This window comes from Mastacembelus armatus, chromosome 14 (assembly GCF_900324485.2).
Source record: "Mastacembelus armatus chromosome 14, fMasArm1.2, whole genome shotgun sequence".
Classification (NCBI taxonomy): domain Eukaryota; kingdom Metazoa; phylum Chordata; class Actinopteri; order Synbranchiformes; family Mastacembelidae; genus Mastacembelus; species Mastacembelus armatus.
In genome coordinates, this window is record NC_046646.1 from 12,733,656 (window position 1) to 12,844,327 (window position 110,672).

The 110,672-nt window shown below is 40.2% G+C and overlaps 9 protein-coding genes across 11 annotated transcripts in view; 5 read left to right on the forward strand and 4 right to left on the reverse strand.

The window, feature by feature from the left end:
- The window catches only part of ltn1 (listerin E3 ubiquitin protein ligase 1), a 13,104-nt gene extending 4,498 nt beyond the window's left edge, over window positions 1–8,606 (reverse strand). The window contains exons 1-25 of one of the 2 annotated variants that reach the window (XM_026328878.1): window positions 8,474–8,606; window positions 8,060–8,266; window positions 7,753–7,851; window positions 7,209–7,439; window positions 7,055–7,107; window positions 6,757–6,937; window positions 6,350–6,523; window positions 5,937–6,127; window positions 5,485–5,632; window positions 5,134–5,391; window positions 4,654–4,956; window positions 4,081–4,296; window positions 3,898–3,936; window positions 3,611–3,800; window positions 3,243–3,482; window positions 3,011–3,164; window positions 2,717–2,867; window positions 2,357–2,567; window positions 2,076–2,232; window positions 1,760–1,864; window positions 1,530–1,657; window positions 1,306–1,441; window positions 1,059–1,203; window positions 640–853; window positions 159–396 (exon numbers count right to left, since the gene is read on the reverse strand). In XM_026328878.1, coding sequence (XP_026184663.1) covers window positions 159–396; window positions 640–853; window positions 1,059–1,203; window positions 1,306–1,441; window positions 1,530–1,657; window positions 1,760–1,864; window positions 2,076–2,232; window positions 2,357–2,567; window positions 2,717–2,867; window positions 3,011–3,164; window positions 3,243–3,482; window positions 3,611–3,800; window positions 3,898–3,936; window positions 4,081–4,296; window positions 4,654–4,956; window positions 5,134–5,391; window positions 5,485–5,632; window positions 5,937–6,127; window positions 6,350–6,523; window positions 6,757–6,937; window positions 7,055–7,107; window positions 7,209–7,439; window positions 7,753–7,851; window positions 8,060–8,266; window positions 8,474–8,515 — 4,211 coding nt within the window. In that variant the 5' untranslated portion in view covers window positions 8,516–8,606. Of the gene's footprint in view, window positions 1–158; window positions 397–639; window positions 854–1,058; window positions 1,204–1,305; window positions 1,442–1,529; window positions 1,658–1,759; window positions 1,865–2,075; window positions 2,233–2,356; window positions 2,568–2,716; window positions 2,868–3,010; window positions 3,165–3,242; window positions 3,483–3,610; window positions 3,801–3,897; window positions 3,940–4,080; window positions 4,297–4,653; window positions 4,957–5,133; window positions 5,392–5,484; window positions 5,633–5,936; window positions 6,128–6,349; window positions 6,524–6,756; window positions 6,938–7,054; window positions 7,108–7,208; window positions 7,440–7,752; window positions 7,852–8,059; window positions 8,267–8,473 lie in introns of both variants that reach the window. The other variant, XM_026328877.1, reaches the window with a different exon arrangement.
- Window positions 8,607–10,643: 2,037 nt separating this feature from the next.
- On the reverse strand, window positions 10,644–18,177 carry tmem135 (transmembrane protein 135). Its single transcript, XM_026329305.1, has 15 exons — window positions 18,040–18,177; window positions 17,530–17,657; window positions 16,449–16,541; window positions 16,175–16,208; window positions 16,006–16,071; window positions 13,612–13,658; window positions 13,464–13,505; window positions 13,194–13,370; window positions 13,045–13,114; window positions 12,739–12,906; window positions 12,502–12,565; window positions 12,324–12,400; window positions 11,758–11,856; window positions 11,564–11,631; window positions 10,644–11,280 (listed from the first exon to the last, which is right to left on the reverse strand). Exons 1-15 carry the CDS (start codon window positions 18,175–18,177, stop codon window positions 11,145–11,147), a joined length of 1,407 nt encoding a protein of 468 aa, XP_026185090.1. The 3' UTR covers window positions 10,644–11,144.
- A 2,236-nt stretch (window positions 18,178–20,413) lies between these two features.
- On the forward strand, window positions 20,414–33,143 carry hephl1b (hephaestin-like 1b). The gene is made up of 20 exons (XM_026329055.1): window positions 20,414–20,583; window positions 22,494–22,738; window positions 24,119–24,331; window positions 24,572–24,778; window positions 25,063–25,317; window positions 25,907–26,075; window positions 26,901–27,040; window positions 27,191–27,322; window positions 27,469–27,674; window positions 27,797–27,938; window positions 28,114–28,326; window positions 29,180–29,396; window positions 29,503–29,642; window positions 29,719–29,844; window positions 29,947–30,053; window positions 30,202–30,436; window positions 30,923–31,062; window positions 31,270–31,423; window positions 31,541–31,561; window positions 32,385–33,143. The coding sequence occupies exons 1-20, from the start codon at window positions 20,414–20,416 to the stop codon at window positions 32,483–32,485; spliced, it is 3,333 nt and encodes a 1,110-aa protein (XP_026184840.1). The 3' UTR covers window positions 32,486–33,143.
- Window positions 33,144–34,735: 1,592 nt separating this feature from the next.
- slc43a2b (solute carrier family 43 member 2b) lies at window positions 34,736–47,268 on the forward strand. The gene is made up of 14 exons (XM_026329058.1): window positions 34,736–34,792; window positions 35,785–36,136; window positions 38,186–38,480; window positions 38,739–38,794; window positions 38,918–38,994; window positions 41,326–41,418; window positions 42,463–42,596; window positions 43,044–43,240; window positions 43,326–43,469; window positions 44,185–44,317; window positions 44,475–44,607; window positions 45,070–45,143; window positions 45,261–45,384; window positions 45,475–47,268. Exons 2-14 carry the CDS (start codon window positions 35,977–35,979, stop codon window positions 45,634–45,636), a joined length of 1,782 nt encoding a protein of 593 aa, XP_026184843.1. The 5' UTR covers window positions 34,736–34,792; window positions 35,785–35,976; the 3' UTR covers window positions 45,637–47,268.
- A 2,738-nt stretch (window positions 47,269–50,006) lies between these two features.
- pitpnab (phosphatidylinositol transfer protein, alpha b) lies at window positions 50,007–61,394 on the forward strand. 2 transcript variants are annotated; one of them, XM_026328585.1, is made up of 12 exons: window positions 50,007–50,122; window positions 52,775–52,805; window positions 55,854–55,999; window positions 56,700–56,791; window positions 57,642–57,649; window positions 57,953–58,027; window positions 58,335–58,418; window positions 58,532–58,609; window positions 59,071–59,181; window positions 59,390–59,512; window positions 60,014–60,096; window positions 61,163–61,394. In XM_026328585.1, the coding sequence occupies exons 1-11, from the start codon at window positions 50,106–50,108 to the stop codon at window positions 60,059–60,061; spliced, it is 813 nt and encodes a 270-aa protein (XP_026184370.1). In that variant the 5' UTR covers window positions 50,007–50,105; the 3' UTR covers window positions 60,062–60,096; window positions 61,163–61,394. The 2 variants fall into 2 exon arrangements, with proteins under 2 accessions (XP_026184370.1, XP_026184371.1); XM_026328586.1 differs by lacking the exons at window positions 50,007–50,122; window positions 52,775–52,805; window positions 57,642–57,649 and having other exon boundaries at window positions 55,953–55,999.
- A 7,733-nt stretch (window positions 61,395–69,127) lies between these two features.
- inpp5kb (inositol polyphosphate-5-phosphatase Kb) lies at window positions 69,128–73,740 on the forward strand. The gene is made up of 13 exons (XM_026328854.1): window positions 69,128–69,348; window positions 69,870–69,974; window positions 70,116–70,224; window positions 70,483–70,599; window positions 71,019–71,194; window positions 71,279–71,390; window positions 71,475–71,584; window positions 71,667–71,693; window positions 72,546–72,759; window positions 72,903–73,040; window positions 73,118–73,201; window positions 73,301–73,405; window positions 73,624–73,740. Exons 1-13 carry the CDS (start codon window positions 69,128–69,130, stop codon window positions 73,690–73,692), a joined length of 1,587 nt encoding a protein of 528 aa, XP_026184639.1. The 3' UTR covers window positions 73,693–73,740.
- Window positions 73,741–74,952: 1,212 nt separating this feature from the next.
- nle1 (notchless homolog 1 (Drosophila)) lies at window positions 74,953–79,365 on the forward strand. Its single transcript, XM_026328336.2, has 13 exons — window positions 74,953–75,029; window positions 75,537–75,679; window positions 76,029–76,249; window positions 76,383–76,462; window positions 76,566–76,642; window positions 76,730–76,827; window positions 77,071–77,263; window positions 77,364–77,499; window positions 77,588–77,634; window positions 77,712–77,914; window positions 78,076–78,235; window positions 78,354–78,424; window positions 78,507–79,365. Exons 2-13 carry the CDS (start codon window positions 75,542–75,544, stop codon window positions 78,517–78,519), a joined length of 1,437 nt encoding a protein of 478 aa, XP_026184121.1. The 5' UTR covers window positions 74,953–75,029; window positions 75,537–75,541; the 3' UTR covers window positions 78,520–79,365.
- A 1,309-nt stretch (window positions 79,366–80,674) lies between these two features.
- Window positions 80,675–84,260, reverse strand: slc25a1a (solute carrier family 25 member 1a). The gene is made up of 9 exons (XM_026328634.1): window positions 83,935–84,260; window positions 83,341–83,448; window positions 83,065–83,164; window positions 82,656–82,794; window positions 82,453–82,537; window positions 82,131–82,235; window positions 81,878–81,993; window positions 81,710–81,783; window positions 80,675–81,622 (listed from the first exon to the last, which is right to left on the reverse strand). Exons 1-9 carry the CDS (start codon window positions 84,179–84,181, stop codon window positions 81,508–81,510), a joined length of 1,089 nt encoding a protein of 362 aa, XP_026184419.1. The 5' UTR covers window positions 84,182–84,260; the 3' UTR covers window positions 80,675–81,507.
- A 1,890-nt stretch (window positions 84,261–86,150) lies between these two features.
- Window positions 86,151–88,942, reverse strand: LOC113143079 (F-box only protein 39). Its single transcript, XM_026328539.1, has 6 exons — window positions 88,473–88,942; window positions 88,192–88,363; window positions 87,703–88,011; window positions 87,327–87,551; window positions 86,364–86,540; window positions 86,151–86,273 (listed from the first exon to the last, which is right to left on the reverse strand). Exons 1-6 carry the CDS (start codon window positions 88,940–88,942, stop codon window positions 86,151–86,153), a joined length of 1,476 nt encoding a protein of 491 aa, XP_026184324.1.
- Between the last annotated feature and the right edge of the window lie 21,730 nt (window positions 88,943–110,672).

The window sequence follows — 110,672 nt, forward strand, 5'->3', positions numbered from 1 at the left end:
CCTCCTGCAGGGCCATAAAGACCTGAGGATATATGTAACACTTTCATTTTATCACAATATTAGGGCAGTTTTTAGCAGAAATTGAAGATATTTTTTTGGTTCATTTAATGAAAGGCTCCCCAGGTTTGCAAAGCAACAAACACTAACTAAATCCTTACTTTTCCAACAGGTGATAGACAGTGACCTGCAGAGGCCTGGCCTTAAACAGCAGCAGAGGACAGAATGTGTTGAGGAGTGTCTGGAGGGGCTCTGGCAGGTTTGTCTTCTGGTCCGCTATGAACCGTGGTGGCAGGGAGTTCTGGGTTAGCTGCTGTACAGGCACATATGTCAGAGCCACACCGACTGACCGCAGTACCGCCAGAGGGAACACAGGATCATCTGGTTCAGTGAAGGCATCTGCAATAAGAGTGAACAGACTCATGAGATAGGACTACCTCACACTGTACTTAAAACATACTCACTCAGCTGCTTCCACACTAACCTGATGGGTTTGGGACACAGTCAAACATGTAAATACATTTCACAACTACCTTATCACTAATGGAAAGCAGATATTTGGTAGGTTTTGGCATTTCCCCTTTCAGATTACACATTGCCAGAGATTGTGTCAAAATCTCCTACAATAAAATACACACTCACCTGTAATACTGACAGGCAGAGGCAGCAATAGGTTGTAGATTCCTTCTACAAAGAAGCCTGTCCATTCACTCATCAGCTCTGCTGGCAACTTCTCAAGAATGTCAGGTGAGGGCGATGCAAAGAACTGGTTCAGCTTCACTATCAACACAGTGTTCTCACACACAAACAGCTGCACCCATGGGTTCCACAGACTGCTGACATTCTCACTGGTGGTCTGACGACGGAAGCAAAGAAAGTCACAGATAAATAACCATAGCAGATAAATACAGTTGTGAGAAAATCTAGACCCTGTGATGAAACTGCTCCACTGTCCTGGAAACTCAATCTAAACCAGCTGTTAGAATCAATATTGTATGACTGAGCTTGACCCCCGAGTCTGAAGTCACAAAACAACATGATGTGTATAATCCATGTCTAACCTCCAACCAGGCTAACATAGAACAGAGCAAGAAATCCCACTGGTTGTTGCCGAGAACTGTTGGACAACAAGTTATGAGCCAGGACAGGAACCGTATCATCTCGACGGTGAGATTCAGTCGTTCTGTAGTTACTTTAGACAGGTCACTGAAATACAAAAAGATGTGACAGATAAATCAGTAAAACATCATTTTTTTAGATGATATAATGAACATAAAGAGAGTGTAAATGTGTGTGTGATCACATTACCTGCTAAAGAGGAACCAGTCCTCCCTGCTGTTTCTCCACTCCATCACTGTGGCCAGGATAGCCTGCACAACCTCCTCCTCTATTTCTGTGTTGGCATTAAGACAGCACAGCAACACTGCCAGACACCCATACACATCTGTATCACAGAGACCACAATTATTATTTGTTTGCTTCAAGTTCAGAAAACCTTCTGTGCATTTGAGGGTGTATTCATGTATTCTCACTCTCATTCTCTTGCCAGTTGATTATTCCGGCAGTAGCCAGAGTTACAAGGGTCTCTCTGTCTTCTTTGGTCATAGTGGGACAGAGAACCTGGAGTGTGCTGAGTTTGCTTTGAGACACTGGGAACAAACTGACCAAACAGAGGGAACTTTCAGGAAACAACACAGCGGTAACAGCTTTGACGAGTGAAATCAAAAGCATATAAATGACTTTAAATATACAAATTACTGACCTGTCTACACTGCCGTAAAGCGTCCTCACATTTGTGACGGACAAGTTCTGTGTGTGCATGAAGCTTTCGAGAGTCAGAGACCATAGACCTCCATACTCAATGGACCTACAGGGCAACAACAAAATGCACAGTATACATTTATCGCATTTCTATAAAGTTATTTTATCAGATAATGTAGATTCTAATAATTAATCACACCAATTTAATCTGAAGAGGCTCCATCAATGCAGGTAACTGAAAGCTTGTTATGGATAGAAAATGATAACACGTTCATTCAATCTATTCTTCTTTGTCCAAAATAAACCGGGGACCTCACCTTGAGTAGAGGGTCTCCAGAAGAACTTTATTTGGAACCTGGCAGTGGAGTCCTTCCGACAGCCCCCATTCAGTCAGCAGGCTGTGATAGGCTGAAACTATAGTGGGACTGTACTCTACCTCCTTACACCACTGCAATGCATACAGCAGTTCTGAAACTGACAAACAAAAATATGCAAATAGAACCACATTAGTCAGGATCACAGAGTGTTTGTTATGTTGCTATATGTGTGTCAAAGTTACAGTAAAAATGGTTTATGCCCTATGTGTGTTTGCATGTACCTGTACACTGAAGGTCTGTCAGATGTGAAAGACTTTTTGCCTCGTTTTGGTTACAAGGTATGAATGCAACAGTCCGTGCCACCCTCCCTAACAGGGCGCAGGCACACAGGTGGGCTGGAAGCCTCGTGGACGGTCTAAACTTCCAGAGGTCCATGGAGGGTTTTTGACAAATTCCTCTGTGACGGCTGGACAGCAAGGGTTTTTTTATCCACTGCAGGGGACAGACAAAAGGGGAAAAATAACACATAACAGTGTTTCTTGTGCAGGATTTAGTGAAAGCTAAATATTTTATGACCACTGTATAGTGGTGCCAGAGTGAGTTGTTTCCCTCGAGTAAGGACAATGAATTGGCAGGCTGACCTGAGGAGGTAAAGCCTGTCTGATTCTTGTCCATTCCACCTGGCTAGGAGTCAGCAGTGTAAAGAACTGGACAAGCAGGGGAGAGTCTTTACCGCTGACAGAAACAACTGTCTCCACTAGACTCTGTACAGCCACAACTAGAACCTGTAAACTAAAACATAACACCAAGAACAGTTAGCTAGATCACAACAAAGCACTATGTAAATGGCCACATGTGAGGAGGGATTACTATTAAAAAAACACACAAAAAAAACCACACTTTTTAAACTATACCAGATGAAGGTGCTTTGTTACCTTTCAATGTCCAGGGAGATGGTGAGTAGTTGGTTCATCACCCAAACAGCTGCACTGTGCAGGAAACCACCTTCCTTAACCTCATATTCAGAGTGCTGGATCAGTGACTGGACCCCGACTAAACACACTTTCCTCAGCTTATCTAAAAGTGAGTCTTTTAATATTAAATACAAATTAATTAATTAGCTTACCTGACATGTATATATCATTTGTGCACTGTGTGAGCGCCTACCGGACAGGTGAGTGTGTGTCTGATCTTGGGCGGTGAGTTGGAATACAGTGAGCAAGAGTTCCTCAGCAGGGAGTAGTAGAAGACAGTCTTTTACAGAGGAGAAGAAGACGGAGGCTACGTCACAGATGAAGGAGATGAGTGGCTCCATGTTGCCTGTATCTGACAGACTCTTGGTCTCAGACAGAGTGGCATGGAGCTTGTCCAGGATCTTCTCCAAGTACACCTCTCCAATCAGAGGCTCTGCATCATTAAAAACAGAACAGAGGAGGATCACATAGTTTGGCAACCACTTTCCACAAAAGATAAGCATTTAGAGTTTGGCCAAAAGCTACATTTGTAGACAAAACAAATATTTAATCTGTGCTCACCATTGTTGTGGTGCTGAGAAAGAACCAGGGAGATGAGCGTCCAATCGTGGCTGCTTGTAGAAGAGGTGGAAGTGGGAGAGCAGCATCCCACCTTGCACAGCTCCTCAGTCAATCCCAGGAGCTGCTCACCCAGAACTGACCCTTTCAACCAGTCACTGCAGCTATTCAAAGTCTCAGGGTCTGCACATGCCTGACAAGACGAATGGCAAAGACATTTACAACACTGTAAATTTGATATATAAGTAATCAACATGCTTTACAGTATGTGTAAAGAGAATGACACATACCCTCTGTATAATTTGCAGAATAATTCCCCACTGTAAATCCTTCTAGGAAGCAAGAAACAACTGCAAAATTAGAATTCACACTAAAAAGACAAACAAGGGATCATGTCGCTGCACACAAAAAACAATGTCAATTAACATCAGGTCATATTTATATGTTATGTGACATCTGCAATCCAATGTTACCGTGGAGATGTGGTTGAGTATGCGGGTGGTCTCCTGCTGGCTACAGCAGGAAAGTGAGCTGAAGACCATCTCCACCAGGTGCCCAGTGTCTCTGCGGCCTTTCTCAGGCAGCCACACTAGCACCCGCTCCAATAGGAACTGCAGGGCTGGATTTTTCAGATTCACCTCATCCTTCTCAACTTCCTTTGGTATTTTATCATCCCATTCGACTAATGTCTAAGACAAGCAAGTTCGATGAATAAAAAAACAAAACAAAACTCTACTGAATCAAGAGATTGTAAAAGCTGTAATACAAACTTAATTTGCATTATTTAATCCAAATGCCATACCAGTGTTTTTGTATGTTTGAGCCTATTAATTAAATATTACAAATACCAGATTACTGGAATTACTACTGATTATTTCCAAAGCAAACCACAAGCATTTTTATAGTCGACTCTTCCCTTTCAATACATACATTTAACAGATTTGCCTATTACAAAACACTGTTTAAACCCAGAGGGAAACTTACAAAGATAAAAAGGACAGTTAAACACACTGTACTTTTATCAGTAAGGGTCACATATGACTTACCCTGAAGACCCTGGGTGTGTGGAAAGACCGCAGGAGATGGGAGAGGAAAACAAGATGTCTCTCTGAGTTTTTCTCATTCACATGCACCAGGCACAACTGCGCCAGCTGGCACACTACATCCTCAAAATGCTGGGTCTGTAGGGACCCAAATGCTGTCTCATTCACAAGCACAGGCCCAGGCTTCTCAACACCAGCCCCTTCGACTCCAGTTTTCTCATTGTCCTCTGGCTTAGAGAAACAGATCTTGACAGATTTCTTCTTTTGAATGTGCTTTCTGTTTACTCTCTCGGGGTAGCGCATCACCTGGAGACAAGAAAAAGTCAGAACAGTTTCTGTTAGTTTCTGTTTTACTTTGACCACTTTTAAGACAAGAATGACTCTGGCAGCCATACTGATCTGCTGTATCCTAAGTGTCAACATGGAGATTTCAGTGGGGAATCAAACTGCCAGAAACAAAGATTTTGCCAAAACTAAACTCACCTGGAGCAAGGTGGCTATCCCTTCCAAAGCCTGTGGATCTGCTTCCTCATTATCAACATACCGCACAAAGAGAAGGCCAAGGGCCTCCCAGAAGTCTGCAAGAAGTACTTGAAAGACATTCTTGCTGTCATCAGTATCTCTTTCACTATATAAACTTGCCCTCTTCTCCCAGGAAACAAGCATTTCAGTGACCAAAAGGAAGAGAGGGCCATTCTGAAGGGAAGGATTTCCAAGAGCCTTCTCTATTAATGGTAGAAGCTAAAACAAATGAAAACAAAATGGTGTAAGAAAAGTTGGAACTTCAGTGGATCTGAAATACGGAGATAAGTATATGTAACTGTGTGATCTCACCTGCAGTGACATAAGCATGGCCCTTATTCTTGTCTGATCCTCCTCTTTTTCTGTATTCTGCATTATGCAGTACCTCAAGCACTCAACAACACAAGTTACTATTACAGCACATTCTGATGGGCTCTGATGGGCTCGCTCACTAGACAGGCTAAGACAGACAGACCAAACATTTTATACATTGTTTTACAGAATTCTGACATACTTAAAATCAATATTGCAATATTAACACGAGTAATAACCGTATTATTATATATGACTGTGTCAAAGTCATGCAGACTCACAAATACTGCTTAATGCAATGAACTGATATGCATTAAACTGAAAACTCAAAGAATAGATTTTAATGATACAGTGCCACTGAATTCCATTTTAAATAAATGATCATACTGCATTAACATCAGGTCATACGTATATGTTATGTGGCCTACGGGTAAACACACCCAAACAATTACCCTTGTATGAATGAAGTGAAGAAGGTGGTATAGAAGTCTAAGCTTGGATCTGTGACCTGTTGGGGCAGTTTGCTGAGCAGAGGCATGAGGTTATGGTGGAGAGCTTTAGCCATGCCTTTCCCGCCATCTTTTAGTAGAGTCCAAAGTTTAGGTAAAAAGCCCTTTTTGGCATTCACATGTGTCCAGCAATCCTGGAATAGTAGCAGAAATAGCAAAGTTAATGGACTCAACGACAAAATACCTTTGTGTTTGTACTAGTGCTGGTTAATATAATGTACCCTTACACTACCTAATAGGTCTACTGTAATCACAGAACGTAGACAACATTACAAAAATCTGATCTGACAATATATTATATGTTATAGTATTAGCTTTACTGTATACAGGAGGTCATCCTTTAAAAATGAACTTACAGGGATCGTAGATACAACGTGAAGAACAGCTTCCCACACTGAGGGCAGCACCACAGGATCTGTGTCGTCAATGCTGAGGAGAACAGCAGGGCAGAGTCGTGCCGCTTCAGCCTGGACCAGTCCTGGAGTGAACTCGCACAGAGAACCCACCATTTCAAAAAACGCCCCTCGCACCTGTGGAGAAATACATAGTCATTCAGAAAAGAATCTTCCAAGTAACAGATTATTATGATATTAAGTAGCATTTGGCAGCACAAACTAATATGATACATTTGTATTTATAATACTCAAGCAGAATAGAGTTCAGGGCTTTCTTTTATTTAACAGAAACTCCATTGTGAGTGTATACCAGGTGAACTAGTTCATCATCTATTATAAAGTAGAGGAGTTCTGGTCGATTTAGGCACCTGTGGTGTTTTGTGTCTGCTGTACTTCCAGAACCTCGCAGAGTTAACAAGATGGGCTAGTCTTTGCTCCAGGGCTTCTCTGTCATTTGGGAGTAGCAACGAGAGCAGTTTCTTCACCCCCAGCAGTGAACTGGTCAACATGCGCACATATTTGGCTTCTCTCTCCTCCTCTGTCACACTTCTAGAGAACAGGGGGAGCCAGTGCCTCAGCAAAGATGCTAAAAAGTATATTATCATCATGCATACAGAATGAGAGGAATATACAGAAGCTAAAATGAACTGTTAACTGTTAACTTACTGTGGGTCACTCAGTGTGTCTGCCGTTTCCTTTAGCAAAATATCCTGAAGAACCTGCAGAATAAAAATACAGATAATTTAATTCAGACAAATTATATTCCACAGATTACACAATAAACATCCAAGTATGCAACAAATTCACCACCAATACTCACGCTAAGGATTTCATCCTTGCAGAAGCTGAGGGCCTCAGGCTGTTTGGTGGGTGAGAAAGCAGCCTGGAAGGCCTGGCACGCAGCAGAGGCTGCAGGTGTGTAAGTGTCACACTGGGACAGAATCCAGTGACCCATCAAGCTCTTCAGATACGGAGCCAAGCTGCGGCGCACTTTTAGCACCAGCTGCTCAAAGGCCTGCTGGGTGGCCTCCCTGATGCGGCGATCGTGATCCTGAAAGACATCATAATAAAGACTAAATTCTCTGAATACAAACACACTGAACACAAGTGTTCACATAAACAATGACATTTTATGCCAACCTTAGAGTACAATTTAAACCATCATCAAACATGATCAGAGATGTTTCTAGCAATGACTTCAATCATTTATGTTGAACGGGATATTTTACTTTGACAGGAATGCTGGGAGTGCTGTAAAGCTGTGATGGCATATTCTATTGTAGTGTTGATTAAGCACATTAAGGATGCCAAAGTGTTCAACTGAATGTGACACTGACACAGTAAATGATGAATGACCAGCGTACCATTGATATCTTGCAGTAAATCCTTGGCCAGTATGGCAGGACCCCTTTAACCTCTTCAGCATCCCTTTCCTGACACATGGACCCAAAATCCTGCACAGCCTGCATATGATCAACACACACACACACACACACACACACACACACACATTTGGACCAAAAAGACATTTGAGTGGTAGATTGTAGCATGTATGTGTTTTTCTATTTTTCTATATGGTTTCTTGTTTATTAAATGTAACGTTATTTGATGCTGCATAGGTTTGTGTGTGCTTAGCAGAAAGTTAAAGATCCTATGGAGGTCTACACTTACTTTCAGTCTGGTGACAACATCCCTCTTCGAGAGTTTCCTGAGCACCAGGCGGAAATCGGCATCTACCTGGTTGTCTATCTCCTCCACACCGTGGACAGCGGGGACATAGCTCAGCTCCGAAGTCACCGTCGAATCGAAGCCGACAAACCCCGGGATGACGCCACCCTCCCGGGTCAGTGCTTCAGCAGCTCGGCCGCTACTGGACGGCTAATAGCAGGAAGAAAAACGCGTGGTTATTAGTAAGGATCTAACAATTTTGAGACAAAAATGTGGTGGTTATGTAAAACACACAGGGCAGCACAGCCACACGTAGCATTAGCCGATAACTTGAAGTTTACATTAGCTTGTGCTCGGATTTGTTGTTAGCAATATTACCTGAATAATGTGCCCAGACCTACAGATATTTGTACTTACCCGAACATTTCCTTTAGTTCGCTGTTTATTCTTACCCCCCATGTGTAAGTCTAACTCTTAAAAGTATCGTCTCCTGTGGGGAGTTACTAATGTAGGCTGCGCTAACGTTACACTCAAAGCCGCTGATTGTGCTAATGCTAAGGAAGCCGGGACTTCCTCTCTACCTCTTTCAAAATAAAACGTTTCCTCACGAACACGTACGGTGTTAAAAACAAACAAAACTCATTAATCGAAAAGAGCGTAGAGGAAAGGCTGAAGCTTTCTAAAGGATGCGATGCAGGAGTTTGTAGTGCACAGCAAGACTCAGCACAGTCATATTGGTTTAAGTTAACAAGTCCAATTTCAAGATGGATAGTCTTTCCAAACGTTTGAGATAACTTGCACGCTTTTATTTTGAATGGGAAATCGCCAAACAGAAGCGTCCTCACGTGTTTATTTGACACAGATCATTGTTACTTCCGTTATGTATTTCCTCTTGTCCATTTGGAGCAAGCTAACAGCATTATTTACTAATCGCTGCCCTCTATGAACACACTGGGGACATTGCAGCCCTGTAAACCATGGACACAATTCTTTATCAGAAAAAAGGGAGAGAATACAGTTCATAGCTATTGCTACTCACCAGATTTCTTGTGTACAACTGGAAATACTAGACTTAGGGTGATGCCAGGGGTCCTTAAGATATTTAACATCTACTGACACAGCAAATATTTTTCCATAACATTAAATTTTAAAGAACAAACTTGGAAAGCAGAAAACAAATCAACTGGAATAAAAAAACTATTTTAATATACACAATTCTTACATAAATCAAACATATTTGCACAGAGATTTAATTATTTCAGATAGATCTAATTAATGTATTGCTATTTGCTATTGCTATTGCTATTAACACTTCTACATCAGTGTAAATATGACTTTTGAGCTTTGTTTTTCACAATAGGTGCTGGTATAGAGGTCACATGTCTAAAGCTGGGTTGAAAAGCTGAATGCAAAGATATCACGAATGGTCCACTTGAAAAATCGAAGATGAAATGATCTAATTGGCACTGAAACTTTACATGGACCACAGACGTTGTCATAAACTTCAGAACCACAGTGGCTATGTCTCACTTGGTCAACCATGTAATTAACTTTTCAGAGAACCTGAAAAGTTTAAAAGTTAAATTATCTTTTTGAAAGAATCTTTTAGCAACAAAATCAAAAACACAACATGAGCTGGATTTTTTTTTTATTCAGATATGTCTTGTAACAGAACATGGTACCAAATTCTTCATTAAACACAATTTCCGTCAACGTGGATTTTAAACAATTGTGCTCAAATTGACAGGAAGCCTTAATTAAATGCAGTCAACTCCTTTTTTTTTTTATCTTGAGGTCATGTGGAACAATGACATATTGAACTGAAATTATGTTTGGCCTACATTAGTGAATATTTCATTTCTAATCCAAACTCCTGCAAATTAAATCAAAAGGATCAAAGAGATTGATGGATTTGGGCAGACAATACAATTTATGGTTCAGATTTTTAATTTTAAAGACAATTTACAATTTACATTGACTGAACTATACATGTATCTCCAGATTTAGTTAATCTTGGATTGTCATTTGAGCATGTATTCATATTCTGAAGTCTTGGCTCTTCAGTTTTGAACAATAGTGTAGCCCATGTATTACATTTGTAAATCAAAAGGTTGCGTGTAAACTTAGGCTCCTCTGATCAACGCCTTTCAGTTTTAACATTATATATGGAAAATACACATTTAACTGTAAAATGTCATGGAAGAGAGACCAGGCAGCTGATTTTAATGATGCACCAAACTTGTGACTTGTGACAACAGGGCATTATTTGTAGCTGTTATGTTTAAGTAATAAAAACCACTGAATCCAAAATCAGATTAAACAGAGAAAAAAAAAAGTCTAAATATCTTATTTTGTTTAGCTGAAAGCAGGTCAGTAGTAAAAGACACAAACACAGTATGGAAAAACTGTTCCCTCCTACGCTCTTGCTGCACTGTCAAAGTCCATGTAATCTCTTCAGGCTAGGTACTGGTAAACAAACAGTATATTTACTATATTTCCTTTACTGTATTTACTGTGGAATTATTTATTTTTCCAGGTAATTAAATTTACTTTAAAATCTGGTATTGTCCTTGTTTTTCTTACCTCATTAGGTATCTGGAAAAAACTTTAAACTCAAAGCAATCAGAAAAATGGCTTGTTAGTACCTAACTAAAGGTAACTTGCAAAATAAACATACATCACAATTAAAGGATATATGGAACGTTGTAGCATCTTAAACTGAGTCATTTTAATTTTCCAATTAACCAATTTGGGGGTTTTATTTTCGCTGACCCTGTAAGCTTACCTGCCTTACTACTACCACCCATACCTTGTAAAACAGGCTAAATCTAAGTTGACAACTTAAAAATATATATGAATTATTCAGGTGGCTTTTCTTATCAGTACATCTCCTATTATTAAGGATCTCATTACAACTTAAAAACATTTCTATTTTGCTCCACCCTGCTTTGGACATCCTTCAAAGCATAATTACATCTCATTACACATCACCACTTATGAGCTCAGAATCCTTAAATCACTGAAAAAAAAAAGCTGTCCATTTCCCATTGAGGTAAGCCTACAGCCTCTCCCAGACTCTAGTCCCAAGTCAACCAAGTTTAATGTCGGTCCCTGGTGGAAGCATGGTGGTGAAATTAGGGTCCAGTTTGGGCACAAAGCCTTTAAAGTCTCTGGAGGCCTGAGTCCCAAATATATCTAGCAACTGTCGGTTCATCAGAGCAAACCTAGGAGAGGAGACAGAAACTAACCTCTTTACCATTACGAAAGATACAGTTCTCACTAACAGACAGAACTGGGTTAGAAATTTTATTTATTTTTTATTTTTTTGGAACAGCAACACAGTAACTACCTGCTATGGTAAACGTGTTTTCTACATTTAATGAAATTTCTCTCAAAAATGAATACACAATTTTATAATAAACCCTTTTAGTGTGGTGCAGCTGATTTTCTACTTATGCTTAATTATCATACAAAACATATGACAGTTTCCAAACCATACATTCATACCTGCCCTGCGTTAAACGCAGCAGGAACTTCCAGTATGTAGGTCTGAGGTTCTGCACTTCCATCACAGCCTGGGAACGGTAATGAGTCATACATTATATCCTTACTCAGCAAGAAAAAAAACAAAACAAAAAAAAACAAAACAGAAAAAGCATGTGTGAAACCTATTTGTGAGTGCATATGCATGTGCTACTTACAGCTTGGAAACAGATTGCAGTGGAGATGGCATATAGGACTGTGTCAGCATGAGGAAAGTATGGAAACCGGCCAGCCTCAATGCCCTTGAAGTACATAGTCTAAAACAGATTATTGCATGTGCTGTTAATGATAAACTGGCTAATCCAGATAAACAGACATGTATAGCACCATATTATTCACATGCACATCAATTGTAACTGTGCTTGAAATCTTCTAAAGTAGGAACTTCTACCACTTCCATAACATTTCTATAAGGCTCTAGTGTGAATAAAAGTAGCTTTTCAGATTTTCAGAGTACCCTGGTTTTCTGTATGCATGTAAAAATACATGAATATATTTCTGGCATATGAACATGTAACACCTCTGTGAACTCTTACTTTAATATTTTATATAATAATGTAAGTACACTTATTAATTGAGAGATGATTCCTAGTTTGTATATTCATATTCTCTATCCTTGAGATCAGAGAGTAATTTATGTGAATACGTAACACTGTGGTTATCAACACTTGTTTCTGTGATGCAAGATGAAGCTGTTTTATGGGCAAATTGATTTTCACTTTACCTCCACCAGCTTGGAGAAGAGATACATAGATATTGTTGTGCTTTTGTAGAAGAACATTGAAATACCAGCCAGGAAGCCTTGAAAGAGGGATAAATGGAAAGAGGCAACATGTTTAAATACATCAACTGAGACTGCTCTACACAGATTTTATTTGACAGTTTGCACAATCCTGTCTTACCAGCGATCAGTGCATGGAGTTCATCATCAATGTTACGGATCCAGCGCAGCAAGCAGCTTGTTCCCTGAGTGAAAAAAAAAGAGCTGCATTTAAAAAAAAAAAAAAAACAAGAAATGTCAAGAAATATTAACCTCAAAACAAGAAATAAACAAAAAAGAATAAAAAATGAAGTAGTGGAGCAAGAAAAAAAATAATCTAATCATGTAATAGAACAAAAACAGTAAGTATGAAGTGTACCTTATAGATACTGACAAAAGATCCAAGAAATGCCCCTAGCTGGAAGTTCTCTTTGTTGTACAATAGTGAGGGCAGCCGGGAGGGTTTGGAGAACATCTGTCTAAATGCTGAGGGCACTTTAAGACAACACTGAATCAGGTAGCCAACACTGAACATCCTAACAAAGCCCTGGACAGGAGGAAAGAAATCAGTTAGGATTAATACTGGATTATCATTTCATAATGTAGAATTTGACTATTATATTATACTATTATAATCCATCATCAGTCACACAAAGGGAAGTATTTGGTTAAGAGAGTGTCTTACTTTAACACAGTAGGAAATGCAGTTGTCTTGGTGATGTTTACAGCATCTGTGTCTTGGACCACGTTTGCAACTGGAATAAAAAACAATTCAGTACTGACCAGCACTCTGCACAAACCAATAAAGGTGAGTAAAGGTGTTTATTCTCTTACATTGATTCCAGCAGTTCCCTGCTGTATGCTACCAGAGTCTTCCTCCTGAAGTCAGATCCTCTGGCTGAAGCCTGCGAATCCTCGGCCTCTGTAGCAGCTGTCCTCTCAATAGGCATTGTGCAGATATGTTCTGCTGTGCCAGGGTAAGTTGGAATCTCTTCTTTTCCAATGATGAACCTGTGACGGAGAATGCACAACACCTCTGTAAGATCTCCAGAAACAATGGTACCTATCAAAACTAAGTCATCCATGGGAATAAGCACAACTTACTTCAATGCAGAGAATGCAAAGCCTTTGAGGCCATCTTTATTCCTGCAGTAAAAAACACAACATCCAAGTCACACAGTTGCTATTGTTTTTTGATATTTATGACCAAACAATGTTTTGCACAAAAAACTGTCCACTGTGCTGCTCTGACCTGAAGAAGAACATGTAGAGCGATGCAGTTATGCAGAACAAGAGCACCTAATGGGAAGCAGAGACAGGAGGAGCAAATCAGGACGACAGGTGAAACATAAACATCTGGGCATGTGACACCACTGTGACACAATCTGCTGAAATCTGTGATCACAGCCATCAGTGGGAATTTGTCGATTTCTTTGCTCTTTTAAAAAACTTTTCAATCTGTATAAATTTACGCCATTGGTAATTTGGCCATGTTGAATGACCATAGGTGAAAATAAATCAGTGAAGTTATGCATTACAAATGAATTTGAGAGTGAATCTAAATTATTAGCCTATGATGACAGCAGTTTAATCTTCCAGAAACTACTTTCAACTACCATCAAATTTATTTACAGTGGGTACGGAAAGTATTCAGACCCCTTTAAATTTTTCACTCTTTGTGTCATTGCAGCCATTTGCCAAAATCAAAAAAGTTCATTTTATTTCTCATTAATGTACACTCAGCACCCCATCTTGACAGAAAAAAACAAATGTAGAAATTTTTGCAAATTTATTAAAAAAGAAAAACTGAAATATCACATGGTCATAAGTATTCAGACCCTGTGCTCAGTATTGAGTAGAAGCACCCTTTTGAGCTAGTACAGCCATGAGTCTTCTTGGGAATGATGCAACAAGTGTTTCACACCTGGATTTGGGGATCCTCTGCCATTCTTCCTTGCAGATCCTCTCCAGTTCTGTCAGGTTGGATGGTGAACGTTGGTGGACAGCCATTTTCAGGTCTCTCCAGAGATGCTCAATTGGGTTTAGGTCAGGGCTCTGACTGGGCCAGTCAAGAACGGTCACAGAGTTGTTCCGAAGCCACTCCTTTGTTATTTTAGCTGTGTGCTTAGGGTCATTGTCCTGTTGAAAGGTGAACCTTCGACCCAGTCTGAGGTCCTGAGCACTCTGGAAGAGGTTTTCTTCCAGGATATCTCTGTACTTGGCCGCATTCATCTTTCCTTCAATTGCAACCAGTCGTCCTGTCCCTGCAGCTGAAAAACACCCCCACAACATGATGCTCCCACCACCATGTTTCACTGTAGGGATTGTATTGGGCAGGTGATGAGCAGTGCCTGGTTTTCTCCACTCATACCGCTTAGAATTAACGCCAAAAAGTTCAATCTTGGTCTCATCAGACCAGAGAATCTTATTTCTCATAGTCTGGGAGTCCTTCATGTGTTTTTTGGCAAACTCTATGCAGGCTTTCATGTGTCTTGCACTGAGGAGAGGCTTCAGTCGGGCCACTCTGCCATAAAGCCCCGACTGGTGGAGGGCTGCAGTGATAGTTGACTTTGTGGAACTTTCTCCCATGTCCCTACTGCATCTCTGGAGCTCAGCCACAGTGATCTTTGGGTTCTTCTTTACCTCTCTCACCAAGGCTCTTCTCCCACTATTGCTCAGTTTGGCTGGACGGCCAGGTCTAGGAAGAGTTCTGGTCGTCCCAAACTTTTTCCATTTGAGGATTATGGAGGCCACTGTGCTCTTAGGAACCTTGAGTGCTGCAGAAATTCTTTTGTAACCTTGGCCAGATCTGTGCCTTGCCACAATTCTGTCTCTGAGCTCCTTGGGCAGTTCCTTCGACCTCATGATTCTCATTTGCTCTGACATGCACTGTGAGCTGTAAGGTCTTATATAGACAGGTGTGTGCCTTTCCTAATCAAGTCCAATCAGTTTAATTAAACACAGCTGGACTCCAATGAAGGAGCAGAACCATCTCAAGGAGGATCAGAAGAAATGGACAACATGTGAGTTAAATATGAGTGTCACTGCAAAGGGTCTGAATACTTATGACCATGTGATATTTCAGTTTTTCTTTTTTAATAAATTTGCAAAAATTTCTACATTTCTGTTTTTTTTTCTGTCAAGATGGGGTGCTGAGTGTACATTAATGAGAAATAAAATGAACTTTATTGATTTTGGCAAATGGCTGCAATGATACAAAGAGTGAAAAATTTAAAGGGGTCTGAATACTTTCCGTTCCCACCGTATATACATCTGACAGCTCATCCTGAATCACTTCCTATTTTTTACTGACACATTTTTCTTTCTTCGTCACTTAAATTGGACAACTGTGATAACTCAAACCAGCTTGACTCTGATGTAGTGGCCATGTAGCATGAGCTGCTAGTGCTGTTTGAAAGCTATGCTCCCACAGAAATAATGCTATTAAAAAGTAAGATCATGGATGTTTTTGTCTGTAGATTCAGACATTATTCTATAGGTGGTGAAGAAGCACAGCTAAAGCAGACCTAAAAACCACTCAGTAGAGATGGAGCCTTTCCTGTCATCTGTTACATTATTCACCCACCCAACCCGCACACCCTTTATTTACCTCCATTCACTTTGCATTCACCCTCTGTCATCTTACCTCACCATGTTTGATGGGTCTGACGATTCCTCGTGTCACTGCCATGCGGAACAAAGTCTCAGTGGCCTGACAACAAGATTACACTCTTTCAAATACACTGTGGTGTGAAAATTAGGTATACGTTTTAATGTATGACAAATGATGTTTAAATGAACAGAGCAGCGCCTACCAGGTTTGCCATGTATATTGTCAGCATGCCTCTCCTGGTAGGGTGAGAGGAAGAGAAAGCATGAGACACACATTCTCAGTAATTCTCAGTTAATTCCCAAAACCAATATTTATAAAGCCATGCCTGACACTGGAGAACTTCATTAGGCTCAGAAAAGTAAGTACCACATTTGTACAGCATTTTTGTTTTGTTTGGCAAATGTGTTTTAGATTAGAATATGAAAAGACTTTCAGAGAAGCAAACACACAAAATAAACTAGACACAGGAATCTCACCGGCTCTTGCGCTCCAGGAGTATTGCAATATAGGAAGCAGGGAGTGCCGAGCCAAACCCGACAGACCAAGGGTAAAACCCCCCGAGCAGTTTCCTAAGAACAGAAGATTATTATTCCACTGTTTTTGTTTTCAAATTAATCCAGGTGGAAAAGTAATAATGGAAATGTAATAATGTGTAGCTCTTAGAGATTAAAAGCATCCTGCAGTGCACAATTTTATCTCAATCACACACATGCATGCACATGTGAAAGTGCTGTGACACACATTCCTGCCAACAGGCCCACACTTTTCCACTGAGGTGTACAATGTCCCAACAAAGGCAATGCAAAAGAAGATGGCTAGCTAATAAACATGCATGCAAATAAGGAGGATTTTAGTTTTTGCTTTAATCAGCTTTGCAAATATTTTATGAAAAAGGAAATTATTTCAGCACTTCATTAGGCCTCAGTGGCGCACATAAGGTTTTTCAGAGAGTGAAATTAGAAGTAAACATTTCTTTGTTCGTAAGAAAACTCTTAGGGATCATATTAAAAAAAACGACAAAAGACCAGTAATAGCATCTAATTACAAAAGAGAATGAATGCAAAAGTTAGAAGCTTGCAACAATTTGCATCTTTTATGTTGTTGTGTGGACCATTACATCTTGGGTTTCAAGAAACATTTAGAGTGGCAAGAAAACTTAAGTGAGGCCTTTGGATTTATGTATTAATTTGTCCTAAAGCATATTCAGATCCCCATCTAAATTGAGATTAAGAATGAGGGCAATCTCTTTTACCTAATTACAAAGAAATCATTGTTTTTTTTTGTCAATGTCAATATCAACTACACCATAAAAACATTTACAGTGTAGGTTGAGAAAGGTATGTGAACCCTATTTAACAAGGGCTGCTGTGACATCTTAACAATATGGCTGCTCTGAAACAGGTTTACAAAGAACACTGGGCAGACTATTGTGATCCGCAGCTCCTGAAAAGTATTTGTCTCATACTATTACTGCCAAAGGAACTTCAATGTGTTATTAAATCCAAGAGTCCATATACTGTGTGTATGTGTCTTACAGGTGTCTCTGACTCTGCTCACCTGAGAATGCAGAAGAAAACAATGTAGAGACCTCCATTAGCAGTGAGGAAGGATGTGGACCACAGGATCTCTGGGAGAAGCCTTTTTAAATAGTAGTCCTTCTTCCTTCTTCTTAGAACTGCTGCTATCTGCAAGGCATAGAATTGAGTGTTGACATTTTGTTACAGGAGAGTCGAGAAAAACTTAAAAATGTTTAAATGTATTGCACTTCCTACTTGGAAGTAAAAATTATTTGAACTATGTTAAAGTGACTGCAATGCAACGAAAACTGCAGAGTTCCCCTGGCCAGTTTTTCAAATAATCGACTACTGTTAATTAGCCGGTAATTCATGGGCCTGTCATTATATGTTTTAAAATCCACCGTTTGTGCATGTCCAAAAAACCTGAACTTTGTCCCCTGTCTGTAAAGTGGTGACATGTCAGCTAGTCTTTACGACTTTCATCAGAATTAGTTAGCCTTAGCTAGCTAACTTTAGCCCTTGGAGTCCAAATGCTGCAGACCAGACTTACCAGGTAAAGAGGGGCGTAGATTTTGAAGGAAACCTCCAGAGCACTCCTGGTTACATCCACAGCAGACTGCACACACGACGGGCTCCAGGTGTGACCGATCTCGTAGCAGTTGTACGGTATCTTACTGAGAGCGGCCATGGCTGTACTCTCTGACAACCAACGGCAGTGGGGCAGGGACGTGCTGGCGTGCGCGTTCGCTGTGACGGGGGCGCGGTCAAGCTGTCCACGCGCACGGCGCTGTCTGGGCCTTTGACTGAATTAGTAGTTAGTAGTGCAGTACTCAGAACATTTTACTTTGGTAAAAGATAGCAGTACCACATTAAAAAATATACTCTGTTGCAAATATAACTACACTGCAGTAAAGGTACAGATGAGCAGGGACATAGTGGAAGTACTAAGTACCCAAAGGCCCCAACATGAGGTGAGATTCAGCCTCAAAAATACATTGTTCTTCCAGTTTCACTTCTCAAAATGGCCAAAAAGCCCATGATTCATTCCAATCAGAATTTACACGATTAGTCAAAATGTATTGCTGTGGACAGAGCTTCTTAAGTCTGCCTAAATCTTCAACTAAATGCCCATTTAGCTTATTAACTGAGCAGGAGCCTGACTTCATCCTGACTGAGACTACAGGCCACTATTTTCAGCCTTGCTACTTAAAGGTCATTATTTTCCAGCAGGACCACTACACAGTGCACTTTGTTTTGTTGGGAGTGCTGATTGTAGCCCACTGATAGATTTGTGGGGATTGTAAGAAACAGGAAACTTACGGCTCAAACTAACCAAACCTACTGTGGAAGACAAGACCAGACAACATATGTGCATGTTGTCTGTGTATTACTGTGGTATCATACATTTATCACCCAGCTTCAGCTCTACAGCTGTACTGCTCTGAGTTGGTCAGCAGGTGTCAGCTTCACCTCTTTGATGCAGATACAGGGATATGGGTGCTGGTAGCACACAGTGTGGTTATCAGTATGAGCTGGCTTTAAAACTTCCCATTTGTTAAAGTGCAGCAGTTGTACAGAAAATCCCCGAGAAGCATCACAAAATAATTTAATCTGCTGACTACATAACAACTTGGTATGTGAGTGTATCTGTTTTCATTTGGCTTAAGAAGGATTTATCATTTTTATTTGCTTTGCAGTGCAGCCCAGTGTTTGGTCAGACAAGAGTAACATGGAGAAACTGTGCAGTCATTTGTACGAAGAAAAACTCTTGGTTGTATAAAAATCCATCTATTTTATCCCTCAACACAAAACGAATCTGAACCAAAATCTTTGTGTTAATCAGACTTGTCCACTTTAACAGAAGTGTGAAGCCTAGTATTTATTTATTTATCATCATTTATGGCTGTATTACTACCAAATAGAGAATATAAACACTATTCAAAACCTTACAATGCTGGCCTGTATAAACGATTTGTAACCTGTATAACTTAACACTATTGAGCCAGTATCTAAGGGTTAAATCATGGCACCTGGACTTCTAGTTTTTAGGTTGAAACATTTCACTACTCATCCAACAACTACTCAGCTTATTCAATTTTCGACCTAAAAACTAGAAGTCCAGGTGTCATGATTTAACCTCTAGATACTCAATAGTGCTAAGTCATACAGGTTATAAATGGCTAATAGACCAGGATTGTAAGGTTTTGAAATAGTGTTTATAGTGTAACTTCACATGGACCAGTGAGGATCTTCATAGACATATTAAACTACAATTTATAAGTAACTACAATTTACTCAAAGTGGCAAATCAGAAAATGGTACTGAAATGTGCAAAGAGCAAATTAATGTAATTTTCAGACTCTCTCACTAGGGCAAGTGGCACTTCTCTTGAGAGAAACGACTCTACGTTGAAACACGAGTCCACTTGAGCAAAATAATTCATCTTCTTAACTTGAAAATAAAGTCAAGACTTGACGTGGCAGGCATGAACAAAGTTGTATCAAGACAACTTTCTGCTCTGAATACTCAGACAATCCGGCAACTAGTTTGTCGCTATGAGAGGTATAAAAGCTGTGAACACGAGAGAGCAAACAGGTGAGTCTTGTTACCTCATCAGCCAACAGGAAGTAAGAGGTAACTCGCTGCACCTGTAACCTTCAGAATAAGAGCGTAAACCCGGAAGTAAAGTTGCCGATCATTACAATAATAACGCGAGAGCATTTAGTGGTTGGTGGCCCTGTACGTGTGATATCACAGGAGGCGGTTACACCGTGGCTGCTGTCCGTCCCTGAATAGACCATCTGTTTTCGTTTGCAGAGTTTCATAGACGCGCTGTGTACATGGCGCAGTCAGTGGAGCTTTCCTCTTGAGGCAAAACTCGCCCAGCACTCTGCCTTGGCTCTTTGCGGAGCGATCAGCCGAGCATGGCAGGGACTTTGGGCATGTTCGCGAGTTTTATGTTGTTCCTCCTCTCCGCTGCGGGAGGGGAGCCCAGCAGGGAGAGAGTCTATTATGTGGGGATCATTGAGGACCTGTGGGATTATGCTCCAAGTGGAAAAAACCTCATCAACTGGAAAGACGTGGAAAATGATGAGTGAGTTGTGATAAAACCGAGCTATAGTATTTCAGAGATTGTGATATTACATCAGATATTTACATCACCTGTTCATCGGATCATTCATGTCATGTCAAATTCACAGATGGATTTGCTGAGATTACTCCAAAGTGATTTAAGTGCTGTAAATAAAAATAGTTTTAGGTCCAAAGTTCTAGAGTAAACTAAGTGATCTTGTCAGGGTGTGACACGTCTAGACCTCTGAAGCCACTGTCGTGTGTTTTGCTGACCGTCTGGCAGATGCACGGGAAAGATGAGGAGTACCAGTGAATGTCTGTCTTTTTTCATACAATTATAGAGGCTTTCTTTGCTTCATTCACCAACACAGGAAAAGCTGAGCTGCCTCACATATAAATGATAGAAAAGTATGCATCACAACAGTAAAACTACTTCAAGACTAATTCCAAATGTGCAATCAGTCTGTCATTTCAGAGGATTTTCTGTATTCTGACTACTGTGTTCCAAATTAAAGTATTTTGTGGTGAAGTATTAGATGGATAGACTTTCCCACAAGATAATGCTGCTGACTTGGTGTGAAATAGTGTAGTGATGTTATTTTTGGTCATTGTTCAGATAACTCATCGGGGGTTGGGGTGACTTTTATTTGACTGCCATTGTGTTCAAAGTGAGGTTTCAGCAGTTGTCAACCACTTCACTCATTGATCTGTAATTTAAAGTAAGAAACAATTTCACTTGGCAAACAGACTTTTTAAAGATCAGATGACAAACCTTGTTTAGTTCACAGCCCTTCTGTTACATGGAATATGAGAAAAAAAAGATAAGAGTTAAGCTTAAGCTGAAATAAAAACACACCCTATGAAAGTATGTGATGGATTTTTCCAGATGGGCTATGATTATACACTGTTTCTCATACTGTCTCTCTCTTCTCCATGGAGACTGCTAAGTATTTGTATGATGCTGAACTTTCGTGAGTCATTCGGCCATAGATCACCCAAAACTCACATACAGGCCGAGCCATGTTCACACAAAGCCAAAACACTTTAGCACATGTATCAATCACCATTGTTCTTCTGTTCTTCTATTTTTTTTTTTACTGCCGTTGATTTTAATAATCAAATCTATAGGCAGATAATCTCTTGAAGGGATACTTCATATCAGCCAATAGAAAACCAAGCTGTGGTGTGTTCACTACAGGTATCATATCATATATGGCATTTCAAAGAGAAAGGTATATAAACAGCAATTTAGGGATGATTGTCTCAGATCCCATTAATAATGAAATAAACATGCTCACATGAAGTCCTGTTTTATGGGGGTGAATTAGTGAGAGTGGAGGTAGTACATCGGCACTAAGTCGCTCTGAACAGGTGCTGAGTGAAAATTCACTTCATCAGTGTCTGCAAGATTGGACAGTATGAGGCAATTGTGAATGAAGTAAACGTTTTTGTTGTCCGTGTTGGTTTGGCTTTGAGCTGGATAAACTGTAGCAAAACTCTGTTTGCCACAGCTCCAGTAACAGGTTATTAGCTGACAGAAACATGTAATCACAATAATGATAAGTCTAATTGTTGAAGAGCTGTGACCAGATACAATTTTCTTCTGTGGCATTACATCTGTCAGAGAATTTTGCACTACAGTGGCAACACACTTTTTGCTATAATTTGCTCTTCAGTAGTTTTCACTTTAAATGTTTCTCTTTTTTGTATTAGTTGTTGGTTGCAGTCTTGACAATAATTAAGCACTGCCGTCATGGTGTTTACACATGATGGATGTTGTGTTTGTCTTCCTTTTTGCAAAAATATGTATTTAGTGTGACCGGGACACAGGGACAAGTCACTGTGATACCAGATCTAAACATAAAGAAACGCCCATGAAAACATAATTAATAGTTGTCCCTTTCTTCTATCTTCTTTTCACTTCTTTCTCAGTGATGCCTCTGTTTTCCTGGAAAAAGGACCCTTCAGTATTGGTCGTGTTTATAAGAAGGCTATGTTCCGACAGTATACAGATGCTACGTACAGCCACCTGGCTCCCCGACCTGACTGGTTAGGCTACCTGGGGCCCATACTGCGAGCTGAGGTTGATGATATTCTCGTGGTTCACCTGAAGAACCTTGCAACCAGGAGCTACACCATGCACCCCCATGGAGTTTTCTATGAAAAGGACGCAGAGGGTAAGGTGGTATATAATAGAAACACATGCAAAATTAATTCGACATCTTTTTTTATACAAAACCATACCTAGTAGGTGCTGTAATAATAATGGCAACTAATAATAGTCAAAATAAGTACAAAAAGTCAATAAATGGAAAAATAATTGGATGGCAAACAAATGCTGACCTATATGGAGTCACATTAGAAATGAATAGATGTTAGGCACAAGTGTTTAGAAAAATCATGAACTATATGATATGCAATATTTTGGGTCAGGTCTCACAATGGGGATATAAATACACTGGAGAAGTGGGTGTGACTGGTCGCAGACATTAATTCAACAGAGAGACACTGTTGTGCAACCAAAGATTCTTTTAAGTGAAAAGTTTATTTAGGCCATTCGTTATTTCACCTGGGAAAACAGATATTTAATTTTTCTGTAATATTATGCCAAACAGAAGATGTTATCAAGAGACAGTGACTTAGTAAGACTGACATTGTCTGCACAGGCAGCTACATCATCCAAGTAAAAAATATAATACCTTTGGCCCAGTTTTTAATCCAAAAGCATCTGGGTGAGGGGGCAGATATGACACAGCACAGTTTCAATAATTTAGTGTCTGTTATTTTGAAAATGTGATCTCCTGTCATATATGTCTCCTAAGTATTCAGAATTTAGCACCTCTTGGTTATGCAAACAAGTTCCCATCCTTGATTCATCTGTGAAGAGACATCCTGCCTTCAGTCTCAGGGTAATTTAAACTGAAACAAAAATGTAGTTTTCCCTCTTTAAACATTATGGAAGATGTTCTGCTTTGTTAAATCATCCTGACTACATCATTCTGGCAGATACATCATTTCATAACTCGCTAGTTTCTATAAACAGTGTCTTTGGCAAGAAGAGAGAGTGATATGTGGGGAAAGAGAAGGACAAGGAAGAGGAAGGGAGAGTGGTGTCAACACTTCAAAACATAAAAGTGATAAAATCAGCTAAATCTGTTTCATACTACATCATGTGACGTGTAAGAATTGGTACAGAGGTCAGTGTACAGTGACATTTATGGCGAAGATTGAGGTAATTTATGTGTTTATAGGTCACAGACTTATACATGTGGAGGCCGAAGGCCTAACAGGGATAAGACCCGTAAAGGAAATGGCACTGATTTAGAAAACCTCATGTGAAGAATGCAATTGTTTAACACATTTGTTGTTGATGAATACATTTTCTCCATCGTTCCACAGCACTACAGCAGATTTTTAAACAGTGAAGGCAAAATTGTGCTTGTTAGGCATATTGTTGTTCTCTGCTGACAAAATGAAACCATACAAGCTCAACTGTTGTCAAAACACCAGAGGAAACAGAATGATTATAGCATAAACATCTTGTATTTGCCTACCAGGGGCGTTCTATCCAGATGGGACATCAAACAGATTGAAGAAAGATGATGCTGTTCCTCCGGGAGATACCTACACATACCGCTGGGAGGTCAGACCAGAATTCGGCCCCACAGACGACGATGCCAACTGCCTGACTTGGATCTATCACTCCCACTTTGACGCTCCCAAGGACATTGCATCAGGCCTTATCGGACCTCTGCTCACCTGCAAAAAAGGTGTTAAACTGTATATCCTTTAATCATAGTTACATTCACTACGGGTTTCTTTAAACAAATGATTGGCCTATTATGACTAAAAACAGTCAAATCCCGTTTCATATGTAAAATAAGATGGTGTAAAACCACAGACAAAAATAATTAAACGTGTGCTGCCTGTGTCTGAGTATATAAATGTGTATCCTTTTAACCCCCATCATGCATGTGTGTTTTTGCGTTTCGATTTCTATGTGAGAGCAGGAATCTTGAAGAAGACTAATGAACCAGATAAGATTGAATCTGTCAAACAGTCGGTCCGCAATGATGTGGAGCAGGACTTCTTCTTGATGTTCAGCGTGGTGGATGAGAACCTGAGTTGGTACCTGGAGGAAAACATTCAGAGCTTCACTGATCCAGATGCAGTCAAAAAAGAAGATCCAGACTTTATAGAGTCAAACCTCATGCATGGTGAGCATTAGTGTTTTTGAGTCTTTCTAAGAGCAATAAGAGTGCAATAATAAAAAGGACTGCCCACACACACACAAAGTTGGAAAACATGAATAAAATCAATTCCATCAATTTGATTTTCTTTCCCTAGACCCTGTTTCCCGTAACTGAGCTGTCAACATGAATTTTTTTCATAGTGAACTAATGTTACTAATTAAATTAATTAGTTAGAGGATTAAAATAATTACTAAACAGGATGTGTAAAGGAAAGTTCTTTTTTTTTTTTTTTTTTTTCTGTGTGACAGCTATTAATGGGTACGTGTTTGGTAACCTGCCCGGGATCAATTTATGCCAGCACCATGAGGTAGCCTGGCATTTGTTTGGCATCGGTAATGAGATGGGCATTCACACTGCCTTTTTCCATGGGAATACACTGCTGGATCGTGGCCACCGCACTGATGTGCTCAGTCTGTTCCCAGCCACCTTCGCTACAGCTGAGATGATCCCAAAAACAAAAGGAAAGTGGCTGCTGACCTGCCAAGTTAATGACCACTTGCAGGGTAGGCCATCTGACCTTTAACCTCTGTGTAACCTTTGACTTCTGTGCTCTCACTTTACTGGTTGTGCCTAGTTGCTGCTGGGCAAATGCTTTTTTGTGAGGAATGTCACTGCTCTTGTGTCAAAGCATGCAGTTCCCACAACAGAGCTTGTGTTTTATACCAGGTCTTGTATTTTAAGGCTTTCCAAAGTCCACTGAACATAACACTGAATGAACCACACTTGCTCCAAGACACAATGAATAATGCTGAATCACCATAATGACTTATTTGTGCCTTTCTAAAAAGGTGACAATTTATTTAACCTAGAAACCCAACCTTTGGTAGTTTTACATTGTCGGGATCCTCTCAGATTCTGGAAATTACCCCTGTTGAATCTGACAACTGCTTAACAATACGGAAGTTGGAACCCTTCAGTGTTTACTATTTTAATGACAATTAAATCACTAAATTAAATAATTAAATCACTAAATCATCGAATCAAGTTAATTTTCTGTCGTTCAGTGTTTCCAGGGATCTGAAGATTCAGCTTCACCACAAACTTTTACTGTGCACACGTGACTCATAGTTTCTATAATTTGTCTCTTTCCAGCTGGGATGCAGGCGTTTTATGAAGTAAAGTCATGTGGCAATGAGGCCAGCACCACAAAGATGGGCGGTGTTGTGAGGAATTACTACCTGGCAGCAGAGAAAGTTTTGTGGAACTATGCTCCTGGAAACAAGGATCTAATTAATGATGTATCCCTCACTGAGGCCAACAGGTAGGCATGAGTGACATCCTGCAGAGTACAGCCTAGTCAATGATAACTTAGAGGGTCTTTTAAAAATAAAAGCTCAATCACTTTTTAGCCAAATCAAAATTTAGTTTTATGAGGTTAGAAGTTATGATTTTTACTGCAAATAGCTGTTGTCCGTTGTCTTGTTTAAATGCCATATAGGAGCTTTAGATGTATGTCTGTTTTAATGTGCTGTAAATAATCATGTTTTTATTAGGGTGAAGGCTGATCTGAAACTAGTTACATGAGGCAACTGAAACAAATTAATTTACAACTGCAATTAAATGTTGGGGTAGCCATCAAATGTCTGTATGGACCTAATACAGAATAAACCCTGTGTTTTACAGCTAAGCAGTTGTTCAAAGAGTCCAAAAGTCTAACATGTATCAGTTTGAAAGTACAACCTGAGTCATTTTTAAAAAGGAAGTACAGGAGCTAACTGACTTAATGGTGAGCTATCCTATTAAAGCTTGCAAAGCCTCTGAACAAAGTTCCTATCTGTTTGTGTGGCCTATGGACACGGCTGATTATATGTGAGCTGGTCATTCCTGTGGTGAGGCAGTTTTGTAGTGTCTAGAGTAAACAGCGTGGATAGTGATGCTGTGTGTGTTTTTGTGTCTATGCTATTGTGCCACAGTGTAAACCTCTCAAGATGTTTTTCTTGTTCAGTTACTTTGCAGTGGGAAATCCTACACCACTGTTTTAATCTAAGATCTTTGTTTAGTGTTACTTACATTGTCTTTTTTGTCCCGCTCATTTGAAGTATTTTGTGCTCCATTTCCTTCCTCCTGTAACCTCCCCATCTCACAGTACCTCCGAGATGTTTTTTGGCACAGAGGATGGAAGGATTGGAGGTCTCTACATGAAAGTGATATACAAAGAGTACACAGACAAAACCTTTGCAACTATAAAATCACCAGCATCTGAGCCTGGTCACTTAGGAATCTTAGGTAAAGCCTCACTTCTTCTCAAAGTTTCAAGTCTGGGAGTAATCAAACTCTCTTTTGTATCCCCTTCAGTGGTACACTGTCATCTTGTCTTTCAACCAACTTCTTTCAGTACCTCTTGTATGGTTACAATGTCCTTCTGTATTTGTGCAGGTCCAGTCCTGAGGGCGGAGGAGGGAGACACTCTCAGAGTGACATTTTTAAATAAGGCAGATAGAAAGTACAGTATCCAGCCTCATGGTTTGCACTATGACAAACTCTTTGAAGGAAGCATCTATGAGGATGGTAGGCAGGATCCTTTTTTTTGCCACAGATTCTCATTGCACAGCCAATTTGTAGGCAGAAACCTTGACTGAAAAAACATGGATACTATAATTAAGCAAAACCACCAAAGCGCTCCAGATCTAATAACTTTGTGTGCAAAACTGTAGGTGCTGACAAGTCCGGTTCCCTCGTTAGACCAGGTGAACGTTTCACCTACATCTGGCAGGTGTTAGAAGGTCCGTCTTCATCTGATGATCCCTGTATCCCCTATCTATACTACTCTGCCACTGATCCCATCAAGGATACCAACTCTGGATTAGTGGGACCCCTGCTCGTGTGCAAGAAAGGAACACTGGGAGAAAATGGACCCAAGGTGCTGTTTTATTATCCATTAATGCAAAATCCTGTTGTATCTGTCATATTTACAGTATCTTTAACTCCATCTTTAGCCCATACATGTCTTACTATTACTGTGTGTTCTTTTTTAAATAAAAGGATGTGGATAAGGAGTTCTTCCTTCTATTTTCTGTCATGGATGAAAATATGAGCTGGTATTTGACGGAGAATATTGAGATTTATGGCACCAGTGAGACAAACCTAGAAGACCAAGACTTTGAGGAGAGCAATAAGATGCATGGTAATCAGTATGACTGGTAAAGAGAGTGTGGTTTTATCTCATCTATATGTGCAAATAATTTTTAATTGTCTCCTCCATGCATTTGGTGATAATTTGAGTTCATTTCTAATATTTTTTCGTATTTTCTGACTTATCTTTGTGTTTTTTCCTCTTTAAATCTTCCCTTTCATTTTAGCTGTAAATGGCCGCATGTATGGAAACCTTGCCGGACTGGAGATGTGTGCTGGAGACAAAGTTAGGTGGTACACCTTTGGGCTCGGTACTGAGGTGGACATCCATGGTGTTTATTTTGAGGGAAACACTTTCAAGAAGCAGAACACGACACGCGACACTCTTAGCCTGTTCCCTCACACCACCGCTACTGTCCTCATGCAGCCAAACACTCCTGGTTAGTCATATTACTCTTAGCATACTGTACCCACGCACTCATAAACACACAGTACTGCCCATGGAAAAACCACTTCCAGCCCAGAAGGTTTTTTCTTATACAAGCAATTTAATTCTGTACAAATAACCACTGATATTTCCTGTTTTCTGTGATTTGTTTGCACTTGACAACAGGAAATATCAATGGTTACGATACAAACAGGAAATTCCCAAACTATCTGCAGTTTCTATATCTATATCTCAGCTGCATCCCGAGATATGTGTGAGGGCGTCATGCAAGCCTAGTTAAATATATTCCACATTAAAAAATGTTGAAGGTGTTTTAAAGTTATCCCCTGTGTTTAATTGAATTAAATGTACTTAGGTATATAGTTTTATGTAAGAAAAACACTAAATCACATAATCACTGACATTAGAATTTACAGACACATGTCAGGGCATGTTATACAAGGGATGTGAATCTGAGCTCAGCTGTCTGGATTAGAGGAATTTGAAATTTTACATTTACTGTCAGACCTCAAATGCAAATACAGACTACAAATTGAGCATGTGACATTAAAATTGTGTAAAAGTTTGGAGACATTACCCCAGAAGGGGAAAGTGTGTCCAACCGTTTGACTGGTTGTTTATTCATTCCTACAATAAAAAAAGATAAGTACAGATCTTCTATAGTCTAAAGATCAACAAAGGAAAAGCTGTTAGGCAGTTGTAAAGTATAAGTAATATTCAGCTTTAAATAATACTGTGTTTGAAATGTTTTTCCCACAGAAATTAAATCTACATTTTAATTACATATATTGCAAATATATTTGATTTCAAACTGCACATGGATCATCTTTTCCTTCTCCTGACAGGTGTGTATGAAGTGAGCTGCAGAGTAACAGATCACTACTCAGCTGGGATGAGGCTGCAGTACAGAGTGAACTACTGCCCGGGACACAAATTGGAGCGCACACACAAAGAACCAGACAAGATTGTGCAGTATTTTATCAGTGCTGAAGAAATAGAATGGGACTACTCACCTCAGAGGGACTGGGAACTGGAGAAACACAACACCACATCAGAGGACAGGTGTGTGAGTATGATGACATATTTTGGTGTTGGACATAGAGCCTGTGATTAGTAGCATAACTAATCACTGTTTGTTAATGGAAGCAAATTGGAACATGTCTCCCAGTCCAGGCAACCTATACGTGGGAAAAGGAAAGAACAGAATTGGCTCACGCTATAAGAAGGTGGTGTATAGAGAATACACTGACAGCACTTTCAGTGTTCGGAAGAATCGAAAGCCCAACCAACAGCACTTAGGAATTATGGGTAAGCTTAGCTGCTCTTCATGCCACTTTTACCAAGGAATGACTGAAGGCGACATGGGCTTTCTATTCACTTGTAGGTCCAATAATCAAAGCAGAGGTTGGAGAGCAAATTGTGATCACATTCAAGAACAAAGCCAGTCGGCCATACTCTATAACCGCACATGGAGTTAGAGCCAGTGGTGCACACACTCCTGTCAGACCTGGTGAGAATAAAATTGCTGGTGTATTGATTTATGTAACAGTGTTGCTGGTGTTTTCTCACAAAATAAATGTTATTTGTTTGTCCCTCACTCTCTTGGCTACAGGTTACATACTCGAGTTGACATGGGATGTTCCTGCAAGCTCTGGTCCAGGGCCTTCAGATCCTAACTGCATCTCTTATGCCTATTACTCCAATGTTGATTTCATTAAGGTACATGCTTTATAAAGTAACATTCCCATGGAAGCACATACAGTAATTCACAGTGTTGCTGTTAAAAGGACATGTTTTAATTAACTGGCATGTTTATGTAGGTTTATTAGATGAGTGTGACAGAGTGGGCTTGTCTGTTTATGTTTAGGATCTATACAGTGGTCTTCTGGGGCCTCTGGTGATATGCAGGCCTGGGACTCTGCAGTACAGTATGGGGCCTGATAGGCAGAGGCTTGATGTGGAGAAGGAGTTTGCTCTGCTGTTCATGGTACATGATGAAAACCAGTCCTGGTATTTAGATGACAACATCAGAAAGTATCTTGGCGTCGACCCTGGTACATTCACGCCAGATCAAGACTTTGAAGAGAGTAACATGATGCATGGTAAGAGATGAGAAGAGAGGGAGGGAGAGGCACACAGAGTCTTATACATGAAAGAATTTAAGTCTGAATGAATTTCATGAGAAACTGGGCAGGAAAAGTATGGGGCTTGACATGGAAAAGGAAAAAATAGAGAACATGCACAGGCTCAACAATAATACGATTATTAAAAAAAGAAATTAAAAAAAAAACATTTCCAATAAATGCTTAAACCCAACAAGCAAGTTGAAAAAAAAAAAAGCAATTTACACAAAGTGGTAGACCTTAAACCTAACATCTAAATATGCAAACCAAGTAACAACTTCCCAGCACTGATATAGTTCATGAAAGTACAGTTAAATGAAATTGCATGTAATATTTGTCATTAGTCATCAGGTTTCTTCAACTCTGTCATAAAATTATGTTTTTGCTGGCACAGTTCTGTATAGATTTTTCCTCTGACTATGTGTGAGTGTGTGGTAACACCTCTGTGGTTACTGTCTATTGAAGGCATCAATGGTAAACTTTATGGTAACCTCCATGGCCTGGTGATGATGCATGGCCAGAAAGTTGACTGGTATCTGCTGGGCATGGGAAATGAAATGGACATGCACACTGTTCACTTCCACGCTGAGACTTTTACCTACAAGGTAACTTTCACCATCACAAATAAAGCTTGTTACTATTTCAAATAAAAAATCTGTCTGGTTTGTTTGAATTAAATCAAATACTTCTGATATCAAGTGTGGTAGTTGTTGGGATGAAAATATTCCCTGTGCCCATGTAGAAATTTTCTCGGCTCAGTTTCCTCACCCAGTCTTCTATGTTCCCCTTACCTGTAACTGTATGTGCGGCAGATGGATCGTGTGCACCGTGCAGACGTCTTCGACCTCTTTCCTGGGACTTTCCAGACTGTGGAAATGGTGGCTGGTAACCCGGGGACCTGGTTACTTCACTGTCACGTGACTGAACACATCCATGCCGGCATGGAGACCACTTTCACGATCAAAGGTGTGCATGTGTGTACATTATATGTGCAACACTCTCACACTCTCTCTTTTACATATTCAGTATGTTACAATAAATCAAAGAGGATTTGTTTGACATTTCACTTTTTATCTTTTTCAGCTCCAAAAATCTATCCAGATGGTAAGGACCTTAGCATTACATAATATTAAATGTATAGAATCAATTCAAGTAAGTATAAATTTGATATAACACTGTACTTCACCCGTGCCTGTTATTTGTCATTTTGAAAAATGGATAAATATGTATTTGAATTTTACACAGTGATTTTAATTATTGATATAAAGGGAAGGTTTTAGACAGATATTTACAGCTCCCGTGATTGTATCAAGGGTATCACAGTCTTCTTGGAGGCTGCAAATTGTTTGACTTTTTTCCTTGGAGGCCTGCACTGGTTTCTAGTCAAGAAAGTATAGTGCAACTGATTATTAGTAGACTCTTATTTGAGCTGCTCAGGGCCATAGCATACCATTCATTCTCTTGTCAGTTTCAACACAGATCAAACGTTGCACAGCAGGTATTGCTGTGCTGTCATTTAATTGATGGGGAATGCTTTGATAAATGTTATCTATCTTTGCGTAGTTACTATTGAGCATTGGGTCAGGAAATTCTTTAGAGCTGTGACAATGTTGAAATATGTAATGTTGCAGACGCATTCTTGACAGTATAAACTTTGAAAAACAATGGAACCATATTCCATAGGAAATGTGTTTCATCAGTGCGGAAAACTGTGACCTATAAGGCCAGAATTTGTGGCACTTCACTGAATGCATCGCCAAATATTCAAAGATACAGGAAAAACTCACCGGTTAGGTTTTGGACTCAGGGCCAAACAGATTTTCTAGTAAATTTTCAGTTGTAAGAGAATGTCACGATTGTAAAATGTTTAATCATTTACTCACCACACCCCTCCTCCTGTCTCTGACTTTCTTTCGACTTTCATAAGTCGCCATCGTTACAGATAGAGCATCAGGAAATGAAGGATCTATAAAGATGCTGCTGCTCTCGCTGGCACTTGGTCTTTTGGCTGCAGGTGGACTGTGTTGATGAAGAGACTCTGACACTGGACTGTATGTGTGTAACCAAAGCTGTGGTCACTGATACACAAAAAAAAAAAAAAACAGGGTCAGAATCACTGTTAGATATGTATTAGCTGTAGCTTATATATTCAGTTGAATGGCAAAGTGTGTCCAAACCTTTGACTGGAAGTTTAAGTATCCAACAGTGATTAGACTAGTCAACATCAATTATTGTATGATTATGTATAAAGTTGAGATTATTTTTTTCTTAGACGTGTAGCATTTTATAGTTGTGGGTTGTTGCTATGTTGTTGTTTTTATTCTGGCACATTGCACTGTATTTGATGCTGCTGAACTAAACATTTGATTACAGCAATGAAAATGCAAAAAAAAAAAAGAGACATATTCAAGTGTGCTGTGATACTTGTGCATCAGTCATATTCACTACAATGTAATTTTTCTTCCATGTGCGAGCATCATGTATCACCACAAGGTGGTGGTAATTCAGTTTGACTACAACATTATTCCAAGAGAACTGGTCAAGAACAGAAAAGTCCTTTCCTTACTCTTATGTAGCCAAACTTGCAGCACTGTTCAGCTCTTTTTATAGCTTTTATGAGTGAATCCTTGGCCTAACTCATGGTAAAGGTGAAGATATACGATAAACTGTGGTATTTCAAAATGAATTGAACTGAATCTCATTTTTAAAATGTGTGGTGCTGTGTGATGTGAGGTAGCTGATCTGGTCAGTAAATATTCTTAAAAAGGTGAAGATATTAATGTGTGTGTGTGTTTTGTAATGAGTTTTTAAAGAACATCCACTTGTGGGGTCACCAACAGTGTCAGATAAAGTGATCAGTTCATGGCAGATGCACAAACACTAGTTAATTCAGGCATGATAGACTAAATGCTCCACCAACATCAATGGTTTCACAAAAGCAGAATCTCAAACTGGATGTGTTTTTTACCTTTAATCTGAGACATTGATCATAGTATCAGCAGAAATTACCATATCAGTGTTTGTGGAGATATGTTCACTGTTGGTCCCTCTGATTGATTTATGTATTGATTATAGTTTCACCATTGTGTACTGCAAGGCAGCAATCAGTAGTCTCCAACTTAGAAAAAAACAGCTTGACTCAGTTTGCTGATGATATAACCACTTAAGGTTTTCATGCAAATCACCAGCTAGTCAAACTCTGGTTATACCATAATAGGTTTGCACTTGTAAATGTTATCGAGCAGTTTACAAATGTAGTTTGGCACAGATGTCCTGGAGCCTTTTCCAGAGGATAAGTGGCTCACAAACTGCCTAGTAAAAAGACAAGCTAAATGTCATATTGAAAGAAGATTTTATTTTTACAATCTGGCAACCCAAATGTTGTTCTCATTCATTTCTTATAACTGATATATAAAGCATTAGTAAATGATGTTGTAACATGATGAATAATCAATTCCAAGCACTTTAAAAATAACCACCTATCAGAAAGAGGTACCAAAAAGGGTAAAGGTCTAAGAAGCTTAATGAAAACCTTAAACCACCAATTAAAACTTATATTAGGTAAGATTACATGTTTTTTGGGGGGGGGACTGTAAATAGAGCAGCGAGCAGGAACATTATTGATCATGTAAATTTGACATCATACCAACGCGTGACCTCATTTGTGTTTTTTTTTGGGTGCAACTGGCTTAGTGAACTCTGCCAGACTTAAATTAGCCATGTACCTCCCTCAGAGCAAAGGTGTGTGCGCAGGCTTAAGCATCCACAGATCATATCCTCATAAACATTAAATATAACACGATAAATATCTGTAAACAGTTTATGTAACTGAAGTGGGGGATTCTCCGCTCCAGTCTGCCTTATGCCCTTTATCAATACCTGCTATTGATCCAGACAAGCGTTGATAGTTGTGTTGCATCCTTATCTACAGAAGTCCATTATGTTTTCAACCAAACTTTGTTGACTGATGAATCCTTCCCACTCACCAAGTTAAAGTGTGGTTCACATACCCAAAATCAACCTAATATTTTTATTAAAAGCCTTTTTATGTGCTTCTCACTTCCATATGGTACATTTTAGAAAATATCAGCTATACGCCCATAAACTGACTCCCAATATTATTGTGGCAGTATCAAAATGCTAGGCCTGTACACAACTTCATAAATGCTGGTTGGTTGTGGTGCAGCCATCAGATAGCCAATGGTCAGCAGGGGGCGACGTGTAAAGGTAGCCAGAGTATATAAACTTGGCTTTTCTGATAGCTGGTCACTTAAAACCAAGCAGTGTATATCTGGAGGTTTGAAGCTGGATTGTGCTGCTTACAGGAGAGCTGAGGTAAGGAGGGTTGTAATTTTCCCATGCAGGGTATAGCATATACCTCTAATTTACTTTGAAAACTGAATGAACAATATAAATAAATGTTTTTCTTAACTGGTGACCTGTCCAGGGTGTACCCCTTACTTTCTCCTGAACAGAGCTGGGATGGGCTCCAGCAGAACCCCGTGACCCTAAATAGGAATAGATAATGGATGGATGTTTTTATTAAACAACACAGCATACAGAAACTGGCTGTCCTTGAAAATAATATGTTGACTTGCTTACCTTTTTTCATGAGATCTACATCTAAGTCTTACTCTTATCTTACTGATAGAACAGATTGTACGTGGGTGTATGTTCAGTTCATGTGTGACTGAGAGAGTGAGAGTTTAGCTGTGTGAGCTGATTTGTTTATTGTTTGTCTGGCAACTCTTTTGTGTTTTGGACACACTGCATTAATTGCAGAGGAAATTTGCGGTTGAATGGGCCTGAGAGGACATTTAGGGGTTGTGCCTGTGGAAAGAAGTGTACCCGTCAGAGTACCCATTATTTTCTCCAGTCCAGTTTGGACCAGTTTGGACCAGAGCAGAAAGTATGATGCTACCTTGGATGCTTCTTCGTTTATTAGTGCCCATAATATGATGGAAGATCTTTGTGCCAGCAGCAGAGTGACGTAATGATCTTTGTACTGGCAGGAGAATGAATAATTTGACCTCTATTGTTGCTACTAGTTAGTTTAGCTCTTCAACTCTCCACTGTGACTAATTGCAAAGGAGACTTTGAATCAATAAAACATAATAAACAAATTGTGGATGTGAATAATTCACAGGTATCAGAGATTTTTTTTTTTAAATTTAAAACTTTGTTTTCTTTACTTTACAACCAGATATCTTCAGTAAGGGTCAAAGTTAAGTGGTTTTATCTAATGATCTTTATAGAGTCCCTCAGCGACTTCATTGATAGGCTAACTATAAAACCTCCCCCTTCCTCTTGTGTCTTTGTCTTCACAGTAAAGTGATCACTGATTCTTCACCCTGAGCGTCAGTCAGGGAGGCTCTCTGTGCTTGCAGCTTGCTCTTCTTCTTTCCTCTTCAGTGGTCTTTTTCCCTTCCCCTCTTTCTTTTTTTCCCTTGTTCTCTATTTATCCATCTCTCCTCTCTGGTTCTTCATTCTTCCCTGCCTTTAATTCCTCTCCCTCAACCATGGCTCCCACCCTGGCCACAGCGTTTGCCAGGCGCTGGTGGATGGCAGTGACCGCTATCATTGAGAATCTGCTCTTCTCTGCTGTGCTGTTGGGATGGGGCTCGCTCCTCATTATGCTCAAGTCAGAAGGCTTCTACTCCTACCTTTGCAATGAAGAGGGTGAGTCACAAATATGGTTTGGACAAAAAAAAAAAAAAAAGATACCCTAACAGTTATTTTTTTCTGTACCTCTTTCATGATTCATCTCCACAATTTTAGGTGAATGCATCTTGATTTTAAAGTAAAAAAAGTAAATGTCATAATGTGTTTTTCCATGTAGAACTCAATGTTTTTCAGATGTATCCTGCTTTTCATAGGGACTGGGCAAGCTAGGTGTCATAATGCAGCAAATGTCATCTTGATTTTAGGGCAAAAGAGGCTGAAAGCTTTTAGTCAAGAAATGTAACTAAACACTGCTTTTTGTTTCCTCTTCTATTCTTTTTGAAGAATAAGTGTTTTCTGTGAAGGGGTCATGAGATGTTTTTTAGTACTCGAGACTAAGCCTGTTGAGTTAAATTAAAGAGAGCATAGTTGCACGTAGGCTAAGGGATCTAAAATTAAAAGAGAAAAAGGCTCCATTGTCTCATAAACTTGATGGAGCATCTCATTCTGCTTGCACCTTGGAGTGTGTTAATTTACCACTGCACCAGCTAAAGTGGCAGCAGAGAAATTATAAGATCATGATGGCTAGATTAACAAGTCTTTTGAAATCTCCACAAGTGCCTCCTTTCCAAAGCAGGTGTTTGTGTTTTTGAGTACAAAGGTGGAAACAAAAGGGGGAATGTGAGAGAGGACGTGAGGTGAGGTGAGTGCATTGCGCCCCATGACCTGACTGTGGCGAGCACTGCTGATCCCTCACGCTATTGGTCGCCTCTTATTATTACCCACCCTTGCTGCCGGAATGTGTAGAGAACTGACTTGTCTGACTGGTTATCTGAAAGAGGAAATATTATTTAAAACTCTTAACTGTCTGGCACTGTCTTCTTATTAAAGGTAATGTACGGAAGCTTCCAAAAGAAAATGATGCAACTTTATCTGACGCTATGTTTCATCTATGGTCATCAATAGTAACAAAGCCTACTTCATAGGATAAGGATGTTCCAGCTGAGGTACACCCACCACTGAAATAAATAAATGAGCGTCCAGGACTGTAGGCGACTTCCTGGAGCGCTGCCACAGCCGTCTTATCATGTTGTGGTGATATAAGAGTGAGAGGACAGCAGCACAAGCTCAGCTCTTTTCAGGCATGTGACATGTGATAGAGGGACAGAGATCCACAGAAGGATTTTATTAGTGGTAATATGGAGGCTCAAAGTTCACTGATAAAGGGTAGGGTGGGTAAGAAGACTGATAGTAAAGTGATGAACAGCAGAAATCTAACAAACAAAATAGGGGAAAGAAAGATTAACTATGGCACAGTGTAGATTCAGCTTTTGTGTACATGCAGCACAGATATGAGGGAAAGAGTTATGTTCAGACATACACTTTTTCAACCTGCTGCCCCCTTTGGTTTTGCTCAGTAGTGTGCAACAAAGTGAATGATCTGGCTTCCTGAGGTAGACATTGGCACTTATGACATACATCATGTTGTTTCACATTAGGATTACAGATGAATACTGAGTGACTACTAAGGTGCTGATACTAGGGGAATGTATGGGAATGTAAGATCCTGAACTGTTGCCCCCTTTTTGGTCACTCAGTTGGACTTTCCTTGGACGTTTGCATGCTTTCACATTATCTCCTTGCAATTTCTGATAATTTGATTTTTATTAGTGCCAGTTTATCACTTCTTATCGCTCGCCTTACAACATACATAATATAAATGTAAATGAAGTCTCACTAAGATGTTTTTTGGCAAGTTTGCACATGTGGTCACCATATGATGTACACTAAGATCATGTGAATAAGTAGAATCACTACCTTCACATTTCATCTTTATGACAATAAGCCAGGGCTTACTTTACATCAAATCATCTAATATTGCATACAGCTGAACTCAACTTTGCATACAATTTTTTAAATGACTGCCGTTACAGTGTTTTTGTTTGTTGAGGCACATATTACGGCAACCTGAGACATGTATTTTCCATTTGTATGACTATTCTGTTTATTTCTCTCCAAAATGAATTTAATACCTCATCTTTTAACTACTCTCATCATGTTTTTCAGGTAACAGCTCCAGCTATAACCAGTCCCAACCTTTGGCATCACCACCACCCGATGAGTATAGCGAATACTATGAAAGCGAGGATGGTGTGGTTGGTCTGGGAGACGGGGTGGAGATGAGGCCCCTGGTCCCTGTGGATGGGTCTTTGAGGATGAATGGCTGGTTGATCTGTAAAGAACAGGATGAGATGTTGAACCTGGCATTTACAGTGGGGTCCTTCCTGCTCTCAGCTATCACACTGCCACTGGGGATTGTCATGGATAAATATGGGCCTCGCAAGCTACGGCTGCTGGGCAGGTAAGCAATGAGGAAAAGAGATGCAGAAATTTTTCAATTATGTGACCACAAAATTCTGTTTCCTTCCACTCTATTGGGAAGAAGGCAGGCATCTCAAATACAGCACAAATAAGACCAAAGCTGCTGACATGATTACATAACACTAGCCTTAAAATCATTATTAATATTTGTAAAAATCTTTCAAAAAGAAGTAACATAATTGATAGGTTGCTACTTATGTTTTCATTAGAAGTGTTTGATTCACTCTTGTATTTTCAGCACATGTTTTGGATTGTCCTGCCTGTTGATTGCTTATGGAGCATACCAACCTAATGGTAAGTCTGCCTGAACAGTACTCATGTACCTTTTTTGCACTTTATGTACATTACCAACTTGCTGATACTATATAGTAGTTTATTTAGTGATATGCTCATAACTATCATCCCTGCCATTTGCAGAACTCTCTGTGCTTATCTTCATTGCCCTGACTTTCAATGGGTTTGGGGGTATGTGCATGACCTTCACTTCCCTCACAGTAAGTGTGCACAATTGTATGAGCTTTGTAATCCTCCTGCTGCAGAGCCTTTTCATCGGCTATATAATATTTGTCCAGATGTAGATTATTTTGAGCAGCAACCTCTCAAAATGAAGGAATGAGGCAGCAAAGTGGAGCTGCAGGTCTAATTTGCAGTTTCACAGCGTATCAAGTTAAGAAAATGAAATAGAAATGAAATAGAGGACAGGGTTAAATTTGTATTCATGAGGAAGCTGAAAAACTACTTGCACTCCTACAGCATTATGGCAGTTTAAAAGTTAGCATCAACATAGATAAAGCAGAAACTGAGTACATGTTTTTCCTTCACACTCATTTTCCCTGTCAAAACTGAGTGCCTACAGTTCCCACAATGCAATGCTGCCTCCAGCAGTCAGAGATCCTGGTGTGCTATAATAACAGTGACTAATGTAGCTTAGAGCTCTTAGCCTCAAGTAAAGATGTGGAGCAGGGAGCGTGTGGTTTATGGATGAAGCGTATGTTGACATTTTGTATTTATATTTGAGATTCTGGTGCACATTGTTTTGCACTGTCAAGGACATGTAGTCCTTGACAGTGCAAAAGAATTTCATTGTATATTTTGTACAATGACAAAGTATCTTATCTTAAAAAAAAAAATTCAATTCCTCAACTTGTCCTTATTATTATACATGGATTTACAATATTAGGTCATGAAGTAGAAGACATAATAGTAAATCTCCTTATTGTTGCTGTAGCTTACCCACAGTGATCACACATTTAAAATCTGACGATCATACTTTCCAAATTTCAGTTGCTACTACTCAAATTATACTTTGAGTATAAGTACCAGCAGTAATCAGAACTGTAAAGTCAGTAGACTATTACACTCAGCAGGACCACAGATACACAAGGCCAGAAAAACAACTGAGGACTTGCAGAGTTTGCAGGATTGTTCTGTCTGTGCTCTTTTGCATTCTTTTCATGCTGTTCTTCATCCTCCCAGTCCCTCCCTACCAGTGACTAACAAAGGAGTCATGAGTTTTACTGTACCATGGTGAAGCTGTTCACTACCCTAGTAAATCTCCCATTGCCACTGCTACATCATTTTATCTCCTATGTGAAATTTGTTGAATTCACCAAATTCACCTCTCATTAGTTGCTCCCACTGGCTTTAATGTCAGTGACATAGTAAAACCATGATTTAGGGTTTTGTCTGCTCTTTTCTTGGTGGCTTCAGCCCATGGAGGCCTCTAGAGTTTGTGCAGAAAAGCACGTTTCCCTATACACCTCCATTCAGTTTGTCTCCTTCACAGCCTGCTATACTACACTTGAAAGCCTTAGTGGTGGGTTAATAATTAGACTCTATGCTGCTCCTTGACTCCTTGATCATGAGTCTACCTTAGGCGTACAGGCATTCATTCTCAGCTGAGGGATGTTGGGAAAGACTCAGCAGCCCTGAACAGCCACCACTGGCTCCCGGCCAAAGTCAGTTTTCCAGTCACCTTTCCACTCCAGGCTCATCTGTATCTGAACTGTTTAAAATTCTATTGGAAGAGTTTTCCAAGTCCTGTGGATATTTCTTGAAACTGCTGTTACTTAGGTGCTTCACTATACATACTTTCTCAGTTTAATAGACACAGGCACAAACACATACTGTACCTTTTCATTAGCTTCCCCAGTGTTACGTAATTGAATGTTGGTTGTTGTTGTTCAGTCTCTTGAAAAACAGAACAGCTTGTGAATGCCTTTGTATTTGGATGTTTTTCCACCCACTGTCTCCCCAATTCTCTGTTTTCTCTCCCAACTCTGTTTTCCTGTTTTCCCTTCTCCTAACAGCAATAAAATATGTAAAAAAAAGAAAAAAAAAAACTCAAGAGAAAATGAACTTATCCCACTTCCCATATTATGTCTTCAGTGCATCTCTTTTGTACTCTTTGAATGTCACCTCACCTGTTTCAGCTGTATAAAATTCATCAGTATGGGGTTGTGTGTTGAACAGCTACATGTGTTTACATATAGTTTTCAATTGTTTTACATTTGCTTTTGATTTAGTTTCTGTGATGCTCTTTCTGTAGAGCCTTGTCTGCTCACTAATTGCTTCCCACTGTCCGCTTTGACCCCACTGTCAGTAGGCACCATGTTCACAGTGTCCTCAATCTGTCCGAGGCTTTGAGCGTAGAGCAACTACAGATCATCTTGGCAGTAGCTCGTTTAACTTTTATACTTACATTTATAACAAAATAAATCTAATTTCAATTTGTAAAATGCAGGTTTGCACAAAAAAGTAATTCAGAAAGGTTTATGATAATAATAAACATGTTCGATCTGCCTATTCCCTTTCTGTCTTTCTAGCTGCCTAACATGTTTGGGGACCTCCGTTCCACCTTCATCGCCCTAATGATCGGCTCCTACGCCTCCTCGGCTGTCACTTTCCCTGGTGTCAAGGTAACAAACACCTGTAGCGCTGTTATATATGTTATAGTTTTCATCTCTCATATAAATGTCATCGAGTCTTCCTTATAATGGAAAAGAGGAATGACATATTTATTGTGTTCTATATTGCCCAGCTACAATTCAATCCAATTCAGTAAAATAATGCAGTTATATGATCTAATACTTTCAGCTACTGTCTGTATTGGGAAAGGCCTGGTTTACACACTTGCTTTCTTTTGAGCTATCTCTTTATACTGTGTAATTCATCACAGTCAGACCAGCATACTTCTAGTGCATGACACTTTTTGCATTCCACAGTGCTTGGTGCTATAGTGGACCAAAAAACCCATTAAACCTTCCTGGTCTAATACCTAACCACAACAGTTAAAGGTGCAGTGTATAAAATATGAAAGATTTAGCAACATCTGGTGGTGAGATTTCAGAATGCAACCTTCTGAGCACTCCTCACACCCCACCCACCATTTCCAGTTGGAAGGGAGAGTACAGTCACTGTCATCTTTAAAACAAAATGCGAACCAGTATTTGGTTTGTCCATTCTGAGCTAGGGTAGAAACATGGCTGCCTCTGTAAAAGGAGACCTGCTCCCTACAAGGCTCATTCTAAGATAAAAAAAATGCTGTGGTTGGTATTTTACAGTGATGATACACTTTTGACAACAAATTTATGAATGCTATATTTTATTTCTGCAAATAGATCACTTTAAATATTACACATTGTACTTTTAAACACACTACCTATATACTGACGTCACTGAATCCTACACAGCAACACCCAAAGTACATTTTATAATTATCACTCAAACTATAGCAACATCGTAGGCTCCTACAACAATGAAAGCTAGAATGTTAAAAATGCATACAATATAAACTGCATAATTAGAGACTAAACAGTAACAACTAAAAGTGCTACATGCTGGGCACTCCAGTCAGCAGTGGGGGAAGGGATATGGATCCAGAATTAAAATAAAAGTTCTTTCTGTTACCTTATTTTTGTCTCTGTATTTAGTATCTATTGGTCATCTTTTGATGTGCACAGGTGATATATGACCTTGGCATACCTTTCATCACTATTCTGGTGGTGTGGGCTGCCTGTGCTGGACTGGTCTACCTGAACTGCTACTTCAACTGGCCACTGGAACCCTTCCCAGGACCAGAGGACATGGACTATACGTTAGTATCACAGATACACAGTGTGTGTGTAATGTTCTCATATTCTCAGGGAGTCTTCACTGATACACTCAAAATAAAGTTGTGATGTTTTAGAAAAAAAAGAAGTTGGACCATTGGAGAAACAGCTTGTTGCATGTTCCAAAGTATTTGGAGTAGTCAGCACTACTGACACTGTTTGAGAAATAATCATGTGCAGAAATGTGCACCGTAAGGCTACAAGGTTAAAGTCTATCTGCTGACAATGCCGTTGGCCAACTAAACCCATCCCTTGTTAATCAAAAACACATTTTTAGCTTATTCAGCAGAAAGCGTTTCCAGTACAACGATTCGCAAATTACTCGACAGGAAAGCCACATTTTTGCTTTTTAAGATAAATTCCAAACCACTGCCGCATGTGACATGAATTTTTTTTTTTTTTTTTTTTTTTAAACTCCTTTGCTTGTGCAGTGTGAAGATCAAGTTCAGCTGGCTGGGTTTTGACCACAAAATCACAGGGAAGCAGTTCTACCACCAAGTGACCACCGTGGGCCGTCGTCTCAGTGTGGGCAACAGCCTTCAGGCGAAGGATCAGCCTGCTAAGGATGGAAACATGCTGTGCCTCTCCACCATGGACCTGGAAGTGGAGTGCAAGCCCCAAGAAGAGTGTAAGAGTGCAGATTCAAAAGGAGAATGGTGCTTCACACCCCAATGCATGTCATTTATCTGTTTGTTTCCTGTCCTCCTTTACAGCCCAGTCATTCTTAAAAAGCATCATCAGCCCGATCTTCCTGCTCAGCCTGGTGACCATGTCCGTCACTCAGCTCCGTCTCTTGTTCTACATGGGGGCCATGAACAGTGTCCTGGAGTCGCTCAGTGATGGAGACCTCAACACAGGTTTGTTTTTAGACATTTAAATGTGTGTTGGTAAAGTTTTGTAATTTAACTATTTATTTAGAATTACGTGGTTAATTGCTGTGTGTCTTATGACATAGTGCTCAGTATCTTTGACTCACGACATGTTTTAATTGAATTTTCAGTGGAGAGAATGGAAGTTGGTAAGAACAGTCATATTGTTAGATTACTCAAGTGTTAGACTGCTAACTTTCTGACAGTTCTTAGAATTAACCGGTAGTCTTGTATAGGTTTACCAGTGTAATCTAATACTACTAAATCCACTGCCATTACTTTCTGGATTTTTTACATACCTAATATTGTCATTTCATCAATTGACCTTGGCTTTATGTCAATAACCCAGTCCTTCAGTTGTCATTTAGCTTCGATCTCAAACCGCCAGGTGCCATTTGTTGTACTCATTAACTAATTTTCCACATCCACATGTCCACATCATATGAGTAGTTCCACATGACGCACTGTTCATTACTCCGCTGGTCATAAATCCCCCTCATAATGGCATCAGATTGACTTTTGAACAGTCATTTTCTCTGTATTCACTGTTGTTTCCCTCACAATGCCTCCATTGCTGAGGACTAATAATTAACTGTACCTTTGTGGTTATTAACCAGATAGAAAAAGGTCCTGAACCCTCCATTTGTGTTTTTTTCTGCTTCGTTCTAACTCTTCCCCTTCTTTTATGATTGCTCTCTCTCAGTAAGCCTGTACTCCTCCATCTTTGGCGTGCTGCAGCTGCTTTGCCTGATGACCACTCCTGTGATTGGTCAGATCATGGACTGGAAGCTGAAGGACTGCGATGATGGCGAGGAAGAAAAGGAGCCCTGTGGCAAGTGAGTCAAGTTTAGTCCTTAGACTGCCTTTACCCCATTACATTTATAGATGCAGACATTGCTCTCATTTTTTAAATTTATTTTTGGGGCCAATATAAGAAATAAAGTTATAAATTAAGTAATAATCTTTGTCTTTTTTTCTGGTTTTAACCATTAGGGATGAAACAAAGAAAAAGCGCAGAGACCGTAAAACACAGAAAGTGACCAATGCCTTGCGAGCATTCATCCTCACAAACTTCCTTTTAGTGGGCTTTGGGATCACATGCCTAGTGCCCAATCTCCCCCTGCAGGTGAGCGGTCTAGGTCGGCTGTCAGAAATACACACAGACCATCAGAGTACCTCAGGGAAACAGCTGATTTGCTAGCAAAGTTACCAGTTCATGGTCTTCAGAGTTTCTGCGTTAAAAAGTTACTCTACTATTAGCCTCCTTTTACAGCAGCCACTTATTTAAAAGTCAACATGGTAATTACCATATTTGGAAACAATTACACCATCCGATTTCTAAAATTAGATACAGGAACATCTCTTTGAGTTCACCTTTATGACTTTACTGTTTGTCCAGTTCTGTAGTGCTTTAATCATTACAGTCTGTTTGCATATTTAATACCTGTAATCTTTTACTTAACAGACTGATATGAGTAACTTGATCTTTTACTCAAACTCTCAGCAGAAAATCAATATATATTTCTAAAAATGTAGAACCATTGCCTTCAGGCTCTTATAAATATCTTCTCCTTTTATCTTTTGTCAGATTGTGTCATTTGTCTTACACACTGTGGTGAGAGGGTTCATTCACTCTGCTGTTGGTGGCCTCTACGCTGCTGTGTAAGTCTCGGTGTATCATTAACCTCACACCACACACTCTCACACACACACCTCATTCCTATTTTAGTCTTGTAGCTTCAAACTGAGACTCTAAATTTACCTCTTCTCTCTCCCCAGGTACCCCTCCTGCCAGTTTGGCAGTCTAACAGGGATGCAGTCTCTGGTCAGTGCTGTGTTTGCTCTGTTGCAGCAACCTCTGTTTCTGGCCATGATGGGACCTCTGGGGGGAGATCCATTTTGGGTATGGACACATACACAGCCTCAAACAAACTAACACACAAATTAATTCCCTGCCTCCTCATGCATGGCTAATTCTGATGATGTCTTACAGGTCAACATTGGACTTCTTGTTGTCAGTATGCTTGGCTTTTTGCTGCCTCTCTACCTGATCTGCTACAGGCGGATGCTCAACAGAGAGCAACAGCAGAAGGAGGACAACGCTAAGATCTACATCAAAATTAACGGCTCCGACATCCCTGAGGCCTTTGTCTAGTGGAAAGTAAATGGAGAAATGGAGAACAGAGAATATTTCCTCCTGAGAAATGTGGGCAATCCAGTGATACATGCTCACTTAAGCATATAAACAGAGAACTGGAATCTGAATATCACAAGTATGATTATTATAGTTCTCCATCAATTACGTACACACATACACAAAAACAATCGGATACATCAATTTGTCAAAATCCCACCAAGATAAACTGATACAGCAGAAATTGGTCCATTGGACAGATGCTGAGGAGAAAAATGAAACACGAAGGAGCATGGAAGAACAAAGAGAGAGGAAAGACTGAAAGGAAAGAGGCATCAGCCCTCTGCATTCCCCCAAATCCTATTCTCTTTTGATTCCCTCCTCTCTGAATGGCACATTCGAGCAGCTCCATTCCATGAGACTGCTTTAACATGCCCCATATCGGCAGAAAAAGGAAAACAAGAGCGTGTTTAGTCCATGAGCGTTTACTAACAAGACTGCTAACTGCCAACACACACACACACACACACACACACACACACATATAAGCAAACACACCACTAGGCAGTGATTCCATCATTCTTTTTTGTTTAATTTATTGACCTTAAATACCCCAGTTCTAAACCCCTTAACATGGTGCTACCTATTGATTCATTATCTGGATTTTTTTTTTTTTTTGATTGATGGTTTTTAAATTAAGGTAAGGCATCAATGAGTGACAGCGAGGAGAAAAAGCCATGTTGCTGATGTTTTTTGGGTGAGTACAAAAGGCAGCCATTATGATTCATAATGGGGCTGGTGTTTTTTCTTTTCTTTTTTTTTTTTTTTACAAGGCTATCATCTTATTACTGTATGAAACCACTGGCTTACGATACACATCTGTAGTGAATGAATGTCAGTGTTTTATGGGGCTATAATCTGTAAGATGGATATCAAACAGCCTGCAGCCTGTTGTTCTAAACACAAAATATTCGAGGATGTTTGGATTATTAATTTTATTTCTTCCTTTCTTTAGTTTCCCTTTTACCCATCAGGTTTACCAAGGGTCCTTTTAATACACCTTAATATGAGAAGATTTGTTCAAAAGCTATTGATCTTTTTCTACATAACAGTAAAAATACTCCCATATTACCAGGTCATGAAGCTCAAGTATACATTTTGATATTCTTATTGTTCCCAATAACTCTATTCATAAAATGATCACCTGTGACGTTGTACAGGATAAGCTGTATAGCTAACAGATGTTTGGAGAAAATGACCATGGTCTACATGTCTTACCATTTCATTCATTCAGTTTACTCAGTTAAGAGAAATTCAGCACTTTATACCTGTTTACTTTTTTAAAATCTCACACACATCAAACATCAGCTCATGTCAGCACTTTTCTCCCAATGCCTGTATTGAGAAATACGTCCCCTCCTCCTGCCTTCATATTTATTTTATTTTACACCCACGCTACTATCATCCATTCCATGACATATTTAAATTGTACTATGCTGGCAACTACATGTGTCTGATAGTATACCGTGTTGTTCACATAGTGCTCTTTCTTCTATCACTGATGATAGTGTAGAGATGTTTTGCTATGCAGGCATTACTGTTTGATAAAAACGACTGTGTGGGGGTTAATAAAGATGTGTTGGCTTCTTTAAATGGTTGCTCTTGTTTATGTTTTTCACCACTCACCAGTCTATGCTATATATTTCCACGTAAATGTATCTGTGTAATTCATATATGGCTGCACAAACTGTGGCTATTTCGCATTCACTAGTTGAGTATGCATACTCAGTATACACAATACATAATGTCACCAGATCTTAACCTATAGTTTTCTCATACAGGGGTTATAAGTAGAAACTTGTTTTGGCTGAAGTGTCTACTGAGGAGAAATGATCACTCACAAAGGGCAGCTCCTGACTGCAAGATATTATAATGTGTGGCTATGACATCATTTTGCTGCTAATATTGGCACCTGATTATGATTCAGTTTTAAACTTTTAGTTAAAATATGTTTTACACTCTGCAAAGCTTCATTCACTTATTGATTATAATTCTGTCATTACAGCCATTTTGTTCGACCTGCAAAGTCTCCACTGCTGTCACAATTTCAGTTTTTACTCTAAAAGCACAAAATATATGAACCAGATGTATGGAAATTTTTTAGCTTCTTTCCTTAATGTGGAATTCATTTTACAATTGGCAATTCAATGCAATTTGATAATGTAAATATGACATGCATTTGAAAATTCTAGGGCTACACCTATCCATCAGTTTTGGAGTCGAGTCTTCCAATATTTTAGAGATTTCTCGAGTAATCTGATAAAACAGACTTTTTCATTTTTAAACAATAATACTATTGTGTAATACCTGACAGAGACGACATGTTAGCTTGGAATGACGTTACCTTGTGTCGGCTCCGTTGGGTGAACTGGTCTGGTTGACAACTGGATGTGGAAGCATTGATGAAGTGCTGTTGTGGTCCGATAACGCAAGATATAGTAATTAAACGGATCCTCAACAGTGAGTGCTTTTCTTGAAACAATTCATACAAGCAGAGTCAAACAATGAATTACCTGCAAAAGCCTGTAACTAAGTTTGGTTTATTGGCCTGTTGGCTCCCTGCACTGCTTCTGATGCCACACTCAAACTCAAACACAGTTATCATTAGACACCCCTGCCTGTCTCATCGCCTGAGGAGGGATCTAAGATAATGTCACCCACACACCAGGGGCAGTGACTCCTGGAGCTCTGCTGGCCTGGTGCTGGTGTTGCCCAGTGAAGAAGCTGCTTGTTCTCTGGCTGAGCAACCCCGTGGTATGTTCACTGACACAGTTCAAAGAAGCAACATGAGCCCACTGCTTACTACACTTACTAAGAAGCAAATATAGAAATAGAGGGCCATTCACCTCATGTTCTTCTGAACAATTTGACCAGACTTCCTAAATTCAGTCCACTATATGTCAAGTTATCTTTAGAAACTAGAAGGGAAGCTTTGTGAAAAGACATTAAACCCTAGATACCATTAACTTCAATAGGCTACATTACATTACACATGGTATAAGCAGTCACAGAAGACAGGCGGATGCTGACAGATACAGATGTGCTATAAATACAGCAGCAGTGCACTGTTACATAATTTCAGACTCACACACATGCACTCACTTCTCGTGGGGCTGGATTAGGAAGCTGTGATGCCTTGTCATCGCATCACGCGTCAACACCATGTTACAGACCTGTGGGTGGTGGACCACTATACGGTCAGAGACCTCTATGGGTCTTTGGGGGAATTACAGATCAATTTGTAATTCCTTCGTTGGATTTATGAGTCAAGCCTGACCACAATTTCAACATTCATATATGATTGTTATTAGCAATAATCCAGAAATGTGGCCTGTTTTGAAGTTCTTGTAATGTCAAACAAATCATGTCATGTCAGTCATCAGTGACAGATCTAGTGGACACCAGTGGGTTTGGAATCTCTGGAGGCAGATAATCACATTAGATGCGGGGACTTTGCTTAAAAGGCTTAGAGAGCTGACGCACTGAGCGTCTGTGCCAGCGGTGGTGGCCCCCGTATTACATCCATTTGTACTCTGATGGTGAATGACCACGTTTCTACGTCACTGCGACTGCGATGACGCAGAAGGAGAAGCACACTATTAAGAAAAAGAGTTCAGAGACGCTCATTTGTCCTGGACTGCACCACAAGCATTGTTATGACATTTGATTTATTTATCTTTATTTATTTCTAAGTCTTGGCTAATGTTTGTTTATGTCAATGATAAACTACCCTATATGGCTGTATGATTTGTGACCATTGATTAACCTGTCCAGACTTTATCTATTAAAAGTCTTTAGTTTTGTAACCAAGGTTTTAGGTTCTGGTGCTGCTGTTGCCTGATTTTAGTTCCAGTGAGGTTCTTTTCTAGTTAAATTCTGTATAATATATCCTACCCTACTCCAGTATAAAGGAAGGTGAATTTACTTACAGGCGCTGTATTAATCTACTGTTTAAATTACAAACCTTATTGTATTTTCTTTTTTTTTTTTTTTTTAAATTTTTGTCAACCTGGTCTCTTTCCAAAAACAGCCAGTGTTTTCTTTTTTTTAAGTTGTCTACATGTATTTATTTTTATTTTGACTCTGGCTTTTCCAGTCATTGTGTTTTGGTTGGATGGACCCACCCTAACAACCACAAGCTCTTCCACTGTGAACCATCGTGTTTTCAGTGTGTGTGTGTGTGTGTGTGTGTAGTGTAGTGTGCTCTGCACAGGCCTCGGTGCTCTGCGCGCAACAGCAACGCCGCGCCGCGGCCCCGATCAGGAAGTGAACGTGAAGCAAATAAGCGACTGTGGAGGTAGAATGACATAGAGGGGGAGAGGTGGGAGAGAAACAAGCGGAGAAAGAAGAGACTAACGGAGGGAAGGATCGACTCTGTTTCTGGACCTGTGCTGAGCTGCTGCCCTGTGGAATATACTGCACCGCCAAACATGCTCATAAAGGAATTGTAAGTAGCCGAGTCGGGGGGAATGTGTGCGCGTTTATGCGTCTGGTTTCGCGGCGCTGACATTGTGGCCACTCGCCCGAGAGTGGAATTACACGAGTGCGGCCAGGGTGATGTCGACATCCCGTATCTGTTATCATTTTTTCATGCACAGCTACGGCACTCCATCACCCTAAAGAATTCACAGAATAAACCGACAGATGATAAAGCCGCGGCTGTAGTCGCATCAGCAGCCGGCGCAGACATGGCTGTGCCCTTCACATTGTGCATCACAAGCCTTCAAGTCAGAATCGGGAGGCTTTTACGATACCCCTCGGTCGGGTGCTAAAATGACGGATGCTCGACAGGAGTGGCGGTGCTGATGGAGGGATGGCCGGTGCAAGGCGCGCTGAGCGTGCCAGCGTCCATCCCCGTGAGCCGCTTGACCGTGTTATTGATGCGCGGTGAAGGTGAAACCACTGCCGTAGCATTCCGGCATTTACCTCTGGAGGAATGGAAACAGCGAGGCGTGGAGGGCTGCTGAAGTAGAGATGGGGTGGGTAGTTGGGGAGGCGGGTGCAAGGCTTTGGCATTAATGTAGAAATTAAGAGATTTAGAGGCTCCATTCAGACATCACTGAGAATTTGACAGCTGGGTAAAGGGAGTGGAGGACAAATACAGTGGGCTCGAGTGTGGAAAGGCAGAGAGCTGGGGGTTTTTTAACAGGCCATGGTACTGTAAGGATAACTGACTGAGGCCTAGACAGAATCAGCTGGTGGTTGGAATAAGGGTAAGGCCGATGATGATAATGGCCTTCAGACATTAGACGTGGTTGTCAGATGGAGATTCCTTCATTTTTCTTCTCCTAACTCATTTCACCTCATGGAGCCAGTGATCCCTCTGGAAAGATTCCTTCGTGTTATTTGTGTTAAAGTCTGTTTTCAGATGATTTTCACCCTCTTTTCTATGGAACCTTTAATATATGTCATGCATTCCCACCATTTTTCAATTTTAAATGATTTTTTATGGTTTATATAGCCACAAGGTCAGAGCTAGGCTACTGTAAATTGGCACAAATTTGAGCTATTGGCAGCTTCCACTTAAAAAAATCTACATTGATCATTGTCTTAAATGGGCCGACATTTATCAGTATTGATTGTTGCCTTGATTTCCCACCACACATATTTAATCAATAAATGCCCAGCACAGAAAAGGCTCAGGATCAGAGTGATGGCATTGCTAAAGATCTGAAGTGATTAGGGAGAGTCTGGGCCTCAGCAGTCTGCCTGGAAATTAATTAAATCAGTCACGATTAAATGCTGAATGCACTTACACGCTGTCAACACACAGGCACATGAAGAGGCTTGCACATGCACCACACACAAACCGAGATGCCATCATGAGAGCCAAGAGACGGTGGATTCTTCCCGAGCGTAGTGCAGTCAGGTGTTTTTTGTTTTGTTTTTTTTAACTCCGTATTGCTCCGCTGAACCACTGGCCTAAATCACACCTGGTCCACTTGTTCTCCACTTCGATGAGCTTTGGCAGGTGCACAGCAACACAGGAGTCACGGTGCAATGTATGACGTGACGGAGAGAATGAGTAGCAGCGAAAGAGCAGGACAGAGTGACAAAAGGAGAAGACACAAAAGATGAGCAAGGCAGAAGAGCAGAGAGTATTTGTTTTCTGAAGCAACAGAGAGACACCTGATATTCCTGACAAGCCCTTCAGACCAAAGAGATTTTCAGACTCTCATACTTTGAGTGGTAAAATTTTGATCAGATGAAATGTTTACCTCATACTAAGCTACACAAAAAGATTATATACATATATATATATATGCATCATATATATATTAAGGCTCCAGCAGATCCCCGTGACCCTGAACCAGGAAAAGCGGGTATAGAAGATGGATGGATGGATGGATATATATATTATGGCTGACACACAAATCACCTATAATTTATTAGGATGAAAATTAGGTGATATATTTTAAGTACAATCATATTTTAGTGCTGTCATGGGACTGGTTTTCACTGTCTCTGCCTTCCTTGCAGCATCTGGTCTCCCGTCCAATGTCTGGCTGGGACTCAGACCCAGATTAGAATCAGTGGCGAGTGGGATGCAGGATTATGTGAATTTGGGTATACTGTACATCACAGTCACAAAACCATCAACAAAGCTCTATGCTGTAAATATGCATTAATGCATTATGTGGTATGAAACACATGTCAGAGAAAAAAGGTGATGTGGTGTGTTTAAATGGCTAGTTCCAATTGACACATTACTGTCCATTGCAGTTACAGTTACTAAAAAATAATTTCTGCTTTAGATGATCTGCTCAGACAAACGACCGGAAAACCTGGTGTCACATTTCAGTTTCAGAATTTCATAGTGTTTTCTGTTCAATTAGCAGCTATGCTTTGCCCTCTAGAGGTAAAATTCCTCTAAAACAAATCCTCAGTTTACGTCAGCTCAGGTACACAGTCCTCTGAGACAGCATCATCAATAAGACGCACGTTTGCTGTCCGATAATTTATGTCCAGATCTGTATCCAGGTGAAAATATGTTAGTTCATGTTAGTGTGTCACTCATGGGATTTCTCCACATTAATTCACTTCACAGTTTACTTTATGATTGTTGGAGTAACTCGTCTTCTTTTTCTTTTTCTTCTAGTCGAGTGATTCTTCCCATCTCTGTGGAGGAGGTAAGTTTCATTTGTCGTTTTTGGGTGGCCAACGGACTTTTATATGTCTGTATATTTATGCTATGCACATGTTCTAACACCTGTTTTATATTTCCAATATTTGCACTCATTGTTGGGAAGAGGTGTTTTCTTGATGTTTACAGCTCAGATGAACATCCATCAGATTAAAGACAGCTCCAGTCAGACTTGAATTAAACTGCCCATGCTCTCATTCTGTCATGTGTCCCTCTTTCCCCTGTTATCCTGACTTCCTTTGCAGTCTGTGCTTCCTCTATACTTCCTATGACATGTGTGCACCCCCTTGTCCTCTACACTTATGGATTATTTCCACTTACATGACAGTAATTTGGGACAAGCCATTTGACGTATACTATTGGTGACAAGATAAATATTTGAAACAGTTCATCTGCAAAGCGCCAGTGAATGCTCAAAGGCGTGATGACCTGTTTGCAGCCAAGATAAGAACGACACATCTTCCTTACATATTCATAAAAAACACCAGTTACATGTAAATGGAAAATACATTCAATGTAAAAAAAACATTTGGATTGCCTTCCTTAATATTGAGCTGCATGCTTTTTTTCAAAGGATAAAATCTGTAATATTGCAACTTCTTAGACTCCAGCAGATTCCTGTGACCCTGAAATAGGAATAAGGGGGTATAGACGATGGATGGATGGATGAATGGATGGATGGCATCTTCTCTGTTGTGTCTGGCATTTATAGTCATATAGGGCTAATTAGTTTTGTCTGGTTTCATCTCATTGATGCAAGTCATGAAAAGAGCAGCTGCCATTAATGCGTTGTGCTACATCAAGTCGTAGGATTTTAAGAAGCTAAATCTGAGACTTAAAAACATCTTCTGACATTTTTTTATGTTCTCTTTATCCCAGCACTGGAATTTCAAGGCTTTAAATCTACATTTCTTCTCATTCAGTGTTGTTGGCTTAACCATATCTCCATATAATGATACAGGTTCTCTGTGTAATGACTCAGGGTTCATTTCAAACAGGGTTGGAAATTGTGTATACTATCTCCCAGTTGAAGGAAATGCTAAAAAAAAAATCTAGCTAACTTAAATGTGATCTACAAAGCCTGAGGACATCTGAGTAATGTCCCCTGTCCCTGGAATAACATGGCCCCCCTGTGCCCTTGAATTACATCCCTCTAGAGCCTCATCTTCTCTGTCACCCACTCTCAAGTCTGAAGCAGCAGTCCTTAGTAGTTTGCCAGTAAATAACAGATATTCTAAACACTGATTAAAACTCATTATTGATTCCGTTTCCATATTGTCCACAATTTGACTTTAGTAAATTAGATCCTAAAAACCCAACTCTCCACTATTGTTGGTGGTTTAATCTCTTGGACAAAGGTTTTGTTTTGGAGAGTAAATGTTGAATGAGGCTGTTTTAGCCATAGACAGAGAAGAGCCTTGGAGAAATTACTGAATTGTCAGAATAGTGTATTTCCTGTCTGTTAACTTCTTGCCAGGAGTCAACTGTTAAGCTTTATCACTGTTTTATTTTTGTGAAAGTAAAAAAGTTTGGGTAGAACTGGTCATCCGACAAGGCAATGTTAAATTCTATTTGTCCGACCCTGTTACCCAGGAGGCTTTGGTGTCCCCATTTATTTGGTGGACAGTTGCAGTATCCTCAGCCGATTTAAGGTCCAGTTTATATTTGACTTTCTCTCTGTTGCTCACTGTGTGTGTGTCTCATAATTGAGTCCAGAGACCTTTAAGGTTTTTGTTCTTTCTTCCCGAAACATCAGTGTCCACGTTATGTAAAGGTCATTAAATCTGCTTGGCACAGTTCACTCAGGTCTTTGTGTTTTCTATCTTTCAGTGCTGTTTCTGTAAAGGAGTAGCCTTTTAGTTAAAAGGAACAGTGTCAGTATGGTAACTGATTTCTTCATTGATGCTTTGCCTTGGCCACCTTCCTAAAAGTATAAGATATCTAAAACAACTGATGCATTAGTGATTATTTGACACTGTTGGGCCAAACACAATGAGTGGCTTCCATTAAATAAATGATATTGGTGGATAATCATAAAAACTTATTCATTTAGTCCAATGGCATAAATATCTAGGATTTGGCCTCAGTTCAATATTCCTGTAAATGTCATAGTTTTAGTTATAGTGATATATAAGTTTTTGGAATTACAGCCAAAGTCTACTCAGCTCTTGGCTAATCTAAGTGCTGTCCCTGGTCTAGGAAATTGAAGGATAATCTGCTTCTTTTTTTTTTTTTTTTAAATCCTCCAGGCACTTCAATTCATAGATATGGGAGAAGACCTATGAGGTTGTGTCTCATGAGCTGTACAGAAATATACAAATAATGGTTGTAACAGTCTTGGTCTTGAGTTTTTAAGTAAGACAAACCTTTCCATGCCCTCCAGTGCACTGTGGTTCCTGTGTGGATTATGTGTAAAAATGTAGTCTGTAATATAGTCATGGTTTCATTTTACAGAGGAAATGTCATATGTGGAAATTATTGCATAAATACAGGACTGCATGGACCTGTTCCATGTTTGCGATGTTGTTATTATGTGTGTAGTCCAGTTTTATGCAGGGGTTACGTGGTGGATTAGAGTTTGATTTAGAAATGAAAGGAACCATTGTCCAATGTTTACACACTCAGGATTGGGAAGATGGGATAAAAGGGGCGAAGGAATGAGAAAAGGAAAAAACATACACAGGAAATAACATAAAAGTAGATGAGACAAGAAGAAAAGTTGAGCACATACAAGAATACATGGGAGACATGAAGATTTGAGGATAAGGAAAGGAGATGGTAATGATAATGAAAAGGTTCAGAAAAAAAAGTAAATCCACCATTTAAACTTGAAATAGCTGAACTGAAGAATCAAAAGGAAAATGATAAAGGAGAGCTGTAGGTGACTGTGAAAGCGAACTCATCTACAGGATAATACTGTACATGGCGACTTCAACATGCATTAATTAAAAGAGGACTTGGGGGATTTATTCCCTGCTTTAAACTTACACTTCTGCCTCAGTCAAGCCTATTTTTTTCCCCCCTCTTCTTTCAGTACCAGGTTGGCCAGCTGTACTCTGTGGCTGAAGCTAGTAAGAATGAGACGGGTGGAGGAGAAGGAGTAGAGGTGCTAAAAAATGAGCCTTATGAGAAGGATGGAGAGAAGGGACAGTACACACACAAAATTTATCATTTGCAGAGGTAAGAAGCTGTTTGACAGGTTTAAGTGCTAACTAGGGCAATGGGTGCACAGACGTTTTAGTGAGAAAGATGATTTCATTTCTTCCTTGGCTGAGGGCAATATGCTTAAATTTTCTTGCTTACATAGCGGTAGATAAAAAGCCTGATACCACTCTCATGTATATACGGTACGGACAATGTCACTGGCTTAGCACAAAACCTGGAAGCAGGGTGAAGCCTGGCTCTGCCTGGAGTTTAATTAAAACTGAGTGGTACCTTGAGATAAAGACTCACTTCAGTATGCCAACATATGGTGACAAAGGTCATATGCTAAGCAGATAATATGTTTGCCATGTTCGCTGTCAACTGCTTCCTCCTGCTTCCAGTTTTCATGCTAAACTAAACTGCTGATGAGAGAATTTTATATTTAGTGTACAAATGTTCCTTTAGTTACATATAAACGGTTGCATTTAGGTATTAAAAATGATGGTTAATTCAAAGCCTCAAGACAAGAATAATAGTCTTGGGTGTTATTTTACTGCCCATGAATGCAAACCTTATCCCTACAGTCACACATTAAGGAACTGTGCCCTAAAATTTGAATTTCATTGTATTGTATTGTAGCACGATTAAAATATATGTGAACAATAACTAATATAATAATGCAAACACTGTTCAACTTAGGATGGTGTGCTGTTTTGTTCACTTTTCTGTCCTGCAGTAAAGTGCCGTCATTCGTCAGAATGTTGGCTCCAGCTTCAGCTCTCAACATCCACGAGAAAGCCTGGAACGCGTACCCATACTGTCGCACAGGTAGCGTTTTTAAACAAACAGTTGGCACATGGAAGCAAAAACCCTTCTTTTCATTGCAGGGTTACAGGAGTAGACACTATGAAGGAAAAAAGATAAATAAAAACAGAAATACAATATGTAGCTCAGAAGTAAGATATGCAGTTGAAAATAAACAGGAACTTCACTGATCTTTGGATCCAGGAAGAAACCTCTTCTAAACTAACTTTTAATCTGATGAACATAGACTTATAGGATGCAGCTGTTTTACAGAATAATCCTGGAGGCTGCAATCAAATCCATCCTGAAAAAATCAAAAGACACATGATATCTGATAGATTTGCATTCTGCAATCTGATTGTTGAACTAAACCAACAACCCAGGACTTGAGTATCCGTTGTAGACATAGTTGATTTAAAAGGAAAATGTTGATGCTAAACATAATCATCTGCACCTTAATCATAAAAAAATTACATGAGTCTGTGGTTATATAGATGCTGAGCTGTGAAAGCGCTTGTCATTCTCTGGGCACCTGGCTCTTTCTCTCTGTTGATCTCTGGGTCTCTGTCACCTTGGCAGAGTAGTTGAATAATTTACTGGATGTCCAGTGAGAAGAGCCTTGCAATCACTCAAGCTCTCTAGGCTGACATCACACACACACACACACACACACATACTAAAGCTGCCTTACAATCATCTGTCACACAAACACACAGTCAAAACCACAACCTGAACCTATACACTCACTAACAAATACTGTTTAGCTTTGTACATTGTCCATTACTGTTAACGTTAATGTTACTGTCCATTACTGATAATTGCAATATTGTTCTTTCTGTGTCTGCTTCTCCGCTTTACTTCATCTGGCTCTCAGTTATCACTGTAAGTATTTCTTTCCTAATGTTTCCCAGTATTTTTTTTAGTGCTTTAAAATTTGATGCATGTTGACAAACATGACACACCAAACGCTGATGCACATACAGAGAGCCAACTAAACCTGAAAGTTGAGAAGGAAATATGACCTGTTTCAGTCACACAGCAGTAGCAGGGATAGCCAGACGCCATTACTTTGTGTTTGATTGTGTGTGTGTGTGTGTGTGTGTGTGTGTGTGTTTTCGTGTGTTTTCACTTCCATAGGTAATATATATTGCTCGTATTTACTGGATTATTTTCTTTTCTCTGCAGAATGAGTATATGAAAGATAACTTCCTGATCAAGATTGAGACATGGCACAAACCTGACATGGGACACCTTGAAAATGTAATTAGTAAAACTGTGTGAAACTGCATGATCTGACAGGAATCTAATGCAGTATATAGTATTCATTTAACACCACTAATACCTGATTTCCAATCACCCTGTAATTCATACATGGCACTGGTGAAGGCCATTTCATCTGTTGCTATCAGCTTCAGTCTGTTCACTCAGTGTTTATGTGTATCAGTGACTATGAAAAGAACATGGAAAAAAAAACTGATCATGCACAAGGGCTGCAAATATTTCGCCCATATTTTTGTGTGCAGACACTAGCAGCTGTATGTAGCTGTATTCTGTGGTTCTGTTTCAGGTACACGGTTTGGATGCAGAAACCTGGAAAAAGGTGGATGTAGTCTATATTGATATTGCGGACAGAAGTCAAGTGGAGCCGAAGGTGAGTATGTTTAGTTTTGTTGAGACCACGTTGAAATTAGAGCAAACAGATCTCTTAAATTTCCTGATTCATGAGGTTTGGTCTGTTTTTTTTTTTTTTTTGTCTCTTTCCAGGACTACAAGCCAGAGGAGGATCCTTGCAAGTTCAAGTCAATGAAAACAGGACGAGGCCCTCTAGGACCAGACTGGAAAGTAAAGCATCTTATTTGGAATGTTTTTTAACCTCAGAGCTCAGATTTCAGTCCACAGAACATGCATGATAAACTACATTACTGCTAATTACTGATATGCAAAATTTAAAAAAAAAATCACAAAACGTTGCTTAGTAACAGTGATATTTATTCAGTGTGTTTTCATAATTTAACCAGCGCCATAGCAAGTTTTGAGGACACTGAGATCTCTTGTGGGAACTCACAAATTGTATTAATCTGTGGGGAGCATCTTAAAAACAATGCAATACACAATAACAGTTCTTTCAGCTGCTATTTTTATAAATTTTAGTGTTTCTGAAATCACAACTACAGTTCTAAATGCAACTGATTAAAAACAAAATGCAAAGTGTTGAATCTAAAGTATACAATTTTTAATGATTTTAATTTATTAAAGCTTTTTAATCATTCAAAATCTCTGTTTATGTATTTGTGCACTTGCAGAAGGACCTGCCTAAGAAGACAGACTGCCCACACATGTGTGCCTACAAACTGGTCACTGTCAAATTCAAGTGGTGGGGCCTGCAAAATAAAGTGGAGAGCTTCATTCAAAAGGTTTGTTTGCAGTTCAGACTGTGGTGCATATTTGCATTATTTCCTTTGCTGCCCAGTATTTCCCCTGTTGTGAACTGTTGTGCCACAATGTTCTTCATCCCATATGTTAGGTCATTAAATATCTCTGGTAAACAAATACATGGACTTTATTATTTGGACTTTAAAATACAGTGTGATTTTCTCTTCCTTTCCCTTTGTTGTACCTCAGCAAGAGAAGCGTTTATTCACTAATTTCCACCGTCAGCTGTTCTGCTGGATCGACAAGTGGATTGACTTGAACATGGAAGACATTCGTCGCATGGAGGAAGAGACACGCAAGGAGCTAGATGAGGTAGGCGATAAAACCTGAGGCGGGCAGAGTGCATCAGACCCATCCACTGGAAGATCCAGTAGGTCGTTATCATCCCATAGAAACTACAGATGAAGCGATGATAAAAACATCTTAAAGCACATTTTATGTCAGTGATAATGGCTGGTAATCGCCAATGCATGTCAGCTGTAATTGGCTGTTAATTCACAGGATCAATGAAAAATGGGTGATAACCACCTCCTCAGCCTATTAGTAGGTATAGTAGGCCCCTACTGACCTATGTTTATGGGCTTGACAAAAGCCAGCAGCAGACTAGTATTGACTGCCATGCCTCTGAATAAGCATCTGTCCTATATATAGAGGTCAGTACCCTGACACATTTCTGAAGAGCCAGTACTCATAAATACGTATAAACACACAACAGGACAGGTTGTGGGGACACGCACACACTTATGTTTGTATAAGAAAGTAAACTGTCGTTCAGCTACAACATTTCAGTGTGTGATTTCTTGTGTACGTCAGATGAGAGTGAAGGACCCAGTGAAAGGGATGGTGGCTCTAGAAGACTGAGGTTGAGTCAGACTGTGAATGCTGCTGCTCATCAGGTGAGTATAGAATTGTACTTTGGTATTTGCGGTCGATATTCATTCACTCTATCTGTGTAAGCACATTCTTTTGAATCTCTATTGATTTGTTTGAATTATTGGATAGTTTAGTCTCCAAATTTGGAATGAAAATTAAAAAAATGCTGCACTGCATAACTCAGAAAGTTCACTTTTATTTAAAGAGATGTCAGGGATAGGAGGAATAGCAAGGGACAAAGTCAGCAGGCAGGCAAAAACACTAGATAAAGTCCAAAAACTCGTAGGAGGTTAAAAAACTGGCAGGCAAGGAAAAGGACAGGAAGAATTCACACGGGGGAAAAAGGTGAGAAGCTCCAGCTGAGGCAGCACAACATGCAATCTGGCCAAGGACACGTGGAAGTGGGCTGGTATATCTACCAAAGAGCTCATGACGGAACGGGGAAGTGGTGTGCAGGCAGGTGTGGAGGTGACAGGAAAAGGCGGGAAGGGCTGAGGTGACTGCTGGGCAGGAGGAGGTGCCCGGATATGAAACAACAGAAGAGTTGGCAGCAGAACAAGCTGCAACAGCAACACTGACTTATTTTCCACTTTGTAAAGGAAAGATGTAAGGTTGACAAGCAGGTTGCCTGTTTATTTTCAGTATTTGCCTAAATCTAGCAGACCCAGAGCCTTCCCTGATCCAGTGTCCACTCTTCTTTCGTGTTCTTTATTTGCTTGACTAAGGTCACCAGCTACATTGCTAACCTTGTATGTCTATTGTTGTGTATTGTTGTGCGGGGCATGTAGCGTACAGTGTATTTTTTTTTTCAGCTATCTGCTGCAGCTAGAAGCAAGGCTGTTGAGAGTGGTGGGAGTGAATCAAAACATTACAATTTAAAATTAAAATTTAAAACCCTCCATAGAGCTGAGGGGAACTACATAATTGTGAGCTTTAGCAAAAATTCAATTCAGTTCAGTTTATTTCTATAGCACCGAATCACAGCACAGTCACATCAAGGCACTTTACAAAATCCCATCAAACGTGTGTTTATGTTGACAACAACGTGTTTCTTTTCTTTATGCACTTTCCACTTCCTGTCTCTTTCAGACCAGAATGCCCAGACACCAGCGGATTCACATCCTCCTCCTGTTCCAACTGACATAGCACCCGACTGGTCGGTCCAAATCCTGTCTCCCCTGATACAATCTGGTTTTCAGGGACCTGGACCCAGTAAACTCCTGTTTTTCAGCTGATCTCCGCCACCTCATCCCAACTCCCTTGAGTCCCATCCGTCTCTATTTGTTTTTCCTTCCAGTGTCCTGATCTTATTAACTGTTCTGAGGCCTCCAGTAGCAACACCATAGATCTTGTCAGTCAGTTCTCTCCCTCAGTCTCTAAACTGTTTTAAGCTGCAGAGAATAGTGACATATCTCTGCAATTTAGGATTTATTTCTATTTAAGACATCCCAATGGTGTATATACAGTATATTGAGGAGCTGAATTATTATATTGAACTATAGATATATACAGTATATATATAAATATATATATAAATATACATAAACAGGGTTTTTAAAATGATTTTGTCTGTACGTTTGTTTGTGGATGTTTATTGGAGTTTATTTTCTGTACCTGGATTTGGGTCCTGTGTTGTTGTTTTTTTTTTTTTTTTTTTTTTTTTTTTCTTGTTTTGATTTGTCATGGTACTTTCTTTCCTCAAAATGTGTCAAGCTTTATGCAGTGTTTCCTTTTGCTGTTCAAGTTAAATTTGCAAGTCTCCAAACCACAGCTGCAAGGTCAGGACTGTGCTGAGGGCATTATGTCGTCTCCGCTATATTCCCGACCTAAAAAAATAGGATTTTTTCCAGTGTATACATTGAAGCTTTTATTGGCTTTTCTGCTGCTTTGTGAGTTTGTGTGTATGCTTTTGTGTGTGTGTGTGTGTGTGAGAAAGTGTGCGTGTAGATGTATGTGTGTTTTTGTAGCATCTGTAGGTCATCAAGGTTTCTAGACCTATTTTTCATTTCTAGCTGTTCAGTTTCATCAGGCTATTTAAACACACTTTGAAAGTGCAGTAATTGAAGTTCACATCTCAGTACAAATATATAGTAATGCACACATACACACATGCATAGAGAGAGGTAGTCAACAAAGATAGAAGTAAAATGTATCAGTCTGTAATGTAAAATGCACAGTAGACAACTAGAACAGCCATAATGTGAATAGGGCTGTCTCTTTTGTTTTTGTCTGACAATCCTTCTGTCTACAGATCACATCTTTTTACTGCAAAACTCTTTAACTTATTATGGCAGAAGCAATCAATGGATATACAGCTCCTTCTGATCGCTGTGCATACATAAATTGTTCTTCGAAAGAAAAACTTTATGTGATCTGAATCAACTCTGGCCCTGTCACCCATTCTGTCACCTCCAGTGGATAAATGGTCTTATCCAGCGATAGCAATAACTACCATGACACGTTGGTCCCTCTTTTATCATCCTTACTCTACAGTTTGTTCCTAAAGTGAGAAAAAGTTTAGTAAAGCAGAGCCCAAGCTGAAACTCAAGGATGGTTGATAACCTATTTATTAAATTCTGGTATTGTCGTGTCTGTCTTTGGATGAGGTGGGATATCTCCAGCTGGAATCTGAAACCTGTTATTTGTAAAAGTGTGATTTTTCAGTATATGCATGAGTGTACGAGTGGTGTACAGTGGCGTGTCCTTGAAGAGATCCGATGCTCGCTGAGTATAGAGGTGAGGAAGTTACAGAAGTAGAGAGGTGATAACAGCAAGCACTTCTTCCTCTCTTTGACATCTGTTTGGCCTCCATTGACCTTGGTTACCTTTTTCGTACATTTCCATCGTCTGTTTCCCTCACACTCTCCTCCTCATTTTAACAGTGCAGGAACTTTAAAGAGCAAGCAACAGCTAATGTCAGGAACGCAGTGCTATGTTGTTGACTAAATCATACATTTGGATTGTGAGAAAGTGTCAGGGCCAAAAAACTGCCATCAAAACAGGTAGAAAACCACAGTCGATACTGTAAGAGCAAGTACAGGGGATTTATGTAAGGTACACGTCTAGATTAAAGTGGATCACTTTGCCTCTTAGATTATTATTGTCACATGCTCACCATTTTGTCATTACCTCGATAAAATTAATAAAAATGCAGATGTTCAGCAAACTCGTCTGTATTAATCAGTTGTACAAGTTTTTCAATTTCTTGACTTTTTAGCATAACTGATCTAGTTAGACTCAACTATTCTGCTTTCTTAGTTTCATGCTAAATTGCATTTTTATGCGGCATATATCATACATACCTGAGCAGCGTAATTATCCTGTACATTTATTTGGGCTGTTTAAAGCAAAAGCACAGTAGCACATACACCCAAATTGACATTTTATTAGCCATAAGGTTGTTAAGGCATGAAAATGCTTTTACTAAACCGCTCTGACCTGCATTGACAAAACTAAGTGAATCTACCCTTGTGACACTTTTCATGTCCTTGTTTCTGTCAAGGTTTAAAAATCCATAATTAACTTTCACTGTTGCCTCCTCTTTAAAGAAAACACACTAGCTCTGGATGTCTAACCCATTCAACCTCCCTCCATCAGCCATCTCACTCGCTGTCTGTGATGGGGCTATGTGGATGTACCGTATGTATTGACTTTGTAAATAGTAAATAAATTAATGTAGATGAACACACATATATATAGATCAGACTGTCCTGCCAAACCTATACAGCACACCCTCTTGACTCTAATCTTATTCCTTCTTCAGCATAACACAGACCTTAATGACCAAGTTGCTCTCACAGAGGTATTACTGCGAGGGGATGTAGAGCTGTAGTTGCTGAGTATAGTGCTGATAACACAGTTTGAGGAATATTCTCAGCCGTAGACACAAAATGTAGAATATAATTCCTAATATTGTTATAGATGATTTTGCTGCTGGTTTTAGGATGCTTCAGCGAAGCTGAGCTGCTGTGTGGCTTATAGTTGAAGTCAAAAAAAAAAAACAAAGAAGAAGTGAAGCAAAAACCCTTTTCACTACTCCTTCTTCTCCCTCGTTGCACGTTCAGGGGCTACATCCCATTGGCAGGGCAGTGTAAAAATATATATTTTTGTTCTCAATGTTGTTGTACCTCTGTTGTCAGTCTCTGAACTACACTCACTTCTCTCACTGAAAGGGAACATTTAACGGCAGCTGGGGTCAGTTTTTGATCCACATAATTAGCTGTGTGGCGCCTCAGTGCGAGTGGTTAGCCTGTGGTTAGTGACAAGGACCAAAGGGGAAATTATTCTACAGTGAGGTGCCAGTGGGTTGGAGCTCATAGCTACACAGAAAAGAAAAACATCATTTGAAAACAGACGTTGACAGTAGGTCCATTTTAAGAGCCTGACGATATTATACAAATGTGTGAGAGAACACAGTTTAACAGAGACCATTTCATAGATATCTGTTGTTAGATTCCTGGATTTATAATCAGAGTATAAAACCAAATGATTCCACAATCTCAACCAGTTTTTAAATTGTTAAATCCCACTCTCTCTTTCTCTGTCTTTCTCTTACTCTCTCTCTCTCTCTCTCTCTCGCCCCTCTTAACTTGTCTCCTGTTTTTTCTTTTATTGTGAATTTGTGCCTTTTTGTCATTTTATCTTCCAATAACACTACTGTACATTGGAGACGTAAAGAAATTAATAAAAAGAAGAAAGCAACTGCACACATGTTCCAGCTGTTTGTCTTTGACTGTAACATGAGCATCGATGATTGATTGGACAAAGTAGTTTCATGTTCCTGGTAACATGTAACAGTGAGTGGCTTTATTTTACCAGCATAGAACCTGAGACAATATAATTGAAGTCCAGGAATTTGGAAAAATGAATGAACTAAATAATCACCACTGAATGCCTCGACAGGTTATGGATGTTTTGGATATGTTGCAATATATTGTTACTATGAGTGTTGCTTCAATTTTGCTTAGATGAGCTATAAAAAGCAATTTATTACTTAATTTGATATTTAAAAAAGGAGATTAAAAAGGGTTTTTATTGATCAATCCACAGGCGGGTCAAAATAAATAACATACATCAAAATCAGTAAAAAAAAATATATATATAAATATATATACATTAAATTTTTATGTGTATATATACACACATATATATATATATATATATATCAACATAAAATGGGATTTACAAACAACAATTTGCTGACATTATCAAAGGTGTGGAATTTGAATATTTGCCATTAGCGCCCCCTGTAGTAGCATCAAAACAAAGCCTATGGCAGGCAGCAGCCAGTACACACACAAACACTGTAAGCAGGGGAAAATTAATCAGGATTTGGATGGCAAAGATTACTTTAAATCCTGATTATCAGGCAGAAGAGGGGCCACGACAGAAAGCCGCTACACGGTTTCTGAGATGGTGATGAGACTCAACACAGTTAGTAGATGTACTGTATGAGAGGAAATCCTACAAACTACACATCTTTGTGATCCAATAGGTTTATTTATTTAGCATAATAAAGATTTTGAGTCAGACTACCCAGACTTGTCATAACCTTGCAGGAATCAAAAGCCTGATTTTAAGCTGTTTTTTCAATATTTATTTTACAGCTAATTTATCTTGAGCACTATTTTGGGTGTCGCTCATAATTTCCAAGAGCCCAAAACACTTTTTTCTACGACAAGTAACCAATTTAAAATTTACAAATGCTTGACAATAACAAACTTAGACTCACATTCAGCTGCCATATGTAACTTTATAACAACCCAGAGCTTTTCATATGGGAGAAAAACTCAAGAAAGGACTTTGGTGCAACATTTACCATGCATTGGGGAATTTAACTACCAGACATGTTCATTCATGTACAAGATAATACTTTCTCACTGGGTTGTTAACCAGCCTGGGATCACAGCTTGATCCAATGTTGCGCTTTAAGTCCAGAGCAGGGGCCTTGCACCCAGTAGGGAAACAGCTGAGAACAAAGTGAGAGGACTAAAAAGAAAACAGTCCAACAACAGGACCCACAATAGGAAAACAGAAACCCAGTCGCTCAACGTCCTTTTGATAAATCTTTGTCGACACAGGGTCTGCAGCTTTCTCTGGACAACACAAGACAACGGTACTGTACTGAATGAATGATTTTTTTTCAGAAGATACATAAAATAACAGTAAATAAATTATAATGAATCAATTAGATTAGTTATATCCTAAAATACTGTATGGGTGTTAGTCCTGTTGCATTTAATGTTCCTGTGTAATCGATCTATTCTCACCTGCTAGTGAGTTATCATGACAATAAATCCAGTCTCTTAATAAGTCAGTGTGTTACTGTGTGTGTACAGTAAATAGAGGGAGACAAAGATCTTTTCACACGCTCATATTTTTCCACATGATGGATCTCCAAAATATTTGGGCCCCATGAGGTTTTAGCAGCCCACTCAGGACTTTTACCTAAGGTTAGGGTTATACTATGTTTGGGCAGGGTGGTTGGTTAAAACAATGTTTTTATATTATATTAGTTGATTATTTTCCTCAGCTCTATTTAAACCTTATAGTATTTTAATCTACAGGTCATTGCTTTGGTTTCCAAACAGTCACCTTATTGTTTTGATTTGCTTTCACTTCAGATTTAGCTCCTCTAACATGAATGCAGCCTAACAAAAAAAAAAAAAGTGCAACAATGAAATAAATAAGAAGTACAGACCAACTATAAAAAATAAGACATCCAAACTAAAACTAAGAAATGTAAACCAAAGCCATTTATTTTGGCTTGTTTATTTGTGCTTTTATTTGCAGACATAATTAGCCCCATTGGAAATCACAGATAACAGGGGAGATAAAGTTGGTTAACATAGTGGAACTCTAGTATAGTATATAAATGTTTTGTTTGGGAGTTATTAGTGGAGACATGACATGGAGGACTGGAGACATGAGCTCATATTGGACATTTTTTCTGATGGCCAGTAGCAATTGTGATTGTTATTGCTGTCATGGCTTTGGTATGTCTGTTTTTAACAAATAAACAGCCCCAATTTCATAAATTCACATTATGTTGGCTTAGAAAAAAATCAAATCAAATCAAATTTTTAAAATCTTAAGAACATTTTACTCAAGTTTTCCAATATTTGGTATAAAATTGTCTCTAGTGTATAAAGTCTTCCTGTTTTTAAATGTGACCTTCAGGACACAGTCACTTTAACATGGATGAAGCTGACCGTGATAACACATGATTACAAATCCATTTCAGAAATGACTATCAGGGATCCCTGTCAGGTTTGACTTTGACTGCTCTACTCTGCTCCCACTGTAATAGAGGCAAGCATTTCTGCTTGGTATGTGTGTTTCTTGTTTGTCTACGTATATGTGTGTCTGTGTGTTCCTACAGGGGAGAAAATGAGCGCTGGAAGATTACGGGATGGTTGCAGAGACAAGTGCAGGTAAGATCAATACACAATCTTTTTCTTCTTTGTCCAGCAAGTGAGAATGGACTGTGGGGAAAAAAAATAGTTCAGACAGAGAAGAGTGCATGCAGGGACAGCGAGAGTCCAAAAAAACAAAGCCGTAACTGAATTACCTAACCTTCATAAGTAGCTTTAAAGTTGCTGGTTCTGAATCTATGTAGAGCTCTATAATAAAACTTAAATAGTCTCCCATTCATCATTTCTCACCGCGCATTAAACCCTATCGGTTATCCACTTAACACTTCTGCTTGCTAAAGAATGTGCCCTAAGTCTCTGCATGTGACAGCTGCCTCTGATTGTTCTTTTGCTCCAGCCTTGTTTCTAGCTCCCTTTTTGCTTAGAAAGTGTTGGTATCACAATTGATCAGTAAAATACTATCAAAAAAGTATTTAATGCTGTAATCCCCAAAATAATGTACTATTTTTGTTTGAAACCCATGGCGACAATACACACAATACCTGTGTACTACATTATTATTGAAATGCTGTTACTATGAAACGTTATTATCTACTCTAAGATTCAGACTATGGTTTCAAAGTTGGTTAATAGTTAGTAGTTTCAGAGGCTTATTTTAATTATTTATTTACTTATTTATTAATTTGATTTATTCTGTGTTATGCAATACAAGCTTCTTAATCTAAAACTAGAAACATTATCTCATCACATTCATGGTTTTGAAATCATTAAATCATTCAGGTATTGGGCAAAATGTGTTGCAGATTGTTTCATGTATTGTGTCCTTCTAAATCTGTTATGTAATGTAGCCACTGTTGTGCTGCAACACTTGTTAATTACAATTATTTGAGCTTTGTTATTTAAAGAAACGCTAAAACGTCTGTGTCACAGCTTATAATGGGTTTACAAAGACAAGCTTTCACTTATATGAGCAGAGGCTGGATAGAGGCCAAAAGAAGTTAATGCTATTGTTTGTTGCTGACCCCTCGCTAATGCACTGCTGCAACTGTGCGGCTACATTTTTCTCAGGGATCTGAAGAGCTGCCCAAGTTTTACAACAGTACTCACAAACATGGAGGATCAGCCTCTGCTCCCTGTGACTACACGCACACACACACACACACACACACACACACACACACACACACACACACACACACACACACGGCTGTGATTATAATCCAACTCGGACTCATTCTTGCCCACATTCCTTAGTCAGCCCCACTGCTTTGTGGAGCATTGCTCCATCATGGCATAATCACACAGGACTGTGCTGCTACAGGAAGGACTACACTACCCTAGGTGCTGGGATTTTGATTGATTGATTTCATCCTGGCCAGATTGGAGGATCTAAAACAGAAGCTGTCTAAAGTACATGCAGAGAGATTTAACTAACAAGGGACCAGTTCTTGTTCTTGCCAGTGACCTGAGCACAGTGGAGGCCTCTCACATCTAATGGCTGCAACTGAATCAATCAAAGACGTCTAAGGAGGAATCAATTTTTAACTTTAATAATTTTTTACCGGATTTTACTTGATCATCTACATCTTTACTTTTGATTTCAGAAAATCTTACATAGCCTTCATAGAGTAGTTAACAAAACCAACACCTGGAAAATCGTTTCTCAGTCTGAGATCCAAGCATGGACCCCTTGACAGACAGTCCACGTGTGCGCTCAGACAGCACGAGCAGCTCTGTATCTCAGGGCTCGAGGTCCAAAGTGGTCCTCCGCCAGCGTTTGTCCCAGCTTCTGACCTGCATAGACGACATGAGCTCCGACGATGAAGCCGGTGAAGAAGTTTCCCATTCGCTGGACGAAGCCTTTCAGCTCTGTGGTCATTTCATCCCCACAGACACGTTCAGGTTTCCAGTTGCATATGCTTTACTCATGCTCAATGACTTTACACAACATGCAGAAAGTGTTTGCCTCTGACATAATAATGAACTTATATTAGTTCAGCACCACAGAAAAGAGAACTCACTTTGTAAACTCTAAGCTGTTAAAAAAAACTGCAAAAACTGACAGGAGGGTGAAGTGAAATGTACCTGCCTGATGTCTGGGTTTCTTACAGTCTGACACTTCCCTGGCTTCTCTATGAGATTAAAAATGTGAATGTGGAAAAAGTAAATTATTAATGTTCTCTGTTTTTAATACTTCCGATGTCAAAGGAAACAGTTGAATGCTCCATGATGCATAATATGTCGTTGACATATATAAGACGAAAGTAAATGAAGTAGGATTGAAATTTCTCAGGCTGGTTAGAATTTGCATAGCAATGCTCTAAATTACTATAAAAATATGAATATAACAACTCTTGCACAATGTAAAAATGTAACTGACATCTTAATATTTTCCTGTTTTCCCCTCTCACACGCACTGACAGGCTGCACATGGTGACTTGGAACATAGCCACAGCGGAGCCTCCTGAAGACGTCACTTCTTTGCTGCATCTGGATGTCCAGCACCCCACAGATCTCTATGTGATTGGGTGAGGAATGACAATATGGAAACTGGAATCTAAAACTCTGGAATAACACAAAAAATGTTTCTTCTATTAATTTGGAAAAAAGAGGAAATGATCCCGTACTGTGTGTTGTGTTTTTTATTCACTGGTGTTGATGTGTGTCAGTCTGCAGGAGGTGAATTCTGCCCCGCTGAGGTTCATCTCAGACATGATAGCGGACGACTCCTGGAGCCTCGTGTTCATGAACACACTGGCACCCAGAGGTTTTGTCAAGGTGAGAAAAGACAGTGTTTCTGTGTATATGCATGTAAATGTGTGTATCTAAACACCTGAAAAAACAATAGTGTCGTAAAATCTACTTAGAAAATATAAAGGTAATATTTGCTTTGCTTAAAATTCTCATATATTGTCTTTCATCTTAACACTATATGTTGATATCATACAGTCTTTATATTAATAATACAATGAAATACAGTCAAAACCAAATTTCAAATTGTTAATAAAACCTATCACTATTTCCATCTGTGTCTAGGTCACATCAGTGAGGATGCAGGGTTTGCTTCTGCTGGTTTTTGCCAAACAAATTCACCTGCCCTTCATCAGAAACATCCAGACCACCTACACTCGTACTGGCATCTTTGGTTTCTGGGTAGGAAATCACACTGAGGACGCCCTGGACCTTACAGAGAACAACTCCTTACACCAGAAATCCCTTTGGCGTCAGATGCTGTAGAGTTTAAACACACTATGAAAGGCCCATTGTGCTTGTTGAGTGGACTGTGCAACAGAGATGACCGAATGAAATAACAAACACAAACATTCAAGGGTAAAACTGCTAAAGAAGCAAACCGGGGCAAACATTTACAGGACAAATAATCTAGACCATAATCCACATTAAAGGAAAAGTATCATCTAAATAAATAAATACAGAAAATATGTCATTAATGAAAAAACAGGGAATGAGAGGAATTCATGTTTTTGACTTCAATAAATGTAATTTTCTTGTAAATGCTGATATGACTATGACTTCACATACCTTATGCCCCCCTGTTTGTTTCTCTGTGTCAGGGTAATAAAGGAGGAGTGTCTGTGCATTTTTCCTTCTATGGTCACATGATGTGCTTCCTCAACTGCCACCTTGCAGCGCACATGAACTATGCTCTGCAGCGTGTTGATGAGTTTGAATACATCCTGGAGACACAAGAGTTTGACATCCCCGACACCCCACAAGTCCTGGATCATAAGTCAGTGCATGCACAACCGTACACACTCACAAACGCAGTGTTGTTGAGTATCAGGTAAAATGACACCACATCCTGTTTTCACAGGGTTGTGTTCTGGTTCGGCGACCTGAACTTCCGTATCGCAGACCATGGCTTGCACTTCCTCCGCTCATCCATCAACAGCGGACGCCTCAATTTGCTGTGGAACAAAGACCAGGTGATGTGACAAAAGGAGCACACATACACACACAAACACACAAATACAAAAACACACTCACTATTATATTTCACATTCCTGTAGCTCATCATGATGAAGAAGAAGGAGCTTTTCCTCCAGGAATTTGAAGAAGGTCCACTAAATTTTAAACCCACCTACAAGTTTGACCTTAACTCTGACTCCTATGATACCAGGTAAAATGTGCAGCAAACATTACACACACACTCCAATACACACACCCAGACCTCATCTTGTTTCCATCTGAATTCTCCACAGAGCTCCAAAAACATGGCCGGGGTTTAAGTAAGATACACTCTATGTGTTTGGTGTTGCATGCTCCACATTCCCTTATTTCTATGTCATCGCACCATCTGTACGTTTTGCCACCACATCTTTAGTTAAAATGAAACATGTAAACCCCTGAGACTCACTAACCAGGAATGCCAAGCAGCCAAAGCAGTAAGGAAGCCCTTAGGAACAGACGCATCCATCCCTGACTCTGACCCCAAGTGTGTGTCTGTCTGTCCCCCAACAGCACCACCCTCTTCTTCCTCCTCACCTCCCTCACCTGGGGGCTGCTCTCTGTCTGGTTGGGGGCTTGGTACAGGGAGCTAAACCCACCAAAGTGGGTGTCTCCACAGATATACTCTGCAGGAGTAACGGGGGCCTCATACTATAGTATAGGCACCTACAAAGATATATGCTTATCACCTGAAGTCTTAAAATAACTGGAGACACAAAGGGATTTAGTAAATTTAATACTCTTCATGAATTTCAGACAGGATCTGTGAATTTATTTGAACGGAGACAACTCCCTCTTCACACCCAGCACCCCGCTGTTTGTTCCTACATACTGTATGTGTTGCTTTTTATAGTGAATGTGTGTATACATGTTGTAATACATAACTCATAACTCTGCCATCCTTCATCTCTCCACACCATGGTACATTGTAGGTACAGCTCTACATTGCATGTGTCTGTCTGGTTTGCATTCTTTAACAGCACTGGTCCCCATTCTTTTACATAACAATTGTAACTTAGCTTCACATGGATAGATATAAATGTAACTCTGTGTCATTTAGGCAGCGGAAACAAAAGTTTAACTCATTCTCAAATAGAAGCTGTGGTACCAACACTTACCTTTGCTTCGCTCAGTGGCAAAAAGAGGAAGCCAGCCTGGACAGATCGGATCCTGTGGCGTATCAAACCCAAAAGCCCACCACCAGAGGATGATGATGAGAAGGCATCGACTTCTACTGATGATGGACAAGATGAGTATCCAGTCCTGGTCAGCCAGGACACATACACCAGCGACATGAGCTATGGAGTCAGTGACCACAAGCCTGTCATTGCAACCTTCAGTCTGGAAGTGAGAGCAGATACTAGGGCTTTGTTTTATACTGCTCAGCTCTCTTAGTCCATACAAAAAAATCGTCTCTTTTGATTTTAATGCCACTAATAAGAAAAGTTTTTTTTTTCTATATTGTTAAAGCCTCTCGTTTGTCCCCCCAGCTGAGGAAGTGCTTTGAAACACCACTGGTTCACATATCACCTCTGGGTGTATGGAGTGCGGACCAAGATGTACTTCTTAACTACACCATCCAAGAGGACTTCATGTTCTCCACATGGGACTGGATAGGCCTCTACAAGGTACTGGGACCAACATAAGGGTTAAAAACTGCAGCATAATACAAAACAGATTTGAAATCATGAGTTTTTGCTGGCAGGTGGGATTCAAGAGTGCATCCAATTATGAAACCTTCGTTTGGGTTAGAGAGAACGACCTGCCAGAGATTAATGAAGTCATACAGGTATAGTGCAAGTGAGACATTTATATCATGTTTTAACAAATACTACTGTATATGAACGTAGGCTTCATTCATATGCATCTGTGTGTGTTTTTGTTGCAGATATCTGTGAATAAGGATAAAATCCCTGTGCTTGGTGGACAGTATGTTCTGGGGTACTACAGTACAAACATGCAAAGCCTCGTCGGCCTCAGCACTAACTTTCAGGTAGGGGTACTACACATTATACACATTATGGTTTTACTTTGTTTTATTTCAGTATCTTATTATTGTTTTTTCTCTTCACGTCCAACAATGCCAACTAAAATTGAAACATAATAAACTTTTAAAGCTCAAATTTATGGCAGAGCAGTTTAGTTTTAGTTGTGTTAGATTATAAGACCGCTGTTTGGTTGTAGGCTCCATCATTGTCTTCAATCTTCCAGATCCTGGAGTCAAGGCGTGCCACCATGGAAGGCCTCGTTCCTGAGATCCTCAACGGGCTCAGCAAATAAGAATGAATTCACTACTATACCATGTTGTATAACTCCCCTGCAACTTCACACAGAATTGATTCAGACTTTCAAATGCCCCAAGATCAACTCAGATCAACAACTGGATAAATGGGCTTGGTCATAACTTGACGACCACCACAACATGCCATCACATGTACTGGAAATTTGAATTTGTTGTTTCCAACCTTTACCCTTAAGGAGTTTTCTTTACTTTAGATTCACTCTTGTAACGGTTTCTCAACAAATAGGTTTATCGCTGTAATGAGTCGCCAACCAGCTTACCCCATGGCCATTTACTGCCTGTTAGAGCAGAAAACTGGAATAAACATGCCAAACTGCAGAACTGTTTTAAAAAATAAAAGTCAGCTTAGGTTTTGCTACTGAAAGTAGCCCAGGTGAAAACAGTCTTTTGTCAAATCGTACCTGAAAGTAGATTTTGTATTTTGGTTTGATCTACATTAGTGCCTTTGCAAGAAGAAGATGATAGGAAGCTGTTGTAAAAAAAAAAAAACAACATTATATTGGTACAGGCTGTTTCACTTTATCATACGGCCTAAATGCAGAAAGAAGCACCTGACAACTGAGTTGTTATTCTTTATTTAATTCTGGCTGTGGATTATTTTCATCAACTATTGGACCCCAGCAATTTAGTCAAAAGACTGGAGAAAGATTTAACATATAACGCACACATGATTTTTTCTCAAACATCCAGTATTGGATCTGGATGTTGATGTAAACTGAATGTCAACATTGAGGCATTCTCAATCATATATGACTTGGCTACCCGATGTGTAATGCACATGCAGTAATAAAAGTATGAGGCATAACATGACAAATTGAGTGAGCAGAATTATAAAGGGTTATAATTTACCTCTTTTTAAAATTAATTACCTATCTGTCTGGAAACGTATTGACTGTAATGAAATGTTGAAAGAGGCGTTTTTAAAATACCTTAAGATGTCTGTTTTCCTGCTGATGCAAATCAAAGTGAAAAGTCTAATTAAAATTGAACATTAGCATCATATATGAAATCTTTGTCCTTACAATGAGACACGGAGTATTTTTTTTTTCTCCTGGTGAATAACAGGACCCACATAAAGCCTCTCCTCAAATCTCTTATCTCACGTTGACGTAAAATACCAGGCAGAAAATCTACCGAAATACTATGAAAGTGAAGATGAGCAAAGAGATTTAACAAAAACGGTTCCCTCTGTAAAATCCCACAATCCATTGCGCGAATCCGTCCACAGACTTCACAACCTCCGCCTCCTTGACCATCTTTCACTCAAAGGCTCTTCGCTGTAATACACGTGGGGAGTTTTAACACATTGCTACAGGTAAAGTTTTAGCACAGTTATGCACCAAAATAATGTCATATAAAACTGGGTACAGTGTTTTAAACCAGTCACGATTATTTTACTGTTTTCTTGTCGCTGCTAAAAGTTAGTAGGTGGACACAAGGCTGACTTATAGCAGGCTAGCTAGCGGAGTTAGCTTTGCTGGTTGAGACTATAGGCTAAAAGTAACCGCAGAAAAGATGTTAGGCTTTGGTCTAAACCTTTATATTAACAGTGTTAGACATTTTTCCGCAATGTGTTGGTCGCTGTCCTGTTGTTTGAGTTGATATTAGTAAGTTAGTGGATATTCTGTTGGGTAGTTTAGCTAACCGTAGCTAAGTAACGTTATACCATGCTGTTCTTTCAGCACAAATAGGTTTGATGCTTTCTGTCACAGGAGCTGCTATTCAGAGATATCCCAAACACAAGAGGAAGCTAAATAGTATTAAAGGAGTAAAAACAACGTGTTTATAGCGCCATTTATGGAAAGATGTTTTTAATCGTTAGATTTGATGATGAGCGAGGACGTGGAGCGGCTGCTGATCCAGTTTCAGGACGAGGACGGGGAGATCCTGGGTTCACCTTTTGATGTGCCTCTAGACATCACCCCAGACAAACTGCAGCTGGTCTGCAATGCACTGCTACAGAAGGTAACCGGCTGCCATTATCTTAACAAATATAGATTTTAAGTTGTGATCAAGCTTTACACATCTGCATGTGAAGGCACTTAGGTCTTGTATGTTTAGTCAGGGTTTGTCAACTTCTACAATATTTTTATGATAGATTATTGGTGAATTCCAAATGTTACAGTAAAATTGTATTTAAGTAACCAAATCCAGCTTTTCTTATATCTGATTTTATAAACACTTAAATATCCCACAAAGGGGTATATCTCTTATAGGCCTCACAGAGCATACATTGATTTCTCATAAAGTTTCTCATGAAGTTGAATTTTAAATCCATTGAATATGTCCCCCTTTTTTCCTTCGTTTATTGTAGGAAGAGCCAGTACCACTGGCATTTTTTGTGCATGGAGAGGTTGAGGTGGTGACGGATTTGGGGTCCTGTGTAAAGGCTCTTGGAGTCGAGACAGAGCAGGTCCTGCCGGTTGTGTATCAGCCTCAGGCTGTGTTCAGAGTTCGAGCTGTGGCCCGCTGTACCAGCACCCTACAGGGACATACAGAAGCTGTCATCTCAGTTGCCTTCAGCCCCACTGGCAAGTGGGTGACTTTGTTTTCATGCTTTCCTTTTGATATAACAAAAATTACTATGTGCTGTATATGAGTTAGGTTCTGAAGGTGCTCCCCATAGGTAGTTTTCGGCATGCTCCTAATTCATTTATCTTTGTTTTAGATATTTAGCCAGCGGTTCAGGTGATACTACTGTGCGATTTTGGGACTTGACAACTGAGACGCCCCACCACACTGCCAGAGGTAAAATCAGTTCTTTATGACAGGATGGTCTGCTATTCATCATGACATAAATGATTGATTAATGGCTTTAGACACCAATGACTTATATTCTGCTTGGTTTTAGGACATTCACATTGGGTACTGAGCATTGCCTGGTCACCTGATGGTAAAAAACTGGCTTCAGGATGCAAGAATAGTCAGGTATGCTCAAAACACATCTAATCTGTATTTGTAACAGTTATACCATGAACATCATGCATTTATTTTTCTGTGTGGCGGTTCCTCTAGATCTGTCTTTGGGATCCAGTGAAGGGTACTCAGATGGGGAAGACTTTGACAGGACACACCAAATGGATCACTTGGCTCTGCTGGGAACCTCTCCATCTGTGAGTTTAGTATTTTCCATTTGTGTATTTTGCTGCTGGTTATTTGCAACCTATTATTTGCTTAATTAAGATTCCATTCAGGTGCTGCATTTATACTGACATATTTTTCTTGTTAAACTATAAAATTACAATAACTAGGCTTTTTCACAGAAAACATATTTGGCATATCACAGTAGAAAACACACAGATGTAAATTTAAAAGAATGATTTGTATCCTCTGATCTGCCCCTCTGTTCCTGCCAGTAACCCAGAGTGTCGGTACTTAGCAAGTAGCTCTAAGGATGGCTCAGTACGTATCTGGGACACTGTGTTGGGGCGCTGTGAGAAGATCTTGACTGGACACACTCAGTCAGTCACATGTGTGAAGTGGGGAGGAGATGGACTTCTGTATACTTCTTCCCATGACAGGACAGTCAAAGTCTGGAGAGCCAAAGATGTAAGTTTATGTGCAGTTGACAATATGTTGATAGCTACAGACTGAGATAAATGAGAGGGATGAGATGTCACTTCATGTGTGCATGTGTTGGTGGATGTAGGGTGTTCAGTGCAGGACTCTGCAGGGTCATGCACACTGGGTGAACACTCTGGCTCTCAGCACAGACTACGTCCTGCGCACTGGTGCTTTTGAACCTGCAACTGCCACTGTGAACCCCCAGGATGTCACTGGATCATGTAAGACACGCTGCTTTCTTTTGGGTTTCTGGTTCACATATTGCCAAGTTAGTTGATATTTTCATTCAATACCCCCCCTCCTCTCCAGTGGAAGAGCTGAAGGAAAGAGCACTGCAGAGATATAAGAAAGTCAGGGTAAGTACTGTACTGTTTATTGTAGTCTGTCCATAAAGTCCCATATCAGTGCTCTTACATTTTCTGTCATGCTGCAGGCATCAGCTCCGGAGCGGTTGGTGTCAGGCTCAGATGATTTCACCTTGTTCCTGTGGAATCCTGCAGAAGACAAGAAGCCTTTAGCCAGGATGACTGGCCACAGCGCTCTGGTCAATGAAGTGCTATTCTCCCCAGACACCAGGCTTCTCGCATCTGCCTCATTTGATAAGTCCATTAAAATCTGGGATGGACGTACTGGAAAGTAAGAAAGTATCTCAATCATCTTACTACTAAGTGCAGAAATGTACTTGATTTGTGTGTAATACTGCTGCTGACCCAGTGATGGTGATGTAAGCATAAGCTTTTATATCTGTCACTGTGTAATTTCTTCTTTTGTCTGCCTGTTCCTCTTCGTGCCTGCAGATATTTAATGTCCCTGCGTGGCCATGTGGCATCTGTTTATCAAGTGGCATGGTCAGCTGATAGCCGCCTGCTCGTTAGTGGCAGCAGTGACAGCACGCTTAAAGTTTGGGACATTAAAACTGGGAAGCTTAACATGGACCTACCCGGACATGCTGATGAGGTGAGGAAAGGAAAGCTTTCAAAGGATTAATGACTGGTGCAGTTTCCTGGTAGCTGTGTAGCGACTTTTTTTTTTGTTGTTGTTTGTTTCGCCAAATTGGTGTTCCTTGTCTTTATAGGTTTTTGCAGTGGACTGGAGTCCTGATGGACAAAGAGTGGCCAGTGGTGGGAAAGATAAATGTCTCAGAATGTGAGTAAGATGCAAACAGCTTTATCAGTTTTTGAGAGCAGGAACATCAGCATTTCCTCACACCTGTGTTGTATATTTCCAGATGGAGAAGGTAGCCATTCTTCTTAACTTTGGTTAAGGATTCACATCTTCTGCTGTCAAGACACCTGACAGATGGAGCAAGGGTGGCTAAACTGTGCCAAATTCCCATTTGGACTTCTTACACTGGCTGTCAACAGTTACAGAGTGTCAAGGAACTCCAGTCTGGCCAAGATACAAAGACTGTAAAGACTTTTAGCTGAGGGGGAGTGTAAAATGCAAGAGCTTTTAATCATCAGAATATCTATTCATTCAGATTATTGCAAGTCGAAGCTGTATTTGAAGATCGTCTGCACTTAGTATCTCAATTTAAAGAATTAAAGGGTTTCCATTCAATGTACATATTTATTTGTACTAATCAGGGCCCCTGACACGTAAAGTACTTGTTTTTCTAATGTAGAAACTACAAATAATGTTATGTTCAGTTTTGGAATATTAAATATCCAATATAAATATATTTACATACGTACATTAAAATTGAGGATTTTAAAAAAGAATTTACCCTGAATGTTTACATCTTGTCCTTCACCTTAAGCTGTACTAGAAGGGCTGTATATATTATAGGTGACAGAACTGGCGAGACGACAGGTGGGAGTGTTAATACCTTTGTGATGTTAATGCTGCCGATGCTCGCCCAGCTCCTTCAGCCTTTAATCTCCTCTGTCCTGTTGTCAGCAAAGCCTCAACCTGCTGATTTGTCTGCTTGTGTGGTGAAAGCAAGGGTCACAAACTGATGCTGCATGATTCAGATGCCAGTGTCAAAGGACTGCTACACTGTGCCAGTAAAAATGGGTTTTATATACTGTGTTCAACCACTTTTGTAGATATTTCACATTAATAAACATAACACATCACAGCTTTTACTTTGTCAAATTGTATTTTTGTAAAATGACAAGTACTTCACAGTATGCCTGACCTCAGTTTACTCATCCCTGTCATCTGAACAATGTGTTTACAGTTGAAGAACCAAATGATGTGGGTAAATTCTGTTCTTTTTTTAAGGCAGTAAACACTCTGGGTGATGGTACTAAATGAAGGGGAGAAAACCAACAGGTTAAAAAAAGTTATTTAGTTTAAGTGCAAGGCTTCAAAAAGCTCTATAGCATGACTGTGGTATTTACTCTTTTTAATAACAACCAGCCCTCAATGTTCACTTACTTGATCTGATGTCTTAAACACAGATTTCCAGACGCTTATAGATCAAGTTTATTAATCTTAAGTTTATTGAAACCAGTGAAACCATCATATTCCCTACACACGTGATCCTGTAAATACCTGGAGTGTTTTGTTTTTTTTTGTTGCAAGTATTACATCTTTTTTTCAGCACAAAGGACACCTTCAGTCTGTCCAACAAGACCTTCTTAATCTGAATGAACACATTGGAACTGCTGTAGGATGAGGTACACATGCTGCTGACTGAAAAGCAGCAAAGCATAAATGCAAAGATTGTACACCAGAAAATATGTGCTTTAGTTCATGTAAAAAGCAGTAGAGAGGCATAGAGATTGAAGAGTATGCTGTTCTTGGTTTAAACTGTAATATAAGTTTGTTCTTAAGGACATTACTGTATATTAGAAATTCTACTAAAGTATTTTGGCAAATTGGAGTAAAAGGCTTCTGTGCATGGCTGTGTAGTTTTAACTATCAATTAAAACCTTGAGTAAATATTTTTGTTATCAAGCCTCTGACATATCTACTTCACCCACATAGGTCAACGTGTAAACACTTTGTTAGAAGAATGACTGCATTCAAAGATAGCTAATGAACTATTTCATCAGTTACTGTCCACGACCCGACAGTCTGATGAGAATGACTCAAACAAGAAAACCACTGAAGGCTCAAGAGCATTGAAGTCATATGGCTTAAACAATCAGATATGTTGTCATCTGCAGCAGAAATAGTTTCACTTTCATTTTTCAGGCTGCACACCAGCAGCTGGTTGGAAATCTGTCTGGAGTCTGTCTGTCTCCCTGAAGGTTGCATTGATGGTCAAACATTCCCAAATAAAGTCTTCACATACAGGCGAAGAAGGAACTCACCCACTTACTGTTAGTTTTTAATATAAGATGGATTTACCAGAATTGAAACAATGAGTTCAAACTTCTAATAATAAATCTTTTTCTAGTCTGCGTGTACTAGATATGAATTGGTTTCTACAATATGTGCCTAATAATGACAATCTGCTAGCGACGTCCTGACTTCGGACCCGTTTGTGTAGCCTCAACAAGACTGGGAGCTACTGTCACTGTGTAAGAGGATCGATCGACACGTCGAGTATCATGCAGCCATACTGTGTTGTCAGCAGCGACCACAAAACGCACACTGAACAGTAATAAAACTTCAACGGCAACACAGCGAGGGTCATACTGTGAACACTTTAGTGTGATGATGCCATAAGCACAGTCAAGTAAGCGATTACAACACTGTGACGTGTTTGAGTACTGCACAGCCATATTAAAGTACCACAGCGAACTTGTTTGTATCCAGTAGCATGTTTGTTCTTTGCTCAGTATATCAGCTGATGCATTTATGGTTTTAGTACAGTCTTCACAACATCGACGGTAACAGGTAACAGCCATAGGAAGCGCAAACATTTGACATGATATCCCTTTGTCAGACTACTTTTTTGTCTTTTCCTGCCCTGTCTAATTTAAACCTTTTGTTATTAATGCTGACGTGTTTCTTCTCAAAATACACTTCTGTTTCTGGCAATAAGACTTAAGAAACTGAGTTTGGTCAGATGCATAAAATAATATGATCTTCACATGAGTTCCACTTGTCCTGTCCTTCATGAGAAAATGATTTCGTGTTATTCATAAGTCAGATAGCTGGAGAGAGATGCACAGCTATTCCCTCTCCCTCAATTTTTTAAATCATTGTCCTGCAAATTATCTATTTTATGTACGATGATGCAAACGGGTCAGGATGGAGTGACATCTGCTCAGGCTGATGAATAGAGTGAGTATGACCCAGAATAGAGGGCATGAGACCCCTTCTGTGCAGGTTTACTGGGTCTTCCACACGTTGTTGAGTAGTTTGACTACCTCCTCATAGATCACGAAGACTATGGCCACGTCCAAACACACACGGCCAAGCCTGGGAACCGTCCCTTTGTAGAACCTGTAAAAAGAAACAAAGTAAGGTGGTTTGCGTACAGTAATGAAACTATAATTACCCAAAGTGAGTATCAGGATTAGGATTACTCACGCCTGTGGTCCTTCATGTTTCAAGATCTGAAAGGCACAATCCAATGTATTTTTGTAGCGGTGGGCCTCCAAACCCTAAAAAAACATAAATAAATAAAATAAGTGTCTTAGAAGAGGCAAACTTGATAACAGTCACATCAATCATCGGAGGCTGTGTCTATTACTGTACCTGCATCCTCGTCTTCACCACATCCAGAGGTGTATTTCCAAAAACACTAGCAGCTCCGGCTGTCGCTCCAAATATCGCAGTGATGATTGGGTGCATGTCTCGCCTTGGGTCGTCACCTTAGAAGCCAAATTAAAAAGTTGCACTTGTCAAAAGTGTGATATACCACTACCAGAAGGAATTAGGATGAAAATGCCATAGAGAAAAAAAGGGATAGGGACACTGTATCAGTTTCACAATAAGCATAATTTCTCACCTTTGTACCAATTGCGGAGTGCGTTCATCACATAGAATCGGATGGCCTGATTGCTTCCTTGTTTCAGCACAGTCGCTGTCAGACCTTGATATGTCCCCCTCACACCTTGATGAGTCAATCAGATTATGTGTCATCATGAAGCACAAACTATACATATACATATTTATAGTTACAGACTCCGTTATTATTACCAGTAGCCAATAAAAAGGAGCAGGACCAAAACTACAGCACTTGATGTGACAAATGGTCCTGTGTATCTATACTGTCTGTGCAGAGAAATGAAGTAAAATCCTCTTTATGTTGATCCATCCTGCTCTCTCACCCTGTTCTCTGATGATCTCACTGACTCCATGAAAGAAGCCTCTGTAGCGAGGTCTGAGAGAGCACTGGTCATGGATCAGCTTCACCTGGAGGATGGGGGAAGAATTTATTAGGCCAATATTCATCCAGATTACTGCTAATTAAAATAAAAATGTGGAAAGAGCTGACCACAGTTTAAAAAAAAAAAAAAAAGCCTTCACTGACTTTGAGCGTCTCCATAGGGCAAACGATGATAACGGCTTCTGCTATCCCTGCTCCTAAACCACACAAGAGGCTCCGTGTGTTGTCTAGCCGACCTGTGGCATCTCTCATTGGGTTGCTGAGCATCTCAAACGTGCCAAACCTGACAGGAAGAAGGGAAAGTTATATATCTTCAAGATCAGCAATGGTCAAAATAAAAATAAAAGAAATTACAAGTCACTGCTTTGATATCAGTCCTGCAATAAATTTATTTAAAGTTTACACCCCATAGATCTGTGATGATACAAACCAAAAGGAGGCAAAGAGGCAAATGTGATTTTCTGTTGTGGCTCTTATATTATTTACACTGCCGGGGATATGTGAACAGAAAATCTGTAAAGCAACAACTACTATGGACGGTGTGCATCTTCACCTGACTGCAGACTTGGGTATCGATCCATAGAGCAGGGAGCTGAGACCTCGATATAACCCTCTGAGTCCGTGATATTGCACGGTCAACCTCACACAGTCGCCTGCTCTCACACAAACACATACACACATACACACACACACACACACACACACACACACACACACACACACACACACACACACACAGTGTCAGCATCCAAGAATGAGTAAACCAAAAAGTGCAGCATAGAAACCTGCTTTCATGTTGTCAGCAGTCATACGTGTCCCAGTGACCTACCGATGCCTCTGTATCGCGGTGGGTTTGCTCTCTCATCTAGCTGCAGCTGGGTTTTGACATACTCTGTAGGGAAGGTGATACATATCTCTATTCCTCCTGCGATGCCACCTGAGTGCCAGGGAGAAAACACCGCTGTCAGGAATTGTTGACTGTGCAGAGCTGTTCTTGAATGTTCTGGGACCAGGAGGAACTTATTGGCATTTCTATTGCAGTATAATCATAACACTAGGTGGATTAATTGCAGTGTGTGGTGGATTCTCGTTGATTCCTGGTGTGTGTTTCTAGATCATTCCTTATGTTTCAATTGAATACTGATCTGATCTCATTAAAGAACAGCTGAGGGCAGCCTTTCACACCATGAACCTTCTAGCATCTTTTCAGATGATTCGAATGAACAAAGTGTGAGTCTGTGTCACTATAAATAAATACACCTACATCATATAAGTACTAGCCCTGCCGGTTTTGACCCACTTCTCCGCAGATATCCTTAACTTAATGTGCGACAGACTGAGATTAAGCTGTGCAGAAAGCAATGGACGCCTATGAGGAGGGGGGCGGGGTTTGTGTGTTGAATATCAATGTTGCAAAATGAACCTGCAAGGATGGCCTTCCCAGGATGCGTTATCTTCCTCCCTCCGACTGCAGCAGCCGCCAGGTTCCTCCTCGCCGCGTACGACCGCTGGTAGACCGGTAAACAGCCCAGACCCGTCGCGGCGGCAGCGGCGGCCAGACGCTGGGGTGGAGGCTGCTGGTGGGGAGCCGAGCTCGGGCATCCTCTCCTGACACCGCAGCTCTCGCAAGGCCCCTCACACACCGAAAAGGGCTTTAGCAATGAGGACATGTTTTTTTGTCGTCACGGCTGGTTATAGAAATCTCCCGCTGTGGAAAACTGTCCCACTCAGACAAAGTCAACAACAAGACAGCAGGGCGCACCAATGTGGCGGCAGGGGCAGCATCAATATTCAAATAGCGGTCAGGTGATGGGGCTGCCTATTGGCTCAGACTGCTACCTCGTGCCATTATTCAGTCACGTGACCATGCATGACTTTTGGCGACCAATAACGTGGCGGATGATGTTGATTTGACACACACATATATAATACACATCACTAGAATGATCTAATACAGGTCAGAAATAACAATATCTTAAATAAATGACACTAAAATACACAGAATACTGTGTATATACACTGTATAGTACATGTTAGTAGTGCAAAGTTAAGGATATACTGTAGTGCTGTACTGGAATTACATATACTTTTTCTTTAGAAAGTACTCAGACCCCTTCAGGTTTTGCACAAATTATATATTTGCCATTTTTCCCAATAATCTACACTCAGGAGCCCATAATGACAAAGTAATACCAATTTATTTTAGTTTTTTCTTTTTTTGTAACTTAATTAAAAACCAAAATCTGAAATCTTCTTTTACAAAAGTGTTCCGTGTTCAGCTGCTCCCAACTGTGATCAGGTGCATCCTGTTTCTTTAATTATCCTTGAGAACCAGACTGGAGTTCACCTGTGGCCAATTTAATTGATCGGACAGAGTTTAGAAAGACACACACCTGTGTATGTACTATCACACAATTCACACTGTGTGTCAGAACAAAAACCAAGTCATGAAGTCCAAGGAACTCTGTGTAGAGGGCTGCGATTAAATTGTGGCAAGGCATAGATTAGGCCAGAGTATAAAAGCCTTTCTAAAGCTGTGAGAGGCCCCAGTAATAACTGTGACAGTAACTGTGAAATGGAAGAAGTGTGGAACCATCAGGACTCTTCCTTTAATTGTCATCTAACCAAACTGAGCAACTGGTGAGAAGGGCTTTGGTCTGGGCTAATGCCATCCCAACACTGAAGCAAGGTGAAGGCAGCACATGTCTGAACTTTCATCCCGACAATGAGCCGACTCATACAGCCAAGACAATGGTGGAAAAGCTTCAGGAGAAATCCCTCTCCGTGGAGAGATCCAAAGATGTGTTCAGACGCTTCCTCTGCAATCTCACAGAGCTTAAAAGGATCTGCTAGGAAGGATGGGATAAACTGCAAAATTCCAGGTGTGTAGTGCTTTTATTTTTGTATTTTTGACTCCAACTACGGTTAACATCCTCTTTTCCAAGGTTGGTCTTGAAGCTTGTAGAGACTTGACCAAGAACAATTACATCTGTAATTGCTGCCAAAGAGGCCTCCCTCTAAAGACCTGAATTAAGGGTCTGAATAGTTTGGTAACTGAGTTATTGAGTGTAGATTGAGGGACAATCATGGCAATTTTATGAATTTAAAATTAAGCCTACAACATCAAGGGTGCAAAAGTGAAGTTTTCTTAATACTTTCCAAAGCAATTGTAATACTAAAGCGATACTGAGGAGAATACAAACAATTACACAAATACCACAATTATATAATAACAATCATTCCAAGAAATCCTGTTAATACGATTAAAACACTATAATACCCTTTTCTCCCTTGGTGGTGTGTCATGAGGTTGGTATGTTGCTGTTGCCTCTTAATCCTTGTTCCTTTAAATAGTGCTCATGCCATGCCAGAGCACACACAAACACAAAAACATACTGCCTCCCCCAATCACCCTTTATAATGAAACTAGGTCAGTGTATCTAACCAAACCCCCAGTCCCTGAAAACACACAGAGGCAGAGAACCAATCAGTGCACAAATGCCAAATTAAAATGCCCAGTTGTTCATTTGGTTAACAAATTAATAAAACACACTAATTTCATGCATCATTTATTTTATTTAACTTGTGCGTGTATATATCACCAGCTCATCTATGACTACTTTTGCATGTATTCAGTAATCATACAAAGGTGTAGACTATAGCTGAAAAATCCAGTTCAGGAGGGAGATGCAGGTAGGAAGACAGTATGTCCTCCAGCTGGTCTTCCTGCTCTCCGTTTTCACTTACTGAATAGATTCTCACCTGAAAAATATAATGACGAACATGAACATTATCAAGTGTGTGTCCATCACAGCGTTTGTGCACATTCAGACAGTTCTGAACTGTCCTCACTCTGATTTTGTTGAGTAAGACCCTTTGTGTCAGCCGGATGTGCAGCAGCCTCCCCACAGTCCAGGTTTCCAAGAAAGCCCAGACCCTCAGCTGCTTCAGACACTCGCACACACTGACCAGCTCCAGCAGCTCCTCATCCAGTGATTCGCTGCAGTTGCTCAGGTCCAGGGTCAAATTCTAGAAACAGAAACAATAAATATTATCCACAACACATTTCACATCAATGTATTATTTGGATTGAATTAAATGAAGAATGAACTCATCTGCCATAAATCCTAATTAAATAGAACTATAGTGAAATGTACATGTTCATAAAACACGTTACTTCATTAGATCTCCATCAGTACAGATAACAAAACACCAGCCAATCTGATATGATATTAACACGTAAGAAACATGTAAACATTTGGCCTAGAGATCCATAACTGTGGAACTGCCTTTACACACACATAACTGCCTTTTGTAGCTGGTTCATCTTTTTAATTAGTCCTAACCAGAGATGTCTGTAGAATACTGAAAAGTGTTTGCCAAGCCAGTGTCCAGTAGATAGTGGAAACCAGATACATGAGGATTCATAGTCTGGGAGCCGTGGATATTGGACTCAAATTTCAAACTTCAACTTGGTAGTGGCACTAGGGGAAAAGTCAAGGGTCACATGAGCCACTGTTCCAAATTTTGTAGTAATCCATTTTATAGCCTGCACCAAAAGAGGTGGACCGAACAATGTTGTCACTGGTAGAGATCTAAAAACCAGATTACTCTCTCCACCTGCATGTAAAGATGTGGCTATTCATGCCTATCCACATTTTGTTTTGAATAGTTGAATGAAAAAAATACTTTAAACCTTTATTTCTAAATCGTAGCAAACCACACAAACGACCATATTTCACATGTTCCTGGCTGAACATTCAGTTTGACACTGTTCCTCCGCACTTTGTATTTTCTATTGCTTGGCTCACAGACCTGCAGGCTGTGTCTGTACTGAGGCAGCATATTATGCAGGAGGGGTGTGGCGCTCCATTCTTCCTCTGGGGAGTAGAAGGCTGTCATGCTGTATTCCTTCAGGGGAATCTCAGGCAGCAGTAACCTCGCAAGTCGGTCAGTGTTGATGACTTGGTCTACTTTAAGTTTGACTTTGAGGTCCAGGCAGCTTGATGACAAAGCTGCCCATGAGTCACCACACACCAGCTTGGCAGAGAGGATGAAGCACAGAGAGAAATGAACAGCGGAAACCTGAGGGAGGTTCACCAGTGGAATTTCTTTCTACATGCAATTTTGAGAATATGCGCACATCCAGAACTTTTAGATCAATCCCAAATCCTATTTTGTTCCTATTTACCTGACTGTGTGGCTCATTCAAAGTGCAGTACAGTGAAAATGTTTGCAGGGGCCTCCCATCTGCACTGTGGCTTTGCCTCCATCTTTGCTGTCTGTCCTGGAGAGCCATTAGCAGCTCATCTGATAGATAAGAGTAACTCAGGCTCAGGTTGGTGAGGCCTTGCATGTGATGCAGGATGCAGGGCAGGCTGGAGTTGAGATGCACAGGCACAGCACCAGAAAAGAAACCCTCCAGGCTCAAAGAGGAGATATAGCAATGAGAGTAGACTCTCATCTGAGAGTGTGACAGGGCAGAAAGCAGCTCCAGACCCTAAAGGGTTAATTAAAGGATGTGGAATCAGAGAAAAGTCACAGCTAGCGTTTAAAATTCATTCATTCATGTACTAAAACTTCTGGTCTGAATCCTTGTCTGGTGAGCTTCAACTTAACACGCCTGGCAGTGCCATATCTGCTGGAGGACTATCTTTGAAGTGGTGTTCATGGTTTTCACCTGATGTAGGCAGTTTCGCATCCCGTTCAGGCAAACAGAGGTGAGCTTTGAGGCTCCTCTGTGGAGTAAGTGAATCAGGCATTTTATCAGAGATTTCCTGAGCCCTGACGTCCAGGCAGTCCGATCCAACTCCAGCTTTACAAGAGACAGTGATCGCAGTGGGGCCCTTACTCTGCGAAGACAAAATAATGTGGAGACTGAGTAAACCACCACAGTACAAGGGGGGATTTACTGAGGCACTGAACTGTGTAAAATAACTTTGGGTTTAAGTGGGCCTTCACCTGATAAGCTCAGCAAGCAGCCCACTGATGGTTTGTTCTAGTCGTTGGGCTGCCAAGGGCCTGCGTGGAGGACACACACGCACCTCCAGCCTCTCCAGGTAGACTCCCAGGTTCTGAGCATAGCCCATGGCACAGGAATATTCAGACTGCCTGAATTTAGACAACTGGCCGCTAAAGTGGAAGAAGTGGTATCGCCAGAGAGAGGGAGAGCGCATGACGTTGTGCCAGTGATGACAAACAAGGGCTGCACTCCTGCGATCATGGTCAAGAAGAAACCTGAACACATGCTGCAAGCATACGTCAGGAAGTGACCCCCAACCACTAAGACTCTCTGAGCCACTCTCGCAGCATTCATCACTGAGATCAGAGTCGCCTTCACTCATCTCATCCTCACTGTCCTCTGCATCTAAAGCAAGACCTTCCTCCTGAGTGCTGTCTGCTCTGTGCATTGGGACAACCGCCTCATCCATTTTTGGTTTAAGTAATCCCACTGCTGCAGAATTTACCTAAAGACAGCATGGTTAAATGTTGGATTTCAGGAGGGATTTACATTGATTGTGGCAGCTTACATTATCACTGTGGCCACAGCTTTCTGGATTAGCGGTTAATCTTTCTTTAGATATAAAGTCACATAAATGTGAACACTGAAAAAGAGAGATTACCTGAAGCCACAAGGAGCCTGACAATGAAGTAGACAGTGTCAAAGAACCAGTCTTAGAATGTTCTGTTGTGACGTCACACTGACTCAGTTCCGTAAGAAACAATGGAGGACCGGCTGTTAGAGCTTCATGGTCACATTAAAAAGAAACTACTCCCCATCTTTTCAGAAAACATAGTACTGTAAAGACTTTTGGGGATGAGTTGGGATATTTGATACGACAATGTAACCCTCACAATGTTAGCTCCAACCCTTTGGGATATATGGTAACTAGTGGATTAATGGGTAAGACTGATGGTAGCATAGTTGTTTTCTTAATTTGTGATATTGTATGTTCCAGTTTTCCCAACTTATGTGTTTTTTCCAATAAAAGTTTTCTGTTTTGTATTTGCTTCTTGTTTTCTATTATAAATAAATGTAGTCTTAGAAACTAGTACTTTCTGCAATACAATCAACCTTACAGTACTGCTCAATGTTAAATATACAAGCAATGGAAAATGTGATAATCATAAAGGAGATCTGTGTGGTCACTGAAAGTCCCACATATTTTTAGTAATTTTGGTGTCATATTAAGCTTTGTGAGAGATGTTTGCATTGGCTAATAGGCCAACACCTTATGATATAGCGAAAACAATCGTAAAGCACTTTCAGTGAAATGGATATAAAGCATCATTATTGTCAGTACAGAAACAAAACATGAAATGAGGAATGAACATGGCTAAACTTAGGTGTAAACAGGCAGGTGTTTACTAGCAGAAGCAAATATTTCACATATTTTTTTATGTAAAGTATTTCCTGAGAGCATTAATATAGTGAGTAGACAGTAAGTTTAAAAAAAAGTTTTTTCTCTGATGACTCCATTTATTTCTTCAAATTCCTCTGTCCATCAAACAGCAGACACTTAGCCTGTGCAGAGAGAAAGAAATCAGTCAGAGGCTCTCTATCAGAGTGCCATATGCTGTGGTGTGTTTAGTGGACACTGTGAGCTTGTATGTCTCTATTTATGTCTGCGTGGGTTTGTTGTTCTAAACCTCATGCCAGCGCAGTGTGTCAGGGGTCATGCCCAGATGGCAGTGTGGACAGGTGTGTGTCTGATCAGGCTCCTCCTGGTTTCTTTGACCCCAGCAGGGCCCTTCACTGCCCCACAGAGGGCGACACGTGGAGTGGGAGGACCAAGCCACACCAAAGTGAGGTCGAGGGTCCGTCTGGTAGCTCACTTTCTGGCCACTAGAGGGCTCTGTTGCCAAAGAATCTGAGTCTTCCTGCAACATGACATGACATGACAGGACAGATACTTTATTCATCCCCATTGGAGAAATTCAATATAAATGCAGTAATATGGAGTTAAAGTTATATTACCTTAAAGGGAAGACCTGTTCTAAATAAAATCATATTTTCCATCTTGGTTTTATGATGTGACACTGATTGTAGATGTTTCTGAATGAATGAACCCTGCTGATTTTACTGGGTTATTCTGACCTTATAACAACTTTGCTTATTCTCAGAGAAAACTCAACTATACTGAATATACTATTGAAATAATATGAACCTAAAACTTACTATAATTCAGACTCAGTGGCAACCTTGCAATCTTGTAAAGTAAAGTATCTATAAAATGCTTTATGTTGTACACATTTATAGTATTTGTTCAATTGTATTCTAATCCTTGAGCCTTACTCTATATTTTTGGATTTATTCTGTATAAAGATTTTTTTTTTCTCAAAACCATTAACTGCAGCTCATGAGACTATTAAGTTTATGACTGTGTAAAATTACTATGATTTGACTAATTTAATGTTTTGGTCTTATTCCTGTGAAAATACCAGCACCAATACAATATTATTACAGTACTATTTCTTCTGATTTTATTAAGACCATAAAAATTGTATGAATTCCTTGTGAGTTCAGATGTGCTTATAAATATACCGGTGCAATTTTTTTTGGTTTGTTTTTCATAAGATGATATCAATTCAATTTGCGTTTGTGAAAATTAGTTGTCACAGCTATTATGTGAAACAGGTTTTCCATTGCAGGATTGTCTTAGTGAGACAATGTGTGTAGTCAGAGATGTTGAAACCTGTTTAAGAGCTTCAGGTTGATGCTCTGCATCAAGAGACCTCAGGCAATACCAGCAGGGTTTTGACGTCTGATCTGTGAAGACACAAACTGTCAAAAACACTACAAACAGCCCTGTATGCTTATACATGCATGTAAAATTGTGGCGAGACTAAATACTGAATATTTTTTTAAACTACTATCAGTCAGCTGTGTGTGACTGTGTGAGTGTGTGAGTGAGAGAGAGAGACTTACTTTGTGTGTTACAGGGATGAGATGACACTGAAGTGGGGGTCACTTCTGTTGGCATGGGGGACAATGGGAGGCAGTCAGCTTTGTCCTGTGTGTTTGCTGGTATCAGAGTCTGCTTTGGTAAGGTCTCTGTGTCACCGATACTTAGATCCTTCCCCACCTTTGTCAATCACATCAACCAAGAGGGAAACAACATAATCTTAAGCAAAAAAATAATACTCATTTATGCAGATTACTTCCTTCAAGTTAAAATTAATCATACTGATGTAGACTTTATAAAATGAATGCTGATGTAGAGTTGGTGTGTTTACTTTCTTTCCTGTCAAATCTGACCTGACTGGATTCTACATCAGAGTCAGCCTGGTCTTCCTCCTCTGGCTCCTGTAGGTTTTGGGATGTATTGCCCTCCTCACTGCAGGTCTGGCTTAGTGTGTCAGCCTTGGTAGAAGTTGTCCCACTGAAGTTTTGAGAAAGCAGCAGCAGAATTATAAAACATGTCTTCCTAACCGCCTGACTAGAAGGTTATCAGCCAATCAATCTTTCAGCTGACTGCACAGGCTCAGCCTCTACTCAAGGCAGCCACCCGATTAAGGTGAGACATTTGCACCTTGACTCTTACCTTTCAGTGCTCCTTTCTTGTTCCTCCCTCTCTTCCTCCATGCCTTCTCGTATGTCTCCCTCCCAGGGTGCCTGATGTCTTATTTCCTCTTAATTCCTCAGTGTTTTTAGTTTTCCTTCTCTTCCTCTGCCCCTGTATGCCATCCCACTGTCTGCCTCTCTGCTCTCTCCCCTCCCTCGATGTGTGTGAAACGGAAACTCCAGGCATTTAATATTTGATGCGTCTGAATAGCTCACAAGCAGGTATCTGTAAAGAGTGATAAGGTGAGGGCTCTTATGTCTCTGTGCTGGAGTCTGTTGACATAAACAAGCTTATTATGAAAACAATATAAATTGGAATATAATTATAATTCATAAGCATACACTGCTCCCACACCACCACTAACTTTGGAATATAACTTTTAAAGTTTTTTGTTTTGTTCATGTTTCAGTCATCTTAGAGTTTGAGACTGAAGTCAGTCAAAACAAGAATATGATGTTGGCCTGTCTACTACATGGGTCGTAGTAAATTGTAATGGAGAATGTTATTCATTTATTGACCAAACAATAATTAGATTCATTGAGAAAGTAATCATCAGGTTGTTTTAGTAATATTAAACTTTTGCAGCGATTAGACTAAATGTAGTGCAGCACATTTCATAGTTCTATAGATACAGGTAGCTGAGAACTCTAATAACATAAATTTGTCTAAACTTTGTGACCTGTAGCCCAGTGTGTGTGTGTGTGAGGGTGTGTGTGTGTGTGTGTGTGTGTGTGTGTCATTCTGTATGCTGTGTTCATTCAGCGCTGCCATTTTGAGCACAGAGCGGCACCATGACTGCACTGTAAATGATTCATTTCACCAGCAGATGGAGGAAAAGCATTTCAAGTGTGGCTTTTAAACAGCAGGTTGGCAAACAGGCCAAATTTGCACCACTGGCACAGGGAAATTCCAGCTTATTATCTTTTGTCCATTTTATCCTCATTGCATTTCATTTGGTGTCACCAAGTTCCAGAGCATCCCTGCAAGAAATGCTCTGTATTTAATGTATCTTTTTTAAACTCAAAATATCACACAAATGTGATGATGTGATATGCAGCATGCGTCAGTGAATGCCATTTTCAGTCAGGCTAATCAACTAAATCATGTGACTTGGGTTTTAATTTCAGTGTCATTTTGAAGAGCTGCGGAATGTGTGTGTGTGTGTGTGTGTGTGTGTTTATGCGTGTGCGTGCATGCTTGTGTGTGTCTTAAGAGTGTGCGTGTTGTATGCCGGCACACACTGATGCGTGCTTGTGTCTGTATGTGCCATCCTGTAAGTGCATGGCAGGTAAGGAGTAATTTGAGTGTTTTTCCTGTATATGTGTGTTTTTTTTTGTGGGAGGAGGGAGATAGGAACATAAGTGGCGATGACTCACCAGTCTTTTGTGACAGTGGTGCAGAGAGAGTGCTTTTCACCCATTTCTCTCCCTTGGGGCTTGCATACAAAACAAGAAACGGAGAAAGGATGAAGAAGGAGAAAGAGAAGAAGACTGGGTGTTAGGGAGCATTAGGGAGGTAGTGGGGGGGGGGGGGGGCATGGATAATTGGAGGGAATAACGGAGAAGATGAGGAAGGAGGCTAGAGAGCGGGATGAAGAAAGAGGAAGAAGAGATGAAAGGAGGAAGCAAAAAGACAGGGGTCATAAACAAAGAGATCATAAATGAAGGATGTGGTTTCAAGTGAGAGGCCTTCCCAGCACTGCCTCTGTTGTCCTAATGGCCAGTGAAACCATGGCTGATGAGGCATATTATGTGACTAAGATCATGTTCAACCATGGTAGTTCAACATACAACAATAATAAACATGGGGAAGAGAGAGGCACAAATAACGTGGTTGGTTTAATGACGTTCAAACTGAAAGGCAGTATGAGTTCAGTAGCTGCAACACATTGGAAAGTACAAATATCTTGACACCTTGAGCATTGACAGTGATATCTAAAGATTATCTGATAATCACATACAGCCTCACCTTCATTCATATGGTGGATCCAAGGCATGCATTTTGCTGTGCATGCTTCAAATTGACGTCTTCTTAAGGATTTTTACTACTAACGTAGGGTGGAAGGGTTTTTTTTAATTTTTTTTATATGTAATAAAATATTTTATTTTTTAATATGCTATAAGAAATTCAAAATAGCAGCATACTATGCCACAGAACCCAACACCTAGCCAACACACACAGAAAAAATGAGAATAAGGAAAGGGGAAAAGCCATCAAAACAGCACAAAAACACACCATTTACCAAACTCAACAAGGTACTGCCAGTTGCCATGCAACCTAATGACCCATTTTTCTATCAGCGCTTGCATTGGCGTTTTGGTCCTATTTCATGTTTATGTACTTTTTTATATGCCATGTGTAAATTGTTGTACCATCTCTTGCAGATTCAGAACTTTTGCTAGTGCTTGGACATTTTGTATGTGCACTGTGTAAATGTCTGTATAGATTAGTTTAAATTCTGTACTTCACATCCACAGTAAATTCTATTTGGCTTATATTATACTGACATTTTAAGTTCAAATTGGAACTAAAAGTCCTACTGTTATAGAAATTCATGATTATTATTTAATCAGAATTTGATGTTCTTACAGCTTTATACATTGAATATTCACAGTACCAGTTACTGACATTTTGCCTCATATTTCTGCTTTTTTCAATGCATGGGCTTCTTGGGGGCCATTACTGATGAATTGCTGTGCTGTCAGACTCTTTTGTGCCATGAGCTGGATCTATACCAAATTTTGTGCCTGTGAGAGTTGGAGTCTCTTGAAAAATTCAAATAGCATATTAATTATAGCATACCCGGCAGGTAAAACAGAAATGATTACTATAAGGATGTAATGCGATCTAAAGCTTGCCACACGATTATCCCATTGTGCTGGAAAATCTTAAATTACAATTGTGTAGCATGTCAGAAAAATTCAATGTGGGAATTGAAACAGCACTGACTCAACAATGCTCTTTTTGTCTACATCTTGGCAGCAAGGTGTGAAAGTGGACTTCATGAAAGGCTTCTTTTCATAAGCAGCAGTGTGTGAGCATCCTCCCCATGGACGTTGTGTGTTGTCAGGACCTGCTGAGCCACATCTTCAGGTCTCAGACCTGTTAAATCTACTGTATGAGGGAGAAATGTCAGACGTAGAGAATAAAATGAGATAAAAATGCAATGTTTTTATTTTTGTTAGTCAATAAACTCCACTATGTTCAAATCTTAAGGGTCATATCCTCAGCAAATACCTTTTGTTGGACAAGAAAAAAATCATCATCAGAATTCAGACATCAGACTTTATGCGAGTGTTTATGTTTCTGTAAAGGCTTACATGTAGCACCATCCACGAATCAGAAACACACGAGACATTACTATGGACACATTTTCCCATTGAAGTCCCAAACTTCAGTTCTTTAAGCATCATCCCTGTAGGCATTTCATTGTTGGTGAAGGTTTTATATAACTTTTACATGCAATAGTACATCAGTGTAAACAAACTAAAATGGTTTTAATATGTTTTTTCTTTACAGCAGAGAGTGTAGGTGTTAAAGACTTACTTTTTATTATTATGCTAAGCTATTGCCTGTTGACATGAGGGGTCCAAAATTCTTTTCCTTTTTTTCTGCCAACGCTACAACCTCATTATGTGTCATGGTATTAGTCTACAATAGGGACATGTGAATGTTACAGATAGGGTCACTTACTCAGTTGTCAGCTGCTTGTCGTGTCCTTTTCTTTTCCAGTAGTGGTCAGTAAACACACTTAACATGAATTGGCCACCTCCAATACTCATTCATTCATCTTTTTTAGTCAATGAAAATCCAATTAGGACAGCTACGGAAGGCACAAGCTGTAGCCTCATTAAAAAATCAGAATTCATAACATGGTGTCCAAGAATCATTTAACAAGCTAAGATAAAGCCATGAAAAGTGCAATTCCAATCAACTGTTGGGCAAGCTGGCAAGATAACACATGATTACACCATATTGACAACAGGCCAATCACTGTCAGTGTTTATACGGCTGACAGCAGACATAAGGTTTGTCTTAATGCCAAACATGCGGCAGCCAGAAGCGTTTCAAGGAATTTTAGCAGAAGGGCATATTGCCGCTGTGAAGTGAGAGTGAGGAGGCGGTGTGGAAACAAGATATGGCAAAACCTATCAACCAAACACCTTTCCACAAGCCGATTGGCTGGCACGAGGCAGGAGCGAACATGACTCAATCTTTATCTTGAATGCCAGCAGCTAAATTACTATACAGCTCAAAGAATGTGCGTTTGTGTGTGTCTGTGTGTGTGTGTGTATGAATGTGTAGTCCTGCGCAGTAAAGTGTACAGATGGATGACTCATCCACCAATCATGTGACTCATCAATCACTGCAGTTACCATTTCCTTCCCTCCTTCTGAATTTTTCCTTTCTTCTTTTCACTCACATCGCTGCTGTTTCTCTCATTTTTATTGTTGTGGAATATAATAAAATCCCTCTATAAGTTTTGTTCTGCGTTTGTCTCCACATGGACCGTCCATGACATACATAAGTCATGGAGTTACTAAGCTGCAGCTGATTGTCTTCCTTTTTTGTCTATTTTTTGTGTATGTTACCTTACTCGAGTGTTTTCGCTGTATTTGCTGCTATACAAGTACAACATAGCACTCTCCAAAAAGCCATTAAAAAACTGAACTTTAATAAAATAATTGCTTTTATTTTTTATCATATAGCAAAACTAGTAATCATCATGCTGTTATTTACACATTGCACGGGCATATTTATTTCACACTGTACATCTTACAATGCTAAAGGTGACATCAACAACAACACTCTCCTTTGACAAGACGATGGCTTCACTGTGGACACAGTGGCCCTCTTCCTTTGAGATTTTTTTTTTTTAATGTTCACAGTTTATTCAGAGAAAACAACCACCTTGAATTCTCCATACTGTTTTATTTTTTCTCTTTTTTTTGTTCTTTTTTTTTTCATTTTTTAAGATGCAAGTAGAAAGACGTGCATTTAACGGTTTAAGCACAATCCCTGACTCCCCGGCCTAAAACTTTTCAATGAATTTCTTCTGAAAATGAACAAAAGGTTTGTAGCCTCTTGGTGGAAAACTGTTTAAAAAGGCTGCAGAAGAGATATGTGATTTCAAGTTTTTTTTTTTTTTTTGAATAAAAAACAGAAACTATCAATAATAGATATGTTACAAGTTAAAACGACAAAAGAAACAATGAGTGAAGACATAAAAAAAAAAGTGAGTAAAGATGTGAACTGCAGATGAACAATGAGACCTTATAAGGTCAGGAGTACTGTATGTTTGTGGTGATGGTGGATCTGCTATAAATATGTTGACAAAATAGCTTCTAGATCCCAAAATGATTGAAAACCCTTAGTCCACCAGGTTGGAAGTGTTTAGTGTTTAAGTTTGTGCTTTTGGAGTCCACAGGGTTTCTACATTGGGACCGATTGTGATGGTAATATTATGCATTATGATATTTCCCTTATAGAACCATGGTGCTGGTAAGGCAAAAATCTGAATCTTGACTTTCAAAAACTGAAACGTGTGTATTTGGCACCTTTGCAAATTGCAGCTGTTTAAAGTCAATCCAATCGGGAATAAGAAAGGCAAGTACACACATCAAATCCAACAAAAATATACTGTCAACATTTGACAGTAGCAATGTTCAGTTTTTTTTTATATTTGTGCAGCTAAGAAGTTATTGAACTACGTGAGTTTTGTAATATGACATACAGAATATAAAACAAAAAATACAAAGTGATGTTGTAAACATGGTTCTCTTACAATGGGCATATCTGTCTTGTGGATGTGTAAAACATGATTATACTGTATGTAGGTGTGTTGATATATATGTGTGTGTCTCTGTAGTGGTGGAAAGTAGCTAAATACATTTACTGAAGTACTATAAAGTACAATTTTGAGGTATCTGTACTTAAATCTTTCCATTTTCCATTGACTTCACTGCATTTCAGAGTAATACATCCTTCTTTTACTCCACTATTTGTGTGTATATATATGTATATATATATATATATATATATACATATATATAAATTCCCTTCTCATCCCTATGGGTGGTTTGTGTGTCTTCGTCAATCTCGGGTCCTCTTCCTGAGGGTTCTTCGCAGTATCTTAGCTGTTCCTAGCACTGAGCTTTTCTGAACTGACAGCTCTGATGTTGTTCCTGGGATCTGTTGGAACCACTCTCCCAGTTTGGGGGTCACAGACCCAAGGGTGCCGATTATCATGGGGACCACTGTTTCCTTCTTCTGTTGTTTGTCCACTACTACTATGTCCGGTTGGTTAGCCATCACCTGTTTGTCAGTCTGTATCTGGAAGTCCCACAGGAGCTTAGCTCAGTCATTCTCCGCCACCTTTGGAGGTGTGTCTGACTTTGACCTTGGGACCTCCAGCCCATACTCAGCACAGATGTTCCTGTACACTATGCCAGCTACTTAGTTATGGCGTTTCATGTATGCCCTGCCTGCTAGCATCTCACAACCTGCTGTTAGGTGCTGGATTGTCTTAGGTGCATCTTTGCACAGCCTGCACCTGGGGTCCTGCCTGGTGTGGTATCGATCTTGTGCTCAGGGCCTGTTCTTGTGCTGCTACGTTTAGTGCCTCGGTGCTGTCTTTCAGTCCAGCTTTTTCCAGCCATTGGTAGGACTTTTTGATATCAGCCACTTCTTCTATCTGTCGGTGGTACTATGCAGGGGTTTGTCCTGCCATGATGGTTCTTGCTCCTCTTCCTCTGCATTGGGCTTCTGTTGCCTGAGATATTCACTAAGTATTCCATCGCTCGGGCCCATCTTCCTGATGTACTCATGGATCTTTACTGTTTCATCTCGGCTCTGATGCTCACCAGTCCTCGGCCTCCTTCCTTCCTTTTAGTGTACAGTCTCAGGATGCTGGATTTGGGGTGAAACCCTCCGTGCATTGTGAGGAGCTTCCTTGTCTTGACATCTGGGGCTTCTATGTCCTCTTTTGGCCAGCTTATTATGCCAGCAGGGCATCTGCTGGGCAGGGCATAGTGTTGATGGCTTGGACCTTGTTCTTCCCATGTAGCTGACTTCTTAGAACTTGTCTTACTCTCTGTAGGTATTTGGCTGTTTGGCTGGTATTTGGCAGCTTTCCTTTTGGCTTCTTCTTGGTTCCATTTGCCTCTGTGGGATATATATATATATATATATATAGATAGATATATATCTATAGATATATATAAATCTAGTATAATAAGTATATATACAGTATAATCATAAAACTTTATCGATCCTCAGTAGGAAATTCACAAGCTATGCAGTAGTATGTAGAGGACTTCAAATTCTAAGCATTACATTACACATTAGCTGATGAACACAATAATGCATTATGTTCCAATAATATGAAATACATTCATGTTAGATGTGCCACTGAGTAATTTTACTTTTGGTATTTCAATTATATGTAGCTGCTAATACTTTTGTACTTTGACTTCAATAAAATTTTGAATGCGGACTATTCAGTATTGGATATTGTCATCCTGTGGTATTAATACTTTTACTTAAGTAAATGATCTCAGTACTTCTTCCACCACTGCGTGCCTGTGTGTGAGTGCATCTGTGTGTGTGTGTGTGTGCGCGCGCGCGCGCGTGTGCGTGCATGCGTGTGCGTGTGTGTGTGTGTGTGTGCTCTAGAAAACTCTGAATAATGCCAGAGCATCAGAGATTGACCTGAATGGAGGCAGACATACACCATGGTATGTTCTGTTTCAAAATGTAAACTGAGCAAGAGGCTGAACATGGTTACAGGGAGCTTAAACTGGGACCCCTTCGTTCTCTCCCTGACCGAGAAAATCAACAAAAATACAGTGATTAAAACAACATAAATCTAACTTTTTAGTTCTTGACCCTTAAATTCCCATCAGGCTCAAAACACATATTTCCTCCAAGTCTTTTTTTAAACTCTCTTTTAGCTTTACTCCATTAACTGTATATCTATCCCACCTCTGTCAGTCCCTCTGAGAAGACAAATGTCCAAAAATTCCCTCAATACATTCTGCGTTTCATGTAGATCCTCTCGATAAAGTTTTCCAGTTCCTCCTCACTGTCCAGCTGAGGCACCAGCCCATCTTCCTCATAGTCATCTCCTGGTGTGACTTGTTGATAGTAGTATGGAGGTTGCCTGCCTCTCCTGGGTGTGGTTATTGGTTTGGGTGGAGGTAAGGGTTGGTAGGTCCGTGGGTGAGGAAGGATATAGTTAGAGATATAAGGGGTGAGAGGCAGGCGTGGCACTGGCTGCTGCCTCCAGCCTTGTCCACGGTTCTTACCCCCAGCCCTGTGTCTGCGTCTTGGGGCCTGGAGGTCAAGTTCCTGGGGGCCAAATGGCTGGTCTCTGGAGGGGGGGGGGCTTGCCATAGTATTGTGGTTTGGGATATGGGAAATAAACAGGGTAGTAAGCTCGATATGGCTTCTGGTAGTATGGGTAGGAGGGGAAGGCTAAAAACTGTTTCTGGGGTTTATACCAGTAGTCAAGCTGCTTCTGAGGCTTATACCAATAGTCCTGCTTGTATGACTTGACTTTGTCCTTGTGCCATTTCTTGTTGGACTTGTTGTACTTATAAGGGGCTTTCTTGGGGTTTTTTGAGGCTGTGTAATGGTAGATAGGCGGAGCAGCCAGAGGGGGAGGTACCAGAGGCCTGAAGCGAGGGGCAACATGGTTGCTATTGTTTGGCTGCTGTTGCAGCTCTTTCCTTTTCTTCTTCTTCTCCTCCACATCACTAATAATCTCAATCACATCATCAGCAGGCAGGTGCAGCTTACTGCTGATCTCGATCAGTCGGTCGATCATTTGCTGGTCCAGGTCATCTTCATCAGGGAGGACCTCCTCAGACCGCTTGTCCTCAGCGCCCCCCATGCTGCTTTTCTGCCGGGGCTTCATATAGGACTGCTGCTTCCTCCCCATGTACTGCAGCAGCATGTCAGAGGCGATGTCTGCCAGCCTCTGCTCCTCCTCTCTGGCTCGCTCTGCCTCCTCCTGCTGCCGGAGCACCTCCTGTTTCTCTGCACGTGCTCTCGCCTCCTCCTCCATTTGAGAGAGGCTCTCCTCTTCTTCCTCAAACTCCTCCTCCAACTCCTCTCCTTCATTCTCAAAATCATCCATGAAGTTGCCCCCTTTAATGGGTCGGTTGCGGGACTGGTTCTCCTGCCAGTGCAGCTTCTTTCCAGCTCGTGCTAGCTGAGTGTTGTACGCCTTGTAGCCCTTCAGTGGAGGCAGGATCTCATTATCTTGGAGACCCAAGTCAATGTTTTGGAAGTAGCCTCGTATTTTGCGCTGCAGAGACGATTCATCTCCTTGTGAGGTGGAGCTTGGTCTGGCCTTGTCTATGAAACTTTCTAAATCATTTCCCTCCTCGTGCCGCTCTTCTTCTTCTTTCCCTCCCTCCACACTTACACTACCAGGTCCCGCATCCTCCATGGACCACCCTCGATACTCCTCTGACCTTGAGTTCTTATTGTGTTTTAAGTCATCACCCTGAGCAGCTGTCAAATGGCCTACAATTAGCTGTTCAATAGCCTTATCAGCCCCTTGCCCCTCCTTCTCCTCCGCCACCCCCCTCTCTCCCTCTGCCTGTCCTGTTCTCCTTATCTCTCTACCCTCCAAGCCTTCAATGGAGGGCAGTTCATGATGCTGATCCTCTTCCCAGTCTCTGTTTCTGCTCACCAGGATTTTACCCTCCTCTGGGTGGTCCAGGGCCTCCAAAAGAACAGCGAGCACCTGTGCAGTGTTCGTCGCTTTATCTGATTGGTTATCTTGACCGAGGCCACGGCCCTGGTCTAGCGACCTGTTGTCAGGGCTGGAAAGACTCTGGGGTGGGGGCGAAAGTAAGGGGGCGAGGCTGTCCCCTTTATGGTCTGTCCGGGTGCGCCCCTCCACCCCTCCCTCGCCTCCCTCACCTCCCTCACCCCACACAGGGGCGGTACCAGCCAGTTGTGGAGTGACAATGAGCAAGACCAATAGGATGAGGTGGGCTGTGGAAAGGGCGTGATGACAGGTCATGACCATGCAGAACTGGCAGGAGGGAGGTTAAGCACCTGAAGAAGGAAAGGCGACAGAAGCAGGAGAACAAAAGACACATGAGAACTGACATATTTATCACGATTATTACAATTCTAATTGGATTATAAGCATATCTTGATAGTTTATAAATAATATACAGCCTTTTTTGTAAAAAAAATATTTAAAGGGTGGCAAAAGATGAATACTTCACTGACTTTAAGATTAAAACACAAATAGACAACATAGAAATTTAAAATATCCTTTATATGGCCAGTTTCCAAATTACAAACAATATATAATGCCATCTCGAAGCCACCAAACAGCAGCTTATCTGAATTGAAAAAATATTTGAGAACAAAGCACGCATCCAAACGCAGTCTCGTGCCAAATATAACAAAGAAAGTTGCAGCATCTCTTTCTCTTCCGACATAAATGATTTTTTATTACCAATGCATCTGATAGAAAAAAACACATTCTGTATTATTTATTAGCTCCGTTTTGGTTATTGCTGTGGAAGCTCAATGCATCTGCAAACATGAAGATGAAGCTCTAATCTGACCGTAATAAACCAGTTATGATTTTTTTTATATCACGGCGTAAACTGTCCGTGTCTTTCAAAAGATGAATAATAATTTGCATTAGAGAAATTGCGCCCCGAACCCCTGCATTAGCCAGTTTTTGTCTGTAGTCGTGTGTTAACGCAGTCATTATTTCGACCGCGCAGATGATTTGATCAAAAATCAAACCTGATGTGGTGATTTTTGTCTTGTGATGATATTTGATCGAGGGAACAGTTACATTTTGTAAAGAAATACATGTCAGGAGCTGATTTTTCAGCCTGAATGTATAGTATTAATTAAAAAAAAAACACCTCACCTCTTCCTCCAAATCAACCCAACCAGAACGCGCGCAACTGCCATTTTAATCATCGGTTTCTTAAAATAATAACATTGTAAACATAAATTTTCATTCCTAGCTCTTCTTTCTTTGAGCCAGGTCTGATTTTGGTATTCCATGCATCAAAGCGATGTGACCAGGACACCGGTATAAAGACGGCACGCACCGGGAAGTCATGCGTAAAGCTGATCCACGGATGAGTTGTTTAACCCTACGGTCCCTGAGTGGTCCATCCAAACTGAAAATGAGCTGAATGTTAAATTTTAGGGGATAGAGCCTTTTTAATCAAAGGTCGGGGAGAGCAGTCAGTAAGAAACGCGGCTTTGTCCTTGCGTGGTATGAGCGTGTTTTTCCTCTGTGGCAGTGCTGGAATGCAGACAAGCGCAAATTTGGGCAGCACGCACAAATTTTAACTATTTCCATTTTTATAATCTGGTCGAGAAAGGTGCAAAACGAAACAAATCGACTTAATAAGGTAACAGGTCCAGCTTATATGGTTAAGACTCTTAATTAGAAAATTGGTTGATCAAATCTTTAAGTGGTGTTTAAATCTTAAAAAAATAAAATGACACGATTTTTTTTTTGTTGCATTGACGTTTGAAAAATCTCATCCGAATTTCCAGAGGCGCTTCTGAGCAGCAGCTCCTCACAGAAATTTATCTTAAACATAATTTTCTGCGCATTGTTGAGGCTTTAATTCTCAGTCATCGCCTCAAAATAAATACAAAACAATAGATTTCATTATTTTTGTTTTTACACTTATAATTATTATTATTATTCACACGTTAATTTAAAAAAAAAACTTGCTTTATTCCTTCCTCAATTCAGTAAAAATGACAGAAGTAGAAGAAATCTTTTGACACAGTTATAAGAATATTGCTCAGTTAGCTAAAGTTGCAAAATGCGTTCAGTGTTGCTTAATTTTGAAAAATCGCATAGAAACAGGCGCAGTTCACCTTTAAATTACAATTAGACATCCAACAGTCACCCAGTTGCAGCAGCCAGATCAGTTCTACTAATAAAGGTGCGGTTCTAAAAGAAAATCTTCTGCAAATCCAAAGCATAAAACAAGCATCACTTCTCCGTTTTAGAAACCAAAGTCATCATTTAAATAACAGTAAGAAAATGATCTGACCTATCTGACTGGTATGGGTACTGAATAATACAGAAGGAGATTTCGATCCACTTACCTGGAGTCCCACTGGGGGGTGGGGAAGTAGTGAAACTCTCAACGCGTGTAAAGCCAAGATTATTTCATGAATAGTGGATCACCTGAGACAATTTCTGTCTTTTTCCCTCTGCTCTTTTCAGCCTGTCAGCAACATCAAGAGGAAAAATAAACACCCACAAACTGGCGGCTCTTTATTCAGCTGTGCAGGGTGTTTGTATGACAGCAGTACTGGTGCCAATGTACAATTGAGTGAATGTTTTTCAGCACCACGGTCAGCGCAACTTTATTGTATATACCCTCGCTGGACCACGTGATCGCCCCCCCACCCCACCCCTCCACACACCCCCCACCCCTCGACCCCACCCCCCAGCTGCAGGCAGTGCTGACGTCACTTCCATTGATAAGAATGTTGGTGTGGAGATGGCACCGTGAGTCTAGGCTGGCCCCAGCTGATGAATGAACGGAAATGGCATGAATGAAATAGTACTTTTCCTCAATGAAAAGAGAAAATTGTAGAGATAGAGCTGCTACGCCGCCATTTTCTTTTCTCACATATTAAAGGTTAGTGTGTCTCTTCTTCCTCCCTTGTTCCTTCCTTCCTCGACTTTGGCTTGCTTCAGATTCAGGAGCAGGAAAAATATAGAGTGACCGCTTTCAAGCGCTATCAATTAGGGTCATTTGGTGATGTGCTCCAGAGAATCAATGAGTTGCATCTGCAGCTACAGACAGAAAAGTGGCGTGCACTCCCACAGGCTTATTTGTATTACAGGCTGGTTGTCAGGGTTTTGTCTGAGGTGGCCCCTGATCCTGGCTCAGGGGCCACGAGAGCAGCCCTGCCCTGTGCTCAATTTCTGCTCAATTTCCAGGGATTGCACAGTTTTCCACCTGCTGTTTCACATCATTTCTGGCTGCTCTCCATCTGCCAGCAGCACACTGTGCTCTTAACATGGCCTCCCATCAGCCATTCATTTTCACATCACAGAGACACAAATCAGTGACCATTCTTACACAAATGAGCACCACTTCACAATAAGGTCAAAAAACACATTACATGTTGATTTAACGCATGAATTAAAGCAGACTGTATCAAGAATTTCTGTTGTTTGGCTTTCAGCAATGATCACGTCCCTATAAGGTTAATGCACAGAAGAAGGGTTTGGTTTTCGCTCTAAAACTGGAACACAACTGATTCTCATAAAAAATATGAGCCTTGGTTTTATTGGTGCTGACGCAAACATCTTTGTTTACACAATTACAAGCTACAGAAGAGGGTGGCATATATGTTTTTAATGATACTGTTTGTTTGTTGTTGTTGTTGAGGAGTGTAGGACAGAAGGAGTGCACTGAAACAGAAAACATCTAGCAAATCGCAGCTGACAAATCACAGCAGGATGGACAGATCTGTTTAAGCCTATACTGTGCGTCAACTCCTTAAATTGGAATGAATTGAGAAAGGCTAGGTTTTAATGCTGTGTCAGCATCCTGATTGAAACTGAGATTGGCAGCGTCATTGCAGCTGTTAGATCAACACGTAAAGGTTTGATAGAAAAAAACTTTGGACACACCTTCACAATCATTTTCCATTTGTTTCTGTTGTTTTCATTATTGTAGAAACACTGAAAACTCAAAACTATGAAATAAAACATGAAATGATACAATAAGCAAAAAAAAAAAAAATCAATACAAAACTTTATTTTTAAAAGCAGTCACCTTTTCCTTCGATAACAGCTTTGCACACTCTTTGCAACCAGTTTCATGAAGTAGTCACCTGGGATGTTTTCACAGCAGTCTTGTTCCCACATTTTGCTGCTTCTCCTTTACTGGTCCAACGCATCCCAAGTCAGTCAGTTGGGTCTGGGTTGGGTGATTGTGGAGGCCAGCTTATCTTATCACTCTCTGCAGATTGTTGTGGTAGCTGTGCAGGTTAAGTGTGTCTTGAATTCTGAATAAACAGTGTCAGCAGCATAGTACAAACAAAACCATAACACCTCCTCTTCCACATGCAGATACTGTTCGATCATCCTCTCTGCTTTCAATAAAGACACCGTCACTGGACGCAAAAAATAAAAACAATGTGATGTGGGCTCTAATCAAGGGTACTGTTTAATTAATGATTACAGAGGCTGGCAAATCTAATGAACATCCAGACTGACTGGCCAGCTTGTCGTCCGGTAATGATGGACTGTTGTGTTTGGTTTTTTTTTGAGTGGTTCTTGCTATTATATGGATGACAGTGGTCTAATGGGTCTAAATTCTATAATGGAGAAAATTTTAGAAAGAAAGAAAAATGGTAGAGTAGGTGTGTCCAAATGTTTGACTGGCACTGTATATGAAAGTTATTCATTGATTGATGATAAATCAAGCATTAACCGATGACACAAACACATAGTGTCTTCATAATTCACAAAAGACCTACATGCAAATAATTGGACACATACTAATGTATGACTCATTAAATAATTATGAGTCATGCATTAATCATGACTTACTTAAGTTTGTGGTTTGAACTCTTATCAAAAATCTATTCCCATGCACCCCATACTACAAATTCTGCTTGACTGCTACTAGAAAATACTTTCTTACTGATTAGTTTTATTCTTACCCGCTCTAATTCTGATCATAATCCACACCAAGCTAAGGAAAGATTCTTAATAGCAGCAGTGTGGAATTTCCATGAGTGTGGCCAAAGGTTTTAGACCTAACTAGTCCTGTCTGAAACATCAACTGGTTGCTGAAGTAAACCAGCTCTACGCAGGAGACGGATGCTTTGATTACATGACCCACTCATGTGCACTCACTTCAGTTCTTTTTTCCATCTTCCCTTCTGCGCTGTTTATTTATTATAAAATAACAAACTGCTTCCTCTGTCAATCAGTCACTCCCAAGGTCTGCTGTAATGCAGCATTTTGTACTTTATCATTCAAGGTCAAATAAATATACAGTTATGCTTGACATCCAGCTTTCTTGCTGGGCCAAAGTTAAGCGAAGACACTGTGCCGTCATTATTGGTATTCATGTGTTTGGTAATGTAGAAACAAGCTCATTCACAATGTTAAAGCCAAGCTCATTTCCATACTCCTCATTTGTCAGTGCCAAGCCTCCGCTCCAGTTTTCTGTGCCACTAAATTCAGTTCTCAGTCTTCATACGGCTTGGTTTCTCAGACAGGGGCTCTATATTCCCAGTAGTGTTCCAAGGTTAACTGGATATTTATTAGCTGCACACATCACCGTCACATGGGGCCAACTTTATTAAGTGATTATTGTGTGGTCTGATTTAAAATGTCATGCTCTACCAGTGTGAAAGATAGATTTTTGATACTTTCAGTAGATTAATATCATCTGAAGTCTGTAACGTCTCAGTTTAAATGGAGTTTTAAACTTAGTAAAGATGCTAAAATAAAAACACAAGAAATCACAATGACGTTGCAGCAATGAGTTCTGCGTTTCTCCAAACTAAAATGGTGCTTTGTCTCTGTTTTGAGGCAGGGTTAGACTTGATATCTTTGTGCAAATATGTGATTTGCGTTAGCGGATAAGATATGCACACATCAAATGAAGTTGTAATTCGTTACAATGGCTTGAGGCGCCACATAACCTCTGTTTGATTAGATTTTGCGTGAGGGACTGTTTGCTGCAGAATGCGAAGCATTTGCTAGGTAGTAATGTTATTGTGTGTGTGTGTGTGTGTGTGTGTGTGTTTCTTTGTTGAAGTGCTTGATGGCAGCAGCGGGCTCGGAGAGGTAAGCGTGGAGCCGGAGGGCAGATGCTGATATAACGGTCTGGCATTATCAACTGCCACTCAGCATTAGTTGGCCCCTTACCCTCACTCCATGTCCGCACCCCCGCACTGACTCACTCTGCTGCCTGCTCGGCCACTCACATAGATTAACACTGGTACAACGTGCTTGCGTTTAATGGAATACACACAGCGGAGGACACACAAACACACGCACACATCGCAGTAATAGTTCCATTTCTCTGTTGGTTATGCACTCTGTCTCTCTTTCTCCGTCTAAAACACACATCACCTCTCTTACTGTAATGTACATTACAGACAAATGAACCTTTGTAGGAGGCTGGGGCACTCTGCTGCTGATGGTTCCCCCTACAAACTGCTCAGACAAGAGGCAATGACTGTATGCGGATGGCCTTTTGTTCCATTTAATTAACTTTCTCTTTTTCACAGTTGATATTGGACTGAGAAGGGCTGCAGGTTGGTCAGGCAGAGCTGAAAAATCAACTCACTTCAAACCAGGGGAGATAGCGACTGATGATTTTGATGGTTTTTGCTGATATTTTGGACACAGTTATGGTAATACAGGCTGGGGATCTGTGCTAATGCAGCTCCCTCACACAGCAAATGGTCTCTACCTGGAAGCGATAAAATAGAGCTCACGATTAACAGAAGCTTTTCTGCCTACGCCACATTGTCAGGGGAGGGACAGACAAGTAATTGCACCATAAGGTTCCTACAATGCAGTGCATACTTGGGACTTGATGATGTGTGGAGGACCATGATGCCCACACTGTTTTTTTTTTCCTTTCCTTTCCTTTTTACTTTTCAAAAATTAGAATTTGCTTAAATTTTGTTAAACCACACACATGCACATGTGTGTTTGTGTCAAAAATGACAAGAAAATCAGTTTTATGGTCTCTGGACTAAAGCCTGATTTAAAACGTAATCTTTATGATCACAATGTTTATGGTTACATGGTAATAGAAATATCATTTACATGCACCCATCAGGTCTATTTGTGGTCAGTGTTCATGACTGTACAGTTATAGGAAGCAGAAACTGTTTTTGGTCCACGTCTGTAGAAAAGGCCTTCAGATCTCTCTCTCTCTCTCTCTCTTTCTCTCTCTCTCTCTCTCTCTCATAGGAACACTGCTCCGTGAATTAAACATTTGTTCATGGCAGAAAGTGCAACACTGTGTTACCTGACATCTGCTGTTTGCTGCTGTTAAGATGTGCTGTTATTGTGGATTTTTATAGTTAAGCAGCTGTGAACATCTGGAAAGTGACAAGGTGGAACAGGGTGACAGCAACACTGTAAAACACTTTAAAATTAAGTATCTCATTAGTAGTTGCAAAAGCTCTGTCACTGCTAGATAATAAAAGTGCAACTGAAGCTGGCATTTTACAGGGAAAATGAGAATTAAATCACACCTGTTGTCATGATTCCTGCCCCCATTAATTTTGCTCATTCTGGCCCTATGTCCCTGTAAGACAGAGACGCGTTCCCCTGGATCCCTGCATTCATATCAAACTTTTCAAAAGTCATTCCTCAGCTATCCACCAGATGCCTCCACAGTCACCTGCCTCACCCCGCCCACTCACACACCTGGCTTTCCAGTTGTCTAGTCAGTGTTTTTCTATAAAAGCATTGATGTTAAATTTTGTGTCTTTAATATGAGAATGTGACAGAATAAAGTGGGAAAACAGAATATGTGATGTGGACAGTGTGTGTTTTCCAACTGTGCAGTATTGCAGAGGATGTTAATGCTGAATAGAAGATCCATTTGAAATGTCATTTGGTGAAAACAGAACACAGAACATTTTTAGAAAGCTGTGTATATACTCTATAAATATAATAACAGAAGTTAGACCAAAGATTCAAAAATGTTTGTTTATAGGAAAATCAAAAAGTCATAAAAGTGACACAGACTCAGATATTTTCAGATTTTGTGTTGCCCGTTTCCTCTAAGCTCCTTTACCAGCACTGCAAAGAAAAATATGTTGCTGTTCACATTTTACAGCACAGTGACTGAACACCATCCCCTCATAAGCAACCTGTGATGGGTTAACACCTCACCTCGATGGATATGGTGTTAAAAGTAATCTTTGAACCTATAAGCTAATATAAATGATGTGAGAGAACGGGCTCCGAACGGACGCTGAATACCCAAAGTCTATCACATAAATTAGGCCTATGAGAAGAGTTATGGTAGCAATCGATGGACCCCTTGGGAAGTGGATCCTGGTGAATAATGTCCGCGCGCTGTGGTGATTGTTGTCCTACTCTCTCATTGTCTGCTACGCGGGAATTATTTACCCCCTTGAATATTAGCTGTAAAATGCGTACTGCAACCTTTGAGAAACCGGTGGCATCAGTGACGGATGGGGTTGGAGGCCAGAAGCAGGCAATGAATTTGAGGTTGATGAGGCGACTCATATTAGAGCGTGCGACAGCAGTGCTAACCATCAATCTCTTGCCGTCTCCCCTGTAGACATCTGGCACATGCATCAGCAAGTGCACTGTTGAAAGAGAATTGAACCAAACCCTGACAAAAACACACACACACATGGTTTCAGAGGCAGTGCTGCACGTTGACGGCATCATGACAAGACACCGCCAGCTGCCTCTAATGTGCTACAGTAGAAAGTCGACTTTATTAGAATAATAGCTTGTATTCACATAATTTGTAAACACTGCAGAGTGCACAGATGGCAAAGCCACAGACTGCAGATGTAATGGTTGGGAAATCACACT

Excerpts from the sequence above, each read along its gene's own strand:
- tmem135 (XM_026329305.1), bottom strand. The coding sequence starts at position 18,177 with ATGGCCGCTCTCAGTAAGATACCGTACAACTGCTACGAGATCGGTCAC. Across the intron at positions 16,209-16,448 it reads CTCCTGGAGCGCAAGAGCCG|GAGAGGCATGCTGACAATAT; the intron begins GTGAGATTCCTG and ends TCACCCTACCAG. Across the intron at positions 11,632-11,757 it reads CTGCAATCTGTTTCCAAGCT|GCTGTGATGGAAGTGCAGAA; the intron begins GTAAGTAGCACA and ends TACCGTTCCCAG.
- hephl1b (XM_026329055.1), top strand. The coding sequence starts at position 20,414 with ATGGCAGGGACTTTGGGCATGTTCGCGAGTTTTATGTTGTTCCTCCTC. Across the intron at positions 26,076-26,900 it reads TCCCTCACTGAGGCCAACAG|TACCTCCGAGATGTTTTTTG; the intron begins GTAGGCATGAGT and ends CCCATCTCACAG. Across the intron at positions 30,437-30,922 it reads AGAGAGTAACATGATGCATG|GCATCAATGGTAAACTTTAT; the intron begins GTAAGAGATGAG and ends TGTCTATTGAAG.
- slc43a2b (XM_026329058.1), top strand. The coding sequence starts at position 35,977 with ATGGCTCCCACCCTGGCCACAGCGTTTGCCAGGCGCTGGTGGATGGCA. Across the intron at positions 41,419-42,462 it reads TCACTTTCCCTGGTGTCAAG|GTGATATATGACCTTGGCAT; the intron begins GTAACAAACACC and ends TGATGTGCACAG. Across the intron at positions 43,241-43,325 it reads GTGCAAGCCCCAAGAAGAGT|CCCAGTCATTCTTAAAAAGC; the intron begins GTAAGAGTGCAG and ends CCTCCTTTACAG.
- pitpnab (XM_026328585.1), top strand. Across the intron at positions 52,806-55,853 it reads TTCCCATCTCTGTGGAGGAG|TACCAGGTTGGCCAGCTGTA; the intron begins GTAAGTTTCATT and ends CTCTTCTTTCAG. Across the intron at positions 58,610-59,070 it reads CTCTAGGACCAGACTGGAAA|AAGGACCTGCCTAAGAAGAC; the intron begins GTAAAGCATCTT and ends GTGCACTTGCAG.
- inpp5kb (XM_026328854.1), top strand. The coding sequence starts at position 69,128 with ATGGACCCCTTGACAGACAGTCCACGTGTGCGCTCAGACAGCACGAGC. Across the intron at positions 71,195-71,278 it reads CCACAAGTCCTGGATCATAA|GGTTGTGTTCTGGTTCGGCG; the intron begins GTCAGTGCATGC and ends CTGTTTTCACAG. Across the intron at positions 71,585-71,666 it reads TCTGACTCCTATGATACCAG|AGCTCCAAAAACATGGCCGG; the intron begins GTAAAATGTGCA and ends AATTCTCCACAG.
- nle1 (XM_026328336.2), top strand. The coding sequence starts at position 75,542 with ATGATGAGCGAGGACGTGGAGCGGCTGCTGATCCAGTTTCAGGACGAG. Across the intron at positions 76,643-76,729 it reads CAGGATGCAAGAATAGTCAG|ATCTGTCTTTGGGATCCAGT; the intron begins GTATGCTCAAAA and ends CGGTTCCTCTAG. Across the intron at positions 77,500-77,587 it reads CCAGGATGTCACTGGATCAT|TGGAAGAGCTGAAGGAAAGA; the intron begins GTAAGACACGCT and ends CCTCCTCTCCAG.
- slc25a1a (XM_026328634.1), bottom strand. The coding sequence starts at position 84,181 with ATGTCCTCATTGCTAAAGCCCTTTTCGGTGTGTGAGGGGCCTTGCGAG. Across the intron at positions 82,538-82,655 it reads GCCCTATGGAGACGCTCAAA|GTGAAGCTGATCCATGACCA; the intron begins GTCAGTGAAGGC and ends CCCATCCTCCAG. Across the intron at positions 81,994-82,130 it reads ACTCCGCAATTGGTACAAAG|GTGACGACCCAAGGCGAGAC; the intron begins GTGAGAAATTAT and ends TTGGCTTCTAAG.
- LOC113143079 (XM_026328539.1), bottom strand. The coding sequence starts at position 88,942 with ATGGATGAGGCGGTTGTCCCAATGCACAGAGCAGACAGCACTCAGGAG. Across the intron at positions 88,012-88,191 it reads TGCGAAACTGCCTACATCAG|GGTCTGGAGCTGCTTTCTGC; the intron begins GTGAAAACCATG and ends TTAACCCTTTAG. Across the intron at positions 86,541-87,326 it reads AGTACAGACACAGCCTGCAG|AATTTGACCCTGGACCTGAG; the intron begins GTCTGTGAGCCA and ends TTCTGTTTCTAG.